The sequence below is a fragment of the Micrasema longulum genome, unplaced genomic scaffold (assembly GCF_059751315.1).
Source record: "Micrasema longulum isolate JH-2025_06_02 unplaced genomic scaffold, ASM5975131v1 h1tg002321l, whole genome shotgun sequence".
NCBI lineage: Eukaryota > Metazoa > Arthropoda > Insecta > Trichoptera > Brachycentridae > Micrasema > Micrasema longulum.
The window spans coordinates 861-145,039 of record NW_028279472.1 but is presented as its reverse complement, the minus strand read 5'-3'; the positions used below and the strand labels follow the sequence as shown (position 1 = coordinate 145,039).

At 32.8% G+C, this 144,179-nt stretch overlaps 3 protein-coding genes across 10 annotated transcripts; all 3 read left to right on the top strand.

Annotated features, from left to right (window-relative positions):
* Positions 1-57,583: 57,583 nt before the first annotated feature.
* On the top strand, positions 57,584-122,741 carry LOC148272496 (sodium/potassium-transporting ATPase subunit alpha). 8 transcript variants are annotated; one of them, XM_088239969.1, is made up of 17 exons: positions 57,584-57,810; positions 85,483-85,563; positions 97,949-98,083; positions 101,260-101,430; positions 102,595-102,816; positions 103,591-103,809; positions 104,409-104,588; positions 105,986-106,243; positions 106,594-106,943; positions 108,224-108,467; positions 109,528-109,747; positions 110,306-110,489; positions 111,432-111,647; positions 115,595-115,689; positions 119,043-119,217; positions 119,439-119,671; positions 120,710-122,741. In XM_088239969.1, exons 8-17 carry the CDS (start codon positions 106,060-106,062, stop codon positions 120,828-120,830), a joined length of 2,022 nt encoding a protein of 673 aa, XP_088096095.1. In that variant the 5' UTR covers positions 57,584-57,810; positions 85,483-85,563; positions 97,949-98,083; positions 101,260-101,430; positions 102,595-102,816; positions 103,591-103,809; positions 104,409-104,588; positions 105,986-106,059; the 3' UTR covers positions 120,831-122,741. The 8 variants fall into 8 exon arrangements, with proteins under 8 accessions (XP_088096095.1, XP_088096096.1, XP_088096094.1 ...); XM_088239970.1 differs by lacking the exon at positions 115,595-115,689 and adding an exon at positions 113,942-114,036; XM_088239968.1 differs by lacking the exon at positions 115,595-115,689 and adding an exon at positions 112,694-112,788.
* LOC148272497 (sodium/potassium-transporting ATPase subunit alpha-like) lies at positions 57,799-104,585 on the top strand. The gene is made up of 6 exons (XM_088239967.1): positions 57,799-57,810; positions 97,949-98,083; positions 101,260-101,430; positions 102,595-102,816; positions 103,591-103,809; positions 104,409-104,585. The coding sequence occupies exons 1-6, from the start codon at positions 57,799-57,801 to the stop codon at positions 104,583-104,585; spliced, it is 936 nt and encodes a 311-aa protein (XP_088096093.1).
* Positions 122,742-130,931: 8,190 nt separating the features above from the next.
* On the top strand, positions 130,932-142,915 carry LOC148272495 (synaptotagmin-16-like; the record flags this gene model as incomplete). The annotated part of the gene is made up of 6 exons (XM_088239966.1): positions 130,932-131,303; positions 135,328-135,498; positions 136,822-136,895; positions 137,716-137,940; positions 140,746-140,907; positions 142,807-142,915. Coding segments are annotated over exons 1-6 (775 nt in total), but the record flags the coding sequence as incomplete, so codon positions are not given.
* Between the last annotated feature and the right edge of the window lie 1,264 nt (positions 142,916-144,179).

Below are 144,179 nucleotides of genomic sequence, written 5' to 3'. Positions count from 1 at the left end.
GCCATTTCAAATTAGGTATCTGGGTTTTTATATAAAGACTAAGTATTGAACTAAAATTTGTTGTAATAATTTGAAAATAATTTCAATTTTATTAATTCATATATATGTACATTAAAACATAGAATATCTTAATTCATACATATAGAAATAATTAAAATAATTAGGTAAAATTAGGTATATATATAAAAAAAAACACATATGCATACATAATATCCAGAGAATAATATGTTAAAAAAGTAAGAGAATCTTGTAACGAAAAACTCCCTCAGAGACGTGAAAAATGTCAACGTCCAAAGTAATATTGTTCAACATAGAGATAGCCCTTCCAACAGGCATAACCATTGGCAGGTTGGTCCTGTTTATTGGAATATGAAACAGTCTATGCTGACGCTGTCTTAGGTAATTATCCGGAACATAAAAGATAATGCTCCGCATAATTTCAGCGATGACAATAATACCGTGCAACAATAGAAAGAAGTGCGTTGTTAAATACACATACCTTCTTGTCTTCAAACTGCTGTAACCAAGCATACCCCAATAACCCTGATAAATTGAACTTGAAAGTGGCCGAAGCAAAATCTTAATTTTTGAAAAGAAATACAAGCATTTTAATTCACATGCATTTTTGTGACACTCTTATTTCTACAAAATTATGCCTTATTCAAAAAAAAATTAAAAATTTTCTTATAGAATTGTAACTATTCTCTTTTTTTAAAAAAGAAGATAATTTTGGTTGTAATACCAATTTCTGACAATATCTTTTTTTACATTTCTATTACCTTTATACCTGCCCTGTACCGGTAATAAAAATATATTTTAAAATATTGTTTTTATCTAATTTATGTTTTTTTTTTATTATTGCGCGATTAAAAAAAAAACATTTGTTTTAAAATGGCAAAATCGTATGATTTCCTCATTTTGCGTGCGTTTTACCAGACTACAGCCTTAAAATGGGAACGAATAGTCAAATAAATAGCTTCAAATCACCAAAGTGGAATACTAAACAATGAGTAAGTTCAGTGGTTTTTTTAAACAACAACAACAACAAACCATCACGCTGTTTCCCCTTAAGGGTAGGCAGAGAGGATAGAACACCACATCACTCTATCTTTACGGATATACGGATCTCGCTGGCTCTACATTCATACATCTTCTCATGCACGCGCGCCGATTATTTCGACTTTTAACATGTCCATCTCCAAGTATTTGTTGGATTTGGTCATGCCATGTCATTATCGGTCTTCCTCTATTTCTGCATCTATCAACATTCGCATTATAAATATTCTTAGCCGTTTTTTCGCTGTCCATGTCAAGCCAGCGCAGAGCGCCTTTCTTGATTTTGTCGATAATGCTTATCTCAACCTTACATAATGTACGGATCTCAACATTTGTGCATTTATCGGGCATAGTTTTACCACACATTTGCCTGAGAGATAGCATTTCGAAAGGATTAGTCTACTTTCACACATAAGGGTTGGGTCCAGGACTCCATTGAGATCTGCTAATTTTGCCTCTTGCGACAAACTTGTTTTTTTTATATTTATTTATTTATTCATAGACTATTTAACTAAGCCAACATATTTTTTGCAAAATTTTTGATATATCGTATTATCAGCGGTATGATTTTTTTAAAGTTTTGTATTTCTGAAATAACTCAGCGTGTGACGTCAGAGGTTCTCTTCCACTTATTCTCGATCAATTCTTCCCATTTGTCCATGCGCACACGTTATCTTGTTTTGTCCTACCCTTACGGGGGTGGTATTTGGATCCTCTGCCTCTGATCACCCAAGGAGTCCTTCTTTATTCAATGCCGTTCTTTTTTTGTAAATATTCGTGTTTTTAATTATGTTTGTTGTGTTAGTTATGTTTGCTGTGTTAATATAGTCTTAAGTCATTTTTTGTAGATATAGATATTTTTTAATAAAAAAAAACAGAGGCCAAGAGTTTGTATTCCTTAGAAGCATTTATAATAACTTTCCTCTATGCGCAGCTGAAAGAGAATCCTCCAGGACTCTATAAGAGCTGTGGGTGGATGGTAGGCTTAAGGACCCCCTCAATGCCCATTGGTCCATTCACGGCGAGCAAACCGGAAATATTTAATAACTCTCCTAGCATTGGTTGATTCATATGAACCAGTGACGTCGTTCAACGTAGTTTGTTTTTATTAAAATATTTTTAAATGATTTTTTTCATACATTTTCAGGAAACTTTGCTGTACAATTTAATGCTCTAATTTTTGCCGCGCGCAAGGAAACATTTACCGTATCCAATTTCCCGTAGGGCTGAAGTTCCTCATTCCAGCAACATTACAAGCACTAAATAAGCTTTAATAGCGTACCCATAGCAATCCCCTTGTAATAATTTAACTCCCCCTTCATGCACAAGAGCTTGTCATTTTTTGGAAAGGCATTCATTGCGTGAACAAAACAACTGAATATTTACATTATAAAGTACCTAAAGTCAAACAAAAATACCGTAAGTAGTTCGATCAAAGTGTAATACAAATTTGAGTATTTTTTTGCGTTATTACTTCAATGTATGTTGAAAAACTATTAAAAGACAGGCGCCGTGGCGCAGTTGGTTAGATGGCCAACCGTGAAACTGGCGTCGCGAGTTTAATTCAAGAAAAAAATTAAAAATATTTTTTCTCGAATGGTCTGGGTGTCGGTGGTGTCTTTTTCATGACTTCCTTCCATAATTTAATAATTCCATATGCTTCTAAAAAAAGCTTTGCGGGACACAAACCCTTTTTCTTTTTCAATGTATCTTTTAAATCCTAGAATACTTTAAAAAAAATATTTTCGTTGCAAAAATGAAAATGCATAAAAATACAGATTTAAATAAACTTATTTATTCAATCATAGTTCATTAGGAATTTCCACAGAATATATCAACGCGACGCTGTAAAGGAAAAGGTTACCAAGTGACATGTAGCAATTTTACAGAAGAGCCAATAAAAGTTTTTTATATTAAATTAATAAAACAATTTCATACGCATGTATAATACAATTAAAATTAAAATACGAAATTCTTTATTAATAAAAAAATATATTTACTTTTATTGGCTCTTCTGTGTTACATGTCTCTTGGCATTTTTTTCCTTTCCAGCGGCAATATTATTTATTTATTCATATTTTTTGCTCACAAATTGTAATTAATAATAAAAATAATGTGACCTCACTAATGTAATAATGTGAACTGTGACAATATACTTTTTTAAAATTACATTTGAGAATAAACAAAGAAGACTAACTTAAAAAAACAAAAATAATTAACAAATATTCTGACACTTTTAAAAAAAAGGTATTTATGTACATCAATATTATTTATATTAAAAAACACACAATGAAAATAACAAAAACCTAACATAAGCTATACACTTGTGGAGCAGTTGATTCAATATTGGTATGGGCGAATGAGACAATCCATTGTACTTCTACCTAACTCCACTATCCATTTTTTTTATAGCGATTTTAAACATTTTCTCGTTACTAATTGTTTTAATAGATAGTGGAAGTAGGTTATAGATTTTAATTGAATAATACTTAAAATCCTTTTATAATGTATCCCTTGTTAGAAGGTGATTCAAATTTTACAATAAACATTATTTAAATCATTAATAAAACACTAACAATTATTTAGATAAAATTAATGTTTACGTAGATTTTCAACATATCGCAGTTGCGCCGGCAATATCTGTTAAGTGTTTTTTTTTCAAAAAGTATTTTTCATTTTTTATTAAGATTTTGTTTCAACAAAATATAGTTTTAAAAAGTTAAAAATAAAAAAAAAACTATGTTAGAGCATTATGGAAATGATACACTTTATGTACAAGTTAGTCCATTCATACTGATCAGCTGCTTAATCTGAGCTTGGTATAGTCAGATTTTTATAGTTAAAAATTTATATAATAACTTACCCTTTTCGATTACTAAGTGATGCAATGAGATTTTTGAGAGTGATAAAGAATTACCAGGCAGAACATTAAAATGAGATCATTTCTGCTCAGTTTTTCAGGCTGAACTACTCGCAATACTCTCGAATGGTTATTAAAATACCACCAGAGAGATGGGTTATTGCAAAAATATAATCAGATTGTCGTTCGGGCGTTCAAGCTATAACGGATACTCGGTCGGTAAATCCATTCACTGTAGATATTCAGAGTAAAATTAAGCATCTAAAAATAAGAGGGATGATCATTCAAATATGCTGGATAATAGGACATGCTGGTATCGTAGGAAATGAGAGAGCGGATGAACGAGCAAGAGCCGCAACTTGTAAAAGAACGGCACCTTTCTTCTCAGAATTTCCCCATAGCTTTGCTAAACGCTGTATAAAACAAAATACGCAGCAGCGTTGGGAGGATCATTACCGCGCTTCTTCTACAGTTAAAATCACAAATGTACTATCACTATATAGGTTTAAATTAAGAAATGATCACTATTGTCCATATGATATTTCTTTACAGAGTATCGAACATCTGTTATTTCAGTGCCCATTTTTCAGTTTGCAACGCCATAATCTGGAAGCAGAATGCAGGAAAGATGGAATATCCTTAACAGATATCCACACTGTAGTTAAAAGTAGTTATCACGCGCCATCGTTCTTGAACTTTGCAACAATGGTGATTGGAATCATAAAGGTAATAAACCAAAATCAGTGATCGAACATCCCATTTCCAAGACAAACAAAAACGATTTTTTCCGAGTACCTAAACCTTGTACATGACACGTAAGGCTACTGGGTCCAAATGTATATGAAAAAAAAGATACAATGAGATTTAGTTGAATATTTAGTAAAAATACGCGACGCTGAGTTTTCGGCTTTTCCGCTATCAAAAATTGACGCAGAATAAAATAATGATTTAATTGAATTCACATGTTATCAAATAACGGACGTAAATAAATTGTTCATCACGTATGTTAATTATTATTTTTTTAAATCTTAATCTTTATTTTTTGAATAGTGAACATAACCAGTATGTTCGTCATCTGTCACAAAATTAATGATTTGATGCATCGGAGAACGAGATTATCAAGGAGATTAACTGAATTTACCTCGATTTATCGTTATTATAATCTGCGTATGAATTAATAATATGACGCGCATTCATACGGTTTATAGAGATTAAAATATTATTTTACAAATAATCTGATAGACATATATACAACATAATATAATATGTATGTAGTTATTTCCACGAATTTTCCTAGACCGATATCACCAATTTCGTAATACATTACATATTTTATTTATATCTCGACCACCAATAGCGTGATATCTTTTTTCAAAAGAAAAATGTTTTGTCAGCCTTTTAATTTTGTGGTTAGCATGTTTTACTTTATGAATGTGATAGGTTTCTGGTTAGATTCCCTACTAAACTTGAAATATTTAACAGTTTAACATTTTTTATATATTTTTTTTATTTTATTTTATTTATTTTTTACATATTTATTACAGCAATTTACAATGAATTATTTATACAACAAATTAATTAAGTAGTAAAATTCTATATATATATTTTATGGTTAAAATTTATTTTGAATTAAAATCCCTTCGCGTAATACATTATCAAGATAGCAATAGGGGAAAAGAAAACAATAAAAAAACACTACCGTTGAAATTTGTTGCAACATAGAGGGACAACATTTTAGAGAAGAGATTATTGAAATCTCGGCATTTACATTTCTTATGACCTGGCGTTGGTTGTTTATGTGGCCTATGTTTGAACATTAATTCAATTCTTCCATCTGTTGATTTTTGTGAAGTTGAAGAGCTGAAACCTTTATTACTGCGGGTGAGATTCACCTGTTTTATTGTATGGGGACGCACTCACGCTGCATTTTTACCGCTTACAACACCGCGTAAGGCACACCGAAACTGTTCGGCGTCTACACGATCAAAACTCAACAGAATCTCCGTGTCCCGTGTCGGCTTCGGTTCAGTTAGCTTTTTGCTCTCTCTCTAAGACTTTCAAATACCACATAATATAAATTTGTGTCACGGTTAATTCATTCAGTGTTGTATTTTATTATTATTTGTATAATCTTGTATTCATCATATTATCTGTTAAATCTCAGAACAATGTAAGTGAATCTTTTATTAAATTTCACGCAACCTTACAACAAAACCACGGTAAGTCAAACTAACCATTTCATTCTAACAAAAGAGTTCACTACATAATTGGTGACCCCGACGTGATCTGAACACGCAACCAACTACAATTGAAATTAATAAATAAACATTACCTTCTGCAATAAATTTATATCTTAATTACTCCCTTGGGAGTGAAATCCAGTCTCGTCTACAAAAATTTGGACATACTAAAATATTGTTAGTATTACTGTTATTTTTTATAATTTTTCTTTCTCTTCAATAATTGAAACCTTGTCCCTTACAGCATTTCAAATTTCTCTCCACGGAGACGCACGGCGACGCGCGGCGTTACGAAGCGCTCTCGTCTATGTTGGCCTGTAATAATAATAATGAGATATTTCGATAGTATTTTCCTATAAGTTTTTTATTGGCCCACATTTTCATACTCCACTAAGAAATGCGCACGGTATGTGGAAAATTAATTCCAAGATATTATATTAAAAAAAGTCTCAGGGCCAATAGCTAACCTTGCTGGAAATAGCCGATTTACAATTTACTACGTATTTCGCGTCTGAATTATTACGTCATAAAAACGGTCTACATTTAAGTTAATTTATTGAACTAAATTTTCGTTTATACTTTAAACAGTTCTGTGCAATGACGTATAATTACAAGCGCTAAATATCTGGCATTTCAATTCGTGGGTAACTGCCTTCGTTTCCTTATATTTCTAACGGACGCCACAAAGTATAATGTCGCCGGGTGCGATGTAAAATGATTGAATCATACTGTAACTGTAAAATACAGTTTTCTATATACAATTTTATTTAACATTATTTTCAGTTTGTCCAATTTTTTTAGACGACTGGATTTGACCCTCTAGGGCAGTGACGGCGAACCTTTTTGAAAAGTGGGTCAAATTTTGTTCATGATTTTTTTTAGTACTAGCTCGTGGGTCACGGTCACTTGGAAAGGAGGAGGAAGGATGGTTAAAAACGATTTTTATTGGTTCTCACTTATCAAACAAATCCTTTCAAGGGTTTAAGTTTCCTCTTTGTTTTCCAACTTTTACTTTTGCACTTGAAGAGCAAAAAATAAATGTCGACGTCAAAAAATTTATATAAATATACACAGGTGCGGTGATACGATAATATATCAGCTAGCCAATGTCCACCTTTATATATTTTTTTAATAAATTCGAAATTAGAAATACGTACTTTATTTTAGAAATATTTTTGTCTGTACTCTATTTTATGAAATAAAAAAATAAGTTTATAAAAACCAACACGCGGGTCAGTGTCTGACCCGCGGGTCATCGGTTCGCCATCACTGCTTTATAATGATTAACAAATTATCATATCTGGATTATTTTTTTAACATATTAGGTAAGTTGATTAGTCTTACGCTTCAGGTGCTTTCCAGGAACAATGAAATATTGCAGGGTTCCACCTTTAAAAAAAACAATATTTCACGTCTGCCAGGAATCGACCCGAGGACCTCAATAATGGTAAGCAAACGGCCAACCACTATACACCCAGGTGCCACTCGACCTTACCTGAGAGTAATCATCGAGTTGAAAATCACACAGATAACTAACTGTATTATTACCGGACACAGAAAACCTATTCTCATGCATTCATGTCAGAAAACACTAAAAACAGATTTGAATATAAATATTTATATTTAATTCCTTTTTGATGTTATGTTGCTCCAAAAGCTATTAATTAACGAAATTACCCACAAAGTAACGTTTATCATATCGTAGATGTTATATCTATTGTATTATCATCGCTATAATTTTTGTAATTTTAAAATTACTCCTCCCGTGACGTCGTGAGTTGTTGTCATTTGACATTTAAAAGTAGAACCCCATAGCGGTCAAAATACACTAAACGTTGAAAAAAAAATAACTACCCGGAATCTGGAAATCTATCACTACACGTAATAACGCTTATTGTTTGATAATTAATTGGTTATTGTTCGCAAGAACCTGTGACGTATCGAAGTAGATAATTTTTTATTAAAACAATTTTTTTCATGAATTCAAAAATAATACTTCGGTGTACAATTCATCATCATCATCATTCCGTTTCCGCACCAATTGGTGCATAGGGCACTGCATTGGTACACCGATCGCAGTGTATCTTGATCATTTTTGTTACACGAAGGTAAGATGACCAGTAGGGTGATGCTTAAAAATGAAAGTTAAAAAATTCAACGGTTCACCCTCCCATTTTGATCTCTCATATGTAAAATGGAGTTAACTAAAATTTTGTTGGATTTCATTAAGTTTTAGGGGTCGCTACCAGGCTTTAAATTTAATAAAAAATGATAAAATTCAATTTAATTTTCTGTAGTAATTTTTTATATTACAAAAAATTATTATCCCACTAAACACTTTCACATTTCACAGGCCATGAAGTTGTTGACCGACTTCCAGTTTTAGTTTCTGGTAAAGGGGTGGATCAGCTTCTCTGCATTCCGAAACTTGAGTCTGCTGAAGGTGAAAAAATTGCATCAGCAGTTTATGAATCCCTTCTTTCATGGGGTTTACTCAATAAAGTAATGAGTATGAGTTTTGACACAACCGCATCTAATACCGGGTCTCGAAAAGGGGCTTGTATTCTACTTGAGCAGAAAATGGATAAGGAAATGCTCTGGCTAGCATGTAGGCATCACATTATGGAAATTATGCTGGAATCAGTTGTTCAAAACGAAATTGGGCCTTCGTCTGGACCAGATAATTCATTATTCAAAAGATTTCAGAAAAACTGGCAATTAATTAATAAAAAAGAGTATGCGACGTTAGAAACTGATGAAGAATCTATTGAAAAGCTCCAAGATGTGAAAGATGAAATAATTAATTTTGCTAAGAAACAATTGACAGAATATCAGCCCAGAGATGATTACAAGGAACTCTTGCAACTAAGCATTGTATTTTTGGGAGGAGAACTAAAAAATGGCGTGTCATTCAAAAATCCTGCAGGTCTGCACCGAGCACGTTGGATGGCAAAGTCTATCTACTCTCTGAAAATGTTCTTGTTTCGAGAACAATTCAGACTAACAAAACAAGAGGAAAAAGGTTTGCGAGAAATCTGTATTTTTACAGTCTTAATCTATATAAAGTATTGGTTCCAAGCTCCATCCGCTTGTTCAGCCCCAAGAAACGACTTAGAACTCCTCAAAGATTTAAAGAAGTATGAGGATGTAAACCCTGTCATAGCTAGAAAAGCAATAAATAAAGTATGTGGCCATTTATGGTATATCTCAGAGGAACTTATCGCCTTATCATTTTTTGACGACAAATTGAAAAATGAAACTAAGAAGAAAATGGTGGAAGCTCTAAAGAAAGAAGGAGCTGATTTTTGCCCGAAAAGAATTAATGTAGACATTGATAACATTGGTAATAAAAATCTAGAAGATTTTGTCACTAGTAACACCAAACGATTCTTTTCTATTACCGGATTAAGCTCCGATTTCCTCAAGAAAAAAGTTGAAGACTGGATCAAAGACAAGGAATATATTCAAAGTAAGGAGATAGTATCCAAATTTAAGGTAGTCAATGATACAGCAGAGAGAGGGGTGTCCTTAATCCAAGAGTACAACAAAATACTGACCCTAGATGAAGACCAGAAGCAGTATATTTTGCTTCTCGTGAAGTCCTTCAGACAAAAGTTCCCGAACTATAAAAAAGCAACTTTGCTGTCTGCATAATGAGTTTTTTACGTGTTAATTGTGCATCAAAATCTTTTTAAGGACTCTAAACAACTAATATAAGCTTATATTAATTCTGTAATAAGTTTTTTTTAAATTGTGACAGTTAAAGAAATTTTATAAAAATCTGTGTTTTTTGTCTAATTTTCCTCTTGTTTGTTCACATCCCGAAAGTAAATTGTAACACATATATGATACAAAATTAGCTTTGAGTAACATATATGGACCTTATAACCTCATTTTAGCTTTAATTATGTAAAAAAAAAAAATATATAATAAATACAATTTTTTTTAAATAATCACTTTTTGGGAAAATTTTAGATTTTTTAATCTTCGGTAGCGACCTTTAAATTTTTCTCAAAAAATCTCAAAAAATTAATTTAAGTTTCTCTTATTAGGTAGAACAAAACGGGAGGGTGAATCAAGAGAAAAGAAACAAAAAAAATTTTTGGGTCTTTTAAGCATCACCCTAATGACCAGTCATACGCTCTAGATACCAGGACAACTTTTCAAATAAATATGTAATGTCAGCCATGCCGGGAATCGAACCTGAGACCTCTTCCATGGTAGGCAAACGCGCTGGCCACTGCACCACGAGGCCGATAATTAAATGCTCTAATTTTTACAGTGTGTAAGAAAACATTTTTTATATCCTATTTCCTGTAGCATTGAACTTCCTCATTTGGATTCCAGGGTCTCGATTATGATGGGAAGATAAAGTGTATCTCTAATTTTATCTACAAAGTAAAATTAAGTTATCTGTATGAAAAATAGAATATGTTTACAATTTTTTTTCTAAACATGTTCGTTCGATTGCCGACGAAGATACTTTGAATTTTCATACAAATATATTCACTTTCGTACATTAATATCGATATTCGTTTATACCGTCTGAGTATATACCGATGAAGATAGCCGTTAACAATCGCGGCCCAGACATTAGCGACACATAATATCTTCTTCTTCTAGTGCCTTGCCGGGTCCCCCCGACGTTGGCGATCACTACAGCGAAAGCATATGCATCTGTCCTGCGCTACTTTTATATTTCGCAGCCAGGACGACTGCTGATTGATGTATTCGCCGTAGTGATTCCTGGGAAAAGATGACCAGAGTGGTTTCCCGTTGCCTTCTCTGGTGGATCTTTCTGTCGGGGTTACCTTCCCTTAGCTGGTTGGTTTTGAGGCGCCAAAAACTCGCCTTTCATCCTCTCATTATCTGCTGTGATCACACTGCTATGAGTGTGATCCCATTGCCCGGGGTTCGCGACGTGGACGCCAACGAGTTCGACTAGTCAGTATAGTAATCATTAATCGTTAGCTTCCATTTTTGTGATCACGAGTAGGTGGATCGCGCTGATTACATATTGCTAAAAGTACAAATGGCGCGTATCACAATAGGGCAAAGGAAATTAAAGCTATGAAAATGGAGTATAGTATCACCGTGAAGCCTCTCCCACTCGCTCAGTGTAGTTTATCCAGTGCCACAATAAGCGACGCATTCAAAGTCCATTTTATAACCTATGGCGTACTATGGTTTCCTGTCCATTACCTTTGACACTCATACGTCTCACCTTGGTCACTGCACTATAGAATTGAAACTGAAAATCATTCATCATTAGGTAAAAAGCATACCCGCGGTGCGATCATGAATGGTTTTATCGAGTTAGTCAACTTATTAATTAGACTACGCCAAAAACGCTTTCAGTAATTCCATGCAAAAAATTAAATATTTGCGCGAATTTTTTTATTGTCACCTGTAATTACTAAATGCGTTTTTCTTATTGACTCAAGTTAGCAGTCATTCACGAAACATTGTTTTCAAATCCGATAGAAAGTAAGGATTGCCATTTTTAAACTCTGCGGTTCTAAAATTGCGACATTAAAAAAAGTCAACGAACATTTGATGCAAATAATCATTTACTAAGGTATTTCTGATAAAAAAATATACGCAAAAGTTTTATATACTATAATAACCATGTGTATATTATATGTATATATATATATGCATGTGTGTACATGTGTGTGTGTATGTATGCATATGCATGTGTATTTTTTTATGTGTAAATATATTAAATATCTTTCTATATACCCATATACCTATGTTGGTACATTTCCTTATTTTTACTTATTATTGTATCTTTTAGTTTTTCTTATGTTATCTTAAATTTTAACTTTACTTTAAAAAAATAATGTACAAACTTATGTTTCACTGCTGCACTTAAATGTATTTCTAATAAATGTATAAGCCCGTAGGGCATGTAAATTAATAAATAAACTAACGTTTTTAATAAATTTTCGACCGGAAAATTACGCCTCTTAAAATTTAGACTAAATTCGATGTAAAAAAATTGTTCTAACAATTTAAAGTTTAAGATAATAATTAGATTGAATAACAAAGTGACCCAAACAAATTATGAAATTTAGTTTTTGATAAGAAATACCGACATTTTTAATCACACAAATTCAGAGATATTTTTCCTTAATTCTAGGTTAAATTATATGCCTTCAATATTCGTTTTGAAAAAATAAAAAAGGTAGTTAGACTAGTTCATTTAAAACGTTTATTTATGGAATTCTTTTTTTTAAAAGAAGAGTGTTTCCGTTGGAAATAATTCTGTAATATGTTTTTAGCTAAATTTTAACGTTCGTGTTGGTCGGTCATTCGATGGCATTTTAATATTCAACAAATATATGTACGGTGTGATCCATTTATTTAGTAAATTATAAAAAAAAGATACTTAGCTGAACAGAATCCTTAAGAAACAATAGTGAAAAAAACTACATACATTGTTAAAAATAAAGATATCTCCTTCTTTATATTCTTTAATGGTTGTGTAAAGGACACGAAAATAACATCAGCTTTTTTTTATTTTTCTAATATACTTTGATCGTTTTTTACACTAAAGTAGCATCTTACTTTACAAACATAGTTTTCTACGTTTTTTCAACGAAATTTAGAATGTAGGCAACCATAAGATAATATACTATGTTTTTTTTTAGTTTATTGCTCCCCGTTAAATTTATTTATTTATTTACATACATAAGCTTATTGTTCATTATTTGAAACGTAAGTCCCAACTCCATGGGACTAGAAGTCCTGTGTTGAGATGGGACGAGCAATTAGTTGACACAGACACATGAGTATATCACCACAAATATATCAGAAATCAGATCAGAAACATAAAAAATAATTTAAAAAAAAAAACATATATATGGTACATCAATATGGTAAACTGAATATAATGAGCTCCTTTATATATTTCTTGATGTTTCTCATCACCCTTAACAAACAACTGTATTGAAATTTAAAATTGAATACGTTTTCCCCTTTACAGAAATGGAATGTCGTTGCGCTGCAAAATATACCGACAAAAGGTTATTTAAGGCACTTTTATTTCCCTCAGTAAAAAAAACACTTCGCGTAAAAGATCGCTGAATGTAATTAATTTTAATAACGTTAAATTATTGTAGGCATTTAATTAAAATAATATTTTGAGGGAGGTAATGATGTAACGTTAGCAATTAATTAATTTATTTAACATAAAACTTTTTATTTAACCCGTGTCGAGGTATTCATTTATATTATGTTCTAGTACATAATAAATAAATATGGTATAAAAAATAACACTGTATGGATCCCACTTCTTTAGACTATCATACCCTCAATTTTAAATCTGGAAATATAATATATATTTCCAGATCTTTAGTGTAGTTAGAATGTAAGTTTAGGTATACAATTGTAAAGCGCCCTTGAGATGATTTTTTATTTTATTATTATTATAAACATAAATTATAAATAACAGACATACAGCATTGATTCCGAGTTCAAATAGACTACTGTTTTGGTGGGGTGACCATTTCAAGGCAGTTCTCGGGACCCAAATCTAAAAGCCATTATAGATCGCATTTCGACCGCGTTCACCCGGCTTTCATCCTTTGCCAGTTCCATGTTTCTTTTCCATACATGAGTGTTAAGACTAAAACTCTGTTGTGCACTGCCATTTTACCTTCGATTGACATATTTTTATTAGCAATTACTGTGCTTTGTGCGCCGTTCATTTTGTTGTCCGCATTCACTCTCCCAACATCTTTTTCTACTCTAACGTCTCTTGAAAACATGCTTCTCAGATACACAAATTATTCTACTTGTTCGAGACATTCGTTGTTCACATTTATTATGCAGTCAGTAACCTCACGTCCCCTTTCAAATACCGTCACTTTTGACTTACTTTCATTCATCACCAATTCGCTCTCCAGGCATACATCATACATTCTGGAGATGATTTGTCGCAAATCATCCTTGCTGCTTGCTAAAAGAACTGCACCATCAGCGTACAACAAGCAGCTTACTGAAAATTGTAATTTGTATAATTAATTGTTGTAAATAAATTGTGATAAATATGCCCAAATCATTATTATAATAATTAAATAGCGCTCCTTAAGAAGATAGGCGGTGTCAGAGAAATTTGATAAATAGTCATTTGAATGAAGTATTTCTGTCACCCTCTTGCAGATACCCCCCAGGTATTGTGCGAAAAAGACAACTGGACGTTATACTGCTTATACCTAACAAAATTGGCAAAATCGAGATTTCGTTGTCACCTTTTCCGCACCCCGAAACTGAACCGATTTAAAAAAAAAAAAATTTTTTCAAAATTATTTATCATGTCAGTACGTCCTAAGACGGCAGATATAACTTAACGGTTTTTTGGGTTTTTGGATGGTCCTAACTCCCATAAGAAACAATCTATCAAAAAAGCATATGATGGAAATTCGCTATTGAAATATATATTATGTAGTGTGTAAAAAAATCACTACTCTAGGGCCATAATCCAGTGAGAAAATCCGAGAATACGTTTGTTTGAAGAATAGTCAGACCGCCTTCACTCTTTTGTTTTTCTTATTTATTTATTCACATACAAAAAATAAATACAATTTATTATTACAAAATAGTCCTACTGAACTTAAGAGATGTGCTGATAATATGTCTCCTGTGGCCTCGTGTAAAGTATGAAAACATTGTGAATCTCAATTATTTGTTTTTAGACCGGTTTTTCACATGGACTCGATATCCCAAGGTTGCATATTTAGGTTAAATGGTTAGACTACAAAACCATAACATTAATTCTTGGGCTTTATCATTTTTTGCGCTGTAATTATTATATGGGAGTCTGGTGATTTATAAGATAAAAAAAACTTTCTGGAGATTTGTAAGATAAAAAAAACTCTTAAATAAACATAAAACAAAAAATAAAAATCATAATTATTAAAATAGATAAGTTCGTTATGGAGACATAATAATGTGTTCATATTATAGAGGCTATAGAAATTGTTTTTGGCCAAATTTTATTTTTTCAAAGTATTTAATTCTTTCGTGTTTTTCGCTTACTTCATCATCGTGTCTCTTTCCGCTCCCAGTGGTGCACCGGGCACCGCATTGGTAATCCAAATGCGTATCAGTCAGATAACCTGTTACATGAAAGTAAGGTGATCAGTCTAAAGCTTCGGTCCAGGAACAATTAAATACCATCATCATCATTCCCTTTCCGCACCGAATGGTACATAGGGTACTGTATTGGTACACCAATCGCAGCGTTTTTTGATCATTTTTGCTATACGAAAGTAAGATCACTCGTACGCCTCCAGGGACTATGAAATATTCTGGTGTAAACACCGTTTTAAATTAATATTTTATATCGATCATGTCGGGAATCAAACTCGAGATCTCTTGCATGGCAGGCAAACGCGCTGACCATTAAACCACGACGCCGACAATTGAATATCACAATTTAAAAAACCTAATTTTTTACCTTTATTCGCTTACTAGGAATCAAAATTGCTAGAATTTTTTTTGTATATTTTTTTAAATCATAGTATTCGTAGAATTGCCTATGTAACAATATTTCGTAGAACTGCGAGGCCAACTTTCTAGAGTTCTCGGAAAAAAATATAAATATTGTTTATGCCTATAAATATTTTTTGGCGAAATAAATGACGCGTGCCGGCGAACCTTGGCGTTATAACCGCATTTAGTGTATTTCATAGTAATATATTAGTGCAGGCCTGAGTAAACCACGGCCCGCTGGCCGTATGTTTTTATGCTGCCCGCTAGCTATAATCCTATTCCTGAAAAATGCTTTTTTTTCTACCTCCTAAATAAAAAAATAGTTTTGTAGAATTTGTCGGCTTTAAAGCATAGATCTAGCGAGCGGTCACAGGGAAAGGACGAATTAAGAATGAAAAATGCGCTGACTCCGTAACTCACAATCTTCGTACTCAGTATTTAGTAGCGAGTAAAGATAGAATAAGCGAGACACCGAATATATCTAGAATAGTTTAGTTCACTCTCATTTCGTTTACTGACTGTAAAAATATGTAAAACGATGCAAAACATTAGAAGCGCAAATACTGAATATTACTACTGTAATTTTAATTTTCACATGTGAACTAACATTCAAACTATTACTTTCCTTGCGAACTCAACACCTTGCGATCAAGCATCGCCGATGAACATTTGGAAGCAGTTTTAAGAATCTTAAATACAAAATTAACACCGGAAATGTATTAATATGTAAACCAGTTCCACTGGGGTTACCCGTGCCGAGGACACTTAACAATACGTTGTTTCAATACTTTTTAATTTAAACCCTTTATTTATTGTTAATTTGCTGCAAACCTATGTTATAATTTCTTATTTAATTTTTCTTTATTATTTCCTTATTTTCTGCTGATTTTATTTGATCTATCTATATTTGTTATACTGCTTTCAGGTGTTTTGTTTTATTATAATTGTTTTTCAATGTTATTTTATACTTTGTCAAAGGCGTAAGCCGTCGAAATAAATATAGTTTAAAAAAAAATATGTTTACATTTGAGAATAAACACTAACTTAATAAACATAGATAATTAACAAAATGTTCAGACAGTTTTAAACATTACGTATTTATGTTTATAATTAATTTATGTACATCTATATTATTTATATTACAAAACGCACAATGAAAGAGCAAAAACCTAATATAAGCTATACACTTGTGGACCATTTAAATCAATATTGGTTTGGGCGAATGAGACAATCCATATTACTTCTACCTAGTTCCACTATCCATTTTTTATAGCCTTTTTGAACATTTTCTCGTTACTAATATTGTTTTAATAGATAGTGGAAGTGGGTTATAGATTTTAATTGAATAATACTCAAAATCCCTTTGTCCGAAAGTGGTATTAGTTTGCATCTTTCTGTTGTCTTTGTGTTGAGGATCAAAAAAATAAATACATAATTAAAATACTTATAACATGTCTGTATGGGTACTTCTATTTATTTTCTCAAACTGAACAGTTTGGGTAGATTTGAATAAATTATATGGATATAGTGTAAAACCACTTACTTTTTTGTGTTGAAATTCCTTTCATGACAATAGATACTGTATTGTATATCTATAAGTAGTATTTTACTTGCGGCCCGCCGTTCATTTTTAATGCGACCCTTCATTCGGAAAGATTGCCTATGCCTGTTCTGAAGTCTACCCAACTCCCAACCAACTGTCTGGCTGTATGCTCGTTTGCCAATATGGCTGGAGACCCTTTATTTTCTATTTACTCGGAAACGGAATTACCTCGAAACTAGGGTTTCCAACTCACTGGATTTTTTTCACGGAAACGGTTTGAAACATTTTATAAAAAATCAAATATTCTTAGCATTAATTTATGTTGAGTTAGTGAGTATTTATAATTTCGCTTCTGTGCAACGTTCATATTCGTACTGGCTGCTTTTTATAAATTGACATTTTAAAATAAGAGTAAAAACTACATAGTTTTTTTTATATTACTTTTAACTTTACATCTGCAGTCTGATTCTGAGTCCGCGCTATCGCGAGTCAAAGCTGAAATTAACACGGCCGCGCTTTACTTCGAACGTAAATACAAATCCGTATTCTGGGCTGGTATTCCAAACGCTCTCGTGGCCGTATTATCTCGTTTATTTACATACAAAACACACGAGAAAAACTGTTTCCCCGTGCCACAAGAGTTGTTCAGAATAGCACCCTTGTTAACACGAGCTCGTGTTAAATTATCGTGAACTTAGAATCAGACTGATGATCCGTTTATCAACCCATTCAGGGCAATTCCATATCGATCTTTTCTAATGTCTCTTAGAGGAACACAGGACCTCTCTTCTTTTTTTCTTGGATTGAATTTTCCATTTGAAGTCTTCACTTCCCGTCGGCTTTGTCTCACATTTTCACAATTTTTCAGCAACCTTAAAACTGAAGTCAACAGAATTTCATAAACTGCTAGATTTACCTGTATTAATGTTCGTTTTTCTACACAAGATCAAAGAATTGCTCAGTCGAGAAAATGATATTCGAAGATACCAACGTTTTCTTCGCAGTTTCATTTTATAAAAGCCTGTGACGCATTTCAATAAATCGACGCTACAACAAAGAGACTGTCGATCGTAACATCGGAACATCTTTTTACGCGGTTTCGAAGTAACACGGTACAAAAACTAAATACAAAAAATGTTTGAGCATTAATTCAACAATGCGTAATAGTGGTAAATAATATTTATTTATTCTGTTTTATTTATTATGGTCCACAAACAATAAAAAATACACACGACGTTGGTATAATAATCACAATTTGTCATGTTTAGATAATTATATAATTGTACTATTCTTTTGTTTTACTTACAAGGCGTATGATATATGATAAAGATAGTGAATAATCTTTATTATAAGTGTTTAAAAGTATTTAGTAGTCATTTTACATTTTAAAAAAAATCTAAAAAAACACTTTAATTTTTTAGAAATCCCGAATTGATTTTTATACAAGGAAACTAATCTACCATTGTTATTTTTTAAGTATGCTTTTTTACACGGTACTGTGTGGAACGTCACCGAAGGCGAATCGTCCGTATAAACGATTATGCGCAGCTAACCATTATATTTGTCTTTCGATAATAATGTTTTATGGTAGATTTAACTATGGAAAAATAAATAATATAATTTATATTTATTATAAATTAACTTCACAGTTTATATGTCCCTCAAAAAATAAATATAAACATTTATTAGCGCACCCAGCGCCAGCGTCCAGCTCGTTCCCAGTGAGGAAAAGTAGCTTGCCGATTACTTTAGTCTATATCTTTATAAAAAAAATACACTGTATTTCAACATCTCAAAATCCAGTTGTTATTTCTTCCTCCTTAAGTGAGCTCGCATAGCATTTCGAACATTATTTCCTAAGGACCATTTTCCCTTGATATTATACAGTTGACATATGACATCAGTTCTTTCGTCGTCCCGTCTGTTAGTGGCGCTCCGCTCGGTGCATGTGTCAATTTTTGGCATTATTCATTTTTAGAAGGAATCGGAGTGGACGGTGGCGGTCACGTGGCGGTGCTCAATGTTTGATTGACCGGTTTTCCATCGTTTTTACTTTAACGATTCATACCGGTCTGCAAGCCCTGCTCAGGATCTTTATTTGTTTTTTTTATTGTAGAATACCGTGACGCACAGACACAGACTGCCGTGTATTGTGTAAAGCAGGTCTGGGCAAACTTTTTGAATGCGGGCCACATTAAGAATTAAAAATGAACGCCGGGCTGCAAGTTAAATTCTGATACCTGATTTATTGTCATAACAATTAATTTCAATGTAAACAATAAGTGATTCTCTAACAACCAAGAATTAAATGGGATGAATGGAACTGGTTTACATTTTTCAATTTCAAGTATTTATTTTGTAGTTCGTGGTAGACAGAGTTAACGGAGTCATTACATTTTTCATTTTTTTTATTTCCAACAAAAAGGCCTAATACAAATATAAAAAAAATTAACACTTCACGTCATTGGGTTATATCTTTTTACGTATTCTCAATCCCTCTCCGAATATTTAAAAAAAAAACCCTTATCTTACTGCACGAAAACATCTGCACGTTACGGAGCTGTGTAGTCATTACACTTGCAAAAAACTAAATATTTGAAATCGGAAAAATGAAATATTTATAGTCAATTGCTTAAATTATTTATAGTTGAAGTCAAAAGTGATAATATTTTCTATCTAATTGCTAAAACATTCGCTCATGCTCCTAGCGCGGGCGAATGATCCGCCCCTAACGAAACTCGGAGAGCTACTAACTGGCGATTGTCAGAAATACTGGCAACTCTACTGTTCGCGCGTGTGACGCGCGATATCGTCTCTCTCGCTCCCGAATACGTAAGAGTCTGTGAGACAATTACAAATTCTGTACTCTTTTACTTCGTACCCCGCAATATGCGACACATTGGCGACTTTCTATTGTGTCGGTGATTTATCTCCGAGTTTTGATAAAATGCTTTTTCCGTTCCCAATATAAGTATTAAATATTTAATAAATAAAAAAATATTGACCTATACGTAAATGTATAACGGAGGATTGCGGAAAATCTTAGCCCAGAGTGTATTTTATTTATTGAGATATTAAAGTTATTAGATGCAATGGGTACTAGCTACACATTGCCGGGAAGGGAGAGTTAAGATGCAGGGAAATAGCCTTTGTTCAGAAATACTGTCATAGCTCGCGGCCCGCACAAAAATGTGAATCGGGCCGCAGATTGCCCAGACCTGGTGAATAGTGTAGTCACTAGTAACTACTCGACGGCGGAGTAACAAACCAATACTTCCCTTCTGCCTTGTATATTTTGTACTAGTCTACGAAACATCTCCGCCCATTTTCGCTATTCGCTAATACTACATCCTACCACGCTAGGCTTCTGTTCGGGAATATAACTTAACTTACATAATATGTACACATTTTATGTTTGCCCAGTCAATACTGGAAAACATAATAACTAAAAACGGAGACACCAGAATGACGGATTGACATAAGTATGACTAAAAGAGTAAAATAATTTTTCGGAAGTTGGTATTTCCTTCATAGTATAGTGTAGATATTTAGTCAATTTTTATATTTGAAGGCTTGTTATTAAATAAAATAATGCATGTAACGTAAAAGCAAACACAATATCGTAGAGCAGAAAATTTGCTTTTGACCTTTACAATTTTGGTTTACTTTTGGTGCTCATTTTTAAATTTGTAGGAAAATAGTCACAACTTATGTTAACATCCAATATACACGGTTTTTAAGGTCCAGACCGCGAAAATTCAGAGGTACATTCCTCATAGTAAGCTTTAAAAAAAATCCTTATAAAATTTTTCCAAAAAGTCATTTTTATAGAAAAAAAAATATGATCTCAAAATGGAGTAAATCTTTAATTTCTCGGACTAGCATCCCTTCCGCAAACCCCTACCCGACAATTATTATTTCTCGATAAAAACGTATTTGACCGTACGTATTTACACGTATTTACGTACCAGACGCGGACAAGGGAAGCGGCTGGGTAGGAGAGGGGTAGGGGTTTGTGGAGGGACTGTTTGTCCGAGAAATTAAGGATTTACTTTATTTTGAGATTGCTTATTTTTTTATTTTTTTAAAATGATTTTTTTGGAAATTTTTTATTAGGATTTTTTTAAAGCTTACCACGAAGAATGTTCCTCTGAAGTTTTGCAATCTGGCCCTGAAAAACCACGCATAAGAGAAAAAGGTAAGGTACTGGGGGCGATTAGAAGAAATGTTTTAATAATATAAGTGTCACAGCACGCGTAAATTGTGTAATGCATGAAGTTTATCAAAGGGTCAGCCAAGTTGCCCTTGTGTCTCATTTAACATGACTCAGACTATTACATCGTGGTATCCAACAGGAGAGAGTTTCTCTCCATGGTTGGCTTTTTACATATTTTTTTTTTATTTCCTTATAGGTTGTGTTTATTACACATTTTTTGAGACATAAATCCCAACTCCATGGGACTAAAAGTCCTGTGTTGGAAAAACCTAGCACAAACATTTTGATGATATCTCGACTTATTGTTCGACCAGAAGTGTGTAAGTGTTTCTTTTAGGTACAGTTGTCTCATATCCAGCACCTTCATGTATTGGAACAACTGTTCTGATGGGTATGTTGGAGGGCGCCGGAATATTATTTTCAATTATAATTTCTTTGAAATTATGAGAGGCTTTAAGATGGATGCCGCACAACCCCCCTAGCCAACTATTTCATAGGTTTCAGGGGATTGAAACAGAGCAAAGTACAAACTTCTGTGAGTGCCAATATCCAGAATTTCTCTAAGAGAGCAGAATAGATGGCACAGCTTTCTCAACCTAGAGTTTAGTGACTGGACCCGAGCCTCCCATCGCAAATTCCTTTTAATGATAACACCAAGGTATTTTACGGAATCTACCCGCTACAGATACAGATGTTACTATTTATTCAGTGAATCATGTAAATATATTGCCGGTGACGGCATTCGGATTCGGACTAGAAACCATGGCTGTGACATAGAAAAGTAGCCAGAAACTGAAACGCACGCAACGATCCATGGAAAGACAGATGCTCGGTGTATGTCTAAGAGACAAAAGAAATTAGGCGCCGAACCGGAGTCGTAGATATTATGGATAGTGCAGAAAAAATAATGACAGTGGACAGGACAATTGGCGAGGCAAAATGATGGCAGGTGAACACCCAGAATAATAAAGTGGAGACCATGGTCAAACAAAGGAAGTGTTAGAAGGCCACAAAAAAGATGGGTTGCCTCGATAGTCGGTAAAACATGGATGATAAAAGCGGCTGATAGGGAAGAATGGAGACGTTTGGAAGGGGCCTTCATCCAGCAGTGGAGAGAATGAGGCTGAAGAAGATTATGTCAATTCTAATTCACCATATAAATTTTCTAAAGTTAGCATTTTTCGTCAGTAAGATTTGTACCATATACTGCCCTCATAAGCAAAAAGGCAGCTTTTCGTCAATAATCATAAAATGAATCAAATATCAGGTAATGTTTTATCAGAAATTTCGAACCATTTGATTTAAAGCAAAAAGCAGCAAAAAATATATTTCAGCGCGAAAAACGACAATGTTTTTAAATATTTTTTTAGCAATAATACAGCATTTAGATATTCATAAGCAAAAGCACAGTTTAAAAGTTCAGTGGTTTTTTGATTTTTTTATTATTTGTTTATTAATATCTTGTTAAAAATTTAATACACAGATCAGTTATGTACATTTTCGATACGTGTTACATCAAATTTCTGGTAATATTAATTTTCGTTTAGATTTGGAGTTTTTTTTTATAAATATTTATACGCAAGGATGTTTTTATGATTGATTCGTTTGTTTACAAGTTGCTAAAATATATTCCTAAACTGGTTATGGCTTCATGACTTGGCACGTTTTCGGGTTGCTGTAAGTAGGTACGTCGCTGTGAACGATTCTTATAAATAAAAATACATTAAAACGAGGAGCACAAATTTTTATGGATCTTTGTATGTATAAAAACAGTTATTTTATGCCATATTAAAGATTATAAATTAAATTTGTTATTAGAAATATGACCGGCAATGACAGCAGTGACTGTTTTTATATGTAAGCTGCATGTACATACATACGTAATAAAGTATATACAAGGCTTCTTTATTTTTTTATTTTTTCCCACAACTGGCCAGGAGATCCAATTACAGTGGTAAATTACAGCACAGAATACTCACATAAAATTTTTGTGATCTCACCGGGAATCGAACCCGGAACCTTTGGTTTGTGAATCAAGCGTCATAACCACTGCACTATGGAAGCCCACCTTTTCTGTGGTTTTGTGTGAATACAATATCGTCTCTCCGCTTCAGCTGCTGACAACAGAAGACGGAATAGGTATTCCTTTTAAAAAAAATTAAATAACTATTCCTAATAATCCACCAATTAAACGTAAACAACAATTAATAACTTCGCGATATATTTATAATTTGTAAATTCTCAGTTATTTTAATACAATACGTGTATGTAAAAGTTTAAAAAAATGAACAATTAATATTGACATTTATATAGCCACGTGACCGCCACTGTCCGCTCCGATCCGTCTGAAAATTAATAATGCCAAAAATTGACACATGCACCGAGCGGAGCGCCACAACAGACGGGAGAGCGGAAGAACTGGTGTCATATGTCAACTTTATACTATCAAAGGAAAATGGTCCTTGGGAAATAATGTTCGAAAAGCTATTCTCCAAATAGAAAAGCTTCAAATAATATCTGTAATCTGCGAGCTCATTTAAAGAGGAAAAAACACCAACTGGATTTTGAGATGTTAAAATACACTATACATTCTGTATGAAGAAATAAGCTAATGTAATGGCAAGTTTATTTTTCTCACTGTGAAGGAGCTAGGCGCTGGGTGCGCTTATAAATGTTAATATTTATTTTTTGAGGAATATATAAACGGTGACGTTAATTTATAATAGATTCATATTATTTAATTTATTTTCCCATACTTAAAATTACTATAAAACGTTATTATCGATAGTCAAATATAATCAGTTGCGCATAATCGTTTATATGGACGATTCGCTTCTGAATGACAGGTCATAAGCTCTGTAAATACCTAGACTTCCATATTACCTTCTCACAAATGTTTCCCTATTTTTTTGCAATAAATGTCAATCAAGGGAGTGAGCCCTTTCTACAAACATTTGGAAAATTCAAAAATATTGGTGATCACTTAAATACTTGATATATTTCTTAAAAAGTCACTGACAACAATTAGTAAATTTGAAACCGTCCCCTTTTGAAAAACCTTAGAGGTGTATTCAACGTGAAAATCTTAAAAATACCTTCCATATAAAATGTTTTCCAACTAAAGCGCCATGGTCGGGATATTTAGAATCGGCGGTTATCATAAAATATCTAAAATATTTGTTCAGTTATGGTGCCATGCTATTGATTATTTTCAAACCCATGTTTTACTACCGATTATTCAGAAATCAATCGGCTGTTTTTATAACCGGTTACTTATAAATTATTTTATTATTGCTATCGATCGGTTATACGCATCGTTAATTCTTAAACTACATTTCTTCTGTTAAATCTTGTAAGATCGTGCCAATGGCAAAATCCTTGATAAATAAAAAACGTAGTACCTACTATTTATTTTTTCTAACTATAGAAATCGATACTCTTTAAATCGTGTGAGTAGATGTGAGTTTAAACATTTATTTTACCATAAAAAAGAATACAAATTGAATAATTTATACATTAGATATGTACGTATATCGTTAATATTATATTACATATAATGTCTTTCATACCTACGTATATTTTTTATTGAGACATACAGTACAGTTACATTGTTTTATATTTTACACAGTTAGACCTTACTCTAATGGACCAGTGAAGTTTCCATATTATAAAATAATTATATGTAAGGTTATTAATTTAAGTACAAAAAAGAGAAGGAAAATAAACATAAATAGAAGTTCTTAAAAAATTAAAATTAAAGTAAAACAATGAAGAAAATTTGTAAAAGTAATTAAAAGATAATGAAAAATATTTCATTTCATTTCATTTTTTTTGCACCACAACAGGCCAGGAGGCCCAATTACAGTGGTGAATTACATTACAGAATAACCAGGCTTGAGAAAATTCACATTTTATTTTTTTTGTGTTCTCACCGGGAATCTAACCCGGAACCTTCCGTGCGCGAGTCAAGCGTCTTGACCACTACACCACGGAGGCTGCCTTAGCACAAAAATATGCTTAGATGTAAAAATAAAATAATATTATTTTTTTGAAAGGGAAAAACATAAATATACACATGCATATTTTAAGGGATTCAAAGAAACGATGAGAAGAATCCTTAAAAAATCTTATGCTAGACTTTGGTTGTGGCTTGTGCCACACATTTTAACCAATACAAGTGATGTTTGATTTGGAACTTAACCAAATCAAACATTGATTTGAGCCTACGTATTTTTTTGTAAATCAATTGATTCCCATTATTAGGCCATTTACCAACGAATGTGAATATTAAGTGGACTAAAGGTCCTGATATACTAATTATTGGTCTTGCCAGTACAAAGTCTGCTGGTACAACCACGGATAGTATTCCTACCTATTTTAATTTCTAAGTTAATGGATAAATCCCGTTTTCCCTACCCCAAAACTGGACCGATTTTTTTTTTAGAAAGAATATCAGTAAAAAAATTCCGTGTCAGCACGTTTTACTTATAATTAAAAAAAAAAAAAAAAATTGGCGCTTTTAGGGGGTTTTAGATGGTCCTACCTCCTATAAAAGACAATTTATTAAAAGAAGCAAACGACGTGGACTCGCCAATGGTGAATATCTATAGTGTGTAAAAAAAAAACATCGCTCAAGTGTCATAATCTAGGAAAGAAATACGGAAATACGTTTGTCTGAAGAAAAGTCAGACCGCGCATCTTCTTAACATAACATTTTTTGTATAACTGGCCCAAATAAATTAATTTAAACCTGATTTACTCAAAACGTGTGTCCTCTGTATAGCCACAGAACATTATATTATTTGTAAATATCACACGGGGAATCCCCGCAAATGTATTCCTATACTACTTGCTAGTTCGCGAAACCAGCCTAGCTGGTCTATGCAAGAAACAAAACAAGTATGACGTCCGTAACCCTTCTTCTACTTTTGAAACTACTCCGGCGCACATCAGTTTAAACCAAATCGTTCTGAATCACACCAGCATAAAGTGTTACTCATTTCTTAACCTTTTAACAAGCAAATCCTGGCGAAGGATTCGCTACCTCACACTGCCGTATCCTGCGACTAATTTTCTCGTTGGCGCGAAATTATCCTGTAGGCGGTTTGTAAAATTAAGAAGATTTAATCAGAAACTTAATTCGGCCGAGGAAACTCTAAATTAAAGTATTTGAATTTATTAAGATTATGTTATCATTTAATGGTAGGATTCTAATGAAAGTTAACAGGTATCTTAAATTATGTAAAGCGTAATCATATTTTCTACACGAAAGTGTGTATATTTTCTAACAAATTTAAAGTATCTTTGTCGGTAACCTGTCGTTGAACATGTTTTGAAAAAAAAACATACAAATACGTACATTTTCGTACGGAAAATTCGATTTGACTTTATAGACGATTAAAGATTACTTTGCTAACTTCCATTGTAATCGAGGCCCACATTAGTTTATTTTAAAACAAGAAAAAATAAATAAAACATCGGAGAATAAAAAAATATATAAAAGTTTGTTGAATAATGTTAGATTCAATTATAATTATTATTTATAATAAAGGCTCTACCTTTTTTCTTGTAGTTGTTTAGAATGAGAAAATAAAGTTATATCGATTTCAGAAAACAAATTCGTTATAAAAGTTTTGGATTCTGGGTAGATGAGATATAATATATAGAGATGACACTCCATACAAATCCGAACTAAAAAGTCGTCCCGGAAAGAAAGGGAATGACCAGCGGAGGGAGCAAGTATCGTCGCGTCATATTACGTCGACTAGCAAAACAAGTAGCAAAGTAAAAAGCACGTATTTAGTATGTCGCACCCTTCCGCATACGCGTCACCTTTGTTTATCGTTTCACCATACGCCCGACTATCTAAGCAGGACAGACAGGAGATAGCTTTCAATTACGTTGTACGTATAATTAATACTGGTAACTTATTAATAAAACGTTTTTTAACATTAAAATAGCTATTTTCATATTAAGATACGTTACTTACCGGTGAAAGGTTATACCATCGCTTTTTCTATCTTTTCCGAATTGTGCAGTATCCTAGCGTTCATATAGGCATTTAAGTAATTGCGAGGAGAAAATTACCCGGGGAATGCTTGCAACAGACTAAAGTCCATTCTATCAAACATCTGCCAATTGGCCGCAGGTTAAGAAACCATATATATATTTATTTTATTAGGTAAACAAACAGTATGTACACAAATATTGCAAATTTCTTTGTATATTAGTGTAAGAAACTTATGCACACACCGAAATTTTTTTTTACACTTAATACAATCATTTAAATTATGTTCAGTGTATAAATGTAAAAGAAACGAAATTAAAAAATATATATACAATAATATAGTTAAATATCTGCTTCTCTCAAAATTTATATAATTTTTTACCTAAATTTACTTACATTGTCACAAAAAATATCAGCCTCGGTAAATTAGATAAATAAATAATACACACTAATAATAACATATTTATTATTTTTTTATTTATTAATATGGTTTTATAAAATGATAGGTGTTTTTTTACAATCTACTTTTATATATTTAGCTAATCTCATAACTTTGACTTTCCAAAAAAGAGACTAGCTGTTGTGCTTGGAGAGTGACTTACACTGTTATAGTTATTTAGTCATTTGAAGTTATATCATTTCGAATATACGGGGGAAAAAAATGAAATAAAGAGAAAAACATGGACAATCTAAAAATAGTTTAGAGAAAACGTTTTTGAGAAGGGAATATGGAAGTATAGGCATTCATAGGGCTTATGTCATTGGCCGGTTCAAGCAGAATAATGAATGTAACACAGAGCGTAATGTGGCCACTGAAACCATCAAATGACATGTCATAAGTCCTTTAAATGCCCAGACTTCCGTTTTCACTCTCTGCAACAAATTTCAGGAGTAAATTAAATATGTTTTATTTTAAAATTAATATTTGAAGCAATAACTTTGGGGTTATTAATTAAAATAAAATAAATATAAAACAACGTTGTTGTTAATAACTTTTTTTTTCTTTTTTATATTAGTTATGTATACCTTGATAAAGAAGCTTGTGAAGCTTTGAAACCGATTGGTCAATAAAATAATAAGCAGTTAAAAACAACGTTGTTTTATATTAATATTATTATGTTTTATTTGATTTATTTTTCTTGCCAGAGCGAAAGATGAACACAGCTAAACCTTGTGTTATTGAATTTTTCATAAAATAGAAAAATTGTAGTTTTCGCAGTACATTGATTCAATTTAACACGATTTAATCTTTAGGCCCTTCACTGATTATGAAAATGTCCTAAATTAAACTTTCGGCTCTGACAGCGATTCGTGATTAATTTATTACCGAGTCGAAAGTCTCGGTTCAACCTTCTTACTAAATTATTTTATATTATTTGATCCAATAACGCAGATTCTGTTCGTCCATCATCCTCCGCTGACACAAATTACTTTGTGAATTTAATTAGCAATGTTAAGTGTTTAACGCAAGGCGCGAGCTGGGTTATGGTATTTACGAGTATTGCGCTGGTATTGGTGCTCACCCACACACTGGAGGCTGTATGTGTATTGTTTTTAGTACAGCAAATAAACGTATTAGCGTCGGTGACGCAAGCAGGAACGCGGATCCGTAAGAATAATTATAATTGTTGTCACTTAGCGCGTCGATATAACGTTTAGTGCTAATTCTAAACTTATCTTGATTTGTACTCAGTACTTCGGCCTCGTGGTGTAATGGACAGAGTGTTTGCCTACCATGCAGAAGGTCTTGGTTTCGATTCCCGACATGAATGCCATGAAATTTTTATTTAAAAAATGTGTTTTTACACTAGAATATTTCATAGTCCCCGGTCTGGACAAAACAAAAGAATTTATATTCTCTCAGACAGCCAGGCTGCTCTAAAACTGCATTGAATTCTGTGGAGATCAATTCTAAATTATCCTTAAAGTGCCTACGGGCGCTTAATTGTGTCGGTGAGTGTAACAGTGTGACATTAATTTGGGTACCTGGACACTCAAACATCGGCGGTAAGGCTGGGAGCTGAGACAGCCCCAATTTCATTTCATTTATTTCATTTATTTATTCAGATATTTAGAACATTACAGAAAAAAGACCCAATTCATTCTAAATACAATAATAGATCACAAATTACAGTAGATAATTATGTTATTAAAATAATATAACAAAATGTAAAAAGAAAAATTAAATGTCAGAAAGTGCTTTCCTAAGGGAAGGCCCACTGTCGTGAAATATTTCGACATCCGAGGCGATGCGATTAAGTAGCAAGATTGCTCTACCAACCGGCATAACCATTGGCAGGTTGGTTCTGCATCGCGGTAGGTAAAACAATCGATGCTGTCTTTGTCGAAGATAGTTATCAGGTACGAACAGACCTACATCCATCAGTATTTCTGAGTTATGTATGCGACCACCGATCACCTGGAAAAAGTGAACACCCAAATGAACGTCCCTCCTCCTCCATAATGACTGATAGCCTAGCATTCCCAGTAAAAAGTCGGTTGGGAAGAGCCAAGGATAATATCCACACTCTTTTAGGTACAGATAGCGCAGAAATTTTTTCTGCACTCTCTCCACCATCAAAGAGTATCGAGTCTCATGTGGCGACCAAATAATGGAACTAAACTCCAAACGACTTCTTACCAAGGAATTATACAATGTCCTCATAATCTGAGTGTTAGAAAAGATCTTGGCATTTCTAAGAACAAAACCAAGCATTTTAAGGGAGTCATTACATAGATTAACTATATGAAGATTAAAAGATAACTGAGCATCAAACAACACCCCGAGATCTCTGGACGTTGAAACCCTTTCAAGTCTTACTCCGTCCATGAGATAACGATAGTATATTGTTTTGGATGCTCTTGTGTATGCCATTACAAAACATTTGGAAACATTGAAGAACAATTTGTTTTGTTTGCTCCATTGAATTATATTTTGAATGTCACACTGAAGTTTCAATAATTCAAGTCACAATAGGCCCCGAGCCCTACTGAGGGTTGCCTAAATGTGCTCCTCGTAATGAGCTTAGGTCATGGGCCAGGAAGCAGAGTGTAATGCTCTGGCAAAGAGTACCTAGTCAGCGCCATGCGAAGGAACTGATAAAAGGGTACTCGCAAAGTTTTGCTTTTGACCTAATAAAGCTTAGCCGAAATCAAGTGAGGGTTATCACTAGAGCCCGCCCAGGGCACTGCAGATTGAACAAACACCGCGCTAGAATGAACCTTTCCGAAACTTCTAGATGTAGGTTCTGCAGTGCAGAAAACTCATACTCATATGTGAATGTGATGCTTTACATCATAAATGGAGCCTCATACTCGGGGGACTACTGGTTACACCTGAGGTTGGGAAGGGGACGTCCCCTATCTTGTAGCTTGATACTTTACGGATCCGGGTTTGGAGGGGGAGATTCAGAAAAATGTAAACTCTCGCTTTCCACATAGTAGCCAGGCTCTTTATAGACCTGGACTTGGAGGGCGAGAACTATTCACGGGGACCCGTCACAATTGATCTTCACAGGCCGCAGTGACGTCAGGAGCTTGCATAGCACTGAACCCCACCACTGAATAAGAATAATAAGTCCTTGGACTGTTACCTAAGGCGTAAGACTGATCATCTTCATGTAACAAAATGATCAAGATACACTGTGATTTATGTACTAATGCCGTGCCTTATGCACCATTAGGTGCGGAATGGGAATGACGATGATGATAAATAAATCTATATTCTGCTCCGGCCACACACGTTAAAAACATATAATCATTTAAAAACATAAGGTCGTTATTTTCGCAGTTTTCTCAAATCCCAAAAGGCATATTACTCTCTGTAAACATCCCCACGTCCCATTATTCGCGTATTTGGCGCTTATATGTCGAGAATTTGGAACATAGCGTTAAAACCTCAATAAAAATATGATATAAAACAATACTTGTCGCGTATCTCAACCATAACCTAGACGAATTTCGGATTATCTCCCCTTAGGGTTTTTCCTGCGATTGTCCTTAGTACTTTCATCTTTGATGTTCTGAGTTCTGAGCAGTCATTTAGATTTTATTTTCTTGTTGTTCTTACTGTTTCTACCCTCGTCTCTATTGCATACACCCTGATTGGCCTGACGCACGTTTTGTATATCCGGATCTTGCTTCCAATTCGCTTGTTTATCGTGCCATACGACATTTCTTAGGCATCCAGGGCCGCGATTATGAACGGCTATCTTCATCGGTATATACTGAGACGGTATAAACTAATATCGATATTTATGTACGAAAGTGTGTATATTTGTATGAAAATTCGAAGTATCTTCGTCGGTAACCGGTAATTGAACATGTTAAGAAAAAAAATTGTAAACATATTCTATTTTTCATACAAAAAACTTAATTTTACTTCGTAGATAAACTTGAAGATAAATTTTATCTTCCCATCATAATCGAGGCCCAGATGCTGCCAATGCTTTACTCATTTGTTCCCGCACTTCAGAGTTGAGGACGCTGTAGTTCGAGATTTAAAAAAATACGTATTTTAACTTTTTGTTTTACTAGCTGAGATATATATGTTCTTATTACCAGGAATTGCCACTGTCACTGCGGTTGCTTCGTCTGCGTACCATGTGATGTTAACGACCTAAAAATTAAGTAAAAAACCTTATTTTTATTATTATGAACCTTTACCTAACCCATTTAACCGAATCTAACTTCACATAACAAAACAAATTTAAAAAAAGAAACTAATTTTATGGTAGTATTTTTAAAAGAGGCTAAGCGACGTTCAGCCCCTTCGTCAAACGTTGCTTTCAACTTTTGGGCTAAGCGTCTGTTAGCCATTCGATTAAATGCTGGCATTCAATGAACAGCCTTGCCGTCCAATTGAGTAACTAATTTAACTATTTGGCGGCGACATTTATAACCCTAACAGGTTTTTAAAAATTTAAAAAAGAAAATAAAATGATCATATTAACTTATATTATTAACGAACTAAAAAATATATGTAAATCCAAAAACGTAGTACTCTATATAATTGGTACACATATTATTTATATTTTTATGTATTTCATTACTTTATATTTGTTTTTTTATTATATATTATTTATGTTTAAGTAACATGTATTCTTGGCACATATATATATACTTAATATTTGTATAATAAAGATTTTTAATTTCTCACATTTTATTAGCTTGGCATTTATAATTAAGTAGTTTTAGTTTTTCTTTTTGATGTTATTGTTTTATTATTATAGAACTACTTATGCTCTAAAGATAAAAAATCTCCATCTTAGAACAGGCTGAGCCATGTTAGATGGAGACTATCATAAACAGAGAACACTCAGTTTTCATTTTACATTAATTAGTTTTATATAGATTCCTTGTTACTAAGTATGTATACAAATTTTTTGCAGTAAATTTATTTAAAAAAAATATATAAAAAAACAACAAAAATTGATAGTTTTATGTGATAAAATATATCCGGTAGCAGAAAAAAAACATTTAAGTAATAGATTGTAATAATATTCCAAGTGCTTAATTTTTCATAAATAAAATAAACTTTTTACCCCCTTGTGAAAAGCTCAGAATATAAAAATCGTTCTTCGCTGCTTTAAATAATACATTTGACCACAGCGAAGTTTGTAGGTTGCACTAATGACCTATTTTCAGTTCACGGAAGCAAGTAATTTACATCTTTAAACAATAAAATTATGTATGCCTCGTTATTGTACACACGTTGTTTCGGCAAAAGTGTTTCAGGGGAAATATTATAATTTTTCGTGAGTTTTCTTCCGCGGAAAAGTAAATTCTTACTACCATTTAGTCGTTATTGATCCGAGAAAAACTTGATTCCAATACGACTACTGTAAAGAAGACTGCAGTAACTCTGTTTTCGGTTGTTTTACAAAACAACACATCGAAAAATCTGTTTCTTGGTATTTTCGATAATTTTATGTTTTTATTTAAAACAAACATAATAAGGGAAGTGAGCCTATATCGTACCGCCGTCTAAATTGTACCACATCGCCTATTAGAACCGGAAAAGATTTTAAGAATAAAAACACGTTAAAATATTCAGGTGTAATGTTGGATTCAAAACTTACATTTCACCAAAACGCTAAGATGGTAATAAATAAGATTGCAAAAAAAATATCAATTTTGGGAAGGATCAGAAGATTTATTGATAAGGACTCTTGCAAAACTATTTACAAAGCAATTATTGAACCACACGTTAACTACTGTAGTAGCATTTTATTTTTATCAAACAAAGAAAACATAGATAAACTAACTGTATTACAAAATAAAGCCTTTAGAATCATTTTGGAAAAAAACAGATACACGAGGGTAAAGTCGATGGTAAATGAAATGAAATTATTAACATATAAACAAATAATATTTTACAAAACAATAATATTTGTTCATAAAATTATAAACTCTAATAAAAAAGCAGAATGTAGGAAAAAAATTGATCGGAACCAGCATGAGCACGATCACAATACTAGAGAAAAGAACAAAATTAGACTTCCATTTAGGAAAAAGGCAAAGTCACAAAATTCAATTTTATTTAAAGCAATTAAAAAGTATTACGAAATGGAAAAAAATGTTTATGAAGAAAAAAACATATCAAAATTTAAAATAATGGTCAAGACATATGTGATAAACAATTTATAAATTAAATATATTTGCAGTGTTATTATTAGAACACACATAATAATATGTATGATATGTGTGCCCTTACTTTAAGATTTAAATAAAAAAAATATCTTTACACGTCTCAATTTAGAAGCCAACTAGATTATAATTCTCCAATATAGTCACCTTATCAAATCACTTTCTCAGATTCTATTGAGAGAATTCAGAATAAGTTTCTTAGATGTAATTTTAAGATGTGTTTTTCTACTTATCAATTAAATTAAGACAAAATTTTAGACTCTCTTAAATTAACTAAATTGCAAGAACGAAGAACATCGACCGATCTTACGACTTTATATAAAATAATAAAACCAATGTTTGATACCCCTGATCTACTGAAATTGATTTCATTCTATGTACTACCCAGATTAAGCAGAACATCTACAATATTTTATTGTCAAAATTCTCGAACGGTAGCTCAATATAACTCGCCTATTGTTAGATTACAGAATACCGAAAATAAATATGTATCATATTTTGATATATTTAGTTTATCTCTGCCTAACCTAAAAAATAAAGTGACCAACATATTTTTATCAAAAAGAGCAAATCATCTTCAGGAGATTGGGTTGGAATAGTTATAATTTGATTTATTAATGTATTTTGTTATTATTATATTGAGTTTTTCTACTGACATTTCTTGGTGGAACTGCATTTTAATTATAATAATAAAAATACTTTATAGTTTTATTCCACTTTTATTTATAATTATTTTATAAATTTTTTACCAGTGACCGACATCGTCACACTGGTGGGAGACTAAACAAATTTCTATGTTATATACAAGTGCAAGCAGGGGTTTTCAATCATGATTTTATATAATTATGTAAATAAAAGAATTTAAATTAAAATCATTTAAGTATAAGGTAATAACAATTATAAGAATATATGTTTTATATAAGTTTTATATTCTTATATACTTAAATGATTTTAATTTAAATTCTTTTATTCACATAATTATATAAAATCATGATTTACAACCCCTGCTTGCACTTGTATATAACATAGAAATTTGTTTAGTCTCCCACCAGAGACGAACTTACCAACGTTCTATAAAAAAAAACAATAAGACTTCCAATTTTATTTCATTTAAACTAATGTTTATTTCATAATCAAAAACCAAAATCCTCACCTGAGGAGAACATTGAGGAATATACATTGGATGTGCTCTTCTGCAAAATAACCTAAACTGACTTACTGTGTTCTTCCTCGGAGGAGTCTAGTTTCCATTTATCCAATCCATTTAGGGATATTCGTATTTCATTTTGATGGTTTTGGTTGTTGATTTTCGCGATTCAATTTTAAAATCAAGCAGCCAAATATCTATACCAAATGTATTTTCCATTTCTGTTTCAATGTGCAAAATACTTATATCTATTGTATTTTTCGAATTGAGCTACATTTTTACTGTAAATGAGGCTTTTCAACGATGCGATAGCGTGCTAACAAAATTTTCCTACTTTATAGTTGTATAACATAATAAAAACATATAGAGCCTGCAATGTAATTGTATTAATTCTGTTAACAGTCAATTAAATGTAAGCTAAAAACTAGAGGTATAAAAAGCCCTCAGCATTTAATACGGAAAGTCTAAATAAAATATTTAAGGTTCATACAGTAGACACTCTTTATAAAATAAATTCTATTATACAAATTTATAAAAAAGACAAATGAAAAGAATTTGAGATGCATAAGTGACTCAGATACCAACATAATATTAAAATTCCCAAATTCCACACAAGTCATGGTCAAAATAGCTTTGTCTTCAAAGGTGTAAAAAATTATAATAATCTTCCCAATGAACTAAAAACTATTAAATAATATATCAGTAAATCTAAATAAATTTTTTGAGCACGTGTAAAAACTGCATTGAAGTTTAATTAGTATGGATGTATTATTGTTTTATGTTTTTTCTTTATATACCCCATATACATATATGTTTTTTTTTCTCATGTACTCGTATTTAAAATAGTATAAAGTCTTTTAAATAAACAACTACAACAGTGTAAGTCACTCTCCAAGCACAAGAGTTAGATTCTTTTTTTTGAGAGTTACAGTGATAACATTTACTAGATGTGTAAAAGTAGATATGAATAGAATTTTAAAAAAACATGCACCATTTATGAAATTTATTAATGAAAAAAAAAAAAAAAAGATTTATATATATAAATCCACTTTTATTCTAAATCCCTATTGTCAGCCTGATCAATACTGACTTTCTTTTATGTTAAAATTAATAGTGTGTTCAGTTTTTATTATTTCATAATATGTTAACATTGAAATATTTTTTAATAACTAGATTAATAATATGACCTTAAATGATAGAAATCTACCTAAACTATCAATAAATTCAGTAACGGGAATGTGTACACATTTTGAAATTTGATCAAATTAAATTACTTTTAAATCTCATTTAAAATTTATCTTTAAAAAAATTGTCGAATAAATGTATTTATAAATAATCCGTAACATTCGTAAGATGTTTCGGCTGTGGCCTGTTTTAGGAGCTTTTCCGCAACAATAAATCTTCTGAATTTTATTTATGCTCTCATTAAAAAACAAAACTACGCAAAAAGCTAGCTAATGGTACCAAAAACCCATATCGAGCCATAATCGGCTGAACAACGTAAGCTACATTTTTGGCGAATTGCGTTTTTTTTAAGGAAAAGTGTTCCTTATTGCCCCTTGCACAAGTGTTAAAAACATCATAGCTCTTCACGTGCCACATTTAAGGATATTTATTTTATTTATTAAAAGCAAACTACAGCCATTATACCAACAAAAATACAATATTTACAAATAAACCAAAATTATAGTTTTCTATGTATTACTCCGCATCATTCAACTCTTAAATATATATATATATATATATATATATATTGACATATTGTTTTTAAGCTAAGCAAAACAACGTAATCGACGACGATGTAGGTGATTCCGCTAGCTCGCACCGTCAGTTATAGGCAAAACAGCGTTACCGTCACTATCTTAAAAGCGGAAGGTATTTAAACAATTTGGCTGTCATTTTAGTATTGGCAGTAACCAACCAATATAAATCCCATTAACCGAATTATTAAGAAAAATATATATGAAACAAAAACCTTCTGCACAATTCACTATTTGTCGCTTACGTTGTTCTGCCGATTATGGCTCGATATTTAGGTAAAGATTTCTTATCTATATAATCATTATTCTATTCAGTGTAGAACCTATTGTCCACAATAAATGGGGCTGGTTGTTTTTTTTTTCGAAAAAAAATATATTTGCGTTCTTATGATTTACCCAAATATTTCAATTTTAGGGGCATTTTTAACGAATCGTAAATAGCTCACTATTAGAAAATAGGAACCAAGTTGTGATCCGTGAGTCCGCGACACTAGCCACGGGACTACAAAACTGTTCAAATTACATTCCGATCGCTTACTAATCTAACTTTTTGTAAAAGGATTTTATTCATTTCTGAACATTTTGCGTTATTGTGGAAGCATGATTTTTAGTGACAGATTCTTTTTTATTACCGAATTTTCGATTACTCCGAACAACAAAAATGTTTTTTTTTATTTTTTATTAAATCATACATTTTTTTTGTATACCCAGGAGTTACAACAAACTCATTTTGGGACAGAATAATATTTACATAAACGTATGCTAATAATAATAATATAGTAACAAGTAATAATATGTACATAAAACTGAAATAAGATAGCAAGCAAGTAAATAATACAAAGAAATTAAAACAATTCATAATAAAAGTGAATATTAAACATTTGCATATAGTAAGAAAGAAATATCCGAGGAAAAAGAAGAACTTAAAACTCAATTTTACCTTCCACGTACCTCCTTAAGTAGTAGTTTTTAAAAGTAATATAGTCATTTTTTGGCGTTCTAAAATACTCCGGTAGCCTGTTGTACTCACTACAAGCAAGGTACAGCAGAGACCTTAGACCATACCTTGTCGTGCGTGATCCAGGAACGTGAATATTTTGACTCTGTCGCGTATTATACTGGTGGACGTCACGATTGAAAGTACAGCCAATATTAGCGAGAGAGTCTTTATTTGCACCTTGAAGCACCGTTTTTGTAATCTCATAATACGGTATGACCAAAAATGGGAGAATGTCAGTAAGTTTGTAAATGTCTTTGACATGCGTTTCCAATAAAGCCCAATAGGCTGAAATTTCTAAGTGTCCGAGATCCTAATTAACCTAATTAATTAAATAAATGAGGCCCGAAGAGTTAAATTTTCTAGAATGTAACAGTCGGCGATAGCCGAGAGAAAACGATTTAATTTTTTTTTTTAATTAAAGAGATGTTAAGGTTTAAAAATATATGATAATGATAAAAATAATACATGATAAAAAAACTCATCTTTTTCACTTGTTATAAAGGAAATACAGTTGTTGTTTAGCAGAATTCATTATAATTTGTCGTCACGAGAGTTTTCCCACCCACCAATTACTTTATATATTTAATGATATACGGTATGGATCACATTCCCCAAATATTCCACGAAGATAGCCCTCCTTATAATTAAATACGACCTAAAATAGTGCCCATTTCGTGGAGGAGACACGAAAATTCAATTACTAAACGACGTCCTAATCATTGTTATTAATCCGGAGAAAGCGAATTTTATCGGAATTTGACGCTAATGAAATTACAGAACACCTTTGTGTTTTACACCAACCAATTTTCTTATCTATTATTATGTGAAAAACAATATTTTTGCCATATTGCTACTATAAATTATTATGAAATTACTATAATAATGAAAAATAATTGACCTGATGGGTTTCAGGAAATCGAAGTCCCAAAGGGTTTGTTGTTCCTCTTTAATGAATTAATATTGTTATGGTGTTTTTGATTTTCTCCATATTCTATTAAATTATTTCGTAAATGTTAAGCTTCTTCTTCCTCTTCATCCATTCTGGCAGAAAGCTGCTACTTTTGGGACGTTGAGGTCCAACTGTGCGATGTCCATATCCCTCCATCTTTTAGGCGGTTTCCAGGAAGACGATGAATGGGTGGAATTTCATTAGCTGCAACGTAAGAGATTCTGGAGTAATCCATTCGGTTTACACTATCTCTCCGGAATCTTCTTGATCTGCATCGCGCATCTTCGGAGCCACGGGTCCGTCTTACTTCTTAATTGCGGATTTGATTTCTTCGCGGTCTACCTGTGATTGCCCTCAACTCGTGTGGCTGTTATGTCACCCCCACTAGTCTACATACGATGCAAGACTTGATATACATATGAAGTTGTATTTTTTGTAATCTTCAAATGGACATTTTCACACCGGATTTGGAAAGTAAAATACAAAAAATATTTATTTTTGCTATGCGAAGAATGAATGTGACGCCAATACAGCGATAAATCTGTATAAAAGAGAGCACGAAGGAACTCATAACAAGGAAGACCGAGACGCTGTTCTGTGGTCGGTGTTTGTGTGAAAGAGATTCGGTTGTTGGCAGTGAGTGGGGGTGCACGCATGTAAGATGACCGGGGTATTTATGATTTTCAATTTTTTTTGCCATAAATTTTCAGGCTTTGCTTAGTATGTAGGTGGAATAATTCAATTACACGAATCTTACCCGCATAAATAAAGGTTTCAGCTCTTTAACTTCACAGATCACAGATGACCGAATTGAAGGAATATAGATGTTCAAATATGGGCAGAATGGGGAACGCTACACAGTTTGTAAAGTGGCCACTTAAACCAGCCAATCGTCGACGGGTCATAAGCCCTGTAGATACCTAGACTTTTATATTACCTTCTCTGAAATGTTCTTTATCTCTGTTGTAATATGTTAATATTAACAGCTCCCCAGGGAGTTGAATCCATTCCTTGTCTACAAAAATTTGGACAAACTCAAAATATTTGTACTATTTGTGCCACTCAATAAATTATATAAATGAGTCTTCTTATATTACCGCGACCATATTGTACTATTTGTGCCTCTGAAAATATGACACAAATGCGCACATTTATTTTATTAAAACCAGCGTTTAAAAGGCACAACGTTGTTTATTTAAAATCACTGAACTTCCCCTTTCTCGGTTGTTATTTTCGAATCGTTTTTCTAAGTCCCAAAAGTCATTATTTTCCTAAAGCAACCCCCAGCAACGCGCCGCGCCACGTCCCATTATTCGTACATCTGGGTAAGTCAGGCCGCGTGAGACGCGTTACGCTGGGGATTTCTTCCACGGTTGTTTTGACTCCTGTGCCCCCCCTCTGCCCTTTAATAATGCAGTACGTTTGGCTCGTTTTCGCTGAGAATATCAGAAAAATTCCCACCCGTTTATGGCGATTGTAGAGGCAGCATCGTAAAACCATTTTCGGGTTTACGAGTCAGTGTAAAAAGAAACCCTATCTCTAAAAAAGTTAACGAGATATTATACAATAATCGAGAAAGTCTATAAATGTTTTTTTCTTACTCCTTTAGTACTTTTAGTTCAAATTTATGCTGATATCGAAATATAGGAATAAACTTCTACGCTCAATTCTTTGTTCTATTTATTTAATAAAGAAAATCCAATAGTTTTTATTTATTCACGTTTGATTAGTCTTTATTTAATAATTTATTTGTTAAGTAATATTTTTACAATCAATTGAACGTAGAGTTATGTAGAAAAGTCCACAATTTAAAAAAATGAGAAATTGCTAAATATTGAATATTATATTGAATTCAGAAGGTCAATTATATGTTCTATTCAAAACAGTAAAACTACTTTCATACAAAAATATGTAATAATTACCACTTGAAAATTTCTTGATGTCAAAATGTCATGAAAATGAATGTCACCTCATACATTCAGAGTTAGTTAGAGGTTTCGTTCAATATTAGATCTAGCTGTTATAATATATCTGTCAAATACACAATTAAATTATATTGTATTATTAAAAAATGAAGGCATGTATTATTTATCGTTTGCCAAAGTAAAAAAACATTCCTACTGTTGTGTACATTTGATTACTCACTCTTTTCACAAAAGTGCTATTATCTCAGTTTCACTTTTATACAGCTGGCTGCTTTCTGCATAACTACGTTCAATTACTAGTTAGAAACCCAAATATTTAAAAAACTATAAAATGATTTATTTATTTTTTATTTATTTATTTAACTTTTTGTACATAATGTTATTTGTACATTGGCGGGCTTATTGCCAAATGGCAATTTCTTCCAACCAACCAATAAAATAAAAGTTTTATTTTTATAATTCGTTATTATAAGTTACAGAACATATTCAATAGAAAAAAAAGATAAAAAATTTAAAGATATATAAAAATAGAAATAAACGTATTTGTTTATAAATTACCTTAAATCGAAACTATTACTCAATGGGAAAAAGGAAAAAAGAGGAAAGAGGAAAAAGGAAAGGAGGAGAGATTAAGAAAGAGAAAGGAGATGTTTCTTCAGACGTGATTTAAACAGAGATAATGTAGTAACATCTTTGATGGTGGATGGGAGATGATTCCACAGTCGAGCCGCATGGACACTATATGAGTTAGAGAAGAAAGAGGAATTGTGTATGGGTATTAAGAGAGTGCCTTGAGAATGAGAACGAAGAGGTAAACCATGATAATACATATGACAAAATTTAACAAATAAAATTTAATAAATATAAATACCAATTTAAGCATCAAGCAATACAAACTTTTTCAAATAATAATTTGTTTTTTAATTTCTAAAATCAATCATCTCGAAAAAAAGTTTCGTATTTTGATTTTGTTTCTGAAAACAGTGAAATTTCTTAAATTATTTTGATATTTCATTTCCGATAAAGGCCTACATTTTTTTTGCTTTTATTTTGTTCTTAATATTTGTTATTGTCTGTGTTGCTTGAAATTTAAAGAGAGTAATCCTCCAAAATAAAATCTACGTTTTCAGTTTCGCGAATATTAAAAAAAAATGTAATCCATATAATAAGATTTTACAAAACTAACTCATTGTTTATATACAAAGCACGTCCTAAAAATAAATACACTTACCCTTATTTTTAATTACTAGTAATTTTATTATTTTCTACTGTCATTGATGGTGGTGTTTCGTTATATTCCTCGTCATTATTTTGTGTTATGTGATTTTAAGCAAAGAAGAAGCGTAACAGACGAATATTTCCATAATCCGAAAGATATGAGGAGAGTCACGTCATATTGTCACTCGACGATTTTATTTTGTCGGCTTTCAAAATGCCTCCGTAACTTAATTTTCCCGTCGCTTGAGTCGCGAGGCGGATCGTTAAATTCCTCCCGACACCGGACTGAAAAAAGAAGAATTCTTCATAGAAAAGTGGAAAAATGCGATATCGTATTATATACCCCACCGTACTTCGCCGGTACTAACCTCTTCCTGGCTGCGCCCCAACACCAGACATCCAGTTAACTTTAACCGAGGAAAAACGCTATTGATATTCTGCAGCCTCAGTAAAGGTTAAAGTTAATCCGACAATAAACTGTCGGAACTTGGGGTGACTTCTCATGGCGCCGCTTTATCGAACTGCTTAAAATGTTCCTCATGGCCCCTAACTAAAGTTAATCCGCTCGATTTTTCTGTCGTTTCAAAATACTGTATTTATTGTACAGAGTAATTCGGATCAATGTTTTTCATTGGGTTTTTACTGAGTTTTCCATTTGCTGACTTAATCGTTATTTATTTATTTAAACGCCTTATAGGATTTTACATATTTTACATACGTGTATACAGATAAAGACAGACATGTATTTTACGCAGAAGTAGCAAAAATAAAAATGATTTTTAGAAGAAAAATAAAAATGTGAAAAAAAGTCTGTACATATTAGTATAAAATATATGGGTATACTTAACATATAGTACATACATATATTGCAGAGGAAAGAACAGATGTGCATTTTAAATATAATGACAGACATGCATTTTACGCAAAAGTAGCAAAAATAAAAATGAATTTAGAAGTGTAAGAAATAAAAAATAATCATCATTACATATTAGTAGAAAATATATGGGTATACATAATAATACACACATGAATACCCGAACTTGACATTCTGAGTTACATCACAACTCGTTAAAAATAGTCCCCAGAGTATAAATATTTGGGTAAATCAGAAGAACGCAAATATTGGGAAAAAAATATAAAACTTAGTACCTACAAATTAATATACCTAGGCAGAACAATGGCAAATTTTCTGCATATTTTTTTTCCAAAATTTTTATTCAAATTCCACAGAAGACACATCTTAGGTCTAAAAGGACCAATGTCGGATTATTTTATTTTTTTGTCAACATTTTGAAGAGGGTTGATGTCAATTAAAAATACAGATATTAAAATAATATATATATACACTTGCGTTTGTAGTTGTGTTGTTTTATTGAAAATAGTTTCAAACACCTCAACCAGTATTATAACTTCACAAAATAGTTGTAAAATACTCTGCCGTGATTTTGTGATCTACGACATTGGCCCTTTTAGACCCAAGCCACAGAATTTAGAATTTTTGCATCGTAGTTTCTGTATTATGATCAAGTGGTATTTAACCATTAAAATGACTTTAGATGGTCATGCACGGGTCCCTTTCGCCGTTTACCCATATTATTAGTATTATTTGCAGGTCGGCAAGTCACCCTCTCCCGCCTTAAGGTGAACGCGCCTCCTTTCCTCGGTGTTCGTACCGAATATTATGTACCAAATGGTCTTGTTACTTCCCCTCGATTCCCCAATATTTTCCTGCCCAGGCACCTTTCCCTAGGCTGTGTGTTTAGGCTTATCTCGAGCAGTGTCACGCTCCCAGCTAATCCCAGCTCCGTCCCGTCTCTAGTTGTACAATATTGTACGAGTTTAAAACAAAATCAACTCCTGGCTATAAATAACAGAAAACGATAGTATCAAGTAAAAAAATGTTTTTAACAACAACAACAATCAGAGAGAGGATAGAACGTCATATCTCTCTATCTTTGCATACAGACCTCATTTCCTCTACATTCATTCCGATTATTCCTACTTTTGACATGTCCATCTTCATGTATTTGATGGACTTGATCGTGCCATGTCTTTCTCGTCCTTCCTCGTTTTTTGCATCCATCAACATTCGCGTCGTAGATCCTTTTAGCCGTTCTTTCGCTGTCCATTCGCTCTACATGTCCAAACCGACGCAGCACTCCTTTCTTGATTCTGTCGATAATGCATGTCTCAGCCTTACACAGTTTACGGATCTCGACATTTGTGCACCCACACATTCGCCCGAGGGATCGCATTTCGACAGCATTAAACATACTTTTATCATCAATTCCATAGTTCGCTTACATACATTAGAGTTGACACTAGAACTCAAATGTTTAAATGCGAACGAAAATACGGGGTTTAACCCTAGATATATAATTCATCCCCATCATTCCCTTTCCGCATCTAATAATGCATAAGGCACTGCTTTGGTACACCAATCGCAGTGTATTTTGATCATTTTTATTGTTATTATTTATTATTATTATTTTTTATTTTTTTTGCACCACAACAGGCCAGGAGACCCAATTACAGTGGTGAATTACATCACAGAACACCCAGGCTTGAGAAAAATCACATTTTAATATTTGTGTTCTCACCGGGAATCGAACCCGGAACCTTTCGTGTGTGAGTCAAGCGTCTTGACCACTACACCACGGCGGCCGCCTTTATATGAAGATAAGATGATCAATCTTGCGCTTAGGTACCAGTCCAGGGACTATGAAATATTCTAGTGTAAAAACACCTTTTTAAATTAATCTTTCATGCCAACCATGTCGGGAATAGAAACCGAGACCCCTTGCATGGTAGGTAAACGCGCTGACCACTACATCACGACGCTTTAGACGATATTAGATATCTTCAAAGAATAATACTTTTTAGAATGGAATATGGAAATTGAGACTGAAATTCTGTAATATTGGACGTCTAAAATATTCAATATGCCTTTTTAATTTACCCTTTATTTAATTTTAATAAATTTACAGATAAAGTCAATTTTAAGCATATATTATAACTAAAAAGACAATAATATACGAAGGGTACTGGATATAAAGGATGAATGTCAAAAAAGGACATTTTGATAAGAACGTCTTTAAGTTTTCAAACCCCTTGAACATAAAACTAAACTTTCAACTAAAAAGGAACCTGCTTAATGTAAATAGCCTATACTGTTTCATCTGAAATAATTTTCATTAATATTAAATTGTCGCTTTATTTCCAGTATTTAGCTGATATCCACCCTTTATCCCCTGGATGCATCTTTTCTTTATTAGAAATGTAGCTCATGTGAACTGCCGTCAGATGCCATTATTAGTTAAAAACACATACAAATTTACACCCGTCTTTAAATTGTGTTACAGTAACATTCAACAAGAAAAATACAATCGTATTAAACATTTTATCACCTTCTTTTTTTTAATCCTTAAGTAATCTAGGGTATTTTTTTCATAATTTTTATATTCTTGTTTAAAATGGAAAATTCAAGTTAACTCATAAATTTATTATAAAGAATCTATGATAAATTTATTCAAAATTCATATAATTTAGGAAAAGTAGACCGTAATTAATACTATAATTTATCGATGCGATTAAAAAGATTGTCTAAAGATTTTATACATACATATTTATTTATAATAAATACTAAAATGTTATTCGTTTTTTACAATTATACAAATTTACGAAATAAACACAAACAAGTGCTTCACGAACCTCACAATTATTCGGAATCTTAATGTAATTTTATTTTTAGTACTTATTTATTATAGCAATATTATTAATGAAAAGTATATTATAATATTTTTACAACCGCATTCTACCGCTTTGTTGCCGGCATTTTACATTGAAACAAACGTTTCATATTTAACTTTGTTACTACGAAATAATTAGTTCAAAGCCATTGTGGTCGGGAAATCTAATTACATTTTCTTTGAGCCTTTCACCCCTTTGCAATTTGAATATTGTTTAATAAACAAAACATACAAGATGAGCACTAAATTTAGCATCATAATACCTCCTTAAATAACCTCGGGTAAAAATAACAAAATGTAACGTTTTGTTGCGTCTTATGTGTAAAAAAATGGATGGTAAAAATGTATGATCTATTTTCAAACACTTTCTCCTAATCGCCTCAGATAAGAGGGAGAAAAATATAGAGCGCCAACTGATATGGTTTAGTGATTTTCACAGCTGTTTGGCTCATAAAAGCAACCCTGCTCTGAAAAAATAACCCCTAAGGGATGTTCGGGAAAAGTACTGTCTTTACTTCTGATATTATCTCCTCATATCAGCTGTTTTCCCGGTTGTTAGACGCCTCATAATGGAAACGTGAGTGATTTGTGATAACTACATTGAAAATGAAATATTCTATTTTATTTTGATATCACCTGTATGATTTAGAATTTATAGTTTATAATTAAGTCGAATTAAACATTCACCAAAGTTATTTAAATTATTGTAATAATCATTTTAAAACAATATTTAAAAAGCATATTTATGTACAGAAAACTTCAAGCTTGTTATTTGAAAATGAATTGTTATATGTTTTGGAATTCAACCATAAACAAGTACCTAGGTACCTACTTATCAATGAAAAGTGTTTTTCCTTTAATCCGGACAGTTTTTGCACGCTTTTTTAGATACAATTAGGCATTTTTCAAATGTCATTTAGTAAATACTTTATCGAAAATTCGAATTTTTTGAGATTTTGTGTTTGCTGAACAAGCTCATAACAGGCAAGCTAACGTTCGGGTAGGACAACGTCTGTCGGATCCGCTAGTATATTATAAGATTAAGGTTTCTCTCAAATGCATGCCTGCTGATTAATATCTTTTTTTGAAATGTGCACATTCAAGAACCTATCTATTAATCTTTTCGGGACGTTTTTATCTGTTCTCTTCGTCCACATTTGCACCATAAATCTTTCAGACGTTCTTGTGTCGTCCATTCGTTCTACATGCTCTCGTTAATTTTGTCGCGCATTCACCTGAGAATTTTTCCCATACAATACTAAAATAAAACGCTTATCGTCTCTGTAGAGATATCGTTACTCAATTTTAATCGCTGTCGCGCAAAAAAACCGTGAAAAATCAGATGATTTACAGTCAAATAAAAAATGGTTAGCCGTAGCAGACACACAGCGGTCACAGATCAAACTTTTTTGTTTTACGCCTTTATCTATTCAGGAAAAAGAAAAATGGCTTCGCGCTCCTGCATTAAAGATTTTTCTCGGGATTTTTCCTCAGTAACCAGTAAAAATAAAAGCACTTTGGTTTCTTTACTGAGTAATCCTACTGAGATATTTTTTCCCCGTCTCAAGAGTAGATATGATTCAAGTCTCGAGGGTTTGGGATGCATATTCCGTCGAGTTTATGCCTTGATCCGTGAACTACGGCGGCATACAGAAAACAACTTCCAACTTTATTGATCCCGACATAAAGCGGAGATTTCCATCTCCGGTTGCGATGCTTTTACGATTTTCCCAAGCTTAAAATATTTGTTGTCAAAACCGCGCAATCTCTTTTCTTGATGCTTTTATTAAATGTACCATTTTGTATTGTTTTTGGCAAAAACAATATTTGTTTTCGAATCCCACTTCGTAAGATAGAAATACAAGATTTAGATTTATTTATTTATGACAAAATACAAGGTTTTTAAACTTTACATATTACATAACATTACATATTTTATTTGTACGAAATATTCCTAATCAGGGAAATGCTGGTATGAGGGGATATTATATATAATAACACAATAGTTTAAATAAAAAGTCGATAAAATAACATCACATATCACTCGTCACACGGGCTGTAAAAACTGTTTTATTTTGGTCTTTTTTAAGTACGTTTATGTTCTGTATATTTTTTAGGTCATTAGAAAGTGAATTGTAAAAATTTGTTGCTGTATACAAAAAACTGTTTCTTTTTCTGTTTGTCCTAGGTTGTTCGCAAGTTAAATTATTTGATGCTCTTGTATTTATTTTATGTATGTGTAGTTAAAATTAACTATAAACTTATATTCAAACTATTTGAGTGTTTTGGGTAATGCTTAAGGTCGCAATAATGTTCTAAATTAAAAAAAAACATTTTGATTTCACGCGTTCATACTTATTTGACAAAGTATTAATGCATAAAAAAAACATTATATTACCTACTCTCTAGGGGATAGAGAAGGTTCAGAATACCAACCCTGGCCAGTTGTGGTACAAAAACAAACAATTACTTTGCTGGACTTTTTAATGTGATTCCAATTCGCTGTATTATTTCAAAAGCAATAAAAAACTGATCTTATAGTAAATTTTGCGTTTTCTATCAAAAGATTGCCATAATTTAATGGTTAATCTTCACATTTTACAGCAGAGAAGAAAAACATTTTAGATAAGGTAATGTAGAAGTCTAGTCATCTACAGGGCTTATGACCTGTCATTTATTTATTTACATGCATGTAGTTTATTACACATTATTTGAGACATAAATCCCAACTCCATACGTCTAAAAGTCCTGTTTTAATATGCGACGAGATGGCTAGTTTAAGTGGCCACTTTACACACTGTGTAACATTCACCATTCTGCCCATATCTGAACATCTATATTCCTTAAATTCTTTAATCTGTTGATGCTTGTGAAGTTAAAAAGCTGAAACCTTTATTTGTGCGGGTAATATTCATCCGATTGAATTATTTCACCTATATAACTAGGCAACGCCTGAATTTTTTTTCAATTTCTATACTTCTCCATGGACCAGATGGATTTATCAACAACATTTTGAGTTTGTCCAAATGTTTTGGTTAATACAATAATCTAGACTCTGCTTATCCGGATAACGTCTGGGACTCATTAATCCGGAATATTGTAACCTTTAGATATTATAATTAATATAATATTTTTACGCTTTATATTTCCTTCACTTTTGATTTGATTTTTTCATTAGACTGTAAAAGGTTGCCAGTAGCAAAAAGTCCGCCATTTAACCGTGCACACCTTTGTTTTCTTATGTTATTTATAACAATTTAATTTATGATAAACAAAGATCTGTTACCATAATAAAAAAGGACTTTAAAAAATTTCGTCTGGAGTCCATTTTGGAGTGGAATACCAAAATACCGGTGGGCTTTAATCCGAAGTGCATATATTCGTATAGTGCGATACCCTTCCGGGGCGGGCCTGCCGCCCCAGCCGGGGGAGGGCGGGAGTGTATTGATCAGGGCGTGACCCAGTTCGGGCGCGCGCAGCCGCCCTGGCGCCCGCGCCCGCCCTGGCTGACGTAAGCCGCCCAGCCGACGATCGATGCACACATCGAGGTTGGTCAAGCCGAGACCATATTCCTTACACTGCGTACGGCGCATTCGAGCATTGACGAGATCATTTGATCAGACATTATACTCAAATTAATTTATTTAATATTTTTTGTTAGTGCACGTTTTTCAATGTCTAAATTTTATGTCAATTTATTTTCTAAAAAAAATCATTTATGTTAAAAAATAATTAATACCTCATATATATATACCTACTACCTACACATTAAAAAAATCTAAATCACCATCAAAGAATAGCATTATTGCTATTTTAAACACTGCAATATGTTTTTTTTTCACTACAACAGGCCAGGAGTTCCAATTGCAGTGGTAAATCATAGAACAGAACACCCAGACTACAAAAAAAACACATTTAATTTTTGTGTTCTCACCGGGAATCGAACCCGGAACCCGGAACCCCCCGTGCGTGAGTCAAGTGCAAAAAAACAGCGTTAAGTTTAAACCAAAATACCATTATTTTATTAATTTTCATCTAACAGTACAAGCTACCTTTATTTTTCTGTCATATTTTAAAAATTTGACTAGACAGCATTTTTGTCTTATCGATCCTGTTTCTATTCATACTATTACGCTACTCATTTATCTATTTATTTTTTACATTTTTTTCAATATTCATATTTATTAATTAATTTTAATTTATCCATTATTAGAGGCTTAAGATAATGCATTACTTAAACATAAATAAAGAATTATCTTCTGTGATGTTTCAATAAAACACATCATTTGAACGTTTTTATATATTTTTTGTAACTAACTACCTTAATCTTTTTAACTAGCCTATATCTTGGTATAAATGATTTCTTGCTTTTAATGTTTTCAAATCATTGTTTTAATCCGCTATCATTTTATTTTTAACTGGTGGGAAAATTAAGCTCACGCAATATTGAACCCAATGAAAACCTGAATATGTTTAAAAAAAACATTTTTAGTATTGCGTTTCAGGTGTCAAAGGTAGAATATTAAAATGCATTATAATAAAACGTAGTTTATTTAATTTAGCCGATCCAAAAATAGACCCCAAAGACCTCGTTCTGCTAACCTTTTAAAATAAACAAGACTATTAAATATGAATGGATTCGTAATTTATTTTGTTCATATTACAGGTACAATAAAGTCAAAACGAAAATGTTCCTCTTTGCTCAATATGTCTTACAAGTAAAAACTAGAGCTTTGTGGAAAACTCTGCCCCTATAATCACGTTTAATACAACTTACGTTGGTGGAAGGACGACAAGGGCGCAAATCTTCACGGAATGACTCGTTAATTGTGTACGGAACTTTTGCGAGATATATTTTTCTTTCACATATTGTACCTGTATGATTAAGAAATAAAGACTAAGAATTATTGATGGATCTAAATTATTTTTTAATTAAACTATTTGAAAAATTAATTATAGATTGCAGTACGATGCTTAAAGGTCTTTGATTTCAATAATATTTGATGGTACGAGATTAAAAAATACTTTTCTATACAAAACAATATTCTATCATAAAATTGGAATATTTACATGACATTTTTTAGCTGCGCGGTCAACCTTCAGTAATCCTTTAGAATTTACTCTAAATATAGAATATTTTGAATTCTCACTGTAAAAGGATTACGATGAGATGATACTATATTAATTAGTTTGTCTTAATACTTATTACTATTTTTTTGCCTCCGCCAATTCTATTGATAAAAAATAATAATATCGATAATATTCTTACATTCCGTCAAATACCAGTGAACTCCTTTACAATAGGGAGTCTAGGTCACATTTAAAATATAATCGTAATTATTAAGCTAATTCTTTCGTAAAATTTGTTTACTATGCTCGATTTATTTATCTTTTGTTTATTTTGCGACACCTGTTTCAACAGTATGTTGCAAAATTTGAACTCAAATTGAAAACAAAGGCACGTATTGTTCCCTACCTTAACCTTTCGTGGTTATTCTGTTATTAACCCCCGTAATAGGGTGCCTCGGGAAGCCTTCTATCCTAGACCGATTTAACTTAACTCGCAGACTTCACACTGGTTTACACATCATGTATAAACTATCTCATTGTTAGTTTCCATGTTTTTCTATAAAGGTTCAATTTAATATTTCAACTAGGGATATATCGGCCGATATAATCGGCGATGCCGATTTATCGGCCTGCCAGCCGATACTAAGAGTTTGAAAAGCTATAATACTTGTTTTATCAACTGAGCTCAGTTGCCTCAGAGCGTCTGTTTTCAACTGCAGGTCTCATACAAAATGATTTGCTTAACAGATTGTCTGCTAATAATTTGAACAAACTTTGTTTTCTTAACAAAAATCTACCAAAACTTAACTTTAATTACTGACGTTGTCCTGTATATCGGTTTACTTTACCACTTTGTGTAATTGAATGATAATTACTTTCTTAATTAGCGCTTTGATTGATTGATCATATTCTTGATTATTCCATACAAATAAATCTTTTCTTCGAATTTTAATTTAGCATTTTGGTTTACAACCTTCTCAAGGTTCAGCCTCTAATAAATAAAGGTAACTTTTATGCAGAATAAAGATAATTATTCATTATTTATTTGTTTTTTTTTCTATTTCTACTAAGCCACCGATTATTTACTCTAATGATCGGTATCGTATCGGCAAAATTATGTATCGTTACATCTCTAATTTCAACTTAATCAAAATATTATAGTTTTATTTTAAAGAAAACATTCTTATGATTTTAGTTACGCGGATTAACCTGGATACGCCTAACTGCTTTTTCATTTGAGCGATTATTTTTTACTACGCAAGCATTAGGTAATTAATAACTCAACCAAGAAGACAGCCCAATCAGGAATTCGCTAATAACAGTGACGTCATCGTTTCACTGTCGACTATAGCATTTTGGGGTGTTCGCTCCGAACAAAAGGTTAGGGAGGTCAATAATACCACAGGGAGGCAATAAATCTTGCACACCCGTCAGTAGCTCGTTATAAAAATGTGCCTATCTCCCTAACTTCTACTAACGACGGACACCTGAAACACCGGACTTTATTAGGTACTTATTTATCTATTTTATGCAGTTTTTTTCAGATAATGTCGGCGTAATTTGTCGCCGAGTCTTTAATCTGCCACGGAACCTCCTTAGTAATCACTTACTACTATTATACCAATTTTTTAAGACATCATCATTTAAACTCGTCAATATTGGTAAATTCGACATAATTTAGAAATGATTAAAATTAGTTACTGTCGGTGCTAGTAATCAATTAAGCTATTAAAAGATGGGGAATCACAAAAGGATTCAACAGGTCAAAAAGGATCGTTTTCTTTACGAATTTTAAATTATTTGTACAATTTTGGAGTTCATTAATTTGTTTGTATGGTTTTTTTTTTATTATTTTTTATATTCATGCATTTTTATTATAATCTTTAAATTAATTGAAATTTGGCGGTGGCAAGTGGTTATAAGTCCATATTTATAAGCATTGTATTATTTATTATTTACTCCTTTTTATTGACATTTTGTTTTTTTTTGTGAACGCGTTTGAGAATAATTATATTGCTACACTATTTTTCAGTTTTATTCCACGCCTTCTATGATATTTTTTTAATATAAAACCACATTTATAGTCGGAGAAAATTAAACGTGTTTGTTTGTTTGTGTGTCCTTCACGACTTAACGGAGCGCCCGATCGACTTGATTTTTTGCACAGGGATAGCCGGAGAGACGGAAAATAAAATTTACTTTCAAAATTTAAAACCTACTTTCTTTTCATCCCGGAAATAAAAAAAAATCGCTCAAAAAGAAAGAAATATAAAAACAATGAGCAACATAAATTGAAAATAAGTAGACGTAAGGTGGGTGTCAAAAATGCTAAATTTATAATTAATTCTTTAAATTTCTATAATTGATTTGCTTTATCTATGCTTAGTTAGTTAGGTTTGATTTTCGTTTTAGTTTTGCAGTAGGATTTTGGATTTGTGAACAGAATAACGATGCTACGTCATAGACTAACGAATCATCGCATTTCTTTCATAGCGATAGTTGGAAGACCAAGCTGCTTTCAATCCCAAAAAAATACAAATCATTCCACGGGGAAAACAAAAATTCTTATTGAAAAACAAAAACTCTTATTGATAAACGAGATTATTAATCAATTAACGAAATAATTTCTCCCTAACACCACGTGAAAGAAGCCACTGGTAAAATCTTATAGAATGTATTTTGTCGGAATCGTAGAATAACGACGGCTGTGCGAAAAATGTGACTTTGACTTTCTTTTATAATTTTGTACTGAAAAGTTACATAAAGCCTTTTTTTTACCAGGCTTGGAAAAAAATATATATCTAACTAACCCAAGTATCAAATGGTATACTTTTGTACTTGTTGTGACATTAAGAGTAAAGAAAAAATTTAAACCGCTCTCAAGTAAAGTTGAAGAAAATTACATGCGTCGTTGTCCTTCGATCCCGACGATTTGTATAATGAGGTTTTACGGGAAATTGGATACGTTCTACGGGAAATTAGATACAAAAAATGTTTTCCTGCGCGCGGTAAAAATTAGAGCATTATATTGTAGCGCAAAATTTCTTGAAAATGTACGTAAAAAATATTTTAATAAAAACGCTTTACTTTGAATGCCGTCACTGGTTCATATAAACCAACCAATGATATGAGAGCTGTGAAGGATATCCGGTTTGGTCACCGTAAACGAACCAATCGGGAGAACTGTCAGACAGACATTGACAAGACAAGACATTGAACTTCCTTATTGTGTCATTTTTTTGGTCGGTTACCTGTAATTAAACATGTTTCAAAAACAATTTTACATGAATATAAAATTTTTCATGCAGATTTTTTTATTTTATAGACAACTAAAGGCAACTTCCCATTGTAATACGGGCCCACGGTTCCGATTACAATGGGAAGTCGACAGAGTTAGTTATCTTCAATTGTCTTTCAAGTAAAATCAAATTTTCTGCATAAAAAAATTAACACTCAGATAGTTTTATATATTTTCGTGCAGAAAATTCGATTTTATTCATAGACAATTGAAAACAATTCGGTTAACTCATTGTAATCGGGGCCTAGGTTTGACAAAAGATGAAAACACTTGTCCGAAATCCTTTTTTCTTGGATTCTTATGTAAATTGTGTGATTTGTATGCATAGGTTTATTTATATACCGTATTGAGTATCCGTTTTCCTTCTAGAAGGAGCAGTAGTATTATTTTATGACCCCTGTAAAGTTTTAGAGGTCACTCGAGTTAGTAACCCACAGAGGCAGTCACAAAATATTATAATCCACAAATCTAAATTGGCCACATAAAACTATTTTTCTTAGAAAAAAAATATTAAAAATGTATTTCATGATAATTTGCCCTCTGTTATTTTTTTTATTGATGTAAGTGAACATGCGTTAAGCCGTTTGCACATACATTTATTGCTTATTTTTGTCAACTTTGTGCAAGACTGGCGCTTGGGGCGTAAGACTGATCATCTTACTCTCTGCCCATCATATATCAATGCAGTGCCTTATACACCATTAGGTGGGAAAAGGGGAATAATGATGATAATTTTATGGTCAAAAATAGTTCCCTGTTTTAGTCACCCTTACATTATGAAATAATATAAAACGTTCGCGTTATTTTTTTGTCACTTTTAAAATTTACATATTTTACTTAATTTACGAAAACTTTTGGTCTTTTTATATTTGAAAAAATATGTTTTAATATTAAATATAAATTGGTGTATGTTTTCTCAATAAAATAAATAAATGTATCAATAAATCAAAATAGTCAATTTTAAATAGGTAATTTTGAATGTCGATATTTTTTTATTTATTATGTTTTTTCTTTACATTTTACCGTAGGTATACATACAAAAAAAACTATTACATTTACACAAAAAAAAAAAAAATCGATATTATCGCTGTACAAATGAAAACTTTAAATATTTTTTTATAAACTCCGTCAATTCTTCAGAGTTCTTTTGATTTGGGTTGTAATCCCGTGGCTAGTGTCTCGGACTTACGGCTCAAAGTTCCGTGGTTTGAATCCTACTCTACTCCAATTTGATTCACATTTTCTAATAGTGAGTTATTTACAACTCGTCAGAAATGGGCCCTCGAAATTAAATATTAAAAAAAAAAAAAAACGCAAATATTTCTTTAAAAAAAAAACATTTTTGACTTATGATTTCAGGACTGCAGTCTATAAGCAAGTTCAGTGTTTGTTGATAAAAATGTTATTTGACTATTAAAATAAGCAAAAAAACATTTAATTTTTAATACTGCACTGGACTGATTCCTCTTCTCCGACTCATGTAGTATTTATAAGGCTCGACTGCGGAATCGTTTCTGTCTAAATCACGTCTAAAAAACGTTATCTCCTTTCTCTTCATTTTCATATCAAAATTTCCCGTATCACTGAACACCCTCTTGCGCAATAAACCAAATAAAAAAATATTAAAAAAATTCTCACCTAGAATATTATTTCAATGTTTTAATGAAATTTCCCACTGAATTCAATATTTTATTTACTAACCACTCCCCGTTTCTTTAAAAGTGTACCATTATTTTTTTCATGTCAGTTCCGATTACCGAACGCATATATCTTGTTCGAAATACGAATGTTTTCTGTTTCAATCCCAATTCTTTTTAGGTGTCTGATTTTTCCCTTTTCAGGCCACCCTATTTGCCACTCCTTGAAATACAAGATACGTTTTAAATAAATCAAGTAGTTTTTTTTCATTTTAAAACAAAGTAAATGTAGGTTAATGTACAGCTCAGTGCATCAATATCGCGTAAATAAATGCTTCGACACGGGATGTGCCCAGTTACTTTTCGCTAAGAAGAAAAATATTTTTTTTCATATAAATAAATGAAAAATAAATTCAACAATGTTTTGAGTATGTCCAAATGCTTGCAGACTGGCTGGATCTTCTCCCTAGGGAGTTTTTCACTTTTGAATTTGTTGCAACAGAGAGGAAAAACATTTTTGAGAAGGGAATATGGGAGTCTAGGCATTTACAGGGCTTATGAGCTGTCATTGGCTGCTTAAGGTGGCCACTTAACACACTGTGTAACAGGCGTTGTCTAGTAGGCGAATAGGTTTAGCCGGATAAATCTTACCCACTTGATAAAAGTTTCAGTTCTTTTATTTCACAAAAGTCAACAGATGGAAGAGTTGAGGAAATTTAGATGTTCAATCATAGGCAGAATGGTGAATGTTAAACTGTGTAAAGTGGCCACTTAAACCTGCCAATGACAGGTCTTAAGCCCTGTAAATGCCTAGACTCCCATATTCCCTTCTCAAAAATGTTTTGCCTCTCTGTTGCAACAAATTTAAATATGAAAAATAAATTGACTGCAAATTATTTTAAAATATCATGCATTATCTTTTACGCAAATATTGTTTTCTAATAAGTTGTTCAAATATTTAGTATAATTCAATCACTGCTAAATTATTAACATGTCAGGTAAATCGATTTTCACCCTATTTTAATAACGTATAATTTAATTTTAAATTATTAAGCCGGTTAAATGTAGTCTGAATTGACGGAAAAACGTTTCTCCGATGGCGGCTAGCGGCCGCTTACATAAGGGGCGGCCATTTTCTCCCCCTTAGCCTAGGTTAGGCACGCTCCCCGCGTGGTGCCTCACATTTATTTAGGGAAATGTCTGTTCTTCCTTTACGTGCTGAGGTTGCTTATTTTTTCGAGATTCGAAAAGAAATCGGGCCCAGCTATTTAGATACCATTTTTAAAAAAATGTAACATTTAACGAGATGTTACGCATAATTAAGATTCATTATTATCAGTGCGTTTGTCTTTCAGGATTGTTATTGTTTAAATTATATTGAAACACAAAAGCTGTATTGAGTTTATATTCCGTTTTTTAGAAACGGGGCGTGGCGAAATATGACTTAATTTGGATTATTTAATTATGCCTCATCGCCGTGTCAAACGGAAAACCGTTTCCCGCTCGGGAAATGTCCTAGAAGCTTTTCTCGTCAAAGTTCGTCTATAGGAAGGCGCTCTAACGTGAATCTGAAAACCGTTACGTAACGTAGTCTCGGGGGCGGCGGGGGGAGTCGGGGCGGGCGCTCGGCAGTTTCCGCCGGCGCTTCGGGCGTCGTGACGCAGTGTGACGTGTATGCGGCGCTGCCCCCCCTCCGGCTCGATACCGGGCCAGCACCGCCAGCAGTCGGCGTTCAGTCCGCGAGCAGTTTCCTTCTCCTTTCAGTGCACGAAGGGACCCCGCGGCGCACGCATTCCACCCGCAAGCGGGTAACATGTCTTAGTAGCCGTCGCAGACTATCGCATATTGAAGTGTACAGTACGGACTCACCGCTGTGATATTATTACAGTGATTCGCGGACCAGTGAAGCGAAGAGCAGTTCCCGCACCCCGCGGGCCCGTACCACTTTCGGCCCCAGTTTGATACGTCCCGATAAAGATGGGTGACAAGGTAAGCCCGAGAACCGCTCGCTTTGTTCCTTAGTGCCGCACGCTATGTAGTCAGGTCCTCCGGAGCCCCGCGGCCAGCCGCCTTCGGCCTGCGGTTAGCCGCCGACCGCCAGCCGCCGCCGTCCCACCGACCGACCCGATCGAGGGTATTGATTAAAGCCTTCAAGGTCTTCGGCGAGAACCGGCTCGGCAGGAAGATCAGTATCTACAGGGATACACCTTCCTCGGGCGAAGCTTATCACCACGTAGTGTGTCCAGTCTTAGTATCCTTCCTTGTCTCTTGTAGCTTTTAGTAACTTGTTTAGTGCATCGCAAGTGCCATTGTGACCTTCACATCGCCATATTCACTTACGACATGCGTTATCATTTTATTAGTGTTATTTTATTAAAAGAGCATAATAAATCACGAAATTTCACTTCACAAAATGATTGATTTCCATACAGAACCTCTCTATTTAATATACATATGTACTAAATAATAGCGATGCTGGGTGCTCCCCGAAATGGCACCCGGAGCTCAACATGCATATCACTCGGGATTAGGGAAGCTCTGTTCATCGGCTTATTGACTTTCTGCGGCTTCTTTTCCAATGTTAGGATTTCCCGGGATACACCACTCTAATTTCCATCCCGAGGAAAAGCGGAGCGCTCGAAGCAAAAGGGCTTTTCATCTATAAATACTCCGTTTTATCGTAACGTTTAGTTATAGCACTTTAGTAAGCAATTTTGTAATCGGTTATCAATATAAGATACCGCCAAATCTGTTTCACGTTACGTAAGATATTTGCGCGGTCGAAACTTAAATCTTCGTGTTTGAACGGTAAACAGACTGATAATATTCGGCTTTACCGATAAGATTACTACTTGATCCACGGATTCCGTTATTAATTAAAGCGACCTCCCTAAACGACATATTTTGTTATTTTTTTTACAGAAATGTGAGATATATATATATAATGTTTGTGGGAAACTTGTTCGCCATTTTGTATTTTTAAAAGCAAAAATGTTACTAACTCGCTGTAAACTGAATGCACACATTTTAATGGTTATGTCTATAAGATGTTATTCAAAATAGATTTTTTCGTTTAGAAACATTCAACCGTGCTTCGTTTCTTCGCTACAAAAGGCGTGTTTTTTACGCATATCATTAAAAGTTGCAACAAATTTGTTTAGAATCAATCTATAAGTGAATAAAAATGGATCGTAAAATTGTAGTCGTAATTTCAATTTGCATGAGCCCTTAAAAATATATTGTTAACACAGTTAAACAATTTTGGAAAATCTGTTTCCTCAATTTCCCAGTTTCGATGACGTAAGGTTTGCTTGCAATGCAAGAGAGATGCGCATTGCACACGCGGTACCAAGTTGCACCCCGATGCACCCACACCCGGCAAGTGCCGGCGAGTCTGGATCAATATTGCTATTGTGTAACACTAGTCTCCTCCCAGTTCTCCTACCCTGGAAACCTTCCGTAGACAAAACGTGAGATTTAAAAACACATTTTGCTTCAGAAATTTTAGTCTTAACATTCAGATTAAAATAAGCTAAAATTGAAAAATATTAATTAAATTTACCTGATATTTTTATCGCCCATGATAAACATATATGGTTCGTAAGTTATTTTTCCAGAAGATTCAAGTATTTACGCAATATGAAAACATTTACGATCCAAATTATTAGAGAATTAAAATTTCATTAACACATAGATAGCACTCGAAACATGCAAAGTATTATCTGTGTTGATCTTAAGCTCGTTAAGCTGTCAATATACTGGTTTTATTAGACTCAATAAAATTCGTGATTCTCTTACATTTAGACTAAAATGTATCTCGTACTGACAATACCATCGACTTATATTACTTACCATTTGCGAAAATCACTTTTGATTGAAGCAACTCTAATCAAATTTAACAATGCAAAGGCTTTATTTGATTTTGGGTTATGATTTATTTTTACTTTCAATACTTTATTTTTTTATTTAGATTACTTCCTAAAAATAGCTAAACAAGCTTTCGGCGAATTCGCGAGGCGTCCATAAAAATGGACGCCTGTGGACTGTGGAAAATGGACGTCCATAAAAATGGATGCAAAATCATTCAACCCTAATTTCTTCAACGTTCATACATTTTGTTTGTACATACATTTGTTATTTAATTATCTCAATATTATTTCTATACGCGAATATATAATAATCGTATATCTATTTATATATGTATATTGAATAAAGGAGAAAAACAAGAAAAAATAATAAATCATTTAACTATTATATATAGTTTTTTTTTTGACATCTGCAATTCACTGTTAGTCTGTTTAAGGCTAACGAATTGTGAGTTTACTGAATTATTCATTTATCTTTGATTGATAATTTGATTTTACACGTGCCTGTGGAACGTTGCTTTAGGATATGTCCAATATTCTAATTACTTTGTATTTTTTTAAAAAATGTTTGAATTCAACATTGAAGTACATATTATTATCAAAAGGAAACTGCGGTTGAATTACAAGTGTTCGTTGATAATGCACTAGGACTAATCGAGTTGGATTTTAAGTTACCATATATAAATTATCTATAAAAAATAACCGTACTCTACCAAGCCACATTGAAAACATGCGAAAATTATCTTTATCAACTTGGGGTTTTGACTGGCATTGCCATTATAAATAATATTTTGTTGATTTTTAAAATTTATTAGCAAATTCAAATATGCAGCAGCAAGGCTTATTACGGGAGTAAAAAACTATTTTCACAATATCTTCGATATTTGCACTGGTTAAATATCCCACAGAGAATAAAATTCAGTCACAGACAGTATTCAAATCCCTTCATGAAATGACTCCAAGATACCTATCGGACCTTTGTTTTAGGGAAAATACATGTCAAAAAAAATCTACTCTTATGTCAGCATTTGATTCAGGCAGAGGAAGACTTGTCGAAATCCGGCGCTCCCCAAACACTAGATTCGGAGATCGTGCCTTTGCCGTTGCCTGGAACCAATTGCCTCCAAACTTACGAATCATCGACAGACCCAGTCAGTTCAGATCCCAACTAAAATCTCATTTCTTTAGTTTATCATACCCTTAATTTTAAATCAGAAAATACAATACGTCACTTCAGCTTAGTTTAGAATGTAAGTTATAAAATACAAATGTAAAGCGCCCTTCAGGTGATTTTTCACAAAAATGGCGCTATATAAATTAGCCAAATATTATTCAATATTATAAGTCACGCTTATTATTATTTACATAATTAATAATTTAGTACTGACGTCTTTGAAAGCAGGGTTTTATTATATTCTGTTCGATGTTGTTTGCTAAATCTTTTCCAGGCAGTTGTTCTTTAAATTAAATCATAATTCGTGTTTCACGTTCAATAAATGATTCACCGAACTGTCTCCATTTGTTTGTTCTGTTTATTACAATGTTTTGATGCCAGATTCTTGCGAATGATGACACATGGTGTTTGAGTAATATAAACATAATAAAAAACAGTCGGCTGTGAGCTATTGCCACCTCGTCTCGAGTCTAAACATGGCAATCTATATTCTTATCAACTGAGGCAGAAAACACGGTCCAGTCAATTGACAACGTTTCTGCGAATTTGATCAGGTGTGCGAGGAGTTCTGGGTACGAATAATTGGTGTAATATGTTTTTTGTACGGTGACCGACTCATTAACCTAAGTAGAATCCTGCGTATATTTGACTTCTAAAAAAATATAACAACTGAAACAACACATACCAGTTTTAACCATTCGTGACTCAGAGTAAATAATGTGATATGTATCTAACACTTACTTCTGTATTGAATTTCTTTCTTCCAACCCCTTTCTTAAGGGGAGTCCCCCTGTTTTGAAAAGACTATTGTTTATTCACGCTTATTTAACTGGTTTCCCCGGTCAGTAACATGCTATTGATTTGAGTAGAAGTAAATATTAATGAGTGCGGCATTTTCAAATGGAACTAGGGTCTTGTACTCTAAATAATCATTAAATTGTAGTTAGTATTTCAAAAATGTAGGTGTATTTTTTATATTATAACAAATTATGAAACATAAATAATGACATGCTTGCATTTTACCTGGAACATTGTATTAAGAAATAAATACTAATATAATCACAAACAAGCATTATTTATATTTTTATCATTGGAAACAAACTCACATAGAAGAAAATCTACTCTTAGGTCAGCATTTGATTCAGGCAGAGGAAAACTTGTCGAAATTCGGCCAGTGGCGTCTTTGATACCAAATTTCTAGTGAAGCTCAGATTTTAAGGATAAGTGTAATATTCGTAAATGTTAAGTAGGTACCTACAGTAAATAACACAGTACTGGCCATGTTTGTAGGCATCTTGGAGCATTTGTCTATTGGTGGGTAGTTTTTTATCTTCATAATGTATTGATTTAATGTGAATTAGAATACATATTAGGTACTGGTGAATAGCAATGATTTCTTAGTGAGGCTCAGCCTCACTTGCTTCCTATGCTCCTTCGTCCCTGAATCCGGCGCCGCCCAAACACGTTCGGAGATCGGCCCCTCTGCCTGAAACCAATTGCCTTCACACTTGCGAACCATCGACAGTCCCAGTCAGTTCAGATCTGAAACTGAATTTTAAAATCAGATAATATAATATGTAATATTAGCTCAGTTAGAATGCAAGTAAACGTATAAAATTGTAAAGCGTGTGATGGAAATGATGAGAAAACGAGGTGATTTTTCACAAAAATGGCGCAATATAAATCAGGCAAATATTATTTAAAGATGTTCAATATATACAAGTATTTTAGTGGTGTGGTACGTTCTATTATTGAGACAGTTTGTATGTGGAAGTTCTGTCTGTCAACTAAAATACAGCTGTATTTAAAAAAAATACAGTAGACGCTCTCTTAACCGGCCTTGACGGGACCGACCCAGGGCCGGATAACGAAAAAGCCGGTTAAAGAGAAGGTAGTGAAAAACACATTCAAAAAACACTTTTGAATGGAAAAAAAAACTCATTTTTTTCAAAACACTAAGAAAACAGAACTTTTATTCTGTATTAGACTCACATTAAAAATTTACATTTCGCAAACTGTAAAAAATATGTACAGGAAAAAGCCACACGTCACTCCAAAATAGGCATTCCTAAAAGAGGCCGGTTAAAACGGCGCCAGTTAAAAGAGCGTCTACTGTATGTATTTTTTTTTAAAATACAAATTTTGACCAATTTTTCTTTTGACCTTAAAGGTCTGTTCTTAAAGTTTTAAATAAAAAAAATATTTTTATATTTTCATATCTGAAATTTATACAACAGAAGTGGGAAACATTTTATAGCAGAGAATATGGAAGTCTAAGCATTTACAGGGCTTATGACTTGCCATTACCTGATTAAAGGGGGCACTGTCACCTTTGATTGTAACCTTGTATCTTGATGTTAATTAAAAATGATATTTAAAAAAAATCTCTACGATTAAATAGTGAAGTATTGGCCAAAAAATATGCGGATAAATAAAGCTTATTGTATGTTTTGTTATGTTTTGATCCGGAAAATTTCACAATGCTAAACTTCATGTAGTCCCGTCACAATAAATACATTGCATAACTCGAGTGTCTCTTAGCTATTCAAGTCGTAACGATCTGCAGTCGTTTAAACAGATACGACGGTACATTGGAATCTATCGACCTTAAAAATTCATAGATATGTTTTTTTATTTTTTATTATTTTCTTTTATTCAGGAAACATACAGTACGGTTACATAATTTTATATTTTACACAGTTAGACTTAACTCTAATGGACCAGTGATGTTTCCATATTATAGAATAATTCGGTAGTCAGATGGCAGAAGGGACCATCTGTAATTTTCAAAAATGTTCAGAAGCGCTGAAATACGACTCAATTTTAAGACTTCAATCCCCAAACTAAAATATCTTAGTGTTGTTTTTCAGTAATGAATTATCATTCTAAATTATGATGTTTTTTTTCTATGTGTATTTACTGAAATATTGACTAAAACGTTTGAAAATTAAAAAATACAGATGGTCCCTTCTGCCATCTGACTACCGAATTATATGTAAGGTTATCAATAAAAGTAAAAAAAGAGAAGGAAAAAAAAACATAAATGGAAGTTGTTTAGAAATTAAAATTAAAGTAAAAAAAGTTATTTAAAAGTTTGTAGTTAGTATTTGCAAATGGAAATAATATTGAAAATGAAGTTAATTTTTTTGTAAAAGTAATTAAAATAAAGAACGAAAAACATGCTCAGATGTAAAAAAAAAAAAAACATTTTCAAAAAGGAAAAACATAAATATACACATACATATTTTATGGGATTCAAAGAAACTATGAGAAGAATCTTTAAATGAAATATAAGACAATAAATTTAAGTCAATTTTAAAAACATCTTCAAAATTAATGACACATTATAGTAAGAGCAGCAATATATTGATTTTATATGCACGTACAATATGTTAAAATAGATAGAGATTTTTTTTATAAGTCTATGCATTAACAATGCTTATGGCTTGTCATTGGCTGAGGAAAACTATTGCCGTTACTTCAAATTAAAATAAATATGTAACAGAATTGTAGAATCTATCAAAAACACGTTTTTTTTAATATTTTAACTGGTAAACGACAGTATAATACAGACTTGTTATTTCTTTTTAGATATTTTCATTATTCTTTTATCATTATTATTCTCTGTCCGCATACTAACCGGAGCGTATCTTGATAATTTTTGACACACGAAGGAACGATATCAGTCTTACGCTTCAGGTATCAGTCAAGGCACTATGAAATGTTCAAATTTAAAAACACCGTTTTTTTAAATAATAAATATTTCATGTCACCATGTCGGGAATCGAAGCCTTGACATCTTGCATGGTAGGCAAACGCGCCGACCATTTGATCACGAGGCAGACAAATAGTCGAATAGTCATTAGCTGTTAATAAAATGTTTTAAGTTAATGATAAAAGGTTCCCAAATAACTACCCCAACTAAAAATTCCAAAACGAAATAATACTAGAATTACTTTTGGGACACGCTTGGGATTACTGCAAAAGAATATATATTATGTCAACCATGTCGGGAATTGAACTCTTGACATCTTGCATGGTAGGCAAACGCGTTAACCATTACACCACGAGACGTATATTTTAGATAAAAATTATTAAACATAATGTATTGTCAATAAGCTACCAAAATTCCAACTGTCGAGAAGTATAGCGCCCGTAAGATGATTTTTGTGAAAATTCTTTAAGCCGAACAGGCTCTGTTTTTAATTGTTCGGATAAGAGAGACTTTACTGTATGTTTCAAATTCCGTAATCTGCATATCGTGGTGTATAGAGTTCTGTACTGGGAACTGATGCACCAATTCACCATCTTATATCGATCCTGAATGGCGCTATATAAATAATCCGTTATGTCGTAACACAGACTTGTTGTAATCTAAGTTAGCAGCTCGATTTGCGAGGGTCGGACCATGACATAGAATCTCACAGGTGATGGAATAATTAACATTAGAAATATTCGTAATGAAATATGAAATATAGCATTGACAAATGATGATAATTATTAAAGTTGCTAAGTTTCATTTTATATTTACGTTTATACATAACCATTCATATAATAATTTATTTGAGTGCTTTCACACTTATTATTTCACGAAGATAGAGTATCATCATTAAACCCTTATCAGCACATGATGGTGCTTAGGACACTGCATTGTTTTAAAAAATCAGTGTGTGTCGATCATCTGTTACAGAAAGGTAAGGCGATCAGTCTTACGCTTCAGGTGCCAATCTAAAGACAATGAAATACTTTTAGTAAAACCACCTTTAAAAACAACGACCTTCCCAGGAATCCAACCCGGGACCTTAAGAATGGTAGTTGAATGTGTACATAGTTTAATATGTTATGTACATAGTTTTACATGCATAATAACAGTGACTACTTAGTTTAATTTAGCGTAAATAGTGTTATGGTATATTATTACGTAACATGTTACCATTATTATTTGTCTTTTTATTTATTTATTAAGTTTTTCTATTTTTCTGTTGGTATTTTGTTTTATCATGTAAGAACTGTTAGATTTGTTAGGTTAGACCTTTGATAAATACATCAAATTATATAACTATAAAAATTAGCGGATTTCGCAAATGGCATCTAGCAGTTAGAACATAGCATTTAGCAGTATGAAAACTAAAAAAAGGTCAACAACTTTGCTAACGGGGATAACTTAAGAGTAAATAAAAATCATCATCATTACCTTTCTGCACCTAATGATGCATAGGGCACCGTATTGGTACACCAATCGCAGTGTATCTTGATCATTATTTTTTTTACATGAAGATAAGATGATCAGTCTTACGATTCAGTCCAGGAACTATGAAATATTCTAGTGTAAAAACATATTTTAAAATAAATATTTAATGTCAATCATGTCGGGAATCGAACCCGAGCATGCATGGTATTCAAACGCGCTGACCACTACACCATAAAGCCGACATGAAAATAAACTGCCCGAAAAAATCAGAATACCAAAAAGGGCATCGACTTTTATTAAAGGACCGAAAATGATAGGAATGAGAAAAAAATCTGAAAACCAGAAAAGACCATAACCTTTTTTTAAAAGGGGGAAAATGAGAAGAATAAGAAAAAATCTGTGTGCAAAAAATGGGCATACATTTTTTCAGGATTTTTTTTCAAAAGATTATCAGTATTAGCAATAGCTTTTACAATGGTACGCTATTTTTTCATTTCATTAGCTCGCTAGCGAAATAAAATATAAAGCATTAATTTCCATCACTAGTCACAACCGTGTGTTAATCAAACCCAAGGTTTCTTTATACAAGATGGCACCGCATTATTTATCCACTCAATATAATAATGTTGTTCCGTTTCTAGCATAATAATAATATATTAAACAAGCAGTATTACCTTCGTATAAGTAAATACATACGTTATATCGCTTTTAAAAGTTACATCTCTTCAATACTCGATTATTACATTTGAATAAACTTGTCTTAGTACTAATTGCCAAGTACTTCATTATAATTTTTCGAATCGCGGTCTTTAAGCAAAACATTGCGATGGAAACGGTATTAATATTTTTTTCGTGCGATGTCGGATAAATTTTCTACAAAGGTTTAAAATATGATGTTACGCGCCCTGTGGTACAAACGGCACCTATGACGTTTTGGCGTCGAACTTATACGCAATGTTTATTAGAAGCGCAGACGACGGTCATAACGCGTGACGTCAAAATGACGTGATGCCTACTGCAAGCCGTTTTGAATGTGCTCATTTTATAACCCGAAAACGTTAGAATCGTAAAAATTCACTCTAAGTATATATATTTTTAAAGTTATTCCCTGCTTGTTGAAATACCCCTTTTTCAGAAAAAAAGGCTTAAGGAGAGGCAGTAGACTAGCGAACACGCGTGAGTTAGGTATTTTATACAGTGTACAAAAAACGTTTTTCGTAGGTAGATGTAGGCTCCAATGTTTATCTTCAAATAAATTTACAAATACTAAGTTTACATCTGATAGTAGGTAATTATTCACCCTGTTCACTCCATACAAATGTATATGGAAATTATTAATGTTTAAGTAAATGATAGAACAAATACTTATATTTGTTTTTATTCGCCTAATTTTTTTTTTATTTGACAATTTGTAGTCCGAATTACTTTACGGACTGTTACGTAACGCTAACTGTAAATATAAGTTAGAAGTTAATGGATAGAAAGCATATGGCTGCTATACTGCCGATATGTACAGAAAAATAGATCCATATTATCCGCACACGCCGTATTCAGCAAGCGAATTGCCCTATTAATGGGTGAATTCTGAATTTGTACGGCTTCTGGGTGTGTAAAACAATGCATGAGATCTCGCTCTAGTATAATTATTGTATTGTATAATTATATATATAATCCTGCTGCGCAATCGCATATTTGAATTTCGCCGGTGTAAATATGGAAAATATTCCAAAACTGCTATTTTTATTTATTTTATTATTTTTTATCATGCTATTTTATGCATTAAGCCGGCGGTTGGCAAGCCAAATGTCAAGAAAAGCAGTCGCCATAGTAATTGTAATTTAATTTTCAATTTTTTTTTGTATTTGATACGCCTTTTACTATTTCAAATGCAATATATTGTATTATTTTTTATTGTAATCGCCGATTTTTCGCCAGTGTGCTGTATTTATTGACAAGGAAAACAAACCGACACGAGCGTTGACTTAGAGATTACACACGCGTTGACTTATGACTGCGATACCTTAAGCATGTTCATTATTGTTCACTGTGATCGCTCAAATGCTTAGCATGTTTTAAAGCACGTCAATAGTTAACAATATTATGTATCTTTTTTGGGTGATACCGTGTATATTGGATTTGATCCGACGTTTCGGCTACCATTGCAGGAGCCATCTTCAGGGAAAACTGTGTGTTTTATAGAGAAATGTATGTGTTTATGTACTAGTAATTTGTACCGTGTATTTGTACTCGGGCATCCAGACAAATCCGCAATAGCGGAACACTTTATAGACACAGGACATTTTTTCGCCATTGAACCAAAAATTCTACATAAACCTAGTAATTATAGTGCACAAATAATAAAAGAGGCAATTGAAATACACAGACATCCAAATATTATAAACAAAGACGACGGGCTTAAATTAAATTCAACATGGTTCCCAGCACTACATATGACAAAAACGAATAGAAATGTGCCTACTGCCGGCTGCGACACAGTACAAATTACTAGTACATAAACATAATTATTCTTTCCTACAAAACTAGAAATGTGCCTACCGCTGACTGTGACACGGTACAAATTACTAGTACTTAAACACATACATTTCTCTATAAAACACACAGTTTTCCCTGAAGATGGCTCCTGCAATGGTAGCCGAAACGTCGGATCAAATCCAATATACACGGTATCACCCAAAAAAGATACATAATATTGATAACAGTGACCGTGAAAACCCTCGCACCTATTTCACGTCAATAGTTATTTGTGATTGAGCTACTGGAATATTCATTCAATAACAATCATTAAATTGGTGTTATTGTTTATTTATCAATCGTTTGTTAAGTTTACATTAATTTTTTTATTATGATGTATGTCTGCCATAATACGACGCCCCGTACGTTTCGTCTACATAGCCAATTCTTCAGCCTTGTAATCTTAGATAATATTAATATGTAATCTGTTACTGTGATACACATTTATCATATATTATACTTCTTGCAAGTTGACGTTCGTCTAGTCTAGCTTACTAACGAATTCTTTATTTTCCATAGTGGTGTTTAAACATCATCAACTCTTCGCTATGCTAATAAAATTTTGAATGTCACATATTTTGTATGAATAGGACCTCAGATATTTTATTTTATAATATTAGAGAAGAAATCAATTGTCGGAGATTCCATTTTGTAAATCAATACTAGGACAGAGGCATGTCAACTGTAGACCTATCTCCCACTTTGAACACACAACAGAAAATGACAATTTAAGCCTCTCGATGTTTTCACTTCCAGATAAACTTTTTATTTGCTTTCGTAATTTTTCTTAATATAATTATCTACTTTTATTTTATTATTTTTTGCTCTACATCTATTTTTTATTTTTTCTATTTCTTTTTATCCACTTATAAAAAAAGAACTGAATGAATTTTCCACTTAATGTCTCTCTATTTTTTATATTTATACATTTACACCATAGATTTAATAATGTATTCTATATTAAGTATACCCACGCACAGGCCATGCCTATGTGGAATTTTTTGTTTGAATAAATAAAGTGATATATTTTTAAAATCTACCAAATCTAAACAAAAAAATTGTAAATTAAATAAATTGAAAAAAAATAGTACTAATCATTATATTAGCTCGCCTATTCAGATACTCTCTGTGCCCAGGCGGATTAAAAATACATTTTTTGTGATTTAGGACCAGAACCCTGTAAAAGTGTTTTGTAATCATTGGGTGGATGTGAAATATTGATTTGTAAAGGTTTTTTGAACTGCGATATTTCATTGTTCCGGGACTGGCGCCTGGAGCGTAAGATTAATCACCTTACCTTCATGTAACAGATGATCAAACTGCGCTGAATTTAATTTAACAATGCAGTGCCCTATGCACCGCTGTGTGCGGAAAGGGGGATGGTAGTGATTCAGAGACAAATTATTTATCTATGTTGTATCTTGCTGCGCAATATCAAAATTGAAATAAAGGCTTTTTTGAGGGTAGAATAATTTATTGGGTCAGCCTTTTAGTGTCGAGTCCCATTATTGTTTTTGTGGTTTTATGTGTAAGTATTATTTTCCATTTGTACTTTTTTATAGTTTATTTCATCGCAATTCACAAATAGAAACCGACTTATATTTTTTTTTTCAAAAATGTAAAAAAGGTCGCCGAGGGCGTTTAAAATATAGAGTAAAAATAAAGTAAATTAGTATCGTTCTTAGTTAAATGCACTAACCACTAATTCACAAGGCGGTTCACAAAGATACTCCATTTTCGTGTATCGTATCTATATATATATAGATATATATTTTTTTTAATAAACAGCATCGCGGTGTATAAATGTTTGAACGAGAGGTCCCCAACTAAAAATTCTAAAATAATGTCAGGGTAAATAGCAGAAGTAATTTATTATGTAATTTGAATAATAACAATGTTATCCGACTGCACCCGCCTGTCACACAATAATTTGTAACATTTGTTCATAAATTATCCGTAATTACTCGTCAAGTCGTGTCACAATCTGTTAGCCTCTCAATTATGTTATTATCGAGTGTAGATATACATGTCAATCGATATAATTATTATTTTGTTAAATGGCATTAACGATTTCCCGCGCTTTGCGCATACAAGGAAAACGGTCGATTATACATTTTTTGTTTCAAACCTATTTATTCGTAGCGGGACAGTTTTTTACATTCATTGATAAATGGTTATCACACTTGTGACACATTTATTTCCTTTACTTTCATTTCTTGATACATCTTCCGTAGTATTTCACCGAATCAATAAATTAGTTTTTTAATTAGAAATTTAGCTCCGAACGTGGCGGAAGATTACAAATTATTTCTTACACGTTTAATATTTTCTTTGCCCTTTTCTTATGTTTCCTACACCATACATAAGTAATAATCAATATTGTAAATTTAATATTGGATTGCCCAGAACTGTTATCTTTCATCAACTTCAGGGTGCCTGGAATAATTACTAGACAGGTACCACCGTTTTGTAGCAACAATTAACGGACAGTGTATACTTGTAATGCCGTTTTAAATAGACTCCAGGAACTCGGCAATAGTTATTCCCACGTATCGGATATATTTTGTGTAGGATTTTGTTCTTATAGATCAAACCTATTGAACCTTTCAAATATGGTGAATGGTAATTAAGCCTTTAGTATAACTGTTATATGAAACAGTGCTTTATTATTTTCCTGTTATATTTACCTTTTAATTAATTTATTATATAAATAAAACACGAGTGATACTTTAATCCACAAATTTGGAATATCCAGTGACCGGTTTCATCGCTTTCGCGACATCTTCGAGACTGGTCAGTCAGACTGGACCAGTCTCGAAGATGTCGCGAAAGCGATGAAACCGGTCACTGGATATTCCAAATTTGTGGATTAAAGTATCACTCGTGTTTTATTTATATAATAAATTACAATGAACTTCCATCAAGAATTTTCACTTACAAACTTAAATGTTTTTTTTAATTAATTTATTTATTTAGTCTTTAATATTAACTTTTATCTAATCATTATTAAAATATATACTTATTATTAACATTTCCAAACATTTAAAGCCAAATCGAATACGATGACTTTTTAATAGCTAATTTATCTTTCACACACATGTTTTTTTAACTTACATTATTTCCTTATAATATAACTGTACAGCTCGGTGCATCAACGAGTTCTGCGTCTTTGTCTTCTTACGAAATGGCAGCCTTTAGTTATTTAATTAAATTTTTACATTTATTTTTTATTGTTTTAAATTTCTACTGAATGTGTTATATAATTTTTATCTTTAATTTTTGTTTCTAAATCTTAGCAATGTATGTTTTTAAAAAAAAATAATTAAACCAAATATTTTATATTGTAAGTTTTGTAAAAGGAAATTTCGCCGTATATCTTAGTAAAATAAAATAAGTAAAAAAATTGCTACGAACTTTTGTGTTCATAATTAAATGTAGATATCTTTATTTGCCATTATTATTTTTTTCGCTTAAAATAAATTCGTGCTAAAAATCATGCTATCAAAATTTTCACGATAAAATATAAATGTTGTCCATTTGTTTGAAGGCATTAGTATGCAGACGTTGAATTGTTGATCCATTAAAAAAACTGTCTATTAATAATCATACATATAGCCGAGGAGGTGTTTCGTTCTTGACGGTCCTCGTGACATAACAATACAGAATACAGCCGATGTGCATAATGTGCGGTGTGCTGTATTGTGTAGTGGGCGTATGTCTCGCACCGCGTTATATAACGTTCGCGCTCCGAGCGAAAGAACCCTGAATTACAAGTGCCACTCGATTGATCGCTTGCCCGCTTGAATACAACTGCCGACTGCGAACGGACTGGTGACGCGCGATGCAATTATTGTACCGAGTTTTCTTTCATCAGCAGACGAGGCTAACTATTCCACAGTGAATGGTGACCGACATAATATTTTACACCGCCTTCGGTCCGTTCAAGTTTGCTCGAGGAATCTTCTTTACTTTTATGTCATCAGACCCCCGATTACAATGGGAAGGTGAGAGACTTATCGATTGGTTCGTCAATTGCAGCATATTTCGTTATTATTTGTTACGTGAAGGCAAGATCTTTTTTTTATTATTATTTTTTTTTAAATTTCATTTGAATTTCATTGATAAACCCTTACGGGTTACATTCATTTAACAAAATATTTTCACTTTTAAAATTCACATTCTACTGTTAATAATAATATTTTTAACATCTTTTGTAAAGGTTGTCTGAGTCTTTTGTTTAGTTTTGTCTGGTAGTTTATTGTATAATTTCAGTCTTTCTTCTTACGCTTCAGTTGCTAGTTCAGGGATTGTAAAATATTTCGGTGTAAAACATTGAGATATAATTTATAGAGATAACACTCCATACAAATCCGAGCTAAAGAGTCGTCCCCAAAGGACGGAGATTGACCAGCGGAGATAGCAAGTATCATCACGTCGACTTTGACAAGCAAAACAAGCAGTACAGTAAAAAGCACGGACTGTTTACAAGGGTCTACTGTAAGTTCTATTTAGGATGTCGTTCCCTTCCGCATACGCGTCACCTTTGTTTGTCGTTTCGCTTTACGCCCGAATAACTGAGCAGGACGGAGACAGGAGATAACTGTGTACAACACACTGTGTTACGTGGCCACTTAAACCAGCCATTGACAGGTCATAAGCCCTGTAGATGCCTAGACTTCTATATTACCTTCTCTTAAATGTTCTTCATCTCTGTTGTAATATGTTGATATAAACAGCTCCCCAGGGAGTTGAATCCAGTCCTTGTCTACAAAAATTTTGACACACTCAAAATATTGTTGAACACATTGTATTATTTACTCAAATAAACGCTAATTTATTTATTTATTTATTTTCTCTAGTATTGTGATCGTGTTCATGCTGGTTCCGATCAATTTTTTTCCAAAATTCTGTTTTTTTATTAGAGTTTATAATTTTATGAACAAATATCATTGTATTGTAAAATATTCTTTGTTTATATGTTAATAATTTCATTTCATTTACCATCGACTTTACCCTCGTGTATCTGTTTTTTTTCAAAATGATTCCAAAGGCTTTATTTTGTAATACAGTTAGTTTATCTATGTTTTCTTTGTTTGATAAAAATAAAATGCTTGTACAGTAGTTAACGTGTGGTTCAATAATTGCTTTTTAAATAGTTTTGCAAGAGTCCTTATCAATAAATCTTCTGATCCTTCCCAAAATAGATATTTTTTTGCAATCTTTTTTATTACCATCTTAGCGTTTTGGTAAAATGTAAGTTTTGAATCCAACATTACACCTAAATATTTAATTTCAGTGACTTCATTAAGTTTTTCATTTTCTATTACAATTGATGGTGTAATTTCTATTCTTTTCTATTTTCGTTACCGAAGTGAACTGATACGTCATATTATTCGCTCAGTGGGGTCGTCTTTTCCCCCCCATTTCGTTGATTAAATTTCCATATTACTCTGCAAACATGCACGAGTGGTCTGCTAACGAATCCACCTTGCCGGCGGGCAAAGAGTTTTAATATTATTTTTATCTCGCTGTCAACATCTTATGCCCATAGCTGTCATCGTTAATTATAATAACCACTTTTAATAATGACTTAAAACTTCTATCACATCTATATTGTACTGGTGAAGTAATATTTACAGTACGTAATGATGTTCATATTATCAAGATGTCATTATTTCATTTATTAATCCATCACAAAGGAAACAGTTTCTTCAGGGGACCACTAGTTAAATTCGAGGATGTAAGGGCGATCACACGCTACCAAATATCGAGGCTTTACTCACATAATGCATTATGCATGACGAGCTCGTACTAATGAATTAAGCAGGAAAATATTTTTCACTTTTCACTCACTTAGAAGGTTGCAAAAATTCTTACCCATTAATACTAAATGCACTCTGGTACAAGCATAACTACTACCCATTCTTGATTACGCTGATGTTTCCATGACTGATTTAAGCTGTGAGCAACTCGATAAACTTGAACGACTTCAGAATACATGCATAAGATACATTTTGGGTCTTAAAAAATATGACCACATTTCTGATTATCGTAGACAACTGAAATGACTCAAAATTAGACAGCGGAGAGACCTGACCCTCTCACTTCTGTTCAATGTACTTCATAGTCATAACGCTCCTATATACCTGCGTGAAAAATTTCAACGCTTATCAGTTCATGGTTTACCTCTTCGTTCTAATTCTCAAGGCACTCTTAATACCCATCCGGAATTCCTCCTTCTCTAACTCATATAGTGTCCATGCGACTGTGGAATCATCTCTCATCCACTATCAAATATGTTACTACAGTATCTCTGTTTAAGTCACGTCTGAAGAAACATCTCTCTTCTCTTCCTTAATCTCTCCTCCTTAACTCTTTCCTTTTTTTCCGTTGAGTAATAATTTTGATTTTAGGTAATTTATAAACAAATACGTTTATTTCTATTTTGATATATCTTGAGCTTTTTAATCTTTATTTTCTATTGAATATGTTTTGTAACTTAAATTTTAAAAATTCAACTATTATTTTATTGGTTGGTTGGAATAAATTGCCATTCGGCAATAAGCCCCCCAATGTACAAATAACGTTATTTACAAAAAGTTCAATAATTAATTTTAAAAATAAATCATTAAAACATGTTCCAGGGACTCAATTATGATGGTAAGATAAAGACGTCATACCTTTCATCATCATCATCATTCCCTATCCGCACCTAATGGTGCATAGGGCACTGCATTGGTACACTAATCGCAGCATATCTTGATCATATTTTGTAACTGTGTATTAAACATTAACCATTCTACAACAGAGCTTAAGAACATTTAAGAGAAGGTAATATAGAAGTCTAGGCATCTACAGGGCTTATGACCTGTCAATGGTTGGTTTAAGTGGCCACTTTACACACTGTGTAACATTCACCATTCTGCCCGTATTTGAACCTCTAAATTCCTTCAATTCTTTCATCTGTTGATGTTCTGTATCTGTAGATGCCTAGATTTCTATTTTACCTTCTCTTAAATGTTCTTCATCTTTGTTGTAATATGTTAATATAAACAGCTCGCAAGGGGTTTGATTTCAGTTCTTGTCTACAAAAATTTGGACAAACTCAAAATATTTTTGATTTACCACTCTGTCTAAGTGCAAGAGCCCTGAAAAGTATCTAGACTTCTAAGTCTCATCGAGGTTTGTTCTTTCAATCTGTTCAGATGTCGCTATGTATCTTTCAATTTAAAATCGGTTCAAGTTAACACGAGTAAAAATCAAACCTAATGAGCCAAAAAATCTGCTTTATATAATTTACGTAGAACAACATTGAAATATATACTTACTGAAGCGTATACACTTCCAAGGGTATGTTCGTGCAACAAATAAACTTGGTGTGATGTAATTTAGTAATATTTGCTACTGCAAACATAACTTCGTCAGTAAAACTATGATTCTTACAGAATTCCTAAATACATTTCCAATTTATGTTTTAAAGTTTCCTTACATTAAATGACTATTTATGCTACTCTTGTATTCGTAATATTTTACTAAATCTATATGCGAGGGGTAAATTACAGTAACTCCAAGTATGATGAAGTTGAAATATTACTATGTCGAAACCAAATTTTTCGTCCTCCATTATGAGGTAAATAGCATTATGAGTACCTCCCAATTTCTTTAATAAAAACTTTATATATTATTAATTATTTATATATTGTTTACTGTAACTTCACATCACTTTAAAGAATGAGAGTAAGAAAGCATACAGTACCAAGGAAAGTAAGAAAAGAACTCTAAATACTATTGTTTTACAGAAAAAAGTTTTTTCCTTCCTTTTATTCCCTGAAAAAAAAACTTTGCTGTTGGTTTATCAAAAATCTTAACTTATTTTGAATGCCAATGAATTCATGATAATTAAAACTTATTGTTGATGTATAGGGACCTTTTTAGCATTCTATTATTTATGAAATATTAAACTACAAAAAACATTTTTATGATTAATAAATACTTAGTGCTTTTTTCTATTACGGACAAAAAATTCTATAAATTTAAAGATAGATAAAGATATTTTGGGGTAAACTAATTTTATCATTTAAAAAATCTAAAAATTTAGTAAAAAACATTATAGATCACGTAAAAAGTATATATTTTAGAAAAAAAACTTTACAGTCTCTTATTAAAAAATACCAAATGTTACAAGTATAAAATATAACTAATTTGTCCCTCCTTAAAAGTTGGGTTTTTGGAGATACAGTACGTTTACCTCTTGCATACAGAAATGTAAAGCCTTAAGAACATTTTTTAATATATTTTTAAAAATATATTTAGATAAAAAATATAAGTATAAATTATTACTAGTAAATACAATTTTTATATTAATTTAATACATAGATACATTTAAATTTACAAACGTTATTATTGTCGAATAGAATAGGGTATAGTACTTTTATGGTATCCAAATAACACACTGTTCTGTATTCTGAAAGTGTATATATTTTATATTGTTTGAATATACTTACAAATAGACAATACCAACGCCTCCGTCATACATATTCTAGCCGCCCATTATATTTTATGTGCTAACTATGAATCTTTATGCTAGCAATTGTGTATGCTTTAGTATCTTTCTGTAGAGGATCTTTACTACAGAATGGCTTTATATCTAAAGTCATATATTTCTGTATGTAAGATTTGCTCCGCATAGCATCCATTTTCAATTTAACACCTGTCTTTCTTTAAATTACAAACTAAAAAAAAACATAGAGTTCTAGTGCCATCCCTTATGTGTGAGTATGGAATTGAAAAAAATACTGTAGAAAGTAGGTTTAATGCTGTTGAAATGCAATTTATCAGGCGAATGTGTGGTAAAACGGTATATGATACGGTATATGAGGTGCACAAATGTCGTGATCCGTGAACTATGTAAGGCTGAGACAAGCATTATCGACAGAATCGAGAAAGGGGTGCTGCGTCGGTTTGGACATGTAGAGTGAATGGACAGCAAAGGAACGGCCAAAAGGATCTACCATGCGAATGTCGATGGATGCAGAACACGAGAATGACCGAGAAAGACATGCCACGATTAAGTCCATCAAATACATAAAGATGGTCATGTCAAGAGTAGGAATAATCGGCGTGCGTGCATGAGAAGATGTATGAATGTAGAGGAAGCGAGGTCTGTATGCAAAGACAGAGTGATATGGCGTTCTTTCCTCTGCCTACCCCTACGGAGAAACGGCGCGATGGTTTGTTTGTTTATTTTTCCGTATTCATTTCTTGCTAATGCAGGAATCATCATTATTATTGTCTTTCCGCATCTAATGGTGCATGAGGCACTGCATTGGTAACCAATCGCATTTTCAACCACTCAGATTTTATTATTGTTAGTGAAAATGTGTCTCTTTGTTGGACTTTGTGAATATTTATTTCCAAACCGATCCTTTTTGAAGCCTCATGTAGTTCCATAATCATTTCGCCTAGTTCATTCATGTCTTTACTTATGACCACTATGTCATCTGCAAATCTGAGGCGACTCAATTACCATTAGAATAAACTCAGATAACTCCAAAAACAAAGTTGTACTTAAAAAAATACATCATTAATATCTATTTTAAAGATTACACATGTGGATAAATAGGTACATATCTATTCATGATATCTTTACGTTTTCGGATCAATATTTCGATAAACGTTTTCTTTTAATCTTATCCTCCAATAAATGACTGATTACAATCAATTATTTTTTTTCGAAATACAAAATTCTGGCTTTTTGCTGATGACAACAAGGTACTTAAACTGATTAAATCTCCCAGTGATTGTCTTCTTTTTTAACATGATATTAATTGTTTTAATGAATGGTGCGACATCAATTGTCTTCAACTTAACATTGACAAATGTAAAATAATATCTTTCTCGCGACGAAAAAAACCTATACAATTCAACTACAAACTAAAAAATACTTCCCTTTCAATGGTTTCGTCCCTTTCAATGGTTCGTAGAAAGTAAACTCTCCTATCGTGAACACATTGATAATATTGTAAACAAATCTCTCAAACTTCTCGGTTTTATCAATAGAGTGACGGCGGACTTCAAAAATATTAATACCATCAAAACTCTTTATTGCTCACTAGTTCGACCCCATCTAGAATACGCTTCTCCTATTTGGTCTCCATTCTACAGGACTCATATTGACCATATCGAGTCTGTCCAACACCGTTTTTTAAGAAAAGTGGCATGGTTGCTCGGATTACAAAGGGGTAATTATGCTTATTTTGAAATAGAGCAATCTCTTAACCTGTCTTCATTGGAGAGACGTAGAACTGAGATGGACCTTATATGCATTTTCAAAATACTTAATGCTTTAAGTGATGTCCCATCTCTGTTGCAATCAATTTCTTTTCATGTTCCCAACCGTATCACCAGAAGTCAAAATCTGCTATTTATAAAATCTTCTAAGAGCAACTTTGGTTTTTATGCCCCTATGTCCAGAATGTGTAGATTAGTCAATTCATCACACGACTTGGAATTTTTTGGGATAGATCTTCCGGCTTTTCGTAGATCTCTTCGCGACTAAACAGTGTGGGATGAAGTTGGATTGGCATGGTTTAGCTCAAAGTTTTTGATCTTTCGTTTTTTTAAATATATTCTATACTATTATATTTTTGCCCTTGTTTGTCTTTGCCAAATAGTTTTATGTTCTTTTTGTTCAGTTTCTTGCATTTATGTTTCTTCATGTAACTGTTGTAAATGGCTTAGGCCGTATATATATAATAAATAAATAAATAAATTTGGATATAAATCATGACCTTCGTTCCACTATATAACTAGAGGACTATAATGCATTTTATTTCAACAATGATTTAAACTATCAATAGTGTTCTACTGTCCTATTACAATAGTCAATGATTACAATAAAATTAGTCAGGTTAGGTTTTTTTTTATATTCAAATACAAAAATTACATTGGGTTGAACATGTTTCGGCCTTTAGGTAAAAACACGTGTTGAGCTAAAATGTATTATATGAAAATTAAATATGGTATAATAGTTAACTTATTATTAGATATTCTAAATAACAATGACAAATAATAATTATAAAAATATGCATGTATCTTAAGTTATAAAAAAAATATTTATACAAAAATAAAAACATTTAAATTATTAACCAATTACAATAGGGATGGAGAACACTCTAGATAAGGGAATATGGAAGTCTAGACATTTACAGGGCTTTTGACCTGTCATTGGCTGGTTAAAGTGGCCACACTCGAAAAACATTTGGACAAATTCAAAATATTGTAATTATTTATATGAAAAATATACAATTTATAGAAGAAAAATACAAACAAATTTTCATATTAAATAAAAACGTATGTTTATATTTATGGATTATAATTTAACCCAAAACTGAGAATCAAAATATAAATATTAAAACAATCTGTGAATACCATAAATATTTGTTTAAACAAACTTTGAATTTTGTTATAATTAATTCAACCGAGTAAATTTACCTAAACATCGTAAATTTTCAATTTTTGCATTGTCGAATTAACGTAGTATTGATTTTCTAAAATTGTTACATTGCAAATCTTGAATTAAACATAAATAATTAGTAATAAAATAAATATAAAACATTATTGTTTTGAACCACTTATTTTTAAATAGAATTTTAATTTAAAAGAACAACGTGGCAAAAAGACTTGACTACATGCATATGTATCGATGTACTATTTAGTAACCACCGTTAAAATAAAATAGGATAGAATTCATTAGTTGAGTATACCTTGATAAAGATGCTTGTGTAGCTTTGAAACCGGTCGGTATAAAAAAATATAAAATAAGTGGTTAAAAACAATCTTATTTTATTATGATGAATAAGCACAAAGTTAGTGCTTCAAATGTAAATTTTATAAATATTTGGATTTACCCAAAAATATCATTTTTCAAGTCATTTTCATGGATTTTTCAGGCGCGCACATATCGGGATGGGTTTAACAGGCCAACACGATAAAAAAAAGTGTATCCGTGTTTACTAAATATTCAAGCGTAGATACGTTTTTTTAAATCTTTTTATTAATTTAACATGTTAGTTCATTTGCGGGTTTATTGTCAAACTGGGAATTTATTCAAACCAACCAATAAAATATTATTATTTATATAATTTGAGAAAATTACAAATGTGTATATAAATCTATAAATATCGATACTAGTCTTCAATGGGAGAAAGGGAATAAGAGAGAGGAAAGAGGAGATATAAAGGAAGAGAATGGAGATGTTTCTTTAGGCGTAATTTAAACAGAGATACTGTAGAAACATCTTTGTTGGATGGGAGGTGATTGCACGGTCGAGCCGCATTGACACTATATGAGTAAAATTGGAGAAGGAGGAATTATGTATGGGAATTAAGATGATGATTTGAGGATAAGAAAGAAATCTATACTGATTGACATAATATAGGCGTCAAAATCATAAAGTTAATTATATTTTTTAATTTAAAATATTTTAGAAGCTATAAATGAACTCGAGTTTGATCTGTAGAAATATCACGTAAAATTATTTTTATCATGCGACTGGCCACCTGTTGCCTACAAAAATACCCTGTATGTTGAATGGTCGTTCTTATGAAATAAATACATATTTACTGCTTTACCCAATTATTTACGCAGTAATTGTTTATAAAGCGTGAGTCAATGTATTCGCGGCATTATTGTTAACATAAATATTATACTTTATTAATATTATTATTTATATGACCTAGTACTTATTGCGGAATAGTATTTACCTCGAGTACGTGTTTATTTACAAATCAATTTACTGTAGCTGATAAATTATATATTTTTAATTAAATTTAAGGAGGCTTGAAGTATGTCAAAAAGGTTGTTATTATCTGCTGTCGTTACGATAAAAGAAAATTAATTTTAAAATTTAGAATGTTATTTGTAAATAATGCAGTAAATTAATCAAAAGTAAAATTGCGTTTTCGGAAATAAATAAAATTATTTCGTTTAATCGTGAATCGTTTTTAATTTTCTTTACAATTAATATAAAAATCATTAAAGTGGCCCTTTTAAAATAACTGGGTAGAATTAAGATTTATAAAATAGAATGGTTAAGATTTTACTAAGTTTAAAAAAAGTTTCAAATACTTTTTTATATGAAGTTTATTTTATTTGATGAATTTTTGTACGTGTTTAAAACATTGTGGTCCACTAAGTGTTGTGTTTTAATTTAGTTATTTAATAGTCATTAGTCGCTACCAATAAAACTGAACCCAGTTTCAAAAATGACTACAGGAATTTTGGAGTATTTTTTGTATTTAAACCCCACAATTAGTGGTCCTGTAATATACCTATTATCAAATATAAAACTACCATTATTGAAACAGGCTAGCGTTTCATCACATTTAAAAATAGAAAAAAGTATATCTATCGATCCTAGAAAGAAAAAAGTTACCAAGCGACATGTAGCAACTTTACAGAAGAGCCAATTTAAGTTCTTTTATTTAATAAAGAATCTCTTTTTTTTATTTTTTTATTTCATTTAACAATTAAATACGTATGTATGTAATTGTTTTATTAATAAAAAAAAATTAATAAACTTTAATTGGCCCTGTACTGTGTATTATATGATTTTACGAAAATTGGTAGGCAACTGGCTGACGTTCAAAACTCACCAAAGCGAAGGTTTGAGAGATAATTAAAATAACAAACTCTTACGAGTTAAAAACTTCAATTATCATTAAATTCAAATATCTCTAAATTCTGTTTGTATTTCGTCTAAGTGTTATTGTGATTGCCCACCTGACCGTTGACTTTCCGCATCTTTCTTAGAAACCTGATTGCAATATGAAATTGTTTTGAAAACATGGCCGACGCATAAATCGCTTTATGCAAACCGTTTGTGACGTGTTTGTTAGTTTGCCAACAGTTCTTCTCGTACATGTAATATGTGTGCAGGCACTTTGGCGAGAATATGCACCAGGAACTTCTTAACTATCGGAGTCTAGCAGTAAGTGGCTGCTCCTGCAGAGTTTGACCCGATCACACCTTTGAGCGTAGTACATCAGCCGGCCGAACGGTTCGCCGGGCAGCTCGCCAAAAAGACTTTTTTGGCATTTTATTTCGCTATTCATTGATGAACAAATCCGCCATTCTTGTCAGTTCTCCCGTGAAGCCGACCCGATATAGTAAACCTAATAATTTGCATTCAGATGGCCGCATACCATTTTTAGCTATTGTAATATCGTTATAGCTCACGGTTCTGTGAAAAAAAAGTAGAATAGAATACAAGGTTAATATTTTATGTATAAAATGTCGTTTTGGAGTTATGGTTTTTATATCAATATTAATTTGATGCTTGTAAACGACTACACAATACATGCGCAATAACCGAGAATGGATACATCACGATTTTGTTAGTGTTAAATTGCTCACTAAATGTAAAAAATTGACTCTAAATGAAGTGCTTTTGTATTAAATCGAGTTTATTAACAGAGGCCATGTTTAAAATGAATCTGTCAATAAACCCAATATAGTTTGGTTCACTGGAAAATATTGCTTTGTACCGATGTACGTTTTTACATCGATTTATATTGTTTTATTGTGGAAAATGTAAGAAGTATGTACATTTTCCCTTTTAAAAAAATTATGTACAATATTTAATCTGGGTTTGACCAGAATGTGGGCGATATCAATAGAGTATGACTTAAGTATTAATTCATTAGAAAAGCTGCCATGGTAGGTTTCAGATTACTTTAATTCAATCATAATTTGTTAAAATAAGATGAAAATCAAACAAATGGAAATACTTTTATATAAAGAATAGATCTTCAGTTTTCGCTCTAACTTATCTCGAAGCTAAATCGGAGTTCGTGGCTAAAGATAGATTTGTAAGGGCTTGAAGTAAATTCCTTTTTGTTCGTAGGGTCTATAATATAGCAGCTTATTCCTGCATGGTCTATGCTGTAGGAAGACGAGAGTGGGGAGAAGAGGGGAACAGGGTCGACCTATATCCGACAAGCTCTTTGCCAAATTCTTACAAGACGCCGCCAAATACCGCTAAGCGTCAAAACACACCGAAATTAGTATCCTTTAGGCCGTGTTAAGCGTGACCATAATCATATATATTATTATCCCGCCTTTAAGTTTCGCCCCATTTAATACAGGAATTGCTGATTACGTAATCGAAAAATGGATTTGAATGTTTAAAGCTTTTCATTACGTAATCATTGAAATTTACTGCCACCTATTTAAATACCCGGTTAACTGTATGGATCCATCATTTGTTCAAAAACTCGTGCAATTGTATTTTTTATCGATTAATTAAAATCATTTAAAACGCATCGTGATTGTGATTTAAAGATATTATGACAATTTCAATAAAGAGAGATAACACACGACATACATTCTGAATTGAACGCATTTGATTTTACGATATTTTACAATAAATCAATTTTTGGCTGCTGCAATGGTATCTTATCTAACACATTGAATTTTATATACTTGCAGTTAAATACGAAGCTTAGTACGACTTTCAAAATATATTTTTTCAACACGTTTTCAATCATTTTACGGCTAGAAGTTGTTATTACTCCCGAGTTGTATTCATACATGCTGACCTATAATTTATTATATATCGTTAGATTGCTTGATAATTGTCCGACAACCGCTTTACTATGTTGGACTCCAGATTGCAACTCATCCACATTATCAATTGACGTACTTTGTCCCGAGTTTTTCTCCATTGTTTGTTTACAACTTGTGAGAGATTTGCTTTCGCGATGACATGTTTACAAACTTGACTTAATGATATCGTATATAAAAAAATAAATAAATAGTAAACATTTCGCGTCTGTATTCAAAACCATGGAGTACATGGCAAATCTCTTAGAAGTTCGTAACTTGTTTGTTTTTTTATAACCATCTCACTGTTTGTTATTAAAATCATTCGTATTGCTGAGACGAGCCGCTAATATGTTTAGCAAAAGTCGTATTTTATGATTCAAATTTGTTAAGCAAATACTACTTTGACGCAGTCAAGGAGTCTCGACTTTCTAAACTCACGAACTATCAGCAAAACGAATGATTGGCTTATTTTTGACCCGATAATTTCTGACAAGCATCTGCTACCCTGTTCGTGCACGTTCATCTCTCTTGCACTCATCCCTTAATGCTTTCCCACCCCAGCCGCCATTGGAAAACACATCTAGCATTAGTAAAACAGAAAAAATACTTTAAATTGAAAAGTATAATAATCAACGTAAATTTAAATAATCGTTTAGACGATTTGACGTTATAGTCAATCAACCTCATTAACCATTTCTATTTTACCGACAATTTCCAATAGATTTTAATAAAATAATAATCAAAAAATTGTAGGCCGACTATTCTTGTTTTTCTTCAATTAGCAATATCGAGTCAAAATGTTTGCAGATAAATATATACCGGTTTAAACCGACAGATTTAAGGCCTGTAACGTCAATATTTTCTTCTCGATAATTCATCTCACTGAGATGTTATTTGTCTATTTTGTGAATTAGCGGTTTTAACATTTGTTGGAAGACACTTGTTAGATATTTAATTCTCTGTCGTAAGACAGAGCCGCATTGCCGCTGTAGGCACACTAGGCCCCGGTCTAGGGGCCCAAACCTCTCGGGGTCCCCGGAGTACCTACGTAAATATGTAAAAGACGAGTTTGTTTCTGACTCAGTCACCGAAAGGGAGCCCCCGACTCCTTGGGGCCCAGGGCCCCGAATCCCTTAATGCGGTAGAACTTTTGCTGTTTTACAATCGTGTTTGTCAACGCCTTCTCCCTTTTCCCGGCCTCTGCCCTCCTCCGACTTCCAGCCACAGCCCCTTTAGTCCCCCGCCCCTAGGGCGCAGGCATGCTTCATGTCGGTAGTTGTGTTGTGTTGCAGCATGGCCGCTCGGATTCCTATCGTGTCGCCACTTTACCAGCGCTGAAAGATGACAACAAAACTGCGGATGGGCTGTACAAGGTTTTTATTACATTCTTTATTATTTTTATTTTACAACTTTCTCCGCCCGACGCGTCCAAGACGCGTGACAACCATTTTGCACGAAAACATTGACGACTGTTGAGTCAAAATAGAAAAATCATCATACTCTTGAATATCAATTTATAACACCCGACAATCAATTTTTCATCTTACGAATGTAATATTCGGACGGTTTAATTTCGCCTCTGATTATCAAACATTGTCAAATGTCAAAATTATTGTATTTACTACCGTAGTATTTTATGTATATTCTTAGCATAAAACCTCAATATTGTACTGCGAAATAACAAAAAACAAACACCTTGGCGATCTCAATTTTCTCTTGTAACAAAATTGCAAGCAGTAACCAGTCTTCAATTTTATCAGACATGTTACCTTGTAGCTCGATTTACTTAACATTTTGTTTATGTTAAACAGTACCTTCGTCATATTACTCGAATATAAACAATAAACATAATACAACTCGATAATATGACTCGTGTGTAAAACACGAATCGCCGATCGCAGGCGCATTGGAATTTGGAATAATTATTATTGTGTTACTTGTCCAATTTATCAGCGAGTCAGTTTGGTTCGTTACACTCGCAGATATGTACTGGTTCGTAACTGGAAGTTTTTCCGTGAATCCGTTTTATAACGCGTGCGTGTTATTACTCAATATTGTAAAGATTTCTCGGCAACCGGCAACCGGCGACCGGCAACCGGCGACCGGCAACCGGCGACCGGCAACCGTCAGCGGATTTTAGTACGAAGGAAATTACCAATCTTGGAGCCGCGCGCGGAAGTGAACAATCTCACACACCGCACGATCCAATTGTAACTACTCTTAATCGCGTCTCAGCGATGGAAAAACTTGAAGGATTCTTTTTAGTCGTTCTAAACTCCGTACAGGTACCAATGACTGGTCCACGAGAGGTTTCGAAGCCCCGAGATCAACACAATAGATAATTAATTGCTTCGTACATTTTTTGCGTCGTTTTCACAATGCACGCGCTAATTCACGGATACTTACCCCGGTACCAATAACTCCAAGGGCAGTTGACCGCGAATCGAATCTGCAGTATTACAATTAAAAGCGGCATGATAGGTTATCTCTGGCCGCGGAGTCGAGAGCAAATAGGGCCGGTTCACTCGAATTAGTGTGACACAGATCGGCCGTTCTAGTTAGCGAATAATCAGCGGAGTGCGGAGATATGACGATCATTGGCTTCAAGGGTACCACTGGCGTGTAGGTGAACCGCACAAAGGAGTGACGTCAGGGATTTTGATGATTTTGTCACCCACGGAGACACCACGCCATTGACTACATCGTAACGAGTCTGAGACTTGACAATTCTAGTGCCGTAATGCCCGAGGGGGGCGAATGAATAGAATACTTAATTCTCTGGAGCCATAAAGCCAGCACTGTGCGAATTATGTACTAGTAACTGAAATCCTGACTGGTCTAAGACGATGATAATGGTGGCATTCAATCTCCTACAGTCTCGAGAATCTCTGGTTTATGAATGCAAATGTATGTTTTACCTCTCGGCTTCCAGAACCAACCTGCCTCTGGTTATGTTCATTGGAAGAGCAGTCATGCAGCTGAACACGATCACTTAGGAGATCGACACCTTTCGCATCAGTGAAATTAAGAGGCAAATACTCTTGCCATTGGAGAGTAATAGAGTATAATATCGAGCCATTTCTCGAGGGTTTCTGACCTGATATGTTGTGCCGATTTAACGCCTTAAATATTTTGTTTTATTTGTAATGTTATTTTGGTCCAATAAAAATAAAGTTCAATTTGAAAATTTGAATTTCATCACATCACTCATTTCTTACTTTCTACCGTTTCAAATAGCAGGGGATAGGTATCGCATATTTTTCGTTAGATAATTTACATTCGATCGCGTTGCCAATTTTTTCTTTACCGTCACTTCTTCCTCATTAAATAAATAGATACGTGTCGCATCGCTGTTACGGCTAGACGCTCGTAATAATATTTTATGTTACGATGTTCGTTTGCAAATTTAATGTTTCCCTCTTTTTCTTTAAAGTTCGAGTAATCTCTTATTTTTTCAATGATTTGATTTGTTATTAAATACCATTACGAATGTCTTACAAACTTAACACTCGTTTTTTGTCAGTCTTAAGAAAGTATTTATGACCTCTCCTTTGACCACGAATCACGTAAATAAACAGTGTTTCAGTATCAACAAACTTTGTCGGGAAAATCAGAATCTCTAACGCGCGAACTTTTCAGTTCCTTGATTTTATTTAGAACGGATTGAGTATGTAATGGGTACCTACTACATACTTAAGAATCTCTTAATGATTTTTAATAAATAAAAAATGATTTACTTAAAAAAAATGGTTATTAAGTCAGACATACCTACCTAGCTATTTTTATCTAATATTTTTGTTGTTAGAGCTTATTTATTTCTCAGGACTAAGGTATATAATATGAGCCCCATTGCAGGTTAATTTAACCAATTAAAATGGTCAAAATTTTCTATTCAATGTTTTACCTCTATGAGTTTTTTGTTTTTTTTTTTATCAAACTGTTTTCATATTTTTAATCAACATGGATGTTGTGTACACAAAAAAAACAGTTTTTTTTTAGATATACTGATTACAGAAATGTAACATAAGCAATGATTTTTTTTTACGTTTTAAAATATCAGTTAGGTCACTTCACCTGCATTGGGCTCATATACATTGAGGAGTGAAGAAATACCTCATCCCGTTGGAGGAAAATTTAGAGTGGACTGTATTGTTGGGAAAGGGAGGTTGCACAACTCCGCTAACCTGCTGATGATGAGGCGCTACGTGTGCTGGAATCTGGTGGAGAAGCTGGCGGTCCCGCGGCGCTGGCACAGTTTGTATGGACCTGGCGGTCTAGATGAACGCTGGCACAGCTTGCCTGTTGAATGTTGTTTGTTGGGAGCACTTGACTAGTCAGATGTTCGGTTGGTACTAAAAAAAATATGTTGTTTCCGGCACTCACACGTAGAATTACTGTTACGTGAAGTGCACTAGGAAAATGGGAAGGACGGGTAGGTATATATAGATTTGGTTGAGAGTCGGTCCGAACATCTTCCTAAAATTGTTAAATAATTTCGTGTTACATAAATGACGACGTCTGATTTAATTGAGCAAAAATCTTCCCGATAAATAATTTCTCTGGCCGCACATAATATGCTAAATATGAAGCTATAAGAAAATTTTGAGGTATCTAGTTTTACTTTAAAAATTATTTTTCGACGAATGCCGTTGTTAGTAAGGTATATTTTTGGAGGGGGAGATTTAGCAAAATGAAAACTCTCGCCTTCCAGACAGTAGCCAGGCTCTTTATAGACCTGGGCTTGGAGGGGGAGATTTGGCAAAATTCAAAAAAAAAAACTCTTGCCTTCCACACTAAGGAGGGCAAAAACTACTCACGGGGCCCCTCACAGTAGATCTTCGGGATCGTCGGGAGCTTGAATAGCACTGACCCCCACCTCTTAGAATAAGAATAAGGTATATTTTAGCCAGACAAGGATTGTCCTCCACACAGCTATTTCGAGGCTTATATTTACTGGCTTTGTTTTGTTCCTTCCAGCTGCTTTAACTATTGTGCGAGGATCCAGCGGGATAATCAGCTGTAGCCTATCTAGGAATTACTCGGCTTTTGCCTTTTGTAGTTTGGCGGTCAATCCTAGAAGAAAACTTTGACAAGAAGAAACCATCGACAACACAGATAGTTTGCTATTCGTCTATTCTTGCCTGTAAGATGGTCCCGATACGGCCTATAATGTGTAATATCACATAATAATATTTATTGGCATCCGTGGTCCTCTCGTCCCAGTTCCCGAAGCTTCTGCAGCCGTGGCCGCCTACACCAACGTCGTTCTAATAATATGAACGTCAGATGGGTAAAAATAACCCAGCCTGTAAAATATATATTATAGTCGAACTTGTCACACGTGGAAAATGGCCGTCGTCGTTGGCTGGAAGTGTTTTTTTACCATTTGGTCAACTCCAAAGCGAGAATGACATTTAAAAACCTAGCGAAAAGTCCGACACATCTCAAGATGTGTGCCGAATCCAGTAAAAAATACAAACGCACGAATGATTAATTTTCCTACATCGGCAACTAACGTCTCGAGACGAGATTTTAAATTCAGATTATTTCTGAAAAATGTTGATTTGATTCTGGTCCATCTAAACATCCCAGTTGCTTCTAGATTGCTCAAAATATTATGAAATATTTGTCCCTCTGTAATTAATAGTTATTGATAATTATTATTCCTGATAATAATTGGGAGTTCGTCAATTGTGTAATTTTATCATTAACACAACAATGAGGGATTATAATAATATAAGTTTTAAGTAATTAAATAAGCTAAATTTGTTGCAACAGAGAGGGAAAATGGAAGTATATGCATTTACAGGGCTTATGACCTGTCATTGGCTGGTTTAAGAGGCCACTTTACACACTGTGTAACATTTACCATTCTGACTACGTTTAAACATCCACATTTCTTCAACTCTTCCACCTGTTGACTTTTTGTGAATTAAAAGAGCTAAAACCTTTATCACGTGAGTGAGATTCATCCGTCTGAACCATTTCACCTAACTGAATTTCACCAACTTGATAAAGGTTTCGGCTCTTTCACTTCACAAAAAGTCAACAGATGGAAGATTGAGGAAATGTGGATGTTTAAACATAGTCGGCCTCGTGGTGTAATAGTCAGCGCATTTGCTTACCATGCAAGATGTCTCGGGTTCGACTCCCGACATGGTTGATATGAAATATTATTTAAAAGGGTATTTTACACTAGAATATTTCATAGTCTCTAGACTGGTAGCGTATAACTGATCACCTTACCTTTGTGTAACAAAAATGATCAAGATACGCTGCGATTGGTGTACCAATGCAGTGCCCTATGCACCATTAAGTGCGGAAAGGGAATGATGACGATGGTGAAATATGTAAATATTACATTATTGATACATATTACGAAGTCTAGTGTTTTTGTCACGTTGGAAGTGTGAAGTTAGATGGATACGATATTTAATAGTGGTTAAAAACAAAGTTGTTTTAAATTAAATTTATTTTATTGCAATTATCAAATTGAGCCACGGCTTTTCTTGATGAATGAGCCCGGGCGTTATGTTATCGTGATGGAAGAGGATTTTTTTGTGTTGCAAATTTACGAGGACCGACATCGGTGATTTTTGCCATCAATCGATCCATTAATTCCATGATAATTGAGTTCTATTTTAAAGGGTTTTGTCCTATAACTAACCCAAACTATAAACAATAATAATTAAAATGTAAACAATATTTTTTAATGGGAAAATTTATGTAAACATGACAATATTAATATTTTGGATGGAAATTCGTCTGGGATTTTAAAAAATCCATTATCTTCGATCACACAAACAGTCACTGGGATAATTTTGTTTTGATTTATTGTCGTTTTTGTTTATAGTTTACACGTTGCGAACTACATAAACCATCGATATCCCAAGTTTGTAAGACGTTTAAAATAAATATTTACAAAGTTTTAATCAATAAATTGACCTGTAATAATTTCCCTGGGAAAACAGGTTTATAAAGCTCAGACATAAATATATTTATAAGAAAATGATTTCGTTCCTTATTGTTGGGTGCGTAATGGTAATTCGTAGACTGCCTGATATAAGATATTTTCGAAAATGATGTAATATTCATCAAGCTCATTAGGAAACAAGTATTTGATAAATATGCTGAAAAGTTCTGAAACATTGCTATGTGACCTATTTTAAAAAATTAAATTCATGTACAATTTTTTTGTTTACATTTAGTACATTTTTAATTATATAATATGTCACTTTTTTCATGAAAACAAATATATCCCACATAAGCATGGCCTGTGCGTGGGTATACTAAATCTAGAATACATTATGAAAGGTGTAGATGCATATATAATTTTTTTTTTTAAAACATATAAAATATTAATTGAATTCAAGTTTTTTTTTTTAATATGAGTAAGTGGAAAATAAGAAATAGAAAAAAATACATGTATAGCAAAAAAAAATAAAAATTAAGTTGATAGTTAAATTTGAAAAAAATACGAGAGCAAATTAAAAGTTTATCTGGAGAATAAAACATTTATTTATTTATTTATTTTACATAAACGGCATAAATTGCCTTTAACATATATTGAACATAAATATGAAAAAAAAAATACATATTTAAAAACATAACAAAAAATTATAAAATTGCATAACTATAACAATAGTAACAAGTAGGTAATTACACATAAGCAACCAAAAATATTAACGAAATAAATACATAAATATGAAAAAACAAAAAAAGGAAAAACATTTTTAAAAATAAAGAAAAGTTTAAGAATAATATTGCGAGAGAAAAAGAGAAATCAGACTCGTTTTATAACTATCAAGTCCAGAACCAAATATATCAGCCTTGTCCTCATACTGATTGCCATATCTATGGAGCCTAGGGATAGGCGAGTGCATGTGGTAGTTGGTTCTAGAACTTGCAGAACAAAAAGGAGATCTGTGGCGGGTATGTCATTAATTCATAAACATTGACTTAGTTTATAAATTAATTATTAGAAGAAGAGAGACTTAAATTATCATTTTCCGTTATGTCTTTAAAGTAGGAGTTATACAGTTTAGGGAACCCACAAAGACAACTTTGATTGTTGCCTACGAAAGTGTACGATATATAATCGATACACATAATTAGAAATTAAGAAGTGTTTTTAAAAAAAATAATATGTAATTCTGTAGAATTAGAATGCCTTTGATTTTTTTATTTAAAATGTAAAATTTCAATTTATTTGATACGTTAATGTACATTACAAAATATATATTTAAAGGCACACATAACACGAGAAAAATTAGCAGTAGAAAACACTCGTCTAGGGTTCTGGTTCTATTTCGCACATAACTGTACTCGTGTTCTTTATCCGCTAGGAGACGGAGAAATAAAAAGTCCTAAATAAGCAAGATGTTTAATATTATGACGATTATTATGAATTTTATATTATACAAAAAATCATATCCTAAGTTGAACTTAGTTATACAGAAAGCAGCCCGCCATAGAAAAGTGAAAAGTGAAAAAAGATAACAGCCATTTTGTGAAAAGAGTGAATTATAAAATCTACACAATAGTTTGAATGTTTTTGACTTTAAAAAACGATAAACAATGAATACATAAGTTTTTTATATATTGCAAACAAGAATCTTATTGTGTATTTGACCAATTTTAAAGATTTTTAAAGTACCATAAGATGTTTCTAGTTTTGTGGGTGTTTTCTGCAAATTGAGAAATGCCGTTTTTGTGATCGACACCTTTTTCCGGAGGTGATTAATACAGTTTTTTTTTATATGAAAGCGGTCTGGCTGTTTTTAGCAGAACATAAAATCGACTTTACTGCACCCGATAACATCAATATCTCATTTTTCCGAAATTGTGGACTGGCTGCTTTCTGCATAACTACGTTCAGTTGATCTAGCTTTAAAAACATCGTCAAGTTTGCGTCATTTCAAAGGGACGCGGACGCTTTAGGTTTAAAACATTTAATCATAGATCTCAGTTAATCTTGTACGTCATACACTTAAACATTTTTTGTTACTGTGAATTTTTATCTTGCTTGGCAATAATTCAATTACATAATATTATGTCCGTGACACATTCACAGAGACATTACTCGCAAATGAGATAATGTCCGTTGTCCGTAGAATTATTGTCGTCTGTAAATGCTCCAAATTTATTCAAATAACTTACAGTTTATATTTCGCTAACACGTGTTCCGTAAAATGTAATATGATGTATGACAGTGATGGGTAACCTTTTTAGGTCAGCGTGTCAAAATTCAGAAAAAACCTGGCTGGATTCGGGTGCCGTGTCACATCTAGGATTATTAATTATTTTCGCAGCCCCAGTAAAAGAAACGAAGTAAGTCTATTAAACGAAGAAAGAGCATCACTCGTTCTTGGGCGAAGATCGTCCGTAAACGATGCGTGTAACCCAAAATTTTGGGCGTGTCACCTCTAACACGCGAGTCCTAGGTTACCCGTCACTGATGTATGACATCACAGGAAAATCTTGTGACTCGTCCTGAAAACGAAGTACAAAGTTTAAAGTGGGTTTAAGCTCTCGCATTTATACCAGGATCAGGACTTACTGAACACATAAACAAATAAATTATTTTGAGTATGTCTAAATGATTTTTGTCTTACGCCCGTATTACATGGGTCAGAACAAGATCTTGTTAAATGAATATTGTGTCATGTAATACACAAATTGGGTGTATTTTCTCCCTGGATTATGGCACTTGAGCAGGGAATCGGATACAACCAGTTGCTGAAACAGTTTCACAAAAAATATTTTTTGTTTCTGTAACGAAAAACAATCCGGGATATTATTAATCTACGAATTACTTCTTCGTGAAACTGTTTAGCAAAACCGCGGCCAGATATCAGGCAGACACGGTCATAAGCAAGGGATGAACAAGAGAAATCGTTTTTCGTTACAGTAACAGTATCACAGGCATAGAATTAAGAATAGTCCAAAAGGAGCGTAGAATCATATTTAAATACATCGGACTGTGTCGAAAATCCCCCCACTTTCGCCGCGCGCATTCGTGAAGTCACCGCGTAATGTTGCGAAAAAATATAATGTTGAGAAAAAATATAACCATTACACAAATGTAAGGTTAAAAAAATGCAATTTGTTAATTTCTCTAAAATTTTATTGTGCACGCGGAAACATTGATTAACACAACAGAGTAGATAAGTAAAGGGTCATTTAATAAGAGTAATTTAACCAATGAACTTTGGACTTAAAATATAAAACAAATTTTATTTTACATAAAACGAATATTTTTATATAATGTTAATGTCCACCACGGCGTTGTTAAATCCGAGGTCCAATTTTCATTAGTTCTCTGATTAGATGAGCAAAGTAGGGTAAACAAATTTACTACCCTAGCAACACTAACTGGCCATTTCGTTTTCTTTGATAATCTGACAGATGGAAAAAGAATTCAATTTTTAAGTAATGCATCTGCTACTTACCCATGCATTTGCTAATTACACATGAAATGTGATACCATCCCTTTTCTTTAAGATACCAGCAGTATTTCTACACTTCAAAACGACACAACACGGCATAGTTGAAATCAGGAGTTGCATACTGAGCGACCTCTACAAAGAAACTAATGGGTCAAAACGTAAAACTACTATTTTAAGAGTAGTTTGGTCGCCTTCTGTTTGATGCGCGTATGCGGTTTCTGGACTATTCTTAATTCTATGATCACAGGCTTACTAATACTTGTTAAAAAATTAAACGTATTATAATTTTTCCGAATTTGACCACAGGCTTCAGAGGAAATGCGTCGAAATAGAAATTTAATGAATAGGTATTCGAACAAAGTTTTTTTTACCCTCTCGCTGATGTCTCCCTGATATTGTGCGAAAAAAACAACTGCACGTCGGACTGATTGTCAAAATCGAGGCTTCGTTGTCCCGTTTTCCTCACCCAAAAACTGAACCAATTTGGTTGTTTTGTTAAAGAAAGAGTATCACAATGAATTTTTCCGTGTCGGTACTTTTTCCTTTTTCTAAAATTATTAATCACATTTGTATACCGCACGTCTGAAGACGGCAAATAAAACTGGGCGCTTTTATGAATTTTTGGATGGTCCTAGCCCCCCCATGAGAAACAATTTATCAAAAAAAGCAAAATGATAGAAACACGCCAATGGTAAATATCCATTGTGCGTAAAAAACCGCTGTTTTTGTAGCTCAGCCTGTTGTAAGAAGCAAGAGCAAGAGATTTTAGTCGATAATTTATAATCATAAGCAAATTTTCTAGTCTGTTTTTTTGCACAGGTATGTCAGTACAAAAAACGATTACCCGCCCCTGTTTCCGCGCGGTTACATCGCCGATCGCGCTCCCATTTTGCTTGAGAATCTTGTAGGGTCAGTCCTCTTCTCTTGGCTGGTGACGTATGTTGTTGACGCAAATAGGCGTATGTATATGCGGGCATATGGGCTAGTGGGGGAGGGGTGGCGGTATGCCAAGCGGGGGGTCCTACCTCCTGTCAGACACCTTGTGCTACCGAAATGCGTCACGGAAAATGCAGCGATACAAACGTTAGCCCGCCCTTTTGTGCATCATCATATTATTTTCGTAATTTAAAAAAAGAATAGACAGCGGTGGGCGAAACGGAGGGAAAAAATAGATTGTCTGGCTTATTGGATATTAAGAGGGAATGGGGTGATAATTTTATTTCCAAGATTTTCCGATGCCTTTTTTTGTATGAAGTATAGGTACTCGTACATTCATTCTGCTTTACAAAAATAATATATTTGGAAAAAAATGGTTTACTGTAGAAATCAGTCATTAAAAAAAATACGAGGTATATATATTTTTTTAAATTAGAACAATAATTATAGATTTCTCAGTTATGTTTATGATGGATTTAAGAAAATATAAAAAAAAAATTCTGAAAAAAAAAACTGCAATATTTTGTTGTTCCTGTACTGGGACCTGAAGTGTAGGACTAATAACCTTATCACGTTCACGTAATATATTATTGAAATACGCTGGATTTGGTTTACAATTTCATAAGAATAAACGATCATCTTTTTTTTTTTAAACATTATTTTAAAAATACAACTTCCATACATAGCAAGTAAAATCAATACAAAACCACATATTTCTACAGGTTTTTAAAAAAATAGCCAGGAATACATTCAGAATTTTTTAAAGAATTAAGTTTTATCAAACTAGATTATTAATAAACTTAAGTTGCATATTTACAAAAAAAATATGCATATTTTTTTTTTCACGCTTAATATTTCTGTTCAAATACAACACCGAAAATGTCTGATATAAAACAAATGTTATGTAAATACAATAATTAATATTTTGACAATGTTTTGATAATTGGAGATTGAAGCTTCTGCAATCGGAGAATAATATTATTTTAATTTTGAATAAAAATATTTATATCTTAATAATACAACAGGATTAATTATACCTAAATACATTTCAACACTGGGCCCCTTTGAAGAACTTCAATAAAGGTATGAATTAAATAGAATTTGCATTGTTTTGTAAGAGTGAATAAGTTAAAAATTTATTTCACAGGAGTATATAAAATCAAAAATTTCTTTAAGTAAAAATAAAACTGCTTATTAATTACAAAAACCCATCTTACAAAACACTGGCAATATATAGAAATCCAAAAATAGTCAGTAGAATGCTTTCAATTTAGAAATCTTGTTTTCAACATCATGCAATAAGCACATAAAAAAAACACGCTTCTTCAAATTGAATCATTTGTTTTTGTCCATAATGTTTTTCACCTGTCTCGATATTTATAATTTTATAAGCAAGATAATATGTACTCCAAGCATTCTGAATCTAATGTTTTGATTTATTTTTAAACTCAATACTGTGGAATTCATTTATTGTGATCACTATGGGACCTGTAACTTTTGATAACAATAACCAGTTGATAACATTAAGCAAATGATAGAAAAGAATATTGCACAATAATACTAACTTTTGTTTTTAGGCAAAACAACATACATCTTAAATTAACAATAAAAAATATTTAAAAACATTATTGATGGTTGTTTGCCTTTATTAATGTTAATCAACTCCTGAAGGTAATCTGAGTATAAATTGTCATCATGTTTGGTAAAATTTGATGCCCTGATTATTGTCCACCATGATGAAGATTTCGCAAGCCATCTTGCATTTCTGCGTTCGTTCGTGGAGTCTTAACATCTTTGAATCAGAATTGCATTGTTGGACCCTTATGTTAAGAAAGATTTTAACAATAGTATAATTTTAAATGAATTCCCAAGAATAATCTGTCTTTTTAATTCACGTATAGTTATTATAAGTGATGATTACCATAGGTGAAATTTGATCACAATATGCGGATTATGTTTATATAGAATGTAGATTGTTTTGGGACTGACAGATTGTGATGAAAATAACTGATTATCCGCGACATTACCCGCGATTCTAATAAATGGATTCCACTGTATAAATAAGTTATTTTTTTATGTATTTCATTGTTATAAACATAAAATGATTTGGTAATAATGTACTCCTCGCTAGGAAATCATAATACACTTCATAAGTTTTTTTTTTACAAGCAATTTTTTACATTGTAAATATACAATAAATGCGCAAATAATACTTGGCATAGTACATTGCGCTGTTGCCACAGGACAAATAAAGAAATATCTCGAGTTTTATTAGTTTTATCTCAAGTTATATTTTATATAGCAATGTGTACAACTCCTTTATGCAGTAATTGAAGTGATTGTGTTTAATGTTTATTTTTTCTCTTTTAAACAGTCCAGACGGAAGGCCCCCTCAAAGAAGGCCCGTAAAGCAGATGATTTAGATGACTTGAAACAGGAATTGGACATTGATTACCATAAGATCACACCAGAAGAACTATATCAACGATTCCAGACACATCCTGAAAATGTAAGCTACCCCCTTTATATATTTTTTCAATGCGCCATAAATGCCAGATTATTGATTCACACGATAACAGATAACACATTTTTTATATGAGCCCATTACAGGCGAACTAACTGATATTTCGAAGGTGAAGTAAACTCATTGCTTATATTAGATTTCTGTAATCAGTATAATTTAAAAACATTTTTTCCTGGTTTTTTGTGTACAAAACATTCATGTTAATTAAAAATATCAAAAAAGTTTAGTAAAAAAAAGGCATGAAGCCCATAGACCTGAAACTTTGAATATAAAAGTTGTCGCAATAATGTTCTTAATTAAAATAATTATATTTGGTTATTTGACGTTTAATCATCAGTGCGGCGAACGTCAGTTGGTTCGCTATACCTGCAATGGGCTCATATATACTATTATCAATATATTGTTATACTTGTATAATTTTTTTTTACGCGTCTTGTTTTTATGGGAAAATCAAAAGTAAAAATATGTGATCTTAAAACATGTCTCAAAATTCAAAAAAAAAAAATAAAAAAAAAAATCAAATGTGCTAATGGCAAACTTTTTTTGGTTTAATTTATTTATTTATTTTATTTTATTTTTTAAAAAAAAGTTTTTTTTTGCAATATACATAAGAGGTAGAAAAGAGTTTTAAAAAATAAAGGATAATTATATAGAAATGAAATACATATTAACAGTAAAAATAGTAAACAAAAAAATCCCACTAAAGCATTGCCTGTTTGTGGGTATACAAGAAATGTTAATGAATTTTTGCTCCTATAATAAATAGACAGTTTTAATATTTGTGTGTAACATAAATAGAAAAGAAAAGATTCTAAGGTATTTTATTTTCTTTATAGTAATTAAAAAAGGAAATAAAAAATATAAAAAAAACATTAAAATATTCCTTATTATTAAAGGGCAACAAAATATATCATAGAAAAAAAGAGTTCATATCTTTAGTTTGAATCCAGGATAGTGCGTGTTTTTTAAAAGAAGGAAAATTTTGAAAGTTTGGGATCAATGAAATATTATGAGTAAAAAAGGAATTAAAAATTTTTGGGCCTATAAAATATGTATTAGGAGCATTAATTTTCTTCGCATTATCTCTTTGAAAATACATGAAATCTGAATGCATACTTTTCTAATCTGTGTGCAACAGGAAAAGCAATCAGTCATTTCAATATGTTTGGCATTGGTTTTGATAAACATTTACCAACCTACTCTAGAGAAAAGGAAAAAAACAGTTATAATGTAGATAATACACGGTATTAATACATTAAAAAATATATTTTTTTAAATTACCTTTCTTCGCTTTTATTAGAACTTTCACACTTTTTTGAATAAATTCTATGAACCATTTGATTATGAAAGAATTTCCAAACAGGGATAGTATTATTCCTTTCAGTATTCATCACGAAAAAAAATATATTCCACTATAACGTAATTGGTTTTCCCACAATGTCATCCTGATTTTTATTTCCCACACAAATATCTATTTGATTCAGTCATATTTTTCAAATACATTTAACTTGAAATCCCGTAGCTGTCCTAAAAATAAACCTCATTTATTAATGAGACTTTAACAGTTTAGCAATGTGACAGTGTTGTTTTAACATGTCATCCAAATATTGAATTTTTAATAAGCTGTTGACATTTGTCTTTTTTTGCATAGTAATGATTTTAGTATCTGTCATCAGGGTGTGTTAAGATTGCAATTTTCTCACTATGAAATATTTTTTGTAACTAGGTGCATATTTACCAAATCACTATTTACTCTGTGTCCGGGCGAATTAATAATACAGTTCTGTGTGTGAAATAGAACCAGAATCCTGGACAAGTGCCTTTCACTCGTTGGCTTCTCTCAGGTAAAAATCCCGAATAAGGAAATCCAGTGGAGATAGGTCCGCCTCGTAGTGTAGAGGTCGGCTACCATCCTTGAGGTCCTGGGTTCAATTCCTGGGAAGGTCTACGTTAAATATTGATTTTGAATGTGGTTTTACACTGCAATATTTCATGTCCTTGGACTTCTGTAATAGATGACCAATATACCTCGCATTTGTTGTACCAATAAAGTGCCCTTTGCACCATCGGGTGCAGACATCGGGTCGACAGTATATGTACGGAAACAGTCTAGACTGCAGTTTCTAGATCTGTAGGAATTCACAAGTCTGTTATATCTATCTTATTAAATACCGCGTTGAGCGTCAGAGTGATTTTATTGTCGTGTTCCGGTACGAAAGAGCGTTGTGCATAATGTAGAGATGTGCCGGAAAATCTAATTTCATATGTAAATGTAGAATTGATCCTAAGTTAGCAATACTTATAGTGACCTCGAAACAATTGATTTATTTACATAGCCACTGATCTTTCGGCGTGCTGAGGTTTGTCGGAGGTGTTATGTATGTCAATATCAACTAGTGAGTTACAAATGATTAGGAAAAGGTCAATGTCACTGCTGCAAATTGTGTCTCAATCAGGAAGATGACACGCGGACAAGTTCAAACATGATTTGTTTGTGTTCAAATTGATAACGGATGTATTTTCAATGTTTTTATTATTGCCAACTAAATAATCTGTCACTACGTTTGTATTTTCTATGGTTTTCTGTCATTTTTTATGTGAAAATCAAATAAATATACTTAGCAACATGAGGAATAAATAATAAATTGTTTATACTAGAGCAATTTCATGTCATCCGTTTTAATGAATAAGTATTTTTGTTACCTGCTTGTCAATTTCCAAAGAAGTTGATTATTTGTATAGATTAGTTATGAAAATTGTAATTTAAATTCTTAGTCTATGTAGTTATTATTTTTTTTCTAGAATTATATATCTAATCTTCTTCATAAAAAAGGGAAAGTGTATGAATGGTACACGGAAAAAACGAGTTCATTAACAAAATTTTACAGGAGAGCAAAAAAAGAATAAAATCCTTATTTACGGGACTCTGGGTTCATGTATTTAATAAAATAGGTTTTCAATTGATGTAATATATATAAAGGTCATAAGAAATATACAATAAAACGAAATAAAACCAAATTCAACCCAGGCTCTTTTGTTTGATGAAGGTATGCGTCCATAATTTTTTTTTATATCAGTATGTGAGAACTAAGATTTCAATGTGGCTGATTATTTTGTACCTTGATATTTTAGTTGATTTCAATGTTTTTTCTTGTTATTAGGGACTTAGTCACGCGAAGGCCAAGGAGAACTTGGAGAGGGATGGTCCCAACGCACTCACCCCCCCCAAACAGACACCCGAATGGGTGAAATTCTGTAAAAATCTGTTTGGAGGTTTCGCCCTCCTGCTGTGGATAGGAGCTATCTTATGTTTCATTGCCTACGGTATTCAGGTAAGAAATCTATGTTGGGCTAATCTGGCCCGTTGTGGTGCAAAAAAAGATAGTGATAATAAATTTAAATGATCAATCCAAAGTTAAAATGTTAAGGATGGACAAAAAAACCTTGCGATTTTGTAATAAAAAAGATAAAAAATAAATTTAAATGTAGTTTATTTTATTTTGTTGATTTATATTAGAAAAAATATTTTTACTATCGTATGCGTCAATACGAAGTTAAATGTGGCAGTTAAACTGGCCGTTACACATGGCGTATTCACTATATTGCCTTTATGCAAATTCTGAATGCGAATGAGACGCACTGTCTCATTCGCTGTATTGGATGACCAGCACTTCCGGTCTTATGATAAGATCGATTCGAGGATCGCTTCAAAAGATGACCAGTTTTTTCAACGCGGGATTCATACGCTGCCTGAAAAAAAGGAGAAAGTAGCAGCCAGCGATGGAAAATACAAATCCTAAATGTATAGCTAGTTTTTTTTACAATTAGGCCCCGATTTTCGGAAAAAAATGGCAGAAGCAAAATTGTAAACCTATGTACTTTGTGTAAATTCACTACATATATTTAATTTGGTGACCGATTTCTGAACATGACCGCTCCTTTGTCAAGGTATTAAAACAAACTTACACTAAATATTTAATTTTTTACAAATAACACGTATGAACCTTAAATGCATCATCTGTTAACATGTGCTCAGTGTTTTTTTTGTCTAGGTTACCATTTCTCAGAAAAGAAAACGAGGGTTAGAGTAGCAATTTTAAAAAAAATATAAAATGGCGTTGCATAATCAATTTGATGCTTTTGCCAATGTCATCTTAAATGAAAAATATTTTTAGTTATTTAGTATTTTTAGCAAAGGACTGTTATTTAAATCATTAATTTGGTTATTAATTATAGGAAGATTATTATTGACAGCTTTTTGAATTTATATAGACCTCTATGCAAGACATTTAATCCATTATTATTATTATTATTAAAGGTGCGTTTTGAAACCAGCCTATATGTAGTGATTTTACACAAAGTAAACATTTAGTTATAGGTATTATTTAACATGGAACATCACAAAGTTAGTGTTTCGAATATTAATTTTAATAAATGTTGTTTATTTTATAATGTTACATACAAAAGTAGTGAATTTGTGTTTGTTACTTTTATAGGCAAGTACAGTAGAGGAGCCCGCTGATGACAATTTGTACCTGGGTATCGTGCTGGCCGCTGTGGTGATAGTGACGGGCATATTCTCCTACTACCAGGAGAGCAAGAGCTCCAAGATCATGGAGTCCTTCAAGAACATGGTGCCCCAGTTCGCCACCGTCCTCCGCGAGGGAGAGAAGCTCACCCTCCGTGCTGAGGACCTCGTCCTGGGAGACGTTGTAGAGGTAAACAACTTGGACATTATTATTCAGTTCATGTTTATGTAGATTCCGTAAATCATGTATTGCTGAATCTGTACAAAAAATCCTTATATTATTATTTGACAAATGTCGTTTAAGTTGCACTAAATACTTAGGAAAAAAGACATTAGTACTTTTATTTTAAAACATTGGAGACTAGAAGAAAATTAAATGACTTTTTATATCTATATAAGATTATCTCGAGATAATTAAAATGCAGTATTTTCATAGTCCCTGGGTTGGATCTGAAGCGTAAAACTGATCACCTTACTATTCTGAAACTTCTAGATGTAGGTTCTGTAGTGCAAATGATGAAATACCTGTACACATTCTATGTGAATGAGATTCTTTATATCATAAAAAAGTTTCATTCTCGGGGGCTGGTTAAACCTGATAGCGCTTGCCTCTTACTTAATAGCCTGGACTTGGATGGGGAGATTTGATATTATGAGAACACTCGTCCTCCACTTAGTAGCCAGGCTCTTTGAAGACCTGGGCTTGGAGGGCGAGAACTAATTTATAGGGACCCGTCACAACAGATCTACACAGATCGCAGTAACCAAAGCACTGACCCCCCATTCTTCAGAATAAGAATAAAATCACCTTATCTTCTGTGTAACAAGAATGACCTATGTGGATATGCACAGCAAAGATATGCATCTAGATAATCTTTTTGATAAGGGCGTATGAGTCTCTAAAAATGAGATTCTCCATAAACATTTGGACATATTCTAAATATTTTATTTGTTTAATTTTTAGGTTAAGTTCGGAGACCGAATTCCCGCGGATATCCGCATCATCGAGACTCGAGGCTTCAAGGTGGACAACTCCAGCTTGACCGGGGAGTCTGAGCCCCAGTCCCGTGGACCCGACTTCACCAACGAGAACCCCCTGGAGACCAAGAACCTTGCCTTCTTCTCCACCAACGCTGTGGAGGGCACCGCCAAGGGAGTGGTCATCTCTTGCGGAGATCACACTGTAAGCCCGACCCTTCAATTCTTATCAATTTGTAAACAGTCATTATTAATTTAGTACCTATTCAATATTAATTAATTTTATTGTTTGGTCAAGTCTTTTTGTTTGAAATTGGAATTCTCATTCTATTGTTTTTTTTTTAATTTTATTTATTAATTTATTATGTATTAGCCTTTTTCCCTCGGGTTCGCTCACATGGTATTAGAATGAAATGAGTTCATTGAGTAGTTTTTTTTATTTAACAACAAGAATGTTCCCAATACAATTATACTTTTTTTCAGTATAAAAAGTATCCCCTATCGATTGCTGCACCTTGATTATAAGTACTATCTTTATTGGTACATATCGAGACAGTATAAACTAACATCGATATTTATGGAAAGATATGGAAAGTAAATATACTAAATTTAAGTTTAAAAAAATTGGATACTCTTACCAAATTTTAAAATCTTAGTCAACGTGTTATATAAATATATTAATACAGCGTTCTTATGAATTGTATTGAATAATTTTGTATCAATACAATCTATGCTTAAAAAGAATTATTAAAAACAACCTAAATTGTGTGATAAATAAATTGAAATGAAATTTTTTGTTGTTAGGTCATGGGTCGTATCGCTGGTCTTGCATCAGGTTTGGACACGGGAGAAACTCCCATTGCTAAGGAAATCCACCATTTCATCCATCTCATCACCGGAGTAGCAGTGTTCCTCGGTGTCACCTTCTTCGTAATTGCCTTCATCCTCGGAACCACTGGCTGGACGCCGTCATCTTCTTGATTGGTTAGTATTTTGTACTTTTAGCGCCTTCCTTGTAATTCAATTTTTTTTTTTACCAAGTCAGGAAAAACTCAAAGTGAAGTGATATGAACCACTCTACCACAACCCATTTTCTGATCTGGTTATTTATGTAATAAAAATGTCCATCAAATTTTCATATTTAGATAAAGCGTGAGATCACATGTAATTTGTCTTATCAAAAAAGTAAAGAAAAAATATTAATAAAATCATGTGTATACTGCCAAAATGCATTTAGCCTTTAAAGCTAATTTAAGCAAAAATAATTCCAAATTTCTTATTTGTCATAAAAAATGTACACTATAAGGATTGTAATTTTAAAAATGTTTAAACATGTGTCAGTAAAAAAAAAACTGTTAAATTTTTGCAAAAACCTATAAACAACCTGAAAAAATAACATTTTTGAATCATGCTGTATGCGTGAAATGTTCTGTGGCGAGAGCGCAGATATGCACCATTATTTTGTCGCTGCAGCGTAAAACATTTTTTTTTACCCATTTTCTCCAGTTTTTGTATAAATACCATCCTGTTTTTCTACTCTCTTGATAGCCTGTATATCTTACAATGGTGTTTAGTGAAAAAAAATGCACAGTTTTGTGATGCGGCCTTAGTTTTTATTGCTGTAATCTAATAAAGACATTATAGCAGTGTTAAAAGCACTTAAATATACATTTCATATAGAGGCCAACCAAGAATTGCAATCCATCAGCGATTATGTTATTTAGGGGAAAATTAGGATTACAAAAAAGGATCTAAAATCATTGAAATGCTCAGCAGTATATATTTGTATCTCGAGGTAAATTTTGGGTCGCGCTAATTCGGCATTCGAGTGGTTAAATAACTATGCAAGCCTTTTTGAAGAAAGCTATCTACATTTTGTGTTCCTTTTGTTCTGAATTGTTGTAAAGTGATAACTCTATCTCCTCTTTCTTAATAGTTCTTAATACTAAATATGCTAAGGACACGTAATTGCAACACCATTCTCGAAAACCATTTTAAAGACTGGGAGTTTTCCTAACTCACTATTTTTTTGTTTGTCAAAAACAAGTTACTCTTTTAAAAGTTTAATTTTCATAAACCGCTATTTTAACTGAATTTAGCTTTACTGCTTCCATTGTCCTTTCACTGTGAGTGTGTCATATTATATGGAGAACTTATGTCGGATACTGTCATACTTTTTCATCACCAAACACAAATGGTATTAAAATCTGTGTTTACTTGTATTAAATTCTGTTGCCAAAATTTGTTTCCACTATGGTATTTTCATAAATTCAATAACATCAATTTAGATTATTATTCCCAAAACACAAATGAACGCTGTGCTTCCAGTACGTAGGAAATATAGTTCTATGGACTAAAAATGTTTTTTTCTGTTGTTCCAGGTATCATTGTAGCCAACGTACCTGAAGGTCTCCTGGCCACCGTGACGGTGTGCCTGACCCTGACTGCCAAGCGAATGGCGTCCAAGAACTGCCTGGTGAAGAACCTGGAGGCTGTGGAGACCCTCGGCTCCACCAGCACCATCTGCTCTGACAAGACTGGAACCCTGACCCAGAACAGGATGACTGTAGCTCACATGTGGTTCGACAACCAGATCATTGAGGCCGACACCACAGAGGACCAGTCTGGAGTGCAATATGGTTAGTCAAGATCATTTGACTACATACATTTTCCTATTTTAGCAATTTGTCTTTTTTCCATTTTACAAGTCAAAAGAAAAATTTACATAAAATTTATATTTAAATTAGGTTTTAACATTTCTTTTATTTTATGTAATGTATCAATATTGTCCGTGTCCTGGCGGAAAAATAATATCTTTCTGCGTGTGAAGTAGAACCAGGACTCTGGTTGAATGTTTTTGACTATGGCTAGTTTTATATGAAAATTCTATAAAAGGAAATCGGGCAGATATTAATTTGCCTCTTAGTGAAAATGCTATCTTAGGGGCCAACATTTAAAAGTACAATATTGACGTAATATCTCCCTTCAGACCGCACCAGTCCCGGATTCAAGGCGCTCGCTCGTATCGCCACCCTGTGCAACCGCGCAGAGTTCAAGGGAGGCCAGGACGGAGTGCCCATCCTGAAGAAGGAAGTGAGTGGAGACGCCTCGGAGGCCGCCCTCCTGAAGTGCATGGAGCTGGCCCTCGGGGACGTGCTGTCCATCCGGAAGAAGAACAAGAAGGTGTGCGAGATCCCCTTCAACTCCACCAACAAGTACCAGGTGTCCATCCACGAGACCGAGGACCAGAGCGACCCTCGTCACGTCATGGTGATGAAGGGAGCTCCTGAAAGGATCCTGGAGAAGTGCACCACCATCTTCATTGGAGGAAAGGAAAAGGTGAACATATTCAGTTATTCTTTCATATCAATAATAGACAAGTTAAACACTGTTTTTTTAAACCAAAAAAAACTTATTTACAAATTCGATACACAAGTTTGTGGTATTGAGGGATTGGCTATTTTTAGGCCAAATTTGAGGTTATTTAAGACAGGTGCCGTGGCGCAGTTGGCTAGATGGCCAACTGTGTAACTGGTGTCTTGGTTCGATTCCCGCCAGTTTTGAAAAAATCCAAGAAATGTTTTTTTCACAATTAGTTTTCATATTTTTCCTGAGAATTCACTCTCTTGGAAACAAACACACTGATGACCAAAAATAGATATATTTGCTATAATTTTATCAAACTTCAAGAACCAATTATTCTTAAAATTTAAAAATAGTAATTGAGTTTCTAACTTCTATGTATGTACAAGCCCTTTGTGCGTTAGTAAATAAATAAATAACTTCCTTGCATACCCTCTCTTTCCCACCTGCTGACAAGCTTAGCAGGTTATTCCTTTTTTTCTCTAATTTATTGTGGAGTGGTATGGTAAACAAGTTACCCTCATAAATTTAAAGTATTATTTTTTATCTGTTAAATTACTTATAAACATAATTTTTTTCCATTTTCGATTACAGAGGGGTTTGGAATGAATTATACGACACAACTCATGGTTTCAAAAAATAAAGTGTTTACAAAGTTAAAGCTGAAATAAAGCAAATTATGACAACGCTGATCAGACGAGACATTGCATGACTTAGCCTTATAATGTTTATATAATGGGTTCTTAAAATTATAAATAATTAAAACTTTTGAACTGCATTTTGTATATTTTAAATTCACTCTTTTTGGTTATGAATTTGTACGTAAACCACTTGAATTACGAGCCATCTGTCGAGCTGAGTTTTGAGGTTACTCCTGACAATCAGGAAATAAATAACTTGTTCGTGCATTTTTATAAGGTTTAATGAAACTGGGTAAAAAAATCCTCAAAAGCATTTCCCGTGTTTTTTAATATTTTGAATAAAGTACTGTTAGCTTGGCACTGATTTGCTGTCCTCATTCGCTGACCGAGTTTCTTCTTATTTTGGTTTCTGGTCTGTTTATAACAATAGCATCAAAGAACTTAAAAAAAAAAAATTGTACATCCATAGTAAAAAAGATATGTACTTGCTTAATATAAAGGTTTTTCATACGACTTTTTGTATATTTGTCACAGATCCCCAGCTGATTTTTTTTTATTTTGATAGTTGATTGGCTCAGTGTAATATTCATTGCTACAATTGATTATTTATTTCAGGTTTTGGATGAAGAGATGAAGGAGGCCTTCAACAATGCCTACCTGGAGCTGGGAGGTTTAGGAGAGCGTGTGCTCGGCTTTTGTGACCTGATGCTGTCATCCGACAAGTTCCCTCTAGGCTTCAAGTTTAATTCCGACGACCCCAACTTCCCCATCGAGAACCTTCGCTTCGTAGGCCTCATGTCCATGATTGACCCTCCCCGAGCTGCCGTACCTGACGCTGTGGCTAAATGCCGATCTGCTGGTAATTAAACTCAATTATATTTTTAATAAACCAACTGCAGTACTTTCCGCATAGATAAATAAATATTCTAACGCCCATACTCATAATTTAGAATACACAATTATAAATCTAGAAGTTTAATTGTCTGTGGATTTAATTTAAAACATAAAATTAACACCCTCCTTTCCAACACGCATATCTAAATTATATTGGATCACGTCCACAACACTACCACGAGACTACAACCCAGTTCCAAGGTGCCAAGTCTACCAGATTACAGAGAGCTCTTTCGGGCTATTCTCATTTTGTAACGAGCAATTTTTCCTTGTAGATACAAAACTCCTCAGATGCTATGTGCGGTATGTTCTGGAAAAACTGTACGAGATGATATTCAGATTATCTTTCTGTAAAAAAATATTACGATACGTTATATTTGACATATTTATGCAATGCGCTCTACACTGTTAGATGTGGATAAGAATTATGAATATGAATTTGTCTTATTTTTCTTAATAATATTTTTTGTTTAATGAAAAAGTAAGACGAACCACATTGTGCATTTTGTCAAAAATGCCACAATTATTGAACTCAAAAGTTAACTTTTTTTCATTTAAAACTTACCTTTTCATTAAAAAAGATAGATTTATTGCTATCGAGCAATATATTCTAAACAAGTAAATGGGAGATGTGCAGTTTCAGAGATATAATAACAGTATAAATAAATGGGCTCGTTTAATATTCTAATGGAAATAAAACAAATGATAACAAGGAAGGGGTAGGTAGGAAGAAATACCCACATGTTTGTATACCAGCCCTTATATATGTATTTAAAGTGTTAAGTAAAAATAAATAAATAAGAAAGGGAAGTTTAGCATTAAATTTAGGTTATGGGTTATATATAAAGATAATGATGTTTTAAAGATTTTTTATTATAAATCGGGGATGAAGGTAAGTCGTTTCAAAAATCATTAGCTATTAAAAATCTCTCTAAAAAAAAATACTAAATGAAAGATGTATTGAGTTTTTGTGGTGCAACTGTATCTTAATCCTACAATATGTTTAAGTCTCATTTGCTTTTCAGGTATCAAGGTCATCATGGTTACCGGCGATCACCCCATCACTGCCAAGGCCATCGCCAAGTCTGTGGGCATCATCTCCGAAGGAAACGAGACCATTGAGGACATCGCCGCACGACTGAACATTCCCGTCTCCGAAGTCAACCCCCGCGAGGCCAAGGCTGCCGTCGTCCACGGAACCGAACTCAGGGAATTGAACTCCGACCAGTTGGATGAAATCTTGAAGTGAGCACTAAAGTTAATCAGTTAGTCTTCGAAAAGTACATAGCCATATAGCTTTGAGAAAACCCGGGAAGTCGATTGCATTCCCGCTTTGCTGAATTTAGAGTATTTTTAAGGAATTCTATCTAGTATCAAATACAACACCGTTAGTGTGATACAGTAGTGTAGTGGTTGGTGCATTCGCCTACCATACTTAAGCTCCCTTGTTCGATCCCTGGTGTCAAAATTTAAGAACTCAAATTTTATTGTTCAGTTGTCTAATTATGATCATAACTACCCAGATATTATAAATAAACAAATCATCATCTTGGTGATGAAAGGGACCACTTTCATTGCTCTTATTGCCAAACTAGAAATACTTGTTTAAATCTATTAAAAACATGAAAATCTGGAACGATTAGTTGATGAATGTGTATATCCTAAATATATATTCAGGAAAACACCTTGCACTACTTTTCAATATACTCCCCCCACACACCCACTTTAATTTCACAGCCTACATATACATAGTTTAAACTGAGTTAAAATAAAAGGTATTGATTTTTTTATTCTGGATTTCAGATACCACACGGAGATTGTGTTTGCCCGTACCTCTCCCCAGCAGAAGTTGATCATTGTGGAGGGTTGCCAGCGTATGGGAGCCATTGTGGCCGTAACCGGTGATGGTGTGAACGACTCTCCCGCCCTGAAGAAGGCTGACATCGGTGTTGCCATGGGCATCGCTGGATCTGATGTCTCCAAACAGGTCATTAACCATTCACTTGTTTTCGGATATATTCTCTGTTAACCTTTCCGAGCCTGAACGTGCAAAAAATTCGCAAGTTTCTGATAGGGTTACCTGGAATACCCCAGCGGAAATGCTATAAATACGACTTTAAAAAAAAAGTCATTATGATTGTCATGGTAGTGTTTATAAAACTGTTTCATAGTATTTTGAGTTTTCCCTAAAATCCATACATTTTTTTATTAAATACTGTTGATATCGCACTGCTCTTGAGCGGCAACCATTACCCGTTAGCGTGGTGGTACAACGGGGAGTTGGGAGGGGGAATGTATGTAATATGTAAAGCACGAAATCCTGATTTATATGATTATGGCTGGAAAAAAACGACCAAATAGCAAAAATCGTTTGTGCTAACTGACCAACTTATTAAACTGTAGGGAGATCAATTGTAATGTTTGGAAGGCAAAGAGAAATGTGCATTATTATTGAAAGAATTTGGAAAAATTAAATCAATATGATAAACAAAAAAGTTGTTGAAAAATATGGTACAATTGAAGGAAGATATATATGATATGGAAGGTTAAAGATAGGCGTTATAAAATAAAATAATCTATGCATTGATAAATATTCTCTGCGCTTTGAATTACTTATTTAATCCTTAAAATGTTTATAAAAAAGTTTTTTTGAAACAGTAAAAAAAACTTACATTTTTTGGTTTTACAAAATATGTTTTTATATTTATTTTTTGCATTATAAGGGCATTATCAAACTTGCCTGTGTCTGTTTTATTCAAGAGATAAAAAATATGAAGTTGTTCAAGTTTTACACCTATTTAATAAATTATAAATATTGATGTTACAAATAAACTGTTCAATTCTTGTTTTTATTTATTGAAATAATCTTATTCGTTAATTTATAAATTTACTTTTGTGATTGCTTAAAGTATGTGAATTTTTTTTCCAGGCTGCTGACATGATTCTGCTGGATGACAACTTCGCATCCATCGTGACTGGCGTGGAGGAGGGCCGACTTATCTTCGACAACCTGAAGAAATCCATCGCTTACACCCTCACCTCCAACATCCCCGAAATCTCTCCCTTCTTGGCCTTTATCCTCTGCGACATTCCATTGCCCCTGGGGACTGTAACCATCCTTTGCATTGATCTTGGAACTGACATGGTAAATATTGTTTTACATTTTATCTCGGTTAATGTATTACCTTCTTGTACCTTACATTACAGTAAAATTAATGCTATTTTAAATATACATGTTTTAAAATTTATTAAAATATTTTTTGATGCGAGAGTGCTCAACAAAGTTAAAGTTCATACATTATCATGGTGCTAATTAACTTCTCTATTTGAAGGTAAATATATTAAATTCTCAGTAACGAAAAATGCAATATGACGTAGGATATTTGTAATGTATGAATCATATTTGATTATGTAAATTAGGTTCCCGCTATATCGCTGGCGTATGAGGAGTCAGAATCAGATATAATGAAACGTCGACCACGTAACCCATATGCGGACAAGCTCGTTAACGAGAGGTTTGTTTCCTAATCGGACTATGAGGTGGAGCAGCCAGTTGCTGCAATCACGTTTCGTATTCTATTGCTGTAGTTTGAATGTACCTTTCGCTAAACAAGTATTTTCGCCAGATCTTCAACTATATTCTATAAAGTAGATAGACACACAACTTTCTATGAATATAAGATTCGTCATATATTGTTTTATCTCTAGTTTTACATATATTATATTACCTAGCGTTTTACCTTTAAACATACAGTAGTTTTGTTAATATATACTTTTACGTCGCTAAGCAGTTCCTAGGACGAAAATTTCATTTGAAAACATATTGGATAAATCGAGCATGCAGTTTACTGTAAATTATTCATTTCACAGCATTTTTATATTTCACCCGTTTATTATTATTATTAGCTCTTGTAACTCCTTAGAGAATCTTCCAGTTTGTTCCGTGGCAGCCATAGGTACGTAAGAGTTTAGGAGTTCAAACATTTATCTTTTACTTTGTCAAACATACATCCTCAATTGACATGCTGACTCTTTAAACGTTCTCGATTGTATTTCGAGGATTATACACTTCAGTAGACTTGACTCGACTATTTGAGCCACATCTAGCATCGTTCATGTTGGAGCACTCCCCGCAATAATCGAAATAGATTTCCTTAATCACTTTACTCACTACTAGTTTTAAACTAACAGGTACCCGCTATTTCATTGGCCTACGAAGAAGCTGAATCCGACATCATGAAACGCCCCCCCAGAGATCCGTTCAATGATAAACTGGTCAATCAGAGGTCCTATACACTTTACTTTTACAGAAACCAATTATTAATCCTGCTAACATGGTCATTGGCACCGGGGAATAACAACGGGGATCTTATATTTGTTGTTTGCTTTCAAGGTGGTGTGTGGTGACTGTCAATAATGTACTCACTTATGCCTAAATATCGGAGATATTTCCGCAAAAGTTTCACTTAGCAGTTCATGATTATTGCGCGATATTGTTTATACACAAAAATAACTCTGATTCTGTGTCGTATTTCTTGCGACGAATTAAGCCACCCATATCTGGCAATCTTCATGGACTACTAACCGTGCTATGTAATATAAAATGCTCTATGTTCATTAATATTCAATGGCCTGATTATATATTAATGGTGAAGAGGTTTGTAATTTAGTGTGTTTGGTATGAAATGTTTAATAAATTAACGAGTCATTAATCAATTACTAATGGTATTAATATATTAACAACAGCCTGGTTCCTCTGAATTCAATTCTGATTGACTAATATTTACAGTGTATTAATTTATAACTCCTAATAAAAGAACTAATACGTATCGATACTGAAAGTTCTACACATTAGGACAGACATAAATAGTGTACCATTGTGTCACACGAATAGTGATACCAAACAAACAAATATCATACTTACAAATGACACTACCATCATTGTTTTTTTTTTTTTTTAACAAATTTCGACTGCATCATTTATTATTTTGTTTTCCTGTTTTTTCACAAGTAGTTGTATTCACAGGGTAAATGGGTTGGTTTTATTTTGTATAGAAATATCAGACTTTTGTTATATGTGTCCGAGACTCCTTAAATAGGATTTGCAAAGATCATACCATCGCAATGCACCAGCTTTAAATGTTATACTGATTTGATGTTTCATTCAAACTTAGTTTATGGAAATCATCTCCCTTCCCACTGGACTTGACACACATTCCATGATCACGACCAAATTCAATTTAAATATGTATTACGTGTTGCTCTGAGAATCACATGATTTCGACAAGAGATTAGATGTTAAACTGGTAATAAAATTTGGTTTGATGATGGAATATGTCGTATTCATCGATTCGCTAGTCGGGTTGGAAGTAGTTTGTGGCCATCCACATTCCCGAATGATGTGTGTACCATGTTTCATTGCGGGAGTGGTGTTTGTAGGTTCCCGCTATATCCCTGGCCTACGAGGAAGCCGAATCTGACATAATGAAGAGACAGCCACGTAACCCTTTCACTGATAAACTTGTAAATGAGAGGTAAATCACGAGGACATTGTACCCATCGCTCTCCAAACATTATACTATTCTTGTCTCTCAAAATTATTACTTTACACATAAATTGGCTTGCATCTCTCGTGCGAATCTCTTTCCGCATTTGCTTACCACTGTCCCCGGCTGGCAATAAGCATATTTTTACTCTTTCAAAAATGTGGAAATTGTTCAATGAGATTTTAAAAACCTGATTACATTTTTCTTCTTTTTGCACATTTTTAATGCATTTATTACTGTTAAGATTCTATCAAATGAGCTTTTTATTTATTTCTCTCATCTTTCGCCTTTATTTCCAACACAGTATTGAACGAAAAAAATAAAATCATTCAAAATTTTAAAGAACGCGTATTCAAGCCAGTTTTTGTTTTGGCTAGTCTCGTATTGCCTTCTAAACTAACGCTTTTGAATTTCAAAACTTAGTTCCGAGTCATTCAATTTCACACAAGTGACATCCTATACATGTTCACGAATATAAGGAGGGAATACCTGACGATGCTTAGTAAGGATTGGCCGCCGTATCTGTGTCTGTATCATGACTTGTCTCGTGTCGGTCAGTTTGCTGCAGTGTCTGTGTATTGTGAGTTAGTGTCAGTGTGTGTAATGACTTCTGCATATTATCTCCCTTACCATTCCCCAGGTAAGTCGGGCCCGTCTCCTCTCCCTGTCACTCCCGTGCGCCCACGGCATGCTTCATAGTTACATTTTTTTACTTTATTCATCTTCTCTGTTTCTTTCTATCTTTCACTCTCTCTCTCTCTCTTTCTTTACCTTCCCTGCACTTCTGAACACAATTTTCACTTGAAATGATCTTCTCTTGTACTGGTCTGTCGGCTGTATTTGTGTTGTGTATTATCTTCCAGGAAGTAACTATCTGTCGCGCCTTACATATCTCGGTCATCATTCTGCCTACGCGACGAATGTAGCTTACACCTCACTCTTTACTCAAACCTTCAACTGACCCTCATCTTCTCTTACTAGAAACTATTATCACTCCATAGTCATTTCATTACATTACTTAGATCATATTTATATAATATTGAGTATGAAACTTGATACTAACCTAATGGAGTAGACATTGATAATTTACCTTAATCGAAGCTTACTATTACACTAACCTTAATTTAATATACCTAGTCTCTTACTAATCGGAATTTCTTAGCAAACTCTTCAACTCTCCGAGGAACCGATCGTAAATCTACAGTTATTTTATTTCAAAGTGTTTGCTAAGAATGATCCAATATGATTTTAGATTTTCTGTGGAACATGTTGTTAGTTTATTTCCTCTCTTTAGGAACTAGGCTTAGTTTGTATTTTCATACTTATGGTTTAATTGTAAATAGATCTACTCCGTTTGGATTCGGAGGGGAGAAACTGGTATTCCAGTCACCGTGTACTCCGCGGGTTGTCCCGAATGTACACTAATCATTTCACCGCAACTCTGTCGCGAGCTCAGTGTACAGAGTGTTTATAGAGTACTGAGCGGGTGTGGGTATAGTGGTATAGATAGTAAGTAATGTAAGTGTCCGTGTGTATTGACCTAAAGGTACCCGCCATATCGCTGGCATACGAGGCCCCAGAATCAGATATCATGAAGCGCCAACCAAGGGACCCCTACCGAGACAATTTGGTCAACCGAAGGTTGGAATCCGACACACTTAGCACATACATCAAATGCAAGACTGGCAGTGTCTTTTCTTTCTAGTGTGTTTTGTATTATGGGACCATGATCATAGAGATTACATCGTTTCGTATATACTGGAGCCTCTTTTTACACGGGGATACGTTCTGTGCAGCACCGTAAAAAGTATACCATGAAAAGAAAAATGCTGGATAGGTTTTCTTGTATAAAAATCTATCCGGGACTTTATTGTTTACTGTTAATTGAACCTGTTTTTTTTTTCTTAAATATAACATGACATCAAAATGCTTACTTAAATTGCAACAAAGATGTATTATGCGCCAGTAAGTAAAAAAGGAACGTAGGGAATTCCAATAATGAATATTAAGTATAATTATACTATTTATATGCATTCTTAAATTAATATTTTAGAAAAATAATTGATTTAATGTTTGCACCGTGATATTTCAAAACCGTGTAAATAGATATTCCAGTGTATATTATTATATTTGCAAGTTAACATCAAATGATGCATTTACAAAAGTACATCATATGAATATTTAGCTACATTTAACAATAGTAAACTTGATTTACCCGGTGCAGTTTGACTGTCGGCTAAACTTAAATTTTTTAAAAGGCCCCAGAGATTTAAAAAATCTTATCATAATCATTTTATTCTTCTTCAAATTGTCTTTACATTAATGTTTCGCAATAACCATGACTGGGATGTCAGTCTGATTAAGTCTTATCTCTCTATGATTCATTGTCTCAGGCCCATAATAGTTAAAGTTTAAAATGTCGTTACTTAGTGCATCAATTAAGATGGTTTCCTTAGAAGTAAAATGTTTCTTTTAATTACTATAACGCAAACAATAGAAATTAGTTCCCCAATACATAAATAAAAAGTGTTTCAAACTAATGAGATAATAGCCAATATTTAAAGTTTGTAAAATTATTTTACTAATGAGGAAGTTCAGAGGTTTTTTTAAATATATTTTATTTGTTAAAAAAAATATTAAACTAAGCATAAAAATTTTGATTTTTTTTTATGTATCGTATTTTTATCAGCGCTATGATTTTTTTGAGTTTTTTTATTTCTGAAATTGCTCCGCGTCTGACGTCTCAAGTTCTCTTCCGCTTCTTCTCGGTCAGTTCTGCCGATTGGTCCGTTCACTTACCGTAAGCCGAAAATCTTTCACAACTCTCTTGTCATTGGTTGATTCATATGAACTAATGACATTGTTCCAAGTAGTTCATTTTTAATAAAATATTTTTTATTATTTTTTTCATAGATTTTCAACAAACTTTGCCCTAGAATTTAATGCTTTAATTTTTACCAGGCCTAAGAAAACATTTTTTGTATCCAATTTCCCGTAGGGCTGAAGTTCCTCATTAGCTTGTTCGTCCGCTAACTGTCATTTTTATCGCAATAAAAAATATATAAATGTAATAATTCAAACTCAAAGGTGTTGGGAATTTGCTAATTTTTTATGTTTGCGTTTTGTTATGGTTTTACGACACTAGTTCTGTCAATTTGACTCAGATTTATTGTCTCATTTACAGTTTAAAATTGGTTAAAATTAATTTTGTTAAGATTATTTGGCACTGGTTTGTAAATGTAAAGGAGACAACAATGGATTCAATTAGTCTACTAAATAGACTTAGAGATTAGGAACAAAACTAGAGTTTATTAAAGTTGGAACAAGTGCTTCCGCATGAAATGTTAAAACCAATAGTAAATATGGAATTATAGTTGGCACACATTGCTTAATTTCTTGGAAACTACGGCACATTAGTAAAACCAAATAAAGAAATGTTATTCGTCAGAATTATGACATTACTAAACAAATCAAAGTTGTAGTTTACAAATTGCATCGCAAATATGTGTTTAGCGTTTGTCACTTATGGGAATATAGAAATAGATAGTCCTAGGAGAAAGTTTACAATGATACAATTTAGTGCATGACTGTTACCTATGCAGAATATTAGAAAATATAGTATGGTCTATCTCCATCTTTTGTACTTCATGTTTCTAATCTATAGAGTTTAGTTCAATAGAATTAGCTTATGTCTTCCACTCCACGTGTCCTCTCCCTTTCCAACAAAAGCGTATGAGGAACATTGCACTGAAAATCGAATGTTACTACGTACAAATAATGTCTATATTACTCTCCAACAGAACAGCTAATCGGGTTTTGTTGTGTTTCAATTGTTTTGTATTTGTGGTGTTGTCTGTGTTAGCCGTGTTGATATTTCCATGTTGGTCACCGCATGTCCGTGGCCTGTCCATTTTATATGAGCCGGTAAAATGTGAGTAGAAATCTGTTTTATCACTGTAACAGCCTTCAATATTTGATATTCATTTGTATCTTTTTTAAACTTAACCTCTAAGATAGTGAGTTCTTGAGAGATGTTTTTTTAAATCTACGTTCGAAGATTTTGGAGAAGCTACGCTGTACAATGTACGTCTGTACTTCTTTATGAATAAATTATTTGAGACATACACGGTACAGCCATACTCACTTAGAGGTTAAAAAACTTTTTGAATCCTAACACATCTACATAACTTGCTAAGTATTTCAAAATATTTTCAATACTTTGAATATCATCTCTTGAAGGTTACCCGGGCTTTAATATAGAGTAGGTATCTAGTTCAATGCTTTAAGTGTGTAAATGTACTGCATGTATGTTGTCAAATTTATTGGCTTACACGTGTAAGATTTTTAAAGAATAATTATAAGTATTGTAGAACACTTTAAGTGTGATAATTATTCATTTGGAAATCACACCTGTGTAATGTCAATGAAATCTGCAGCCAAACTAACTTTGTAATAACTAATATATGCTTAAATATTTATTTACTAACAAACTCAATAAAATGAAATAATCTAACAAGTCCTAGTAATATTAAATTAAGCAGCCAATAAAATATCCTAAAAAGTATTGTAGAAAAAAAAAATCTAACTAACATTGAATAACCTATTGAATTGATATCATAACTAAGCAAAAAAAAATCCAGTATTATTTATTTTTGACAATTTCAATTAAATTACTTCACATGTGGTATAGAATTTATCATTGTAACGTTAAAAAGTTATTTGTAAACTGCATGGGAGTAAATTACTTTCACTTGAATAATATTATTTTTGTAATAAATCGTATATTGTAAATAACACAAACAAAAAATAGCTTCTTGCATCAATTTCTATGCAGTTAACATTTATATTTGAAGTATTAGAACACGCATTTTGATTAAATTATCTTTTACATTTAGAAATTTGTGTACGTAAATTCAGTCAAAAATAGTTCTTTTAGGTAGTGTTCTATTAGCTTTCTGCTCTTTTTCTAATTTATTGATAATTTCCAAAAACAGACTTATCTCAATGGCCTACGGTCAGATTGGTATGATCCAAGCCGCTGCCGGTTTCTTCGTATACTTTGTGATCATGGCTGAAAATGGATTCCTTCCGAGGAAACTGTTTGGCATCAGGAAACAGTGGGATTCCAAAGCCATCAATGACTTGACTGACTCCTATGGACAGGAATGGGTAAGCACAAAGATTTTTTTATTTTCAACATTGATTAGATTGTAAATGAATATTTAATAAGAAATTTTGTAACATGGTATATTTAACGTAAATGCAACCGTAACTTCGCTTTCAACGCATAATAAAAGCCCAATAATTATTAAGTTAATTTTGTGGGATACGAACATAACAGCTTTACTCTTATTTGAATAAATTTTTTTACAATTAATATTTGCTTTCAGACCTACCGTGACAGAAAGACTCTGGAGTTCACATGCCACACCGCCTTCTTCGTTTCCATCGTAGTGGTGCAGTGGGCTGATCTGATCATCTGCAAGACCCGTCGTAACTCCCTGCTCCACCAGGGAATGAGGAACTGGGCCCTCAACTTTGGGCTCATCTTCGAGACTGCCCTGGCTGCGTTCCTTTCCTACACTCCTGGAATGGACAAGGGTCTTAGGATGTTCCCTCTCAAGTAAGTAGTGACATACATAAAGAATATGACTTGATTATCATTAATTTAGAGATAGACTGCTTGCCATTCCAGAATAGACATCAAAGATACTCTTGTTTCATCCAATATATTTAAGAGTTTCCTCTACCTTTAAAATGTTTTTTGTTTCATCTTGTCTCTAATTTTAGCTAACTGCACATGGCAAATTAAACTAATACCTCAAAGTCATTTCTCTTCCTCTCCAATGGCACTACAGCCCATATTGAGCCTTGGCTTCATTTAACTTTCCTCTACAACCTTCCAGTTAGAAACTTCCGGTAGTTGGGATGCATCCTTTTTTATGTCATCTTTGTGTTGAAACTAATACCTCAATGGCATTTCTACATGCCCATAACTAAGCAGTGTGCCATTGCCTCTGGTTCAATTGACTGTCCTGAACTACTTTGCAAACTTTCTATCAATGTTCCTTCCAAAGTTTTAAGAAATAACCCTCTTCTTCACATACCTCTTGTTTCATCTAATTATAGGCAAAATTCATATTTATGGCGAACTTTTAATAATTTTAATGTAATTAATAAATCATTTAACATAGATTTATTTGAAAATAATCTTAATAACGTGCGGCGTTTGCTTTCGAAATAACTCGTAGTATTTTTTTCTTTTCTTTTAAATTTACATTTAATTACTATTCATTTTATGTTCGAGAATCTTTTTTAACTTACTGTGATGCTACTTGTGAAAACCTGTAATTGGCTTATTTGTTATTTGTTTTGTTATATAAATATGTGATAATTATAGCTGTTGGTTATCCAAATAAATAAAAAAAATAAAAATACACAGAAATAAAGTTGAAATCCTATCTCTTTGCTGATAAATCCCAACGTACACAGTTTTTTACATCTTTTCCATTAACAAATAACACGAGGTATTTAATTATTAGAATTCTGAAGATATTCCAATAATAATACTCTGGAATGTTATATTATTAATGAATGAATTCGCAGACTGCACATTTACAACTTATATTCGCTTACAAAATAACATTGTTTTTGCCGACAGGTTTGTGTGGTGGTTGCCCGCCCTCCCCTTCATGCTGTCCATCTTCATCTACGACGAGACGCGTCGCTTCTACCTGCGCCGCAACCCGGGAGGATGGTTGGAGCAGGAGACGTACTACTAAATTAGGACTTTAGCGCAAGAGGATGTGTGACTGTGTTTCCTATGATTGTTTCCGTGTTCGCGAATATGACCCTTATTAGTTTCATCCGACTCACCTAGAAGCGATTATGTTTTTACTAATTTTGTATTGTCGTCGTTGACATTTGTAATTTGTACGTGTTGTTTTGTTACTCGATCAGAGCGGCCGACCACTGCCGCCCTGACCAAAATTACTACCCGACATTTTGTACCTTTTAATTTTGGGTAGCCATTTTGGATCCAACTATTTTGTTACAACTACTCATTTATACTTTTAGTATCATTTTTTTCAAAATATCGATTTGTAATAAAAGTGACGTTTTTTTAAAAGTATAAATGTTGACGCACTGTTATTTTTATACTCATAAGGCGTCGTAAGCTACGTACATTAGCGTACATTATACACCTTATCGGAGCAAATTAGTTTAACTAGTTTGTTGTATTTTCATTATTTATTAACTATTTATACTTCCGTCTTTTCAAAAAAACTCATTAAAAATGTATCTATGTAAACAATACATAAATATTTAGCAAATAATTGTAATATTTATTACGGAAGAGGTTTCTGATGGGATCATGAGAATAATTCCAATATGTTTGGGTTGTGTGGTTCACTCGTTCTGTCATTCTTCACTCAACCTCCGTATTTGTATACCTGACTAAATCAGATTTCGTTTAGCGTAAAATGTATTACTTTATATAAATATTGTGTACTTGAAATATTCTTCTCTCGGAGTGAACACCATTTTGCTATTGTCTAGTATTCGAAGGATGAAGATAGATGGATTCAGGATGTGCGGAAAACGCGGCGGGTTTCGTAGCTTTTGACGGCCTCGTTTTAAGAGGTCCAATCCTTTTGTATTCACTTTCATTTCAACACCTACTCGCAGATTCTGTAGTCACTGAAGACGGCATTACATTATAAATATTACGGATCGGATCAAGTAGGAACTGCGGGCATCGAGTCCGCGATGGAGTATCCTAAGAAGTTTATAATGGTATATATTTTTCTTATTCGAGATATACCCGTTTTGTTACAAATAATGAGGATTGTAATTAATTTGACGTCATTTCATTAAGAGTGTATAATATTGAGGCTCGACGGACCGGAAGCCGATAGAGTAAGGTGACGCTTGTAGTTGCTGCCGCGGACCCGCGCGGATCCACCGCCCCCCTCAGTTCCGTAGGCTTCATCCCCTAAACAGACCTAGGTTTTAGTCTCCGTAGTTTACACATTAGGAGTAGCTAAACGTAGGTGTAATTATTATTGAAAAATATAGGTTTATAATTACTTAGGAAAAATATATTATATATTTATTAATGTGTTGGAAATTCTGATTATCAAAATTACAACTGCAAACTTAATGTCTATAATTGCAGGAAATAGTTAGGCGACCTCGTTGTTTGGAGCTGTGTTGAAATTTATAAAATATTCCTCTATTTTACATCAGCGTGACTTCCAAGGTCCGATGTGCGAGTGTGAGCTCTAAGAAATGTATATCGAAATTGTTTTATAGTTAAAAGTAAACGTTTAAATCATGTTCAATGCGGGATCGAGTGTCATTGTAATAATTTTAACCTCTGACGAGAATCGTGTTCTCCGGAATGTTTGCTTCCACCTTTTGTATACATTGAGTAACTTGCGAGCGCCTGTTGCCCGGTTACGTACGACTTTGTTTTAGTTTCGCTATGTGTGGCTTTGTACAAATGTGGAGATGGGCGGGTGTACCGATACGCCTCTATCGACGCATGTAAATAGTGAACACTTGACTTGTGGTGTGTTCTCACTTTCACCTTTCAATAAATAGGCCACTCTTTGAACATTTCTTTTTAGTTGTAGGAAGAGAAGCTGTAACGAATTAAGTGTTGATATAAAAACAATTTTAAAAATTTACTTCTTGTTTCATTTCTGACTGATCCTGAAACATCCCTCCCTCTCCCGACAGTAGTGACCCACCGTGTTATAATTACAAATTCATCTAACCCAATGTGGAATTTAGAGGTGGTTAGATTCCCCTTTATATGGGTATACCCAGTCACTAGTAACTCGGAACATGCTCAAAGGATAGAGTAAAATGTAAACATGTCAAATTGATAAAAGCGGCGCATGACGCCTGGAGTTATGAATAAGTAATGACTTGTTGAAAATGATCAACCAGTATTTTCCTTCACAAGCCATAGGAGTGATGTATATAATAATTACAGTAAAACCCCTGTTTTACGTTTTTCAAGGGAGCAACAAAAAAAGGTGTCAAACTGAGGAAAACGCTAAAGTGAGGAAATGAAAAACTGCAGAAATATTGTATAAACTCTCATAATTGGGATTATTCATATTTACCTACGATTTAATTAAAAACATTTTATGCATTTTTTCAAACAATACTACAATGACTTTTTTTTATTGAAATAAAAATAAACATGTTTAAATAATTATATATAGGTTCGGATAATACTTCAGGAATATTTTTCATTTCAAAAACCGTTTTAAAGACATAGGTACTTAACCTTAAAAACACGAAAAAAATAATTTGATTTTCATAAAATGTATACAATGATTTTTTCCCTAAATATTGGGAAATTTTATTTATATGGTATAACTTTTTTTAGTATGGCACCACAGAATTTCAACTGTCGTTTACATCGCGGCAAAACTCTTTCACACTTTTATGATAACTGTTTAAACTATCTTATTTCCATATTATGTTTATAACTTCAAATAATATTTCTATTGCCAAATTTTTAACTTTTTGCATCGTAATTTATTGATGTAAAGACTTTATTCTTCCTAAACATGCGTCAACCGCATGTCACAACTTATTAAATGTCAAAATTAGACACTTAAACAAAATGGTCAATTACACTCAACCTACTTTGAATTTAGTTTAAGACAACAATTCCTTGATTTTATTCACCATTTTGGGCAAACTCGGCGGCGCGCGGCTCGGCGTCTTTTGACAGATCAAATGAGTTTTTAATAATTTTCAACGTAAAACCGGGGTGTGAAAAACGTAAAAAAACATTAATTGGGGGAATATTTGGATGAGAAAGTATGGAAAAAAATGGGACCTAAACATTTCGGCGTAAAAAGCGGGAAAATGTTAAATTGAGGAATGTAAAAACGAGGTTTTACTGTATAGTATGATGTTTTACTGGCATGTTTAAACATTTTGGATTTAATTTGCTCTCTAGAAAAACTAAGATCATTATTTACAAAGCTCTTCTTAGACTGGTCATTTCATATGGTGCCGAATGCTGGGTTAGACCAAAAGAGATGAAAATATGTTATTAGTATTTAAATAAATATATTAAGGAAGATATTTAGAGCGGTAAAACAAAATGGAGTGTGGAGGAAATGGTTTAATTTTTTATTATGAATTAGAGATACTGTATGGCGAACCCAACATTAAACAATTCATAAAAATAAAGAGATGACAATGGTTGGGTCATGTCCACAGAATGAATGATGATCGTATCCCCAGCAAAATTCTTAATACCACTTCGGAAGGCAGACTAAAATTAAGATGGCTGGATTATGTGGAAAGTGACATGGGTGAAATTGGCCTGACGAACAGGAGGAGAGCCGCATGTTGCAGGGAGGAATGGAGACCGATTCTGAAGGTGGCCAGGGCCCACAATGGGCCATAGCACCAATAATAATGATGATGAATTGAAAAAAGGTTTGTGTTTTAATGGAAATGATAGTTCAGGAAAATGATAAAAAAAACATCTTCAATTTTAATCTAGAAAGTAAAATTTGTTGCAACAGAGAGGGAAAACATTTCTGAGAAGAGCAGATGAAGTTCTTCTTTTAATTTAAAGAAAAAAGTGTTATTTTTCTGATAATATAAATATCATTTAAATAGAACTCTTAGCTCCAAAACTACTTTGTTTCTAAAGTTTTTTGCTTGTCAGAACTGACTAATTAAAATTTTATATTAAATAATTATATTTTTCCACAGCCAATAATTATAAGTTAAATAAAATAAATATAAAACAACTTTGTATTTAACCCCTTTTTTCTACTGACCGGTTTCAAGGCTACACAAGCTTCTTTATCAAGATATAATTAACTAATGAATCTTATCCTATTTTATTTTAACAGTCTACTAAATGTTAAATCGAAACATGTGGAGCAAATAAGTCAAGTCTTTTTGTCATGTTGTTCTTGTAAAGATGGAAAAGGAGTGAAGTGAAATGGATACGACCTTTAAAACTAGACAGGAGTGGACAAGAGAAAAGATAGTTTATTTGGTTATTTATAATTTTTTTCTTATTAATTTAGCTTTTTTAATTTCTAATATTCCCAAGTTATCTAATTTTAAAATATTATTTTTAACATGAAGAACTTTTAATCCAGTATCTTCATTAAAATTATAATTATTTTCTATTAGATGGTTCCCAAATTCAGAAAATTTATTATTATTTAGGCACCTTAAGTGTTCTTTTACTGATTGATTGATTTGGTGTTTATTTTGTAGAACTCCATATTTAAACTTATAATTAGAAATCAAACACTGATTTGAGTCTACTGAACACTTTATTTTATTTTTACAAATATAAACATATAAAAATAAAAATAAAAACTTCGTGACAATTGTTTCACCTTATTAAGGCATTTTCAAACGAATGTCGTTCGTTTGAAAATAAAGTGTTCAGTAGACTCAAATCAGTGTTTGATTTCTAATTATATGTTCTTTTACTCATCACTTCTTTTAGTTTTTCCAATGTCGATTGAATCACAATCATCACAATGCATTTGGCATACACCATTGTTATTATATTTAAGGGCTTTATCTTTGTGATTTTTTAACAAAGTTCCTATATTATGAAGAATGCAGGTTCGATGTTTGATGGTAGGAAATTAGATAATTGTTTAGAAAAATTGTCATTTATAAAAAAATCGAGAGATATAAAAAAAAAATAGGTTTTCAATATATTACTAAATGTAACCCATGATTTAAAATATTTATAGGTACCAATATAAAATAAATTAATTGACAATTAAAATAATTTAAATGAAGTTTTTGTTTTTTTTTTCAGTGATTAAATGCTCATAAGCTCATAAATTGGCATTGGGTGTGGTGCTTAGCCAGTTATATTTGTATACAATAATAAAGTAAGATTTATTATTATTTTTAGAAATATAAGAAGCTGACAAAATGGATTAAAAGTGGAAAAAAACTAAACACAAACAATATAATATGGATAGGTAAAACAACTTGAGTGTTTTAACAGATATGGAGAACTTTGTTGAGAAGTCTAGGCATTGACGGAGCTCAGGACCTGTCACTGATTGATTTAAGTGTCCACTTTAGACAATTTAGACATACATTTTTATGAAATTCTTTCATGCATTGTTTTTTATGGAAATAAAGAGCTGAATCTAATATTTGCGAAATTATGGCCCAAGTCAATGCTCCCCCACATTAGAAGCCCATTCGAATATATCGCATCTTTAGAACGAAAACGACTTAACTCAAAAAACCTTAAAATAAGTTAAGATCATAAATCGACTTCAATGAACATTATTCATCTTTCTGCATTAAAAAAATGCAACATTCGGGTGGGAATAGGACAAAACCGTTACATCGGTCTCTTTATTACTAAAAAAACTTAGGTTCCGTGTCAGTACGGAAGCGACACTATTAGTGTTGTGTTTATATTGCTGTGTGAAGGACGCAATGCAGAAAAACATATAGTGACGGAAAGCCGGTTGAGTCGATTTTATTCCGATACAAATGCCAACTTTACATTATTTTTTAAAATACATATTAAAACGACCAATTGTGATTTTTTCGTTCCGACTTACCGGTAATCTTAGTGACTGAAATAAGGTAAATAACTCAAATTAATCTATGTCATTTAGTGAATAAATAAAAACATGTGTTTGGTGACTTGATCTGACATAGCAAAAATTATGTCATTACCTTATTTATTAAACTGCATTTGTTTTTTTTTTCAATCTAATAATGACCCATTAAATAAATGTCTTGTTTAAACTTAAAATAGTTTATTTTTATTACGCTTTTTTTCATAGATTCATAGCTGAATGCCTTCGGTATAATTTTTAACTCAAAATTTGGTGCTTACTTCGAAAAATACGAAACAATCGCCGAAAGAACACGAAGGCGTCACAATTTACATTCTTCGTTTGCAGTTTCCCAAAAAGTTGATTTTTTTGAGTTAATCGTTTTCGTCCTAAAGGTGAGATATTATTTCGATAGTCCCTATTAACAATGTCGGTTCTGCAAAATGACTACTTTTTGATAGAGCAGTTCAAAGTAAGTTTTACCAACACTGTTGCATGGACAAAGTTATTACTACCGACAATATTAACCTAGAAACTTACTAAATAACATGATTTTCAATCAAATAAATTATAGTATACCATGTAACTTTTTATTGTGATTATAAATAAGTGAAAATTGTCATTTTTTTTCCCCCTATTAATAGGGACCATCGATTTATTTTATTCACCTGTTTTATAATGCAGTTGGACCGCTTAACATTATGCTAGTGTATTGCCTATAAATAGGCGCACTTAACGGAAATTATTTCAGGATCAAATAATGACCTTTAATTTTCAAATATACCTACATAATTTAATTTTTTCTGATGTCACAATATTTTTTATAAATTTCTTTACATTTTTTGGCAGAAACTCACAACTAAATAAAAAAAGAATGCAAAACTTTATTTCATTCATAACCATGTTGAATATACGAGCATATATATGTAGGTCAGTGGTCAGCAAACCACGGCTCGCGAGCCACTCGAGTGTGGCTCACATCAAGGGCGGATACAAGGCCGGTTACCTTTGCGGTTTGCATTGAATTTCGAGGCTACGTGTGATGATCTCGCGTTATCCTGCTGACCGTTGTCGACCGTACGAATGCGGAACATTGTAACATTTTATATTATGGCAACGTTTGATTTGAGAGATGTTTTGGGAACTATCCAAGGGCCACTTAATCAAATTCGGCAATCGCCTACCACACTAAACGGTATCTGTCATGAATGGTGTCAAAGGTGTAATCTCGGGTTCTTCTCTCGTAATTTTGGCTTAATCTTTGATTTTCGGACATAGTAAACCAGTATTTCTTATGTATCAACTTTCGCTGCCTCCACCTATCATGGAATCACTTCTCTACAATACCGCAGAGTGTGTGCGGACCAACGACTGCTTCACAAAATTATCACAGGAATAGTTCACTGTGCAGAATTACTTAGTTTAATAACAATACACGTGCCAGCCAGGATTTGTAGACGGTACAATCTGTTTCATGTACCAATTAGTAAAACATCGTATGTTAAAAATTATTTTTTTTGTAGAATTTTTTCAGTGTACAATACAAAACTTAAAGACATGGACTACACAAACATCACTCAGTCAGATTAAAAATTTACACTAAAAATGCATTATGTAACTTAGTAGACATTATAATAATAAATATGTAGGTACATCTCCCTTCCCCTCCTGATCCTCTCTTCGTGCATCCTTGTCCTAATCCCGCCCAATTTACAATTACTTACTGTTCTTAAAAAATTGATATTTTCTTTGATTATTAAAAAATATATACATAAAAATAACATTTTTATCTGTATAAACTTATATGTATTTGTATAATATGTAATATATTTTCTTTAATAACTTTGTGGAAATCTGCTATTGGTTCTGAGTTTATACACTACATCTGCTTGTTTACTTTAAATATGTATGCAGAACTGTTGGTTTTCTAAATAAAATAAAATAATGAATGCCAAGATACTGGATATGGAAATTACAAGCCCACGTACAGCCTAAAAATCCGTCTGTAGAGCAAACCACCCAACCTCCGATCAAGGACCAGAGACGTATTTCAGGACATCCGTTTGTACATTAATACCCCATTGGATCAAATTGTGAATGACTTGCGGAATCATCTACCAGGGCCCCGATTACAATGGGAAGTTAACACTTATCTTCAATTTTATCTACAAAGTAAAATTAAGTTTTCTGCATGAAAAGCAGAATATGAATACATTTTTTTATTCGAAATATGTTTAATTATAGGTCACCGACGAAGATATTTTAAATGTTCATGCAAATATACTCATTTTCGTGCGCAAATATCGGTTTTTCTTCATAGACAGTCGAAGATATTTGTAATCGGGGTCCAGAGCTGCTATTCCAAATGCTCTCGCGGCCGTATACAAAGCTTTTATAGCGCGAATTCACATACTAAATACAATGTTTAATTTTTTTTTGTATAAAAGTCTCGGGTTATTGTTAAAAGTCTCGCGTTATTGTGCCTGCCTATGCCTCTAACTTTACATTTTTCTAATTTTTTAAAACATGGAAGAGGGCTCCTCCAAATATGAAATCCTGGATCCGCCGTTGGCTCACACAGCGAACGTTTCGCATTTGGTTCGATTTATTTCGTCTACGAGTCCTAAAGTAGAACTTCTAGGACTACTGCCTTTGGGATAATTGAGGTATATTGCAAATGCTGTCATTAAATGCACAGAGAAGCATCATATTAAACTCGATAAATTTGTTTCTATTTCAACATATGGGGCGGGGCTAAAAGTATGACCGAAGTGATAAAAGTTTTGTTTCTGTTTTCAAGGAAAAATTAATCGAGAGAGGGAAAACATTTTCGAGAAGGGAATATGGAAGTCTAGGCATTTACAGGGCTTATGACCTGTCATTATATGGTTTAAGTGGCCACTTTACACACTGTGTAACATTCACCATTCTGCCCATGTTTGATCATCCACATTCATCCACATCCACATTTCCTCAACTCTTCCGTCTGTTGACTTTTGTGAAGCAAAAGAGCTGAAACCTTTATCACGTGGGCGAGATTCATCCGGCTGAACCAACTCACCTACCAGGCAACGCTTGAAAACAATTTTCCGATTTTTATACTTCTTTTTTTACCAGGTAGTTAATTCAACAATGTTTGAGTATGTCCAAGTTAAGTTAAGTTGAGTTTAAGTTAAGTTGAAGTTAAGTATTTTTAATTATTCAATATCAATACATAGATGGCGCTCCAACACGCTAGTGAATGGTTTTTCATTTAATAAGATATATACAAGAATCAAAATGTTACCTGTGTCGATATTCGCTAATAAGCGGAATGGGGAATGTTGTAAAACGTAAAGTGGCCACTCAACCCAGCCAATGACAGGTCATAAGCCCTGTAAACGCTCGAATATCGATAATCCTGAATTTGAAAAAAATCTACCTCATCTCTGTAGGAATATTGATAAAAAAATAAAAATAAAGAAAACATAGATAAACTAACTGTATTACAAAATAAAGCCTTCAGAATCATTTTGAAAAAAAAACAGATGGTAAAGTCGATGGTAAATGAAATGAAATTTTTAACATATAAACAAAGAATATTTTACAATACAATGATATTTGTTCATAAAATTATAAACTCTAATAAAAAAACAGAATTTTGGAAAAAATTGATCGGAACCAGCATGAACACGATCACAATACTAGAGAAAAGAACAAAATTAGACTTCCATTTAGGAAAAAGGCAAAGTCACAAAATTCAATTTTATTTAAAGCAATTAAAAAGTATTACGAAATGGAAAAAAATATTTATGAAAAAAAAAAAATATCAAAATTTAAAATAATGGTCAAGACATATGTGATAAACAATTTATAAATTAAATATATTTGCAATGTTATTATTAACACATAACAATATGTATGATATGTGTGCCCTACTTTAAGATTTAAATAAAATAAAATAAATACGATTCTTCGAAGACGTTATTTTCCTACTCTTGTCTTTACAATGAATCATTCACAGCATTTCAAATATCCGCCGGCGATATAATAAGCTTAGGTAACTCAATTGAATTCCTTGAAATGAACAAAGCTTACGGTTATGATCGCGTGCTTAGAAAAGCAACATTCTGATTAATAAATTCTTAGAAGATGATTCACGATGTTTAATATTCCTCCAATTTTTTTGTTTTTTTTTGTAGCGTATGTTTGTACGTGACGTGAAAATTCTGCGGAGTTGCGCGCAGACTCCAAAATCAACTCTCCCTTTGTCGCCCGTCATGTACATAATTCCTCCTAGTATTGATAACATCTCCCATTGTGTCAGAAACACTTCCATCTCCTTAATTACCTGATAATTCTGCTATCCACAAAGAAAATTAGTGAAGATCTACATTTGTTTTCTTAAGTAAATGATACAAAATATACTATTTGCTTAGTTTATCGATCGACATTCATTTACATGTGGACTCTGCCATTCACCTGGAATTTTCCCTACTACGTTTCTTTCGTGTTTGATGTGAATCTACTTTTATAATAATTTGATTGTATGCACATTGTTTTAAGTGTATTAGCTAATTTAAAGTGTTTATTGGAATACAATTTTAAACTAAAAGTATCCCTAAAAAGTAAACATGGTGATCTCAGGAGCGGAAAATTCTAGCAACGGTATGTTCTAATTATTTATTAAACAACTTATATTCGACTCTTCCCTTTTCTTTTCAGATAAATTACCATAATAATTAAACATTCATACAACTTTATAGTTGAAATTAATATATAATTTATATTTTTTTTATTAATAAATATAAAAATGACCCCGATTTACGTTCAAAACCATTATTTTACGTTTTAATGAAAGGTATTTTTATTGCAACCATTATGGTTTAAAACTATATATTTTTAATGCGTGTTTATAAGATTAATCACTTAAAATGAGATACGTCTTAAACGAAGAACCACATATGTCATATTTTTGTTTAATTGATACGATACAATTTTGTAATACTACCTATACCAATTTTCCAAAGTTTAATTCATTTTTTTTAGATAACCGAATGTTAATTTTAACCTACGCATAATTTAAACGTGTTAATGTCATTTGTTTTATAATTTTTACTTATAATGTTAATAGTACTCTCTACGCTCTACAGAATAGTAATTTTCTTTTGTGTGATACGCACAATAATCTTAATATTTTTTGATCTATTGTATCTACTCGCACATTATCTTGAACGTATCTCTCTTTGTTTTGCGACCTTCAAACCGATAGGTCATTGAAGAGGGTTTAAGTATTTATTTACATAAAAAACATAATGTACTTAGTTTCAGTAGGTACTCAATGAAATATATATAGTATTCAGAAGATATAGCATAAAAATGCGTAAGACAAAATAAGTTATTAGTGTGGAAGTATCGACAGCGTTCATTGTTTGAAATTTTCTTTCGAATGTATTTTGATGTTATTGGATCTAATGTGGCTTATTATTGTTGCAAAATTCTTCAAATAGCAGTAATTGAAATAATATGCGTTTGAAAACGATTTCAAATCACATACATTTTTAAAGAAGCGTCATTTACGCGTTTTGCACCATCTGTTGATCCATCCAAGTTTTTTTCAATTTTTTTCTAATAACTTGTTTTTATGCGTAATAAGAAAAAAAACAATTTCATGTTCGTTTTATTGTTGTAATATCGTAAATCCAACAATTAATTAATTGAAAAATATAAACCCCAGATGATAAAATCAACGTGGACGCTTCCATCTCGTGTGTGAGGCCTCAGGTTCGGTTCTGACCGGGTTTTTTTTGCTTTTAATGGATGGATAAACGATTCACATACCCAGGACAACTCATGCCTAAGAACATGTTCTTACTCACCAGGAAATTCGTGCTGCATCGAAGCATAAGATTTGATTTATGAATATATTCAATTTAATTTAATTTTGCGACGTAATATTGTTACGTATGTAAATTGACTTAAAAGCAAAATTAATAATTAATTAAGTAATCCATTTTCAATATGTTTAACTTTCCTCACTGCATGTAGTACCAATCTAGTACAAAATAGTAAATATATTATTTAGATTTTTTTTTATTCAGATAAATAAAAATACATTTTTTACATTAATGAAATACATATATTTACATTAACGTTTCCCATTACGTAAAAGAAATAAACAATTCTTGTGTACATAATGGGGAGTGACGTCTTACAATAGTTTATTTTATTTTAATTAATAATATTTTTAGGATAACATATATAAAATACAAAAAAATATATAAGCGACGTTATGTATAAAGAAGAATTATAAATGTAACTTTTCACTTCTTTCTTATATATATTGTGTTACTGACTGTACTTTTTATTATCTTTGTTCATTTCATGAAAGAAAAATATTCACAATATTATTAAATATTATACATATATATATATATATATATATATTATATAATGATGTTGTACAGTAAATATGAAATAAAATATCGTTTAATTTTTTTGTAATAATTTAGTTCTTTTGAGTTATTGTTGTGTTGTTTATAATTTTTTTAAATTTTTATTTTATCAAAAAAGTTTATAATTTTATGAACATTATAATTTTATGTTAAACGTTTCTACCTCTCTAATGGAGAAAGATGCTCGTGTTGAGAGAGGGAGTTTGAGTTAGAGCTCGTTGTTCGCACTCTTTGTCGACTCTGATGATGGACGCTAGAAAGTGATCTGAAACGTCATCAAAAAGTGCAAACGACACGACATAATGCCCCAGAAAAATAAAATTCGAATCTAAACGGCCGCGACCGTGATAATCTACCTACAAAAATATTTTTTGTTAAGGGTCTTACCTTTTACCATAGAATTAAGAATAGTCCAGAAACCGCATACTCAGTACCCACATCGAACAGAAGGCGACTTAACTACTCTTAAAGGAGTAGTTTTACGTTTTGACCCATTAGTTTCTTTTTAGACTCCGCTCACTACTCAACTTCCGATTTGAATTCAACTATACCATGTTGTGTCGTTTTAAAGTATAGAAATACTGCTGAGATCTTAAAGAAAAAGGATGGGATTACATTTCTTGTGTAAGTAGCAAATGCATTAATTTAAAATTGGAATTGTTTTTCCATCTGTCAGATCGTCAAAGAAAACAAAATGGACATTTTGTTAGTGTTGTCAGGGTAGTCAAATCTTTTACGATACTTTGCTCATCTCATGAGAGAACGAATGAAAATTGGACCTCTCGGATTAAACAACGCCGTGATGGAAATTTGACCGACATTATCTTTAAAACATGAAATATTATTTAACATGACTTAAAAATATCAATTTAATGTAAAATAACATTTGTTTTCTTTTTTAAGTTCAAAGTCCATTAATTAAATTACTCTTATTAAATGACCCTTTACTTATCTACTGTGTTGTGTCAATCAATATTTCCGCGTGCACAATAAAATTTAAGAGAAATTAACAGATTCTTTTTTTTAAACTTTATATTTGTATTTTGATTATATTTTTTCCCATCGTGCAACATTACGCGGCGACATTATGAATGTGCGCGGCGAAAGTGGGGCATAGTGGGGGCATTTTTGGACACAGTCCGATTTATTCAAATATGATTCTACGCTCCTTCTTGACCATTCTTAATTCTATGAGTCTTACTTATAAACCTGGTATAAAGTTACGCCTGGTTCCGGCTGCGGATGGTTTTCCCATCTGTATTCTACCACTATGCCTCAGTGGCGAGCAGTGATTTTCTAAATAGGTAATCTACAAAAAATTATGATTAATTTGTACCTACATATAGGTAAATACAAGTAATATGCAAATGGCTATTTTTCTGTGGTTCTGTGAACACCATCTCTCTGCTTAAGCTGAACAGTAAATGATTACCAATAACCTTACAAATCAACTCAAACAGCAATATTAATAACTTCGCGGTATACGAATGTAGCTATATTCTACACTATTTTAATACCACATGACATTCAATAGATATTATTTTCTTTGTGATAGAAATGTCAACACGAAGCACCGCGCCGAGTTCTTCTAGTAATGAATAATGCCAAAAGGGGCCACGTTGAGCGCCACAGGTCATATGTCAACTGTATAATAATAAAGTAAAATAAGCCTTAGGAAATCATGTTTGAAATACTATTTTTCAAATAGACAATCTTCAAATAATATCTGTGATCTGCAAGCTTACTCACGAAGGAAAAACACCAACTGGGTTTAAAGGATTTAAATACAGTGTACATATTTGTATGTAGAGATAATCTGAAGTAATCTGCTAGTTTCTTCGTTCACTGGGAACGGGCTGGGCGCTAGGCCCCGATATTTATATTTATTTTTGGAGGAATATATAAACGGTGACGGTAATTTATAAAAAAATGACATTTATTTTATTTATTTTCCCATAAATATAACAACTGTAGAATATTATTACCGATGGTCAAATACAATGGTAAGCTGCGCGTAATCGCTTATATGGACAATTCGCCCCTGCTATGCCTAGGCCCTTATATTAAGTTTATGAGCAAGGCCCCTTACTATGCTAAATATTTAATCTGATATTTTAGTAATTTAAAATGTTAACAGAAAACTAATTGAACCAGTGCAACGATTGGATCCGCCTATCTCTACGTTATATACATAGCCCTACGTTTCATAGTGTAGGTAACTTTTCCTTTTTTTTCAGTGGACTTCACATCCTACCTGAGTCTGGTGTTGGCTCTGGGAGGAGTTGTGCTATTCGCTTTTCTCTTTATCAATCGAAAGCACTTTTTGCGAGCGGCTCCAACTGCAGCCATATGTGATGAAGTCTTACACTCCACTAAAATACAACCAGCTAGCAGACCAAGAGGAATTGGTAAGCTTGGAGGCAACAAATTTTTAAACTATTGGAAATAGCTATTTTACATAGGTAGGTACATTTTTTACAAGATGGTTTCATTGTTCTTTTTGTGGAGCATATTTTTTTTTATTATTTATAATATTTTCCCTTTATTGGGACCATTTTCCAACACATTATAACACTTGCCTAAGACAAGTTACATGCATTTACAAATTGTTAATAAATATAAAAACAACAAAAACAAAAAGGACAAAGAACAATAAAATGTGCTCAGACAAATAATGCGAATATAGAAGAAAAACGTAAAATTAACGATATTTACAATAATTAACACATAACTTAACGAAGAAAAATTTAGCATTAATTGAAATAAGCACTACAAGAAAAAACTCACCAAAAATTTGATAGTGTCTATTTAACAGAAAAGAGATACTTATGCTTAAATAAGTGTTACCAATTACTTACCAATCCACAATTCGACACTACGCTAACTTAACTCACCAAAACGATAGAACAGAACTCAGCACAATAGACGAGCACAGTGTAATCCTACCTTAACTCACCACAATGACTGACCAGGGCTGGTATTCCGAACGCGTTTACGGCGCGCTATAATGCGTATTTAGTACGTAAAAACGCGCTATATCGCGCTATAATTTCGTTTAGAATACCAGCCCAGACCTCAACACAATAGACGAGAACAGTGTGATCCTACCTTAACTCGCGATAACGACAGACCAGACCTCAACATTGTAATCCTACCTTAACTCGTCATAACGACAGAACAGAACTTAACACAATAGACGAGCACAGTGTAATCCTACATTAACTCACCATAACGACAGACCTTGACCTCAACACAATAAACGAGAACAGTGTAATCCTACCTTAACTCGCGATAACGACAGACCAGACCTCAATACAATAGTTGTTATTCAATCGTATCGCCTCGGATGTCGATATATTTCATGATAGTGTGATTTCTCTTAGGAAGGCAATTTCCAAATTATAATATGTATGTCCATTTTACATGACTTTTTCTCTTTCCTATTTAATAAATCTGATTAATGTATTGAGAACGAATTGGATACTATGTAATACTCTAAATGTAACTAAAAAATAAATAAATGAAATGAAAAATCTCTTCTCAAAAATATTTTCCCTCTATGGAAGGGAGAAAGTCCAGCCTGTCAACAAACATGTGGATTTACTCAAAACACTGTTGATTAAAATATCTACATACCTACAAACATAAATTAGTAGATGGCGAGTTAAGTCTTCCTACAAAATGGAGTTCACTAGACAGCAAAATAATCCCAGCAACCGGTCAATTTTCAGAGAGGGCCTTCTCTTTCGATGCTCCAGGAACTATCGAGGAAGCCGAAGATGATCATTTGCTGTTTTCATCCCAGGTAACGTCCATCTTAACATTTGCCGAGACAATTACCGATGTGAGATTATCCTGATAATATTATTTAATTGCTGTTTTTTTAGAATTATGTAGGTTATGCTTATTGAATAATACGCGATTAGATAAATAGCATGAGATTTATTTTCACTGAACTTACAAATGACAAGAATAATTCACAATCAAGAGCTTTAGAGATTAAAAATTGCATGTGCCTTCGGAGGCTGTCGGCGTGGAAAAAATAATGATCTCCTGCTTTTAAGGCTATAAAAAAATGGATTGTGGAGCTGGGTAGAAGTAAAATGGATTATCTCATTCGCCCAAACCAATATTGAATCAACTGCTCCACAAATGTGAAGTTTGTGTTATGTTTTTGTTCTTTTATTGTACGTTTTATAATATAAATAATATAGGTGCACATAAATTAAATAAAAACCTAAATAAGTAGTGTGTAAATCTGTCCGAACTTTTTGTTAAGTATCTCTGTATATTAGGTCTTCTTTGCTTATTCTTACAAGTAAAAATAATAAAAAAAAGTATATTGTTAAGTGTTCTCGAACGGGTAACCCTCCAGTAAGGTCATTTTATTTTTATTATGATTCTTTGTTTATAATGGAAAAAAAAGTTAATTAATGAATATCATTTCTGATAGTATTTTAGTATAAAACACCTTTTTAAATAAATATTTCATGTCAACCATGTCGGGAATCTAACCCGAAACCTCTGACCACTACACCACGAAGCCGACAGTACGAAGTAGTTAGTCGTGTGCCAATCTTTATTCCCGATAGGAATGTGGAACAGTATTTTTTATTTTATTTTAGCCAAACTCTCTGCACGGCTTCACCGACATCGAGCGCGGAGACAAGATAATGGCACCGGCCCGGCCGGAGTCTTCCTGCACCCACAACTCGCTGGAGTCCTCGCTGCGGGAGACGTGGGTGGACCCCGTCAGGGTCATATCTCCCGAGCACAGCGCGAGGATCCAGGCCTACCACCAGCTCGCCCTCAACCAGAGCAGCGCCGACAGCGACGCCACCAATCAGGACGTAAGGAAACAGAAAACTAAATTTGATATATATTTGTGTTTTAATCATAACTTTCCGGTGATAATTGTATTAATTTTAGTTACAGTGCTGTAGAATAACTTCTATTTATATAATATTACTAGCGGACCCGACAGACATTGTCCTACCCGAACGTTGGTTTGCCTGCTATTTATTACCTTAGAAAAGACATTCATTCATTAATAAGTTGGTACCAGATACTTATTTATGATTGGATTCCAAAACATAAAATTGTTAATATTCAAACATTGAATTAAAGTAGGTACCTAGGTAATTGTTTATAGTTGAATCCCAAAACATAAAATAAATATTTTTTTAAATATGGCATTCTTTTTGCAAACGTCAAAATCCGGTCTTCTCACCTACAGAGGGGTGTACTTATGTAGGAATACGATTTTAAAAAATGTATTGAATTTAATATTATCTTAGTATTATAAAAAATCCAGTAAACATAAATAAATGGGTAGAAATTATAAGGAATTAAAGGAAAGAATCTGATTGAGATCTATAAAAAACAAATGCTCTTTGTAAACATTTAAAAATAATATTTTTTCTAAACAAAAAACAACTTATTTTAATTATTTGTAAATGCATTCTCCTCAAATGTAACCCTGGTAGATCAATGAATAAAACGTTTTTGCTCCTTACTTCTTTTTTACATATTAGGTTGAAATATCTACGAACACGCACAGCGCAAAGATCTATATTTCTCTGAAAACCACACGTAAAATGGTTAAGCCGTTTAGGAGGAGTTCAGTGACATCACACGTACAGAGGAATTATATATATATATAAAGATATTAACGGTTTAATAAACCTTTTACAAAATTATAATAACAATGAATTAGGTAAGCAGGACAGCAAAAAAAAGTAAAAAAGTATTATTATTATGGATAACTTATACAGCGCCATTTTTGTAATATAATACCTCAAAGGCGCTTTATATAGTGATTCTATAGATAAATAAATTTAATTAAAGCTTTCAAATTTGTAATTTAATTAAAACAATTTATTTTGTTATCACATGCAACGGATTTGTTCAAATGATTTAGAAAATAAGTAGGTTTTAAGTTTTTCCGAAACATCACTTCACTTTCACAGCGTCGCACTTCTGCTGGGAGAGCATTCCATGCCATAGGGCTTGCGACCGCAAATGCGCGTTTACTGAATTTAGTACGCTGTTTGCGTAGAAGAATAATAACTTTTCCTCTCGCCGTAGACGTAGCTGATCTAAGCGTTAGACGTCTGTCAGCCAGTTCACCTGGAATGTATAGTTCCCTTAGATATTCCGGAGCAGAGTTGTGCAGTGATTTATACATAAGCCAACAGAGTTTGAATTATATTATTTGTAAACGTAGCTAGTGTAATTCTTCTCTACATGTAAACTATTCAGCAGACATTTGCGAATGTTCAGCATGAAATAAAATGAGTATTTAAACACTAGAAACTTGTCCAGCTTCCTAAGTATAACTTAAATATAATTTCTTAATTTCCTATCACACCACGTACAAGATCTTGGTTTGCGGAAAATAAGTCATGTTGTCAGGTGTCGCAATCCGGTGGTTAATTATTTTATATCGAGCACCGGATAAAAATTATTGTCTGCCATCCGAATTTAAACCACTGAACTTATATGTACTATTAGTATAAATCTTTGATTTGAGCCTTATAGATTAGTTTCTTTTAGAAAATCATGTGTGTGTTTCAAAAAGTTTTAGGCCATGATGCCTCGTGTCGTTTCTCGTTGTCTCAAAGTTTAGGGTTGAGGTGCGAAAGTTTAGGGGAGGTGCGAATGTGTCTTAGGTAGTTACAGTAGATCAAGTACCCCCCACGTAAAAGTGTAAGCCCTAACATTTAATCTTGCTCACAGTTAGGCCTTATAGGGCAAACACATCACCACTAGCCGGTTGGTAACTGTGACAGTGCGTACACGTGGTGCGTCCATTTATTTTTTGTGTCTAAATTACATACTAAATTTCATAGACAAGTTGTCTTTGTTTCGTGTCTAATTTACATGTAGCGTTTTCACGTGGCATTGATTTTACTGTAAACTACTTTTATTTTGGTAACATAAAAACATATCACTCCCATGAGTAAACTTAGCAATTTGTGTTTGTTTGGCTAGAAAATCAAAATGGCAGCGTAGAATACAGTGGATTAAATACTGTAGTACACAGTGAATCGTGATCCACTGTGTACCTAAGATATTAGAAGTATTTCTGATGCTATCCACATATCCACTTAAAACTAAATTAATACATATTTATCTACCGTTTTCTAGAATGAACCACTGTTGATTTATTTGTGATTCACTGCACTTGACTTAGAGTACACAGAGGATCATTTTTTATTTGAAAAAAAATACCGTTGTAACTTTTTATGTTGTTAGTAAATGTAAAAAAATACAATGCAGTCCGAAGACCCAATAATTAAGCTATAGTGATGCTAAATTTTAACATTCGTGCTCAAACCATTACAAAATTACAACCCTCAAAAAAAGGGTGATCCACTGTCGGCACCCTGACCCTACTGCCAAAAAAAATTTGATTTCTCGAAGGTTTGAAAAGTATTGATCTGTCAAAATTGTATATATTAAAAAAACGTATGTGACATGGCGTAAAGAAAAATGTAAATATCAAGTCAAAAATTAAATGCGTAAATTGTTTTTGTTATTTATCCATACAGTATATTATATAAATTTGCGCGGCTGATGCGTTTTGGAAAAGTCGTACATTTTCTTACGATGTGAGCATATGACTCCATTAAATGATGTTCATTTTTTGCCAGTGCATCGTTGTCCTGTCACACGAGACCCTCGCATCCCCGGGAAGCTGTGGTTCCCTAGAAGTAGCGTTTCTCTATGACGCTCCGATGAGGAAGATGACGGTTCACGTTCTGCAAGCGCGGGAAATGCCACTCAAAGTGTCCGGTCAACCAACACACACACAGGTTTGACCTACATTTATAATACACACCCGGACCCCCGTATCATATAAGTACCGAGTAAAAAAAGATAGATAAAAAATTTCATAGTAAGACAATTTATATGATCTAAACTAATTATTAAAAATAACAAAGCAAAACATAGACTAGAAAAGTAAATATATTATCAATAAATATTACCCAAAATTAAATTTCTACACCTATTTGTAACCAAACAAACGGCAGTGCGATTCAAGGAGAGCATTCAGGATCACACTGCAGATAATCTCCATTTATTCAGATTTAGTGAACGACTTTGCGATACAAATGATAGCGTGAATACTGTTAAGTAAATAACAGCATTTATCGATACTATTCCTGGCCGATTACCTTTCGTTCCCATCCTTCCTTTGACCCATCCTTATGGTACCTACCTAACCTCAAGATAGAAGAAATTCAAAATTAGAAGATTCGAATTTAGAACAAAAACCAAGCAACAGTTTTGACTTAACATAAAATCGGATAAAAGTGGTTGGAATCGTCGCGCGTCGAGGAAAACATTGTTACATTTAATAGTTCATTTTGTCATCCAGTACCATAGTTCTACATTATCTCTGCCAGTACCAGAAAGTGAAGAACATTCAGATCATATTAAAGGTAGGTATCCATTCCATATTCCTATCCTTTCTCAAATATTTCCCAACAACAAAATTGAATGAAATTCGATTTTCATTTACAGTCTGCCTTTTCGTTAACAAATACTGAATATGATCATTTTTTATGTAAAACATTTAAGTTTGTGAGTGAAAATTCTTGATGGAATATCATTGTAATTTATTATAGAAAATAAAAGACGAGTGATACTCTAATCCACAAATTTTAAATATTTAGTTATAGGTTTCATCGCTTTCGCGACATCTTCGAGACTGGTATCGTTATTAAGAAATTCAATGTATTTGTACAAAACAGAGGTAAGGATAGATAATTCAAAATTATATGAGAGTAAATTAAATTATTATTTTTTTGTCTTGAGGATCATTTACAAAATGTAATAGACAAGTTGTAATAACTTTAATAATGACTTTTCACCCTTTGTTTTTCAGAAATCATAATTGACAAAAATCATACTTACGAAGGATGGGGCAATTAAAAATAATATATATATATATATACAATACTTAAACTCATTAGAAATTAGCCTGAAATGTCGCGAAAGCGATGAAACCGGTCACTGTATATTCCAAATTTATGGATTAAAAAGTATAACTCATCTTTTATTTTCTATAAAAACAAATTATGTACCACATTTAAAAAATAAATAATTAAAAGCATGTTTTATTTTTGATTTACTGTGCGCAGAAAATTATTATGAAATATTTTTTTGTAGAAACCCTATGAAAATTTTGCAACATACTTGTTAATACGTCGGCTTCGTGGTGTAATGGTCAGCGCGTATGCCTACCATTTAAGCGGTCTCGGGTTCGATTCCCGACATGGTTAATATGAAATATTTATTTCAAAGTCTAAGAATATTTCGTAGTCCCTGGACTGGTACCTGACGCGTAAGACTGATCATCTTACCTTTATGTGACAAAAATATCAAGATACGCAGCGATTGGTACACCAATGCAGTGCCCTATGTACCATTAGGTGCGGAAAGGAAAAGATGATGATGTTAATACTGACCGATGAAAAGAGGCCCGTAGGTTCCGATCAGTATCAACCCGAGAGGTCCATTTTGTTGGCTAGTTAGATATTTTTAATGTAATAGAAAATCGCATGCTCAAAAGTAATAAAATATAATACGTACATTAGTTTAACTAAAAAAAATAATTAGGGTAATCGTGTAATTACTTTATCTCTACACTTAAACCTATTAAAGAGGACTTATTGTTAATGCGATTTGTTTGTTAATTATGTTTACAGGTGCGGCTGTTAATGTTGCCAAGTAAAAAACAGAAACATAAGACAAAAATTCGTATGGGAGAAAATCCTCAGTTCATGGAGAGTTTCCTGCTTCATCGTGTTAACCCAGGTAGGTACTGCTCTAAATTCTAAAATTTTTTTTATAGGGATTAAAAAGAAGGGATTGCCCTAATTATTGAATTATCGAATGCTTAAGTTGCATCTGGTTAAATGATTTTTTTATAAAGTCAACATGATACGAAAATCACTTAGTGTAAAAAAGACAAATTTCTAAACGCTTACAAATAAGGTGACAAACGCATTGTGCGCGTTTTACTGTACATATCGCTGCCTTAATTCAAAAGGGCCACAAATTAAGATTTGACTTATTTCACTAGAACCAATCAAAGTTTTTAACACGAGTTTTTCGTTTTTTTCAATCTTACTTTTTATATTTATGTTTTTAGTAACATTAGATGCGTTTTTTAAAGCTATATTTATCTAATTACGGAGTTTTGTGCTATCGCCTAGAAACATAAAACAGATGGCGGTTTTGTTCTAATGCCAAAAGGACTGTTGTATGATTTAGGTCAATTGTAATGCAAAATCCAAGGAAGTCTTTTTTTATAGAAAAATATAAATTGTTTTAATATCAATTTTAAACATAAATGTTACATTTGAAGCACTAACTATGATGTTATTCATTATAATAAAATAAATAAAACAACTTTGTTTTTAACCAAAATTAGTGGTTAAAAACAAAGTTGTTATGTTTTATTTTATTTTATGATTTTAATACAATTTTTGCAATAAAACGAAATTTCGGGGTTTTCGATTTGTGGCCCTTTTGAAGCAGTTACATTACGATCTTGGAAGCCTCCACCTTGAGATCTGCACATTGCAAAAACCAATTATAAGCTTTAGTTGACGGTTAATTACTATTTTTTTAATGTTTGTTTATAAAAGATTCACGTTATTTAGAATTTACATTAACTGCTTTCAGCCCTATCACTGTTAGTGCACCTCAATATATATAGTAAATTTGTCCGTCACCATCAATAGAATTTTCCTAATTTTGACGGTGATAAGGTATGTTAATTTATCAGCTTGTTAGTAAACCGGGAGAACCACATAATACGATCTTAAATGACAGGCCTTATCGAAAAAAAGAGACTAGGCACGGCGTTTATTAAACCACATAAAGTATTTCTAGAAAAATACAAGACATGAAAAGTCTGAAAAACGGGACGTTGCGAAAATACAGAAAAGTAACTTACCGTACTCGCAAATTAATACGCCATCAACAAACATCCACGGCTTCTACAAGCTCGATCATAATGTTCGTTATTTAAGGAATATGTTTTATTTTTCAATTTGTTGCAACAGAGAGGGAA

Coding starts and splice junctions, on each gene's coding strand:
- LOC148272496 (XM_088239974.1), top strand. CDS start 106,060: ATGGCGTCCAAGAACTGCCTGGTGAAGAACCTGGAGGCTGTGGAGACC. Junction 106,244..106,593: donor CCAGTCTGGAGTGCAATATG/GTTAGTCAAGAT, acceptor ATCTCCCTTCAG/ACCGCACCAGTCCCGGATTC. Junction 115,690..119,042: donor GACAATTTGGTCAACCGAAG/GTTGGAATCCGA, acceptor TTCCAAAAACAG/ACTTATCTCAATGGCCTACG.
- LOC148272497 (XM_088239967.1), top strand. Junction 98,084..101,259: donor TCCAGACACATCCTGAAAAT/GTAAGCTACCCC, acceptor TCTTGTTATTAG/GGACTTAGTCACGCGAAGGC. Junction 101,431..102,594: donor TCATTGCCTACGGTATTCAG/GTAAGAAATCTA, acceptor TTACTTTTATAG/GCAAGTACAGTAGAGGAGCC.